This window comes from Mixophyes fleayi, chromosome 12, assembly GCF_038048845.1.
Source record: "Mixophyes fleayi isolate aMixFle1 chromosome 12, aMixFle1.hap1, whole genome shotgun sequence".
NCBI classification, from domain to species: domain Eukaryota; kingdom Metazoa; phylum Chordata; class Amphibia; order Anura; family Limnodynastidae; genus Mixophyes; species Mixophyes fleayi.
The window spans coordinates 69,892,012-70,036,190 of NC_134413.1; the positions used below are offsets into that span (position 1 = coordinate 69,892,012).

Consider the following 144,179-nt stretch of genomic DNA (forward strand, 5'->3'; position numbering starts at 1 on the left):
TAAATATCTTGCTTTAATAAGCTTCTACATCACTGCAAAAATAAACATGTCATGATAAAAAATCATTAGATGGATGTACGCGTCATTTCACATAACAGGAATCGGCGTACAGGGGTTTACGTGCCGTTTACAGGAACATATTTAGAGCAAATCGATCAGGTTAATAGTACAATAACCATTTAATGTGATAAATATATTGACATTTTCTCACAGAGAAAATAAATGACAGTACCACCGTCAGCATAATACACAGTGAGGGAGTGTTTGAAGGATGTTACGGACCTCGTGTGTCAGTGGGGTTTGTTTACTAAGTTGCGGGTTTAAAAAAGTGGAGATGTTGCCTATAGCAACCAATCAGATTCTAGCTGTCATTTATTTAGTACATTCTACAAAATAACAGCTAGAATCTGATTGGTTGCTATAGGCAAGATCTTCACTTTTCAAACCCACAGTTTAGTAAATATACCCCAGTGTGTCATTCACTGTATTGAGACCCCAAATGTCAGTGTTCCACTGTTCTGGGACCCCAAGTGTCGGTGTGCCACTGTTCTGAGACCCCAAATGTCAGTGTGCCACTGTTTTAGGACGCCAAAATAGGCAGATTCTAGGATAATATATGGTACATCGGACAATCTGTGGACTACGAAAACAGATTGAGACCTCACGTTGTATCAGGACCATTTGCTTAGGACAGTGATGATTATTATTAAGTTACCAGGTTAGTAAGGACTCAGCAATGCCTATATGGTAAGTGATAAAGTGTGCTTTGAGCTGAGTATTTTGCTTTATATTAAAAAAAAAATGACTATGGATACGAGGCTTGCTGTGTATATTAATGCACTTGGTGAGGGGGGCTTGTGTGTTTAGATAAAAATGTAACCCGAAAAGTGGTTCTGAGTGGATATCAAAGATTCTGGATGTTTTTGTGTGTAATCAATCGTGGGAACAATGGCTTAAGCTCTGTCTAAGGCCACTTCCAGGGTGCACTTTGGTAAGTCCGTGACGGCTACTGGAGAGCAAAGACCAGCTTCCAAATATTTCCTTCAGAAAGGAAAAATGACGTTTGCATTTTGTTGCCACAGGAAGAAATGTCAGCGAGCCGTGATTTTATGTTAGGAGAACGGATTCCCAGCGATTATTATACTTTTAAATTCCATTGGATCCTGAAGGACGTAGCAGACATTCCTGAACCTCAGCCCAGTGACCATATCAACTGAATTGCAAACTTCCTCCTGGTTTCGTCATTTCATCATGAAGTTCCCGGCACTGTCTGCTATCTGTACGACGACCAGGGAAAGCCATTTAAATCGGTCTGGGCTGAACCATTGAGTTTTTGATCCTGGCTGTATACATGTACGTTCTTCAATCTGGCTTCAAGAATCTTCAGCTCTTTGGCCAAGCTGGTTGCCAAGGGACGGCTGGTGCCGCACTAACCGGGAGGAAAGACAACAAGCGGTTAAAATATATTTTCCATAGACTACTGCATTATTATACTCCAACAGCACAATTTTCCATAGCGGCGTTCTCTGTATAACCCAAGCTATGATTACTCGGCATGGAAAATTATTCCATAGCCAAAAGTTACATCAAACGGAGTCTTCCTTTCTCATTATTTTCTTAGAAGTGAAAGGAGAAAATAGCTGGTCATTGAAAGTTGCTGTTTAGTTTGGGTACCAGCAGGGGGCAGACTGCCACAGGACAGGTGACTGAAGAATGATATGGTAAAGACATGTTAGGTGCAAGTGAAGTGTAAGTAGAGATAGCAATCATTTTGTGGAAATAAATAGTAGCCATGTATGAGAAACACCAAATGGCTTTAAATGATAATTCCGAAAGACTGCTGGAGTCTGTAAAGATTTCAGAGGTAAAAATATAGGGCATAAGGACAAAAATAAGGACAGAGGGAGCATCTATCTGATTTTTGGTTACCTGGACGTCCGTGGCGCAGCGCAAGTAACATCTTTTCCACAGCCTGACCCACGGCCCCACACACGTGGGAATCAGAACGTCCGCCGTGGAATTCTCAGAGGTTACGTTGCTCCTAAACTGCTTCTCCTCCTCCAGCAAGCTCTCGGCCGACTGGGCACGGCGAGCCACTCGCATCGCCACTGTGCCACTCTTTCTTGGGAAGAACGGAGACTGTAGGACAAGAGCCCCCTTGGAAAGCACGTATACATTGCCCGGATTGGAGGCATCCAGCTTGGAAAAAAACCGAGACGTCAATAGATCACGTATACACAGTTGTAATATCGCTGTAGTAACTCAAAGGATAAGCACAGCGGACCTGAGTCATTAAGCAGAGCAAAGCATAAAAAAAGAGTAACTTTGCACCTGGGCAAAACCATATTGCATTGGAGGGGGGAGGTAAATTTAAAATGTGGGGGCAGATTTATAGTTGGGGTAGGGCATGTACTAGATCAACTTTAAATTTCAGTGTAAATATAAAGCTATCAAGTATTTGTGTGCTACATGAAAAAACAGCCAGTATTTATTTTATGTGCAAAATAATAAACTAATTTGCACCCCTTGCATTGTAACTTGGTTTTGTCCAGGAGAGAGCTTACTCATTTTTTTTGTGCCTTACATTCCTTAATGAATCAGACCCAGTATATCCATACATGTAGAAGACATCTTGGGCATGCCAAATGACTAGTGATGTCTAAAGCTTTAGAAGTCACGGATCACTATATTATTGTAGTGCCCCACATATCTACCCATAGGCAAACCGAGGGGGGGGGGGGTCCTAGTGCCAAGAAACCCCCCTCCAAGCCTGGGGCACTGTATAATTGAGGTGGCTGGACCCTGCCCCCGCTTCACACAGCTCTGCTTGAAAAGGGAGAGCTGTGTGCACCTAACAGTAGTGCATGCAGAATTGCCCATGTATATTATGGGGATAGGAAGAGTTGGAGAGCAGCCAAGCACTGTCTAAAATTATAGCCACGCCCCCACGCATGCTGGTCATGCCCACTGGCAGCGTGGTGTGGAAACCCCCCCTCTACAAATCCTGCGTTTGTCCCTGCTACCAGGAACATTACTCACGCACCACAGAAAAGGCAATAGAAAGTTAAATTAAAACAAGGCCTTGTGCATTTACTTAAAATAATGAATCGACCGACTTCACCATAATATAGAGCAAAGCAATTAATTTTAAGAAACTGATAATTCTTTCCTTGACAGTGGACCTGACGTATATATAGACAACTGAGGCATTAATTTTGTGGGTTGTACCAGGATGCAGCCAATCAATTTGCTAGGAAGCAGTGACATCACTACCTGACTAATATTCGCGAGGCTGGACTTCTATTAGTTCAACCCAGCAACTGATGCCTACACTGTGGGCAGGTGACACTATAAACTCACCTTGTTAGCGTTGTGCATGATTCCATTGCCGTTTAGAACAGCGTGTTCCTTATCGTGACGATACGCGGGATTCTGGAACTGCTTCCTGCGCGAGTGATTGTAGAACAGACTCCATTCCCAAACTGTGGGGGGGCCAGACTTCACTTCTTCCCCCGCCTTGTAGTCTCCATTCAGGAATATTTTCTCACGCACAAAATCTCTCCAGCCATTCACCGGGGTGTACGTCTGGTTGGACGAGTGTCGCTAAAACAAAAAGACGAAGCCCGTGAAAATTATCGGCCTGTACACCTTAATTAAACTGACAACCATGTTCTCAGTTATTATACCTCCCCTAACAGACCCTGTGGTGGGACAGTCCTGATTTGCAGACCCCCGAAAGGGGAGTGACCTCACAATAACGGGGGGCACGGATTGTGGTACTCCCCCAAATCCCAACTATTCATTCACATGCCAATAGGAACCAATGAGATGACAAAAACTCTTCCTGAGTCACAAAAGTGAAGGCAGCAATTTTTAACACCAGCCAAATGTCCCAATTTCGGAACGGTACAATCCTGATTGGAGTGGACTGTCCTGTGGTCGGTACGTTTGTCCACCAATCGCCTCTGGTGTGTTCGCCAATTCAAGGGTGCTTTTGGGGGTCTGGCCTAGCATACTCAGGGGGTGTGGCTGTCCTCATATAGACACTCCCTTAACGTGGCGTGGCCACGATACCCCTACGTGGCAGGTGAAGCAAATTTCAAAAATGGTTGTCAAATTTTTTTTTTTTTTATAAGGTAAACTTTATTTAAAGTAGATGGTGACAAACCCAACATTTACCAGCAGTAAAATACACAGGACAAGTAGATACGCGTTATTCCGGAATTCTAATACGCGGAGATGAGAATCAAATATGTTCAACACCCAGAGAAATCGTTCTGTGTCCGTATAAAAAGAAGGGTAAAATTACAAGGACACCCCCAAACCCCCTCGGCTTGATAAACGATCGTGGCCATTAGAAGCTGTCAATCCTCCTGCCTCACAAGTCAGACAGGGCCTCAATAATGCAACTCTAAAAGGTGTAATAAAATTATATAAAAGTAAATAACGTTTAGTCGTTGTCTGGTGGATGGTTTATGGCCGTAGGTACGTACCTGGCTGCCTCTGATTCGGTCCCAGTGGCAGTTATGTGTGAAAGAGCTGCAGAAGAGGTTGGAGGTGCTGTCGTGTAAAGCCGCCAAATAGGACTCGCTAAACTGGAAGGCGGTCGGGAACTGCTGAAGGAGCTGCCACACGCAATCCAGGAATAGCAGAAACACGGGGGACTGCGGGAAGAGACAAGACGCAACATGACCGCTACCTGGCTCACTTTCGAGCTAGAGAATAATCTAATCACTTAGCAAACTTTATTCTAGAGTTCTAACCCTTAACATAGCCAGTCCCTAGGCTCCTGCTCATCGTGGGTACTTTTGTGTTAAATAAATAGTTCTAATGAATCCAATCTCAAACTATCTCCTTAATGATCCTTGCAATAAGTAACACTTTTAAACAAAAAATCACTCACTTCCTCTTTGTCCGATTTTCTGAAGTGATTGATCCTCTGCATGAAGGGATGTCCGGCCGAAACCCACTCCTTCTGAACCAAACTTTGGAAGCCGGACAGAGTTCGTGGATGGGGGTCCAATATCACCTGGACCAACGATGTCAGCAGACAATTTATATCCCGATCCTCAGGCTCTGGGATAACAGTAGAAGCAGAAAGTTCGTAATATTGTGCGCGGGAAAAACCTGAAACCTGGAGACCATTGGCGAACCAATGGTTTGGCGTTTCAACGCTGGCGGCACAATTGCGGGCCGCTAACCGGTTCCGGAGTTCAGGTTTAATAAGTGCGCTGAATTTATAAGGTATTGTCTTAGGCAATCAATACCCTCTTCTCATTTACTAAACTATTTTAATTCTACAACCCATTACATGCCCTGCATACCTCTTCCCAAAATCACACACCTCTTTCAGTCGGTCTAAAAGCAGATAAGCAAAACAAACACGTTCGGCAAACGTGAGCCGGTTTCTGATGCTGGTAGGAAGAAATAGGAGTAGTAGGAAATAAACTTCACTTCACTTATTACTCAAGCAGCCACACTGATATTGTCACCATTAACTATATTTCAGATTTTAGTTTTTAGTTTTAAAACAATTCATTGTTAGACGTTGCCTAAAGGCAGCCTTGTTGTGTCCTATTGACAGGCGACATTAATTGAATATTTTTTTTTTCTGTGCATTTGGAATATATATCCCGCATATGTATTGGATGTATCCTCCAGTGTATTGTCTGTTAAAACAGAGAGCACTCAGACCCATATTCATCAACAGACTTATCTTCATATCCGCTCCTTATTGAATACGGACGCGCCTATGCCGATATATGTGTTTGTATTTTATAAATGTTCATTTTGCGTGTCTTAATGAATCAGGCCTGATCTATCCAGTTGCAAATTTTCTCCCTTTCACGATGCATTTGCTAAAACTTTAAATGAGGCCACGTTTGCAAATATATAATGGTATTTTGCAACCAAGACAGGTCCCATAACACAACACTGTGAACAGCTTGTGTCCAGTGTTGATGTAAAGCCTGTGACAGAGTCTGGATATAGAACCCACTCTTAGGTGGGTATTCAATTGTCAGCGAATTGTTTTTTTTGACCGCGTTAAGTCATTTTAACGCTGTTTTTTTTATCATTTTCGAGCGGGTTAACTTTACCCGCGATTCAATTCCATTTTTAACGGTCAGTTTTTTTTTCATGAAACGGTCCTCTCGCGCTCCAGTGGACGGTCTATTGAAAGTATATAGTGTACAAGAGGCAGCCGCGTTACAAGCTATTCAATTGTTTTTTAACGCGGCGGGTTAAACAGGAAAATATGCTTTTTTATCTCGCACCTCCTTGGGGTGTGTTAAAAATAAAAAACCTCTGAAAAGTATTTGAAATCATGTAATAATGTGGAAAAAAAGTTAAACTTATGTTTATCACTAATGCCTAACTTGTGTAAGTTGATTTTCTTGTGAAAAAATAATGAAATAAAATAAACATAAAAATAATAAAATCACTAATTAATTACATTTATGTATGTTTTTGGAACAAATATGAATGTAGTAATGTGTTTCGACATGGTATAGATGATTGTATGGTAAACAATAGTTCATTTAAAAATATGCTAAAGAAAGTACTGTAAGGTAGATATTATCAATGTGTAATGCAATCTATGTATGGAAATGTGTGCAAAACCTTTTTTTGTGTTATACATGACCGCGTTAAAACTCCTCTTCATTCCCCATAAAATCGAGTAAACACAATGTTTAACGGGCGGGGGGCAGCGGTCCCTCTTTTTCAATTGAGTTTTCCCGCTGCGCTAACTCAAAACAGTCGCTATTGCCATCAAAAACCCGCAGGAGTTTTTTTTATTTTACGCTGCAGGGTAAAAAAAACTCGCTGACAATTGAATACCCCCCTTACCATACAAACGTATAATGGAATGATAAGAAAGAGAATAGAACGGACATGAGCTTTCTGATCGATTCGGATTTCATTTTACCTTGAAGGACCACAGATCGCTTCCTTTCGCTCAGCAGGATGGAAAGCTCGCTGGCTTTCTTCAGACATAACCTGCAGTGGAGATAACATTGGATACCATGTAATTTGCAGCCGTTCCACAGATACTGTTGTCTTTGCAGTCATACAGCAAAGCAGAAAATCTATTTCAGGTCATGCCGTCTCTTATTCCCTACCCCATCACAACATTCTCTTACCAGCCCAAAGTCTCTTTCCACAAGCAGCAAAATGCTGATGGCAAGCGGTTTTGCGGATTATCTTAATTACTACATTTACCTACTCCCTCTCCGAAACCAGACAGCTGAGATCAGAACTAAGCAAAAGGACATTTCAGAGTGACTGTAAACACCCCGCGCTGGGAAGATGTTAAAAAGCTGCCGTCTCTACAATAAAATAAGCGTAAACATTTCTTTTTGTCATAGTGTGGTTGAGAATAAGTGATAGGATGTAAAATCTGGAGATTAGCGGCCTGAGCTGAATATAAAGCTGACCTGTTTGCCTATAAACAAATATGCGTCTGCACACTCGCGTTTCTACGTCTGTATTTTGATTTGTACAAATCTTAAGATGTGTAACATTAAATTTAGCGTACAGATCATCATCACCATTTTTTTATATAGCGCCACTCATTCCGCAGCGCTGTACAGAGAACTCATTCACATCAGTCCCTGTCCCATTGGAGCTTACAGTCTAAATTCCCAAATATACACACGGATAGACAGACAGACACAGAGAGAGACTTGGGTCAATTTTGATAGCAGCCAATTAACCTACCAGTATGTTTTTGGAGTGTGGGAGGAAACCGGAGCACCCGGAGGAAACCCACGCAAACACGGGGAGAACATACAAACTCCACACAGATAAGGCCACATTCAACATTACTGTCAACTTCACCGTGGAGATGTCTGCTAACGTGGCTGAGCTGGAAGTCAGAGCAGCATGCGCGGTACGGGAGAGACAGCCAGCTAGGGGTTACTGCTGGCTCTTCTAAACGGCATTATACATAATAACATGTTTCAGAATGTTTCGGCTGGGATAATACATGCTTAAGCATGTAACTATTTTAATTGTCCCTTTTAAATTGAAAGGTTCCCAAAGGTGCTTACTGGTTGGAAAAATTCTGTGGTCAATGGACTTTAATGACTCTCCAGCTGCAATCTCATGCAATGTATATTGTGTTTTGTTGACGGGGAACAGCCACCCAAAAATGTATTTTTAACTTACGTCCTCCCTTCCACCAACTAGCAGAATTATGGGCACATGGCAAGAACTCACTCTCACCAGCGCTATAATGACCTCTCTTCCTCGCCAACAACTGACATAAGGGAGGGTGCAAATAGCGCTGTGTACACACTATACCTGATTAACTTCAGATCTGTGCTCTTCATCTGTCATAACCATCGGCTGCAACAGTGATAGATGTCCACAGTGACTCAAAACGCTGTCCTGCTGTGGCTATGACTGTCACTATCAGTTAAATTGTCGTTCCGATTCTGCAGAGTGCATACACACCGCAGAATTGGAACGACATTGTTTGATCGTTGAACGAGATTTTTAGTTCAGTTTCACGATCTCGTTCAACTATACGATGTGCTTTGGAATGATAATCTGCTGAATACGTTGAAGTGTGTACCCAACCTAACTCATTTTGTGAGCACTAATTACCGATGATTAGTGGTAGTCAACAGACAGTGGATAACAGGGTAAATGTCAAGTCACTGCAAGATTACCACCATACCACAAGTATTATCTGTCCGTACCAATGTGTGTTGTACAGGACCTTTCAGATCACTCTTTATGCTTTGAGGTGAGAAGAGATTTTACCTCACATGATCGAGCCAGCGAGTCCCCTCCAGGTTCGACAGCCATTTCTCATCAGGCACTGGTGCAGAAGTATCTACACAGAGGAAATATACAGTGAATTTATAGTTAGATGGATGCCATAACTTGTCTTCTCAGCCAAAAATGGAAAGAGCGAGTATGTATGGACCAATCAGAAAACATCTGTTACCCAAAACTGAGCTCATCATGGTTCCACCACCAGCATCGCACCCCCTCCTCTGGTCTCCCCTTAAGGTTGATGGTGTCGCCCTCTCGTCTGCTCCCACCACAGGCTGCCTAGGGGTCATCTCTGACTCCGCCATCAATTTCACTCCCAACATCCAGTCCTTTGCCCATTCCTGTCACCTCCACCAAGACCATCATCCATGCTCTTGTCATCTCCAACCTTGATTACTGCAATCTTCTCCTCTCTGGTGGCCTGACAAATGTCTGTGTCTCCCCTGAAATCTGTGCTGAATGCAGCGTTGCAGCTAATCTTCCTCTCCCGACCTGCCTCTCCCGCTGCGCCTCCATTGTCTCCCCATTCCTTTCAGAATACAATTCAAATTGCTTACCCTCACTTATAAATCCCTCGTTAATGCTTCCCCCTCCTATATCTTGACTTTGTTAAGAAATACTCTCCTACGTTCTGTCAATGACCTTCGTCTCTCCTCATCACCTATCACCACCTCACACGCCCGCCTTCAGGAATTTTCCCGCGCTGCTCCCCAAATTTGGAACTCTCAATCGGACTTGCCCCCAATCTTGAATCTTTCAAACGCTCCCTCAGGGAAGCTATATTGGGTATGGGACGTCACGGCATTGTTTCAAAGTCCCAGTGTGGTAACTATCAGGCATGCTTGCCAACGTTTGGGGCAGTTGTGGAAGGAGGCAGGGTGAGGCACTGTAGACCCTCCCTCTGCTGTGCAATACTGGGATTTATGGCATAGTGCAGTTGGGGGTGGGGCCTGAATACAGGCATTGCGTCATTAAGCCCCGCCTCCACCAGGTGAGACGGGAAGGGCGTCTCCTCTTCCAGGGGAAGTGGGGGACTCCCCGAAATTTGGGAGCTTTCCTAGACGTTCCATGTGAGTTGACAAGTATTTTACTATCAGGTAGGGGACTGGGAGATTCACTTTTACAAACCATGAAATTAGCTTTTCTGTACACATCTGAGTGTAACAATGCAATGGAAACAAACACGCCGTAATTTAACTTCATTATAGGTAGATGAGAGAAAATGCAGTAGTTGACTAAACCTCTTCATGAACAACAACAGCGACATATACAAAGTGGACCTGATTCATTAAGTAAGGTAAGGCAAAAGAAATGAGTATGTTTTCTCCTGGACAAAACCAAGTGTACAATGCAAGGGGTGCAAATTAGTTTATTATTTTGCACATAAGATAAATACTGGCTGTTTTTGTCATGTAACGCACAAATACTTGATAGCTTTATTTGTACACTGAAATTTAAAGTCGATCTAGAACATGTCCTACCCCAACTATAAATCTGCCATTGCATTTTAAATTCAGCTCCCCCTCCAATGCAACATGGTTTTGCCCAGGTTCAAAGGTACTCATTTTTTTTTTGCGTTTTTAATGAATCAGGCCCCATATGTGTGTGCACTTGGGCCTTTAGTTTGAAGAGGTGAATGACATTTAATTATCAATCTGCTAAATGAAAGAGTTCCCTTATAATAAGGGGTTAAAGCATTACATCTCTCTGTTTTACATCTACGTAAAACTGTTTAACCCAAATGATTGATCCGGTAATTGATCTGATAATCTTATGAATGAGCCAGGAAGGGATTATTACATGAATCATAACTCGTATTATAGATATATTATTCATTCTGAAGGGTTATTAGCTCATTATTCAATACTCTCCATATGATTCTGCCATATAGATCTGTCTTTCTTTACAAAAAGCTGAAATGAAAAAGCAAAGTATGTCAGTTATCCTTGGTGTGACATCACTGACATCCTTGGTATGACATCACTGACAATGCCTACCAATTTACCACTCAGCAAATTTCTGTAAAGAAATTTTTTGCTATATAGGAAACTCCAAACAATTACAAACACATTCTGGTGTCTGATGTAAGACAGAGAAGCACCACCCTGCCTTTTCTAAAAGGACAGAACAGCATGCTGGATAATAGTTTTAGCTTACTATAAATGCAGTTATTTCATTGATTAAAATGAGCTCTGTAATACACTGCCTTCGACACATACTGATGTCCGAATATGGTGTTGTTTGTGCAAGTGTCCCAGTTTAGCAATCTGACATTTTGGGCGGTATGCTAATCTGCTTTACTACCTAAATACACGGTAATAGAAAAGGGTCATACCGCTGGTACACAGTCCACGCAGCTTGAGGTAGGAAACTTGGATATCGCCTATAGAAGGAAGCTCATCGTTCGTGTCAATAATCACACACTGGGAATGGTTGGCAAATAACAGGGATCTTATATACCTGGAAAATACAAATTCAATATTTAGCGACCAATCGGAAAAGAGGATTAACTGGTGTGCAAAACATAGCATTGTGTTACAAAGCACCAATGTACTCGGGCTGACTATAGACAACACACAGTGTATACAATGGCACAGTGGAAGGACAGACAATGGGATGTAACAGGATACAAGAGAGAAGTGTATTCTCTCGAGAAATCTCAGGACAGGAGGTCATGACATGAAACTGGAGAATGACAACGTACAAAGAAGTATTACCTTACAGAAGTGCAGAGCCGTAGCTTAAAATTTTAGCGCCCGGGGCGAGAAAAAAAACCTGCCGCCCCCCCCCCCCCCCCCCAAGCCGTCAATTTTAACCAAATGAACCTAAAATATTCATAAACTGCGCCCCCCTTTTAATCGATGCGCCCTGGGCGGTCTCCCCCCCCCCCCCCCCCCCTCCACAGCCATAGTTACGGCCCTACAGAAGTGCCATTGAGTAAACCGATGGCCTAGTGTAGTGTTGGCTAACCTGTGACACTCCAGGTGTTTGTGAAACTACAAGTCCCAGCATACCCTTCCAGCAATAAGCTGCTATGTATTGGCAAAGCATGCTGGGACTTGTAGTTCCACAACACCTGGAGTGTCACAGGTTAGCCAACACTGGCCTAGTGTATCCTTTAGTATAAGTCATAAGGATATGGAGCAGTGCTTCATTACTATAAAAATTTATGAGGCCACAAGCTAAAAGTTTTAAAATACACATACTGGAGGCAGTCATTTTACAGTCTTCTTGTGAATTTAAGTCAAGCAACTGTTTAGTTGCCTGCAGCAATCTTCTTGACAATTTACGTTGGCAGCCATTTTGTTACCCAGGGCAATCTTCTTGAGAATCGATGTCGGCGGCCATTTTGTTACCTGGGGCAGTCTTCTTGAGAATATGATTAGGCAGCAATTTAGTGGGCAACCGTACAACCTATCAATCCGGTAGGAACCAGCGCCATCTCTGAGGCGCAAAGTATCAATGGTTCCTACCGAATTGATTTAACGCACACAAAAAACGGCAGCCTCACCCAAATGGACTGAAAGACTTGGAGCTCCAACGCTAGTCCCGGGTCTGTTTACCTCAAATTCTCTTTATCTATGTTTGTCTGAAAGCCGGCCGATCTCAGCAGGTCACTTCCCCCGGGGTGATGAAAGGACCATCTCTAGGAAAACAGCCACAAAACCACATTATCATGTTATACAATACATTTTAAAGTATTAAGAGTACTATGTAAAGAGGCAGCCCGCTACTCACAGGAATTCGCCCTTGCTGAAAGTGGGCGAATGTCATTTTCAGGTCATTGTCCAGTAGCTTGCAGGGCACCACGAAATACTTGGAGAGGCTGAAAATAAATGTACAAATGGCTTATTCACGTAACCAAGAAGATCCTTCGCCAAAGTTACAATTAATTAATTAGGTGCTTAAGAACAGAACCGTGTTAAACTGGTAATTAGTATGTCTTGCTTGCTTATGCCAGGGGTGAATTTATGATATGAAATGGAACTTGGTCTCTTCGGAAAAAATTTCCCATAAAACCTGATTTTCACTGGTCTTTTGTGCTTGTTGCAAAGTGTTTCTGGGTTTTCAGCCCTCCAGGGACCCCCTGAAAATTTCCCCTGATGATGTCACAAGAAAATATACACACAGGAAAATGCTGAACTGCCATGTGAGATGGAATTTTATCCTATATCCTAAAATGAACCAACGTCGTACGAAAGAATCCAGACATGATTGTTATATACTAGTAGTGTCACCTGGGTTCTATTCTGCTGTGTTTCTCATGCAGCAAAGGATTAGGGGTAAAATTACATTTGCTGCGTTACAAACTTGCATTATTACTACAATTGTGTCATTGATGTCAGATATCCAGTCAGTAGTGACAAGAAAATGATAAATCTCCTCAGACAGAGGCTGAACTGGCTGCAACTAAGAAACACACCCAAAATGGGAAGGTAGACAGAAAAATGGAGGGAAATAAAGACATCAACGAGGTGGGAATTAATAGTTAGACAATGGAAAATGAGGTAAAGTTTTAAAGTAGACAATAGGAAAGTCTACACAGTCCACAGTTTTCTTATTTGCCATTACCAGGAACATAGGAAGGTTGGTGAATTGTCACTGAAGTTCCCCCGACAGAAGGTAATTCTACACAACTTATTCATCTTACATCACAATCGCACCCCCACCCCCAAGAGCTATATAATGTTTGGGGAAAGAGGAGAATACTAGAGATTAATATGACAGCATTAACTGGTTTGTACGTAGTGCTTAGTATGTCATACGCCCAACAGTGCTGTTTTTTGGCAGCAGCGGCTGCCTCTCATATCTGGGGTGTGAGGGGCCACGGTTGGTTGGACCAGGACATAGACGATTCTTGATGCCGGACTGTTGGCGTGTGAGCTATGTTTCCAATACCTAATACAGGTGTCGCAGCGCTCGTTGAGAGGTGTCACCCTCCAGGCGGTTGCTCCCAGCCGCTCGATCTCATTCTCCCAGTCCGCCGCAGACTCAAACAGACGCGTAGGGTAGTCCATCAGCGCTGTGGTCTCCCTCTTATCTGTCAAGAGAGAGCAGGTTGTTGGCAAAAAACAAACCACACTGTGAGTAATTAAAACCAAGCTGTGTGCACAATATTTTTATCCTACGTTAATAAATAATAGCATTATATTACGTATGTGATGTAAATACCCATAGAAACAACTGTGACCAAGGTATCAGTACTGAGCGTTAGCTGTAAGGACTCCATTGCCCGTTGCTGAACATTTGCCCACTTGACCACTCTGTTTTCTCCAACATTTGACCTCAGCTATTGACCTTGACTATCTTACCTTCTCCAGTCCCTGACCTCGGCTAGTGTGTTTGGCTCTTCTCCTGTCTGTCCGTATTTCCTGGATCTCTAAGCAGGACACGGGTCAATTATTTATTTCCTACATGTGCCTGGCAGTTCATATACATGTCTGATATGAGAACGTGTCTTAGAGAGCCAAACATAATAAGATTCTTTGCAGTTACTCATGCACATTCTTTAAACAATACCTTCTGTTTCTCTGCTTCGTGCAGAGATGAAATAAAAAAGTTTTACTTAATTTCCATGCTTAATTTGCTGCACCAATCAGGTCCCAGAAAGTGGAGTGAGACTGTTAGAGAGAGTGGGGAGCCTTGTGTATGCGGCAAACGGAGCGTGGAGGTTAAGCAATAAAATCTCTTACTTTGGCACCGCAAACGCCACGAAAAAACTACTTTTGCGTAGAGTTATGCTCGACCTTCGCTGCAAAATGCATTTCGCTTTAACCATACTCAGGAGTCTCAATACTCCAATCAAAAAATATTAGGACTGAAAAAGACAAAGTGGGTCTACGTCACATGTTTGGGCACTGAACTACATCAATAGTTGAGTCAATAGTTCATTATTCCGTGAAGTTTGCCAAAGGCAATAACCTCCTGTTGAATTTGTCTGGTACCTCTGTTTGTACATACGGTCCCGCACACTTTCCTTACTTCACTCATGGTGAAGACGAAAAACACATTGGAGGGCCGACAAACACATAATACTGCAGTGGAAAATCATTTTAATGAACTGCTTCTGTCAGAAGCGGAATTCTCCCATAATCCATTTCTGTTCTCACATCCATAAAGGATTCTATTTCTGAATGCAAGTAGAACTTTGAGAAATCTACCCGCAGAGGTCTCTATCTCCTAGTTGTGCATCCTTCATCAGATTCTAGCAATATTTAAATGGTGTCCAATCAGGTGTCGTCTGCACTGCACTCCTCCTCTGAAAATTGTCTTGATTATTGATACTCCCATTGAAAGTGAACCCTTTTTTAAAATAAAGTGGGCTTCCTAAAGATTCAGTAACATATACATATAAAAGAAATGCTATGTGCTATACGATTTCCTCTGTTGAGATAAAATTATATTCCAAAAGTGTTACCTTACGCACGAGTTATCCTGAAAAACATATTAAGATTAAAAAAACACAAAAAACGTAGCAGATATGGGAGCATCCTCGTTTCAGTCAATCCGATAGACAAGTATTATTATTATTAATTTTTATTTATAGGGCGCCACAAGGTGTCCGTGGCGCCGTACAGGGAGAAAAACGAATTACAATACAAGGTGAGACAGCACAGTACAGTAAACATAAAGCACAGTAACTCAGTAAGCTCAATGCACAGCTAGTGAGGGCGGGGGGAGTATCCGCAAACGAAGGGGCCCAAAAGGAGGGCGCGGAAGACAGGGAGACCCCCAGAGGGGGGAGGAGGGCCCTCAAGGAGGAGGGCTAAGTAGCTGGAGAGCAGAGTTAGAAGTGGTGGAAACAGGAGGAGAGGAGGCCCTGCTCAGAGGAGCGTACAATCTAAGGGGAGGGGTGGACGGACAGAGAAACGCAGGGGAGAGAGGGAGAGTAGGGGGACGGAGGCAGGGAAGGGGAAAGAAGGGGGAGAGGCAGAGGATAAGGTAGGTAGTTAATTGGGAGACTGGAAGGCTTTAAGAAAAAGGTGGGTTTTTAAAGCCCGTTTGAAACTGGACAGGTTAGGGGAAGTCCTGATGGAGGGAGGGAGCTTGATGACGATGAAGTAGATGACGTAGAAATATAAAATATATCCCAGCATGCTCTGTTCCTCACCTAGACTCCGTAACATGGCTCCTTCCGGCTGGACCGCTGAGTGGATCAACTGCTGGTTCTTCAGCATGGTTTTTGTCATCTGGCGTGAGAAGAAAGAAGCGGGTCATTATGTAAGGCACATTATATGTATATATACAGTATATATATATATATATATAATGAGAGTGAAGGGGGGTGCAGTAGAAGAGGAACTCGCAGTCTCCCACAGCAATATCTTTACCCAAAACTAGAACTTAAAAGCAGGCAATATTCATAATATGAATTTATTATTATTATTATTATTATTATTATTATTATTATTATTATTGCTATTGGGCTTGATTCATTAAGGAAAGTTAAGCAAAAGTAAGTAAGGCAAAACCATGTTGCATTGGAGGGGGAGGTAAATTTAAAATGTGACGTCAGATTTATAGTTGGGGTAGGGCATGTCCTAGATCAACTTTAAATTTCAGTGTACAAATAAAGCTATCAAGTATTTGTGTGTTACATGAAAAAACAGCCAGTATTTAACTTATGTGCAAAACAATAAACCAATTTGCACCCCTTGTATTGTAACATGGTTTTGTCCAGAAAGCTTGGGTAAGAAAACGTACTCAATTTTTTTGCTTAACTTTCCTTAAGGAACCTGGCTCGTTATGCTTATTTTTGTCTTACGCTTAAGGCTTCCGTCTTCAAGCCATTGCCACTGAAAAGAAAGTGGATCAGTCGAAATCCTCTGTTGTAGATGAGTAATTCTTCTGGGGCAAACTTCAGGCTGAAGGGGGCGGTGACAGCTTTCACTTTGCTTTGACTGTCCACTAAAAAACAAAATAAGAACAACAGGGGGAGACAATAAGCAAGCGTCAATGCGCAGGTGGAGTGGCAAACGCAGGATTTGTAGAGGGGGGGGTTTCCACACCACGCCGCCAGTGGGCGTGACCAGCATGCATGGGGGCGTGGCTATAATTTTAGACAGTGGTTGGCTGTTCTCTAAGTCTTCCTATCCCCATAATATACATGGGGAATGCAGCCTGCACTACTGTTAGGTGCACACAGCTCTCCCTTTTCAAGCAGAGCTGGGTGAAGAGGTAGCATGGTCCAGCCACCTCAATCCTACAGTGCCCCAGGCTTGGAGGGGGGTTTCCAGGCACTAGTAAACCCCCTCGATTTGCCTATGAGGTGAGTTAATGAATAGACATCGTAGGGCCAAGCCTAGTAAGCCAATAAATCACCACATGACTTGCATACTAGTCCCCCCAAGGGTTACTAATCTAAAATCCTGTCAAAATCCTCTACAGACCTAGGTTAAACCCCACCAATCAAAGTAACGTTATTTGTAGTGGCTCCTAAAAGGCCTTTGTACACCCTATAAAGTTATAGTAAAAAGAGGACATATATTATTATTATATCGACACTGGTGTTGGAATCGTGCAGCAATTTAAAGTATATAAAATAAGTGACTAACGCAACTAAAAAAATAATGTACAAAGATTAAAAAAAAAAAAAAAATGACGTGGCTGGAGCCCTCGGCTTTAGAGTTGTTGGCCGTAGGACTCCCAGAATCCTTCAGTGTTCCATTACAAGCCTCAGAGCGACACCCGAACCATTTTACGATATAAGCCAACAGACGTTATACACTGACCACCACACAGGTCACGACGGGAAAGGACACTCTCATTGTCCTAGGCTGGCAAAATATATGATTACACCGTCTGTCGCTGTGTCCTGGTTCCTCTTTCACATAAAATATTTACAGCACCTCCCTTCGTAATGCTTTATTGCCATAAACAACTCGGTACTCTTACTGAGAAAGCTCGCGGTACTCTTACTGAGAAACCACTCGGGCATTTCTGAAGTTGGGCAGAATTGGAAAGTGGATTTAGAAAAGGAAATGTGGTAATTTCAGTCACAAGAGGCGTTTTATTTAGTATTAACAACTATTTTCGAAAAATAGGATTATGGTAAATTCTGTCTGTGCATACTTTAGACCTACAGAAAGAGGGTATATCTATATTTAATTCTCTTGGATGGTGAATTCTGGGGTTAGGATGGACATTGACACGGGTCCTTAAAAATTTCAGTTTTAGATAGTGTCATGTGGCTGATTTTGAACATGACATTTAGGGCTATATTTACTAAACTGCGGGTTTGAAAAAGTGGAGATGTTGCCTATAGCAACCAATCAGATTCTAGTTATCATTTTGTAGAATGTACTAAATAAATGACAACTAGAATCTGATTGGTTGCTATAGGCAACATCTCCACTTTTTCAAACCCGCAGTTTAGTAAATTTAGCCCTTAGGCTGTGAAAACCCCGATTGGGGTACGCTGTTTCCCATAGATCACATCCGCTCTCAAAATTTGAGTTTATGTTATGACATAAATAAAGTTATTTTTTGTTTCTTTTATGAATACATTTTAGTTTTGAAGTATGCAGGTCATTTGCATTTGTAGATATCATCTGTCCGTCTATATGAAAACACCTCTCTGTGCCTTAAACGGTATATATCAAAGGGCCTGATTCACTAAGACATGCAAAACATTTCTTTTAAAAAAACAGGTTTGTTTTTTACGCCCAGTCATCATTATCATCAGCAGCTATTTCTATAGCGCTGCTAATTCCTCAGCGCTGTACAGAGAACTAATTCACATCAGTCCCTGCCCCATTGGGGCTTAGTCTAAATTCTCCACAAACTCCACACAGATAAGACCATGGTCGGGAATCGAACTCAGTGCTGTGAGGCAGAAGTGCTAACCACTGAGCCACCGTGCAGTCCCCTCCCTGTTCCGCCTATGAGATCGTAGGCTGTATTAAGGGTCCTCTGCGCTATTGCTGCATTCACTGGCGTATGGTCCGATTCTGCGCAGAACGATTTTCTGCAAAATACGAATACGTATCGGCATTTACGTTCCTTAATGAATCAGGCTCAACATGCTTAAATCTCAAGTAAATAAGAGGCACGTATGAAAACCGGTCCATAGGTAACTGTGCAGAAAAGCTACTGTAACCAATAGCAACCAAAGCTTCGCTTCTACTGTCTTGTATTAGAAGAATGACAGCTAGAATGTGATTGGCTGAGATGTTATAGCGCCCTGTGTTGCAGAGTGGAACCAGTTACTTAGGCAAATGGGCCTGTAGGTAAACCAAAGAAACTGTCCGTGATTTACACAAACACACACACACACACACACACACGTGCAATTAGTAGCGTGTAACAATTCCCTGCATTCTGGTCCTCTTGGCATGAGTAAAATAACAGCTCTTACCTGCCAAAATCCTGTCAACGCAGGGTAGGGCAATATCATTTTCATTGTCATACAACACCTCACTGGAGGAATCCTGTCAGAGAACAAAAGTATTTTTTATTAACGCTCGCAGATCTTGTGACTCAGTGTCACAACAAACACAGAAAGACACATAGACACATAGGTTTTCACCCCCCCAAAAAATGCACGTTCCGCATTCTAACGACGGTAATTAGTGATAACCGTTTTGTTGTGCAATAAATGTGAGAGCGAGGGGACATCAGAGGTATACGTATCAAGCTGCGATTTGCCCATTTCAGCAATTTTCTCGGGCGCGCTTTGACCCGCCGATGTAGGAAAGTGCGAGTCGGCAGCAAACCGCCAGTAAAGTGAAGTCAACAAAAATCGTCACGCTACAAACCGCCCTCCCAACTATTGGCCATTCTAAGAGTACAAGCATACTTACCTACTCTTCACAGGCTTCCTCCGGGAGATCACTGAAGAGAGGTGTGAAGGGAGGACGGAAGGGGAGCGGAGCTTCGCGATTCGCGTCATTTTGGTGCGCGCGCCCCAGTGATGTATGTTTGTTTGGAGTCTTTTTGCAGTGGTAAAAAGACCCAAAGCAGGCATCACGTCTCTGGGGGCGGGGCTAAAGTTACGCAAATCGGGACGGGCCGCCACCCTTCCGCCAATACACCCCTCCTTGCAGGCAGATGTTGGAGAACTGCCAGCTCTCCCGGAATCCTAGCCGGAATTTGGAAGTCTCCAGGACATTCCGGGAGAGCTGGTATGTATGAGTACAAGTCGCCACAGGTACGAAGCGGCGGGTTTTGCAAACTCGCCCTAGATCGCTGGGAAGATCGCCAGAATCAACCCGCTGCTTTGGATAGGCGGGATTAGCAAAACGCACCAGCTTTCCACAACTGGCCAGGAGGCGCAAAACAAGTCTGAATTATGAGGGTAATCATGATTTCTTGTTTAGGGGGGCAAAAATTATTATTAATTATCTTATGAATAGATTAGTGGGCCAAATTTCATTAATGATTATATATTTGGGAACATTTTTTTTTAGTTTACTATATTATTGTGGCTGTTTCATTACCAGTGGGGCAATAATCATTTTTTCTCATCATTTTCTGAAGTGGCAACACTTAATATTTCCAGATATAATAAAAAAAAAATCAAAGTTACCAAAAGTTACCTCATGGGAGTGGAGGCAATCTGGTCTGAAAGCAATCCTGTAGCTGGTACAATATAAGGTGCCAAAAACGTCATGGTATCCATCTTTAAAATGTATGCGTTTTCTAACCCTCAGGGGTACTTCATGGAAATGTTCCCCTGTGAAAATGAAAAACCAAATTAATAACATATAGCTTACTCTTGACACATTTTTCTACTAATTTTTCGCTTAGGACAGGAAACGCGACCACGTAGCAAGCACTCACAAAATGGCCGCCGTCTCGCACACTTTTTTACAATATTAATTATTGATATGCAGTTTATACATACACAAGCTCAGCTTTGTCTATAGGGAGTAGTAAATATTGTGTTTCTAAGATTGCATGTAGATACGGTCACTATCAAATACAAAATAAACAATCCACTGCTTTATTGCACAGCTTCCTGTTGTGGTCTGCAGTCAGCATTTCTATCTTTCATGTCACAATATACAATATTAGTTCAAGGCATTTCCGTCTTAACCTTTGTTCAGTAATTTGCATGAAGACACTTTATCTGTGACAAAAAAAAAAAACAAGTGCAGGGCTAGTGCGGGTTACAGCAGCAATTGAAAAATAAGATGTGTTTTTCAATATAAGTCACTGCAGCAGACTGGAAGAAGATTGGTAGTCACCATTTTTCATTGGTTTGCTTCTTCAGGCTGTTTTTAATTATTTATAATTCTACACAATTTCCACAGTTTCATGTGACTACCATGGCAACCACAGTCACATGGCATATGATGTAGTGAGCATAGAGGCTTTGGAATGCCCCTCTATGCTCAGCCCGAACTATAAAATCCCACCCCACTCTCTCATCACATGACATACTGAGAGTCTAAGGGTTATATTTACTAAACTGCAGGTTTGAAAAAGTGGGGATGTTGCCTATAGCAACCAATCAGATTCTAGCTGTCATTTATTTAGTGCATTCTACAAAATGACAGCTAGAATCTGATTGGTTGCTATAGGCAACATCCCCACTTTTTCAAACCCGCAGTTTAGTAAATATAGCCCTAAGTCTGTGTGTGTGTGTGTGTGTGTGTGTGTGTGTGACTGGCAGAGAGACTTTGAAAAGGAGATAAAGGTTTGTAAGAGGACAGAAAAATGGCTACTAGATTCATGCTTAAAAAGTACTTTACTTGCTATTTAAGGAAAAAAACCTTCTAGGTGGGACTGGTGCTTTAAAAAAAAGGTGTGTTTTCTTTTTTTACGATAAAGACCTTTAAACCTTAGTTGTATAGCATATACTGCTTGTAAAATAACAGGCTGTTTATCTGAAAACATTTAATTTCTCACATGTTTGGTGCAAAATTTCCCCAAAAAATACACTCCCGTGATAAGTGAATATTGCATGCATTTTTCTGCACAAATTAATGATCCGGCACATGGGATGCGCGACGGAACACGAAAGGTCAGAGGCGCAGCAAAATACCTTCTTTGGTGTTGCCGTGCGCTATGATTTCCAGCAAAGCGCATGAGATTGCACCACAAGATGACGGCCCATTCGCAGGAGCAGACATTGAGCAGACAGGGGTGTTCCTTGTACGGAATAGGCGCACTGGCATGCCTAATTTCAGTACAATAGTAAAGGCATCGTTGTCTACTCTCCCGGAATGTTTGGGAGACTCCTGAATTTCTGGGAGTACTCCCGGACTCCTGAGAGAGCAGGACAACCTGGCGGATCCTGCCCACTTCGCTAGTGAAGTGAGTGGGGGCAGGGTTTAGCAACGCGATTCTCTGTGAATCACATCCACACGGCCCCGCCCCCTGCTGTAATAGTCTGTAAGTGGTGATGTTTATCTGGGGGGGGGGCAGGGCTCAATGACGCGATTCTCGTGGCCACGCCCCCCAGGACATGGCAGCGATATCTCCCCTCTCCCACCTCAGAAGTTAGTTCTCTGACTGACTTTTCTACTTTGGCCCCCAATGTTTATTTTCTGTCTTTATATACTGTATGATGGAAGTCACAAATTACAAATAAAGTTCTAAAAAAGAATTGAGCACAGAGCGCCCCTCAAGCGCCAGTCCTGGTTGCAGAATGGAATGTGTAAGCATAGGTGCCCATTTTAAATTCTGGGGGGTGCTCACGTAACCCCTTCCCCCCACATGGCTGAACAATGCCATACACAGACATGTTTAGTGGCAACACAGGTATTGGGGTGCACAAGTCACCACAAAACTGGTGCCTCTGTGGGCCGACGAATAAATTAGTCACCTGAAAATGGAAAATTCCGTTAACAGGAAACGAAAATGAACTATGCTTCTAAATAAGGAATACTTTCACTTTTATAAAACAATGCATTTCCATTACGATATGCCAGCATTGCAGAGAGGCAGCCAGGCACAAAACTACACAGAGCAACTGGCCTAAGGGGGGGAGGGGGGGGGCTGTAGAGAGCCTGTCACGGTGAGAGAAACTGCGCTCTCTGTTGTTTTACGCTGAAGTTAAAATCTTACTTGCAAGGTGCGTGACCGGCGCATGTGGGCCGCCACGTGGGGATTGGAACAACGGTCACGGGAAGCCACTTTGTGAAAAGAGGTTGTGGTCACGCATCACAGGGCATGGCGGCCCCGTCACCTTCGGTGGGAATCGTTTTTACGATTACCACTACTCCGACAAGGAGAAGGCCTACAGAGAAAATCCGAAATGATGAAAAACTGAAAATAAACAGACTTACCTTCAACCCGACGCAGGAGATCTCCCCATGTTGACAACATGTGATTCGGATTGGAGAAGTGTTCGGCAGTTCAGGCTGACGTCATCGCGACGTCTGTCAGTAGAAATTTAAAGCAGCAATGTGGGGACCCCTAAGGTTAAGTGTTTAAACTATTTAACCAGACATTGTCGCTTTAAATTTTCTATTGACAGACGTCGCGATGACATCACCCTGCAGTGCCGAACACTTCTCCAATCGGAATCACTTGCTGTCAGCTGGTAATCCAATCGGAGATCTCCAGCGTCTGGTTGAAGGTAAGTCTGTTTATTTTCCAATTGTTTTTTTATAATTTCGGATTTTCTTTGTAGGGCTTCTCCATGTCGGAGTAGTGGACATCTGTAAAGCGTATCCAACCCGTCACCTTCACCTCCTCTAAAAACACCCCTTCATTGCCCGCTAGACAACAGTGACCGGGATATACAGTCAAACTTTCCGGGACAAAGCTGAAAATCGGGATAATCCCACTTTAATCAGGACAATTGGGAGGCACAGTATAGCAAGATATAGAAAATGAAGGTTTTAGTGGTTGCACATGTTTGTAATTGGAAGACATAACAAGAGGTGATTGTTGAGAAGGAGGGAGAAGTCTGAGCGAGAGGGAGCAGGAAGTCCGTGGTGTTACGGGTCTGTCAACAAGACTAGGGTCACCTAACACCCTCTCGCTGCGCACACAGTCTCTTCCTCTCTGTACCCACCTGGCAGGGCCTGCAGGGTGACACCTTGGGCCGTGTGGTTTCTTATTTTTGGAGACTTTGAGTTTCTGACCTGTAAAACAAACATAGCAGCGGTTATCACCGTGATCGCTGTGTAAACATATAAAGTAGCTGCCTTTATTTATAAACCCTTGATCAGCCCTGTAAGTAAGTAAGACACACACTGCATGGCTTCAATGCAATTATTGTTCAAAGGAACCACAGTAAACAGGCAGCAGCATGTGGGCTTGAAAAAGTGGAGATGTTGCCTATAGCAACCAATCAGATTCTAGTTATCATTTATTTAGTGCATTCTACAAAATGACAGCTAGAATCTGATTGGTTGCTATAGGCAACATCTCCACTCTTGCAAACCTGCAGTTTAGTAAATCTAGCCCTTAGACTTTTCTTGTGGGGGTGCCAGCCTCTTGACACTCTAGTTCCACAATGTCCTTTGGGCACCAACCCTAAATCGGGACAGATGGGAGGTCTACACCACTGCAATTCCTTTCTAAATCCCCATTATGGCGTCAATTACATCACAGGTCGGCCACAATGCTGAGAGAATAAATCTGCTGATCTAATATAATACTCATAAGCTCTATCAGAAGTATAAATGTTTTCACACTACACAGGTCTGTAAGGGTTAAATAAGCACGCCCCTTTGTCCCAACCAGGCACGCCAGGCGGGTTGGTCCTACAGGTCACATGACCAGTCAGGTCTGGACATTGTACCAGTCTCCCTTACAGTTATCATCACCAGAATTCCCTCATTCTTAACACTTACACTCATTAACATGTCAATACAATACAGATAGGCCTGACAATTACAGTCACACTAGATGTACTTAGACTATCATCATCATCTATTTATATAGCGCCACTAATTCCGCAGCGCTGTACAGAGAACTCATTCACAACAGTCCCTGTCCCATTGGAGCTTACAGTCTAAATCCCTAACATACACACATAGACCGAGAAAGACTAAGGGCAATTTAATAGCAGCCAATTAACCTACCAGTATGTCTTTAGAGTGTGGGAGGAAACCGGAGCACTTGGAGGAAACTCACGCTAACACGGGGAGAACATACAAACACACAGATAAGGCCATGGTCGGGAATCAAACTCATGACCCCAGGGCTGTGAGGTAGAAGTGCTAACTACTGAGCCACCGTGCTGCCCAGACTATAGAACACAACACACATGTATGGACTGTGCATTTATAAAGAGCCTACTGCGATTTTTGGATGGATGGCTACACATTTGGGGAAGTCTACTACGCTAGACCTGGGGGGATCTAAGTACCAGCGAGCATATATAGCTCTACGGCAAAGGAGCCTGTTTCTAAAAGTTTATCCTGGTCAGGGGAAGGCACGGTAGACCTCGAGAACTTTTTTCATATAGAACATCTGTCAGATCTGTCTGGAAAAGCTATGTGGAGCAGAGATCCACCACCAGCTGTGTAGTTGCGAAAGTCGTCATACTTTAAAAGGCATAACAAATGATTTAGTAACGTGGTACTATGTGAATGAATGCTCTATAACCCGTAACAATCAGACATTCGCTTTGATCGCTCTAGCGCGCGTTAAGCAAACAATCCTTCTTACGCTTAGAATTCCGAATGCAATGTGAAGTATTCAGGGCTTTGGCCCTCTCTCACTGATTGGCCCCCTCTCACTGATTGGCCCCCTCTCACTGATTGGCCTTGTGTTAATGTAATCTAGTCATCTAAAACATTGGCTCTGTCTGCTGAACAAGGGATGGACAGTGTGTGTACAAGTTCTTTCCAAAAGCACAGGGTATGAGTCACTAAGGGCCTTTTTTTATTCTGGAAATTAAAAGTGTTTTCTGTTCTGTAAAAGCCGTTTCCGCAGTTCTGGGAGTCTCCTGGAAGCCGTCAGCTGATCTGTTCCCAGAAGCTAAGCTTAAATGTAAAAATACTGAATGACAAATAGGAGCCAATCGTTCTGCCAATCATCCCACCTGCTGTACCTCCAGACCACATTCTTCTGCTCTTATAAAGGCAAAGAACGCAGGAATCTTTACCATCTCCGCCGGGCAGCTATTCCATACAACTACTATATCCTGTGCAACATGTCAGGATTAAAGAGGTGTCTTAGGCTACAGGTCCAGACTCGCTTTACAGCGCTAGGCAGCCCTCTGGGGGGTGTGGCCACATTTTGCCATGGTCACGCCCCAGGTCCCGCATGTTGGGAAGTAGGCTAAGGGCCCTATTTAAGAAAGGGTCAAAAGTCAGGAGATTAGGTCTTCTCTCTATTTCCCAAAGCCCCCATGGCGGTGTTAACTATTGCCAGGATTCGCCGGCGATAGCTTTTACCGGGGCTCCCAGACTATTTAACAAGGACAGTGGCGGGACATGTACCAACGATGTCCTCCTTGACGACTGACATCTAGGGTGGCGTAAGCCTTGGGTCAGTACAAGAAAAAATGCTTTCATATTGAAATAAGGCATTTCTAATTTAAATTTTTCCTAATTTTTTTCGATTTTTAATGGAAAGTGGAAATGGAAACTTAAGTTCGGGCTTAAGTGTACTTGCTGCTAGTATCGTCGGGAAGTTGAGTATTACCCATCCAGCTGAAACATTTTAAGATAATTGGTAATAATAGATTTCGCTGTGCAACAAGGTTATACATGAGGAGCAATATAGTGAAAAACTAAAAATAGGATGGAGAGAGGGGAAGGAAGATGGGTTGGGTGATGACGGGTCTTCTCTCCATGATTGTACTGGTGGTTGTCATCCAACAAGATCGTGTCCCTCAGTGTTGATATGCCAGGTGAAGCGGGACCAAAGACCATGGTCAACATACAAGGCGTCCAGATCTTATTGTAACGGGCCATAGAGTAGACGTTAGTGTCTCCATGTCCATGTAGTCCCATATTTGTTTCATGTGTTGAGCGCTGGACAGGCACTCTGCTCCCGAAAATAGGCCACACGCCACCAGCAAGAACAGAATGACCAGTTTATTTTGAAGCCTAGTTATGGTGGGCGAATTAAGCCCTAGGATGCGTCCCCCTGGGTCTGCAGGGAAAGGGCGAACTTTTATTTTTGAGATCAGGGAAATAACCGCTGACCCGACGGATGTTTTTTTATGAGCAGGACCAAGAAGAGAGCCTCTTGACCCGCGTCCTCTGCAACACAACGGGGGTGCCAAGGGGTAGACTCTCATTTGTTGGGCGTGTCAGGGTGTGGTCTCTACATGAACATCAATCTGCAGCCTTCTGAGAGCATTTCTAATACCTTGGCTTCTGAATCGTCCCGGAATAATGTAAGACAGAGGAGCACCACCATGATAAGCAACATCTGCTTTCTCTGAAGGACAGACCGAGCAGCATCAGGAATATATTGTTTAGCTCTAGTAACACATAGGCTTTTATATTTGTGGCAGGACCTCATAAAAAAAATCAGACATATATACCAATTTAGAGTGAAATGCTTTTTTTGCAGATATATATATAGATAGAAAGTAGCTTGTAGTATTGCAACCAAGTGAATGCTTGGGCAAGTTAAGTTAGAAGAAAATGACTTAATCCTTGGGTGAATCCTCCAATCAGAAGCCGTCTTTCATTCACGGATCTGTTCTGCTCCAGGAAAGATAAGAGCGTCGCCGAAGTTGATTGGTAGAAGACGGCTCCAAGTCCGTGGTGAGCAATGAATTCTGGGTAGAAATGGCTGACCATTGTTACGCTCAGATAAACTATTTGCCATCCACTACAATGACAGAACATTTTCCATCATCATGGGTGTTGTCCTTTGTATGACCACATAAAAAACTGAGAACAGTGAGATTCTATAGGTTTAGGTGTGTGATTTAGACGCTCCACCAATGGAAACAGAGGATCCTGTATATTAAATACTTAAATATTATATATGTCATGTCTGATAGTGCCAAGCCTGGTCCTAAACCTTCTCTTGTAAAGGATATCTGTTTGTGCTAAGAAAAAACATGTACTTTTATAGAATAAAATAAGCGGAAAAACTGCGGAATTAGATGTTTAATTTCTTTTCTTTTTTTTTAAATTGCACTAAAAAAATGGCAGAATCTGATTGGCTGCTACGGGCAACACCATTAGTTTGTATAAATGTATTCAGTAATTGCATAAATTCTAATATATGGAGTTGGTGCAACCCTTCATTCAAAGAAGTAGTGGCTTACAAAATTACAGCGTGGATGGGGCCCTGAGGGAGGGTTGACTTAGGGCGTTCCGCGTGGCCAATCCTTGTCTCAGGAATTTATCCCTAATAAATATGTTTGTACACCATTAAGTTTGAAGGGAAGCCTAACAATAATTCAGCATGAACACAATGCGTGTTGTTTTACTACTGCTCTGGGTATATTCTTGTCTGAGGTTAGGACGTCCTTTTATGTTCTGAGCTGTCTTGGCTAAGGTGTAGTTGCAGACGTTTACAGGGCTTTCCAATGGAACAAGTGGTATCTTGTATGTTCAGAAACTGTATGCCGTGGTTATGTTGTAACCGCATCAGCAATGCTGAGAAAATAACATCTCCGCTAAAGCCCGCAGTCTATTTTTGGCTGTAGTGAAGAACCAACTTCGACATTGACTGGGGAAGGGGGGGGGGAACTTTTATTGAAACTAGCGTAGAAGAAAAAAAAAATGGCGTTGGCCAGTGTAGCCAATCAAATTCTAACTGATTTTCTACTGCGGGTTGGAAAATTAAAGCCAACGTTTCGATTGGTTGCTGTGGGCATCATCGCCTCTTTCGTTTGCAACAGTTTTTTTTTTATAAATAGCCCAAAGTTTTCAGATTCATGAAAAACCTTGACACTAAGGGGTAAATGTACGACGGAGCGTTTTCTGCAAGTAGCCGGAAATCGGCGACTTTGCGGGGAAAATTTAAAAGCGGCGATGGCTTATAAAGGCAAGTTTGCCTCTACAATGGCATTACGCCCACTCAGAAGAGGACTAAGATCTGCTCATTACGGAGCCCAACAAGGGCTTCGGAGTTGGGACAACCCAGCATTAAAAGTCACCCCTCACCTCCGGGACCCCAGGTTTAAACAGCCCAGGGGGTAAATGTATTAAGCTGAGAGTTTTCCGGCGGGTTTGAAAAGTGGAGATGTTGCCTATAGCAACCAATCAGATTCTAGCTATCATTTTGCAGAATGTACTAAATAAGTGATAGCTAGAATCTGATTGGTTTTTCAAACCCGCCGGAAAACTCTCAGCTTAATACATTTACCCCCTGGGCTGTTTAAACCTGGGGTCCCGGAGGTGAGGAAAAACCTTGACACTAAGGGGTAAATGTACGACGGAGCGTTTTCTGCAAGTCGCCGGAAATCGGCGACCCCTCACCTCAGTCACCCTCAGTTTTCCGGCGGGTTTGAAAAACCAATCAGATTCTAGCTATCACTTATTTAGTACATTCTGCAAAATGATAGCTAGAATCTGATTGGTTGCTATAGGCAACATCTCCACTTTTCAAACCTGCTGGAAAACTCTCAGCTTGATACATTTACCCCCAGGTCTTGCTCTGATTGACCACTGATTAGGAACAGGTAAGCACTTTGAGTAATTAAACATCCTTGGGATTAGATTCTCAAGAAATACAGTCCAAAGAATAATTGTCCAAGTGGTAGGCAAGCAATTCAACAGGCCACCAACACGGGTTGGCAGGTTCAGTTCCAGACATCCCACCCATTGTTCCTGATGCTGTACCTGACTCTAAAACAATATCAACAGAATCAACAATACTTTCCATCACGTACTTATCTTTTCCATCAATATCTAATGAATTAGATGCAGGAAATGTACCCACTAGGGGCTCGATAGAGCCAAGCGATGGATATTTTATGGAATTTTAAACTAAAAGTCGCCAAGTTTATTTCCGCCAAGATTTCAAAGTGCCCAAGAAACTTTCGAACCAATTTTGAATCTTTAATTCCACATTCTCTGTGGGCAGCCACAGAGAGATCAGAAAGATTTTGGTCATCGGACAGATTTCTCTAGTGCCTGTAGGACGCATTTTTACAGCAGCGTGTCCGAACCTCTTGTAGGGTGCAATGAAGCAACTCCTGGCTACTTTGTAAGGCTGTTCATTGACAGCTGGAATAGAAGTAGCATCAGGAAGACCAGAAATGAGAGCTAGATGATATCTGTAAAACGGGCTTTCGAATGTGGGACGATGCTGAGCAATGTCATATGTAAATTCTTCTGTAGGTAACATGTACATCCAATCGTCGGGAAGATCACTAATAAAGCATCGGAGGTACTGCTCCAAAGTTTGACCATCAGACCGCACGTGAAATGAAACGTGGTAGGGAGACCACAAGTGGGGATGAAGTTGGCAATTTTAGAAAGACTCAAGCAATTTTATTAATAACCAGTTGAAAAGTGGCATTTCCTCTGGAATTGGGACGTACAACAATTATATCCATGGAGGTGGACCCCAAGGCAGTGAAGGAATAGAGTGGAGTTGAAGTAGACATCTTGGAGGAGCATGGAGTCTAATTCTGAGCCCAGGAACTCACATAGTTGAGGACATTTTCATGGAAGTTGGACCATGGAAGGGACAATGGTCTTATGGACCCCAGAACAGTCAATGCTCATAGGTCCATACACCAATATGCAAGGTTAAGTGGATGGGATTTTTTCAGGATGACATATTACTGGAACATTTTCATAGCCTCTCTTGATATGAGACAGGAGATCAGAAGCACAAGTCATTCCTAAAAACTTTTGGCTGATCTGATGAACTCCAAGTTATGATGATCTGGATGAAGCTCAACTTCAAGGAAAATGCCTCCATTCAGAGAAAGCATATTTAATGACCAATAATTATTTTATTTTGTATATCATAGTTTCTTTCTGCTGATGATATTTGGTGGAAATTCTAGGCACAAGGATGTATCGTCATTTTAGGCTCAGTACTCTGGGATGTACAGTATGTTAGCGGAGGTTTTAGAAGTTCATTGGGACAATCGTAAAGGTTGATAGGAAAGCAGTTGGGCATCATTCGTCCGATGACAGATATCTCGAAACTGACGATACTGTAGATGCCTTCTATTAATTTTCACAATTGTAACACTAAGTATACCCATTGTTCTGTCTCACGAGTATCAAGTCTCAAGTTCAGAATTAAACCGTCCACAGTTTCCATTACTATAGGTGATGACTTGGACCTGGGAGGATGTGGATGTCTCTTACATGTGTTATGGTCATAAAATTGCCTCCAGCACCAAAATCAATCATTGTGTAGTAGAAATTAGATGTAGAGAGCGTAGGTTGTGCGATAGAATGGATTATATTGGTAAGTCCCCAAAAGAAGGAATTCTTCTACAATCTTCTATAAGTGTTGTCAACTTGACACTATTCGGACTACATAGTGAATATTCTTACAGGAATAGATTTTTGGAGCATAGTTGGCGTCTCTCTTTAGAACTGAGAGGTCCTAGAATAGAATCAGGAGTCAGAGTAGAAGTAGTTTTAGAGACGATTTGGCGGGTAGGTTATGGATAATTTTTATACTTAAGGCCTGGTAGGTGGCCCTTGTATCTCTATTCTTCTTTCAGAAAGTATTTGATTAATATGAATGCTTAATATATGCATCCACATTAATTGGAGTTCTAAGAACTGATGCCAGCTTATGTTTTATTTGTCGGGATAATCCGCTTTGATGTCTCTGTCATGAGGCATTTCATGTAGTGTCAACAACCCCTCTGCTAAGATCAGCAGTGTATCCTACCACTGTGTATCGTTCTTGGCAGAGATTTGTGGCACAATGATGTGGATCACGAAAAGTAAATTCATTTCTTCGCTGAAATAATTCATATTCCCTAATTTAGTGTTGTCCAAGCTATAGCCTCATTTGTGAGCAACAAAATTATCCAAGCCAGTTTATATCTTTTGAGAACAGATAGGGCAGCTAGGTACAGATACGCTATGAGGTAGGGCGGCTAGGTACAGATACGCTATGAGGTAGGGAGGCTCGGTACAGATACGATACGAGGTAGGGCGGCTAGGTACAGATACGCTATGAGGTAGGGTGGCTAGGTACAGATACGCTACGAGGTAGGGGCGGCTAGGTACAGATACGCTATGAGGTAGGGTGGCTAGGTACAGATACGCTACGAGGTAGGGCGGCTAGGTACAGATACGCTACGAGGTAGGGCGGCTAGGTACAGATACGCTACGAGGTAGGGCGGCTAGGTGCAGATACGCTACGAGGTAGGGCGGCTAGGTGCAGATACGCTACGAGGTAGGGCGGCTAGGTGCAGATACGCTACGAGGTAGGGCGGCTAGGTGCAGATACGCTACGAGGTAGGGCGGCTAGGTGCAGATACGCTACGAGGTAGGGCGGCTAGGTACAGATGTGCTACGAGGTAGGGCAGCTAGGTGCAGATGCGCTACGAGGTACGACGGCTAGGTACAGATACGATACGAGGTAGGGCGGCTAGGTACAGATACGCTACGAGGTAGGGCGGCTAGGTGCAGATACGCTACGAGGTAGGGCGGCTAGGTGCAGATACGCTACGAGGTAGGGCGGCTAGGTGCAGATACGCTACGAGGTAGGGCGGCTAGGTGCAGATACGCTACGAGGTAGGGCGGCTAGGTGCAGATACGCTACGAGGTAGGGCGGCTAGGTACAGATGTGCTACGAGGTAGGGCAGCTAGGTGCAGATGCGCTACGAGGTACGGCGGCTAGGTACAGATACGATACGAGGTAGGGCGGCTAGGTACAGATACTATACATATATATATAGAGAGAGAGAGACAAACAGGAGCTTTCTAAAGGTGCCATGGAGCAAATAAGTACAGTGACAGTTATGTTATCAGGCAAGGCTGGCTTTGAGGTTGTTATGAACACACCTTGCACTTTTTACACAGTGACTATTTCCTCCTCAGACACAGCTGATACAGTGACATTTTGCCTCTGCACTTCGTCTAACTATTACATGACTTGTACGTTTTTCCTCCCACAGGCTCAATGAAACTAAATTTGTTCTCTCTGGCTGCAGATCATAATCCCCTCCGGCTGTGGCTTCTTCCATTTAACCCTTTTTTACGGTCTACCCATTTCCAGCAGGATACCAGTCAGCCTTTATCTCCACAGAACCGCCCAGCAAGGAGAGGGTTAACCAGCAGCTTTCTGCAGGATAATCCCCATAGGGGGGGATTCCTAACCCTGAAATTAATGGATTGTTTTAGAACAAACTATTACTTAATGAGGGGATTGCCAGGATTACACAGAAATATATAATCTCACACAATCAGGTTATAACCCCTGGCACTGGTCTAGTCTGCTAGGAATTTATGTAATCCTGCCCCAGATATTATTATTATCCATGGAACACATTTCGGTGGCTGAAAACACATGTACCCCCCTCTCTCTCTCTCTCTGCCATCTGTGCTCGGTGCAGAGTCCATGAATTCTCTATTAATGTAACCTAAGCCTGGCGTTCCTTAAATCTGGAATTCAAAGCATATTGTTTGTGATGACATAACATCAACAGAGGTCCTGACATTTGGCACTGTTGGGCGAGCTAGGCTGCCAGTCTTGTGGAGCAGGGACGAATACACAAGAGGGGCATTGTATCACACAAAGGCAGGGTAGGTGACATTGTTCTACCATGGCATAACTTTAGCTTGGACATAACATCACATGAACACATCACCAACATAGACACAGTAAAACAACATTTCCACCAAGACCCCACCATATTGCATTCTTACATTACAAACCAAACAGCAGTCTGCAAACGTTACTTTATTTTCATACCATATAGGGCCAATCGTGAGAAAATAGTGCTCAAAATTATTCTACCTGCTTCTATTCTGACTTGGCACAAACAAACTTATAGGGGGGTTTGTCCAATACCAATTATTTGTAAACTGGTCCTTTCATGGTAAACATAAGTAAAGTGTCAGGAGTGTGTGTGTTTGCAAAAATCCACAAATCCACTTACCATGATCTCTCTGGGTTCTTGTTTGAGGGTGAAGGTGGTCTTGGGTCTAGGCAGCATGATGTGGGATCTGGGGTCTGGTCAGTGAGGACCACTGCAGGCTGCAAAAAAATAAAATTAGAGAGCTCTGTACAGAGGGAAAGTCAGATCCTGCTTGCTGCTCCCATGGATACAGTCATAATGAGGACTTTGTTCTAGTGCTGAGTGCAGCAGAATAGGCTGGGGTAGGGGGACAGCTAGAGACCCCCAGCCAGCTGTCCATGCACTGTGCTGCTAGGAGTATTGTGATTGCCCCCAGCTCCTGGGTGTAGGGGTTTCCCCTGTGCAGTGTTTGGGGGGGTGTTAGACACAGCCTCTCCCCTGTCTGCTGCACCGTCTGATCGCCATAGTGAAACTGACACTGTAGGATTCTCTAACTCTTAAAGGGACAGGGACAGAACTCACTTCAACCACTGCAGCCTGCCAAGGAGGTGCTGCTTTAACCCTTGCAGCAGGAATAAGTCACTTTAAATGTCAAATTAGGGGGGAAAAAGTAGATGCAACTTCTAGGTTCAGGCAAAGTTTCTGTGTTAGACTGTAGGCATCGTTGCTCCCCTCCAATAATCTCCAAGCTCTGGGTTACCTGGACCCAGGACTGCCACCAGAAATTGTGGGGCACAGTAGCAATCAGGACCCCCCCCCCTCCTTCCTTCTCTCACCCCACCCCCATTTTTAAGTTATTTTCTGTTCAACATTTACCCCCTCCCCCCCTTCTCTTCTTCTCTTCTTCTCTTCAGTCACCCCTTGTCCCCGGTTCTGTCTGAGCCCTGCAGTAGTTTACTGTTCTCTCTGCCGCTTCTCGCTGACAGCTCTGTGACATCATTAATTACATGACGTCAGCGAGGCTGCAGAGAGCCTCTTTGCCTTGTCGCGGCTCCTACTCCCTCGGGAAGATGTGTTCCTAGGGGGCTGGGATTGGAGCAAATGGCGGTATCTGTGGGGCCCCCCGACATCTCCTTAATTCAGCACGGAGTCCTCTCCCTACTCTACACATTTCAGGAGCAACTGCTGTCTTGAAATGGAGCCCGCAACACCCCTTAATTCATTGTGAAAGCCCCCCTCCCCTTATAAATCTGCTGGGGCCAAGAGCAGGGGCCACACTGCTGTTGGGCCCAAATCTCCCTGTACCCCACTGCTCAGACTCTGTGTTTGTTGTACATTGCTTAAATATTCAGCATGGTGGCTAAGTGGTTAGCACTTTTGCCTCACAGCGCTGGGGTCATGAGTTCGATTCCAAACCATGGCCTTATCTGTGAGGAGTTTGTATGTTCTCCCCGTGTTTGCGTGGGTTTCCTCTGGGTGCTCTGGTTTCCTCTCACACTCTAAAAACATACTAGTAGGTTAATTGGCTGCTAAGAAATTGACCCTAGTCTGTGTGTCTGTCTGTGTCTGTGTTAGAGAATTTAGACTGTAAGCTCCAATGGGGCAGGGACTGATGTGAGTGAGTTCTCTGTACAGCGCTGCGGAATTAGTGGCGCTATATAAATAGATGATGGTATGCTTAGCTGTAGCGCACCCTAGCCCGAGCTTAGGCTGCTGTGGAACTACAAGTCTCAGCATATAAGGCTGGTTACTCGTGGTTCCACAATGCCTGAGGCCTGTATGTTGCTTTTGTCTCAGTCTGTGAGGGTGTGCTGAGACTTGTAGTTCCACAACTGCTGAGAACTAAGGGTCGCCTATGCCTCTGGCTGGCAAATTCTGTTTGAACTTTAGTAACACTACAGCTGAGGGACACATGTCCCAGCTTATAGAACCTCTAATTAGGTGGAGTTTTGTAACCCATTCAGCACTGTCCGAAATATATGAGAGGCATCATGAAAGTGTGTGAAATAAATGGTGTAAAATTACAAATTGACATTTTACTGTCCAGGATTAGTACATAGTTGCCTACTCTCCCGGACTGTCCGGGAGACTCCTGAATTTTTGGGAGTTCTCCCGGACTCCCGAGAGAGCAGGCAAAAATCCCAGATCCAACTGTCGCCGTTGTTGAAGATGGTGGGGGCAGGGGCTAAACGCGCCATTGTGGCCCCGCCCCCTGCTGCGATTGGCTAAAATTACCTAAGATTGACAGAAGGTGGAACCAAACAACGCTATTTAATGTGCTAAAATTACAGTGATCAATAAATAAGGGGCCTTAGCACCCCCAATGTGTTTAAAATTATTCAAAGCACACCCTAATAAGGGGACTAGTATACCAAGCCACTCCTTCTGCATTTGAATATTTGCAAAAATACTGAATCTCATCAATTTTTATATTACGTTTTATTCTTTATTAATAAATGTCATGTTACATTTAACAGACTGACGTATCGCTTCAACATACACATAGCACAGGTAGACAGCCTAACTATTAATGGTAAGTTGCAAACCTCACCCGAGTTAATAAGAAATTCTAGGATTGGAATGTGGAGTTCGGACTTTGTTCCACACACAATAACACTAAATCCCTGACCGTGAATAATGATTTTCAAGTTCAATATTTCTGAAGTCCTGCGGAAACTGCTTTTTCCGCATGGTTTAGGCATTTTTAAGTATAATGTTAACAAAAAGCCTAACGCAGGAGATATCGGCGACGCGACTGTTATATTAAATTGAGACGAAAAGTCGTCTGTCGTCCAAGGATTATCGATGGCAAAAACGTGCTCATTTTTTTTTTTCTGTCGGCATCAAAGAGCGTTTAATAGGCTTTAAGAACATGTATTAAATGCTTATTTACACGTCAATTTAACTCCATGTTTTAAGCGTGTGAAGAGTGAAAAATAAAAGTATGTCAAATTGAACAAATGTAATTCTGTGGTGCTGAGACACCAACGCAGTGCACAGTTTGATGTGTTATTTGGCCATTGAGGTACAGATTTTAGCCCATCACTTTTATTTCATATAGAGGTGAGTTTAACATCACAATCTTCCCCCGTTCGTTTGACAGGATCCTCATATCAGTTTTCTATGGTGTTATTAGTTAGGTGCTCAGACTGGCTACAGGATGACCTAGGTCTTCCCTCTTGTCTGTACACCACATAAGAGTTGACTAAGCTTAAACACTCAGTGCTGCTGTGCGGACCTATTTCTCATCTTAAATCTGAGGTAAAAAATATCTGTTTTTTATTGCCTGAAAAATTACTTTTCGTCACTATTTAACATTACTTGGTACTGATTCGAGCTTTCAGTTCCACCAGTTGAAGTTTAACTTGAAATAATTTTGGTTTTTTTATTGTGAACTTCAAACAGTGAGTTAAAAGCTTGTTTTAAAACAAATGTTTAAATCATTGTTTTACCAGTTCAAAATATTATTTTAAATCAAATTAAAAACAATGGTTTTAACACGAACGGTGAATGTGAGCCACAAATTTTGAATCCCACAGTTAACATCGGCGTTCATTGACGATTGTACAGTTCAGGGGTCTTCAATCCAGTGAGATTCAAACAAATTTCAAACCAGTTCGAGGTCTTTTGAGCATCTTCATTTATAATAAGAATCTGGTTATACAGTGTAGGGACTTTATGGATAGGAAAATGGGATTTCACAGCGTTCTGACGGCATATGTTTAAATAATGCAGAAGAAATTCTCAGTACGTATCTCTTGCCAAGTATGTGCTGAGCATTTGATAGAACATTTAGCTATTGGTGACACACCCAGGACAATGAGGAGTCTGGAATTTGACACTCTGAGACTCCCTCTGTACAGTTCCATTATGAACTGTCACAATACTTAAGTCTGTTTCTATTAGAACCATTAGAATTTGATGGCAGATAAGAACCACTTGGCCCAGATAGTCTGCCCATTTTTTAACCTATGGTGACCTCAGACCCTACTAGATCCTTAGATCTTTGTAACGATATCCTTATGCCTAGCCCAAGCATGTTTAAACTGCTCTACTGTATTAGCCTCTACCACCTCTGATGGAGGCTATTCCACTTATCCACTACCCTTTCTGTGAAGTAGTTTTTCCTCACATTTCCTCTGAACCTCCTTCCCCCCAGTGTCAGTACATGTCCTCGTGTTCTAATACTTCTCTTCCTTTGTAGAATGTTTCCCTCCTGTACCTATTATTAAAGGTTAATGAAAGCCCCATAGGATTATCATATATCATGTGATTTGAATTGTAACTGGCAAAATGCGGATTCTAGAACACAGAGTTTCAGGTGGTCTACACAGGAATTTCATCGTTTTCCAATTAAACTAGTGATGGTCAATCTCTCGTTCATCTGATTGACATTTTTTTCTTTGGTATCTTCCTACAAACCGTCTTATTTACAATAGACATCTGGTTGGCAAACAAAATGGCTGCCAGACACAGTCAATCTGCTACACAGAAACAAGCTCACAGCTCTCAGCATGTCAGTGATGGCAGAGTTCTGAATGGTGTGCACAAGCCTCTCTGCTCACTGCATCATGGGATATGTGACTGTGGTTGCCATGGAATTCCAGAACCATAAATCATTAATAGCATAACAAAAGGGCAAACAGCTGAATGCCAACATTCGTATTATAGCCTGCTACAGTGATTTATGTTAAAAAAAAAAACATTTGATTTTTTCAGTAGACACTTTGTCAGCCATGTTGTGTCTACTCTGCCTAAGGGCCTCGGGCGTCAAGGGTCAGGTGATGTCGATCCATCTTCTGAGCATGTGCGAGGGCTGGCTCATGGGAACTGAAGCACTGCTTGGTCTTTCAGTCCCCCCAAAAACATCTTTCATGTAGCCCAGCCGATGGAGTGTTACATTCCTGTTCCTAACTAGAGGTGTAATTTATTCAAAATTCACCTTATTGTGCTCAATGCCATTTTTAAACAGCAAACGTACCTTTCAAGTGGTGATGCCAAATAAAGTTATTCTGAGACACATATTCAATTTGGCGCAATAAAAGTTGGTGCCCAAAATTCCGCAGATCATGGCAAAAGTATCAAAGGAAGTGCCTGCTCACCCAACTTCCCCCAAAAAGTGCAGAGCTTGGCAAGCAGGAATGTTGGACGTTAGTATCGAGCATTGGTTGTTACCTTGCTAGCGCAGTGCAGCAAGGATGCGCTGATGCAAGTTAAGTATGACACTTTGAGATGCGTCTTATTTTAAGTATCTTGAACTATGTAAACTCATACTTGCCAACTCTCCCTGAATGTCAGGGAGACTCCCTGGAATAGGGGTGATCTCCCTCACTCCCTGAAGAGTCTGGCATTCTCCCTGATGCTGAGCCAGTACAAGACGTGGTTGGCTTCACCATCTGTGGCATGATGACACAGTTCAGAAATTGTGTCCTATGTCCATGTATTGATGCCTATGGAGGTGGCCATTTTCATGGAGACCAAGATTTAATCAAAGACTGACAGGTAAGACAACATGACTTCAGTATTGTAGACAGAAATGTAAAAGACACTTCAGTCTCTAGAGATTCATTAGCTGCTTTTCCTTAACGCATAGTTGCCTACTACTCTTCCGGACATTCTGGGAGACCTCCCGGGCTCCCAGGTGAGCAAGGCAAACTCCCGGTTCTCGCCCCTGCAATAGATAAGTGCAGGGGGGTCTTAATGATGCAAATCCCCGCCCTCGCACACCCACCTTCCCAGGATCTCCTTGAAGCCAACGAGGAAAAGTTGGCAAGTATGTGTTAGCTCTGTAAATTTTCCACCAAATTTTGTTCCTTACACCCCTGGACTATGGTGGCTGGGGTAATGACAAAGATTGACCTCCCTGAAGTGACAACATTCCAACACCAGTAGTCCCAGTGTAATGGTCTGGGGTCCTTACGTCACCTGTCCATTAGACCAAATAGAAAAAAATACACACACATTTCCATGCCTCCCCACAACTAGCATCTTAAAAGCAGGACAAAATAACTCCCGCCCCCGTTCCGACCAAACCTCGCCCATAAATGTATACATTTGGGAAAAACTAAACCCATGTTCCTGTTAAGCCATGTCCCACGAATCAGGATGTCCCTCCAAAATCAGGTCCATTGGCAGATATGCATTTCATAGTCATAGTCCAGTGGGAAATAAAATCTTCTTTTCTTCATTCTTCGTTCTTCATCATTGGTAAGAAAAAAAGAATCCAGGGGAAAAGAGATACATCTGCTAATAAACACTGTCCGACCACTAAATGATCAATGCACTTTCCTTAGCCGTCAGCCAAGCACAAGCGGTTTCCCGTGCTACCCGATTTCATGATTTAGTGTGGCCAAGCTGAAAAAATGGTGCAAAATAGATGCACTGTGCGTGCACACAACTTGCGTCACATCTGTTCAATCGACTGTAGTCTCAGATTTTTGCCCTCTATTTAATCCCATCAGGAAACTCTCCTATCGATGTCAGAGGTGCTTCAACTGGTATATAAGCAATGTCCGGATAGGATAAACATTACCGGACAGGGATATCTGTAAAAACACACACGAATCACTAGTCAATGCAAAGTAGTTCACTCTGATTGGTCAGAGGGTGGGAAAGTCGCTCAGTATTGGTTAGTAGAAGTGGTGAGAACATTGTCAGAAACCTGGAGACATTCTAATCAATAAGAGTAAGGGGTTACGGATATGCAAGTAGATCCGAGTGACGTCCCCGGCTGCCAGTGAATCCATCGGCTGCATCTTCATGTATATTGTTCAGTCCACAAAATACCTCCCAGCTTTCGTGTGGAGGTGACAAGTGCACGTGGAATTCTAAAAATGTATTTGTTTATTCAAACACAAAAAAAACAAAGTCTCATTTAATCATCCCCACTATAAATAGGGGCAGGGGTGGGAGAGGTCATCTTGCTTTTTAATCTTCTAGGCTAACTGCCCAATCTTTCTCCTCCCCAATCTTCTAGAGGAGCAATAGGTGACCATTAAACATTATATAGACATTAAGTCGTACTAGATTTTCATGCGATAACGAGCCAGGAATTGTAAGCTCACGGGGACGTTGTTGCGTGCAGGGAATGGAGGGGGTTAATAGATCAGAGTATCCCCCGCGGCCCTAATGAGCATTCATGGCCTTGCTTTGATTTGCTATTTTCTACCAGCGAGGCAATGGCGCAGCACTCACAGGCTGCAGTTCCGTTCTGGCCGCAGCACAATTTAGGAGGGGTCAGGACGGGCCCCGTCTGTACAGAAGTCCATCTGGAAGTAATCAGCACACATGCCTCTCTCGCCTGAAACTGTTCATTTCTTCCACACCATGTAATCCTGGGATACAAATTTAGCCTGAAAACACGCGCCAGCTCTCTGGCTATGCAACGACATCACGTGTACCAGACCCTCTGTCTGGCTCTTCCACCGTACCCACAGCAGTGCTGGCTGGTCTCCGCTCAGAACTTCCCACTGTTTTAAACCCATTGTTCTGATAGCCATTTTATTTTGAGATAAACAAAAAAAAAAAAAAGCAGGCTTGCTGACGACTCCGGCTTCAAATGAAGACAAACCAACGAAAGGCCACATTTTTTGGAAATGATTTCACACGTTTAGCTAAGACACACATAAACTAGATGACCAAAATTGAAAGCTTTCCAGCCCTTAAATAGTATGTTGCATCATTTTAAACATTATTTTTCTCAAAGCAAATGTAAAAGAAATTGAAAGGCTATGGATGGTGCCAAGTTTTTAACAGTCAAATGCATCTGTTGTAGCAGAGGTTCAACATTAATTCATATACAGGTGGAACCTAACAGTGAAAATATGAAATATGCATCCGACAGGGACAAACCGGCTGGTGGCCATTTTGTTTTTTATGGATACGGCTGATGAGAGCGGGACTGCCCCCATTCCTAAGGCCTAGCGGCATGCAGACGCTGATTACCCAAGGGGCATAAGCTTATCGTGTGCATAGCGCACATGCACGACCCCTGACCTCTTTGCTCCTCCTTCACCTGGTGCATTGCTCCTCCTCCTGAGTCCCTCATTGTTAGGCTCCCTACTTTCCTCCTTCCTCCGGTCCCTACCCCCAGTGTGTATGTTTCCGTCATCCCTGCCTCTGTGTTTCAATTTTGTAGGTGTAGTTCTCAAGTCGTGTCTTTTGTATAGTAAGATACCTTAAAATGACACAGATTACATAACATATTCACGTTGTATAGCAAACAATGCAAGATTTCCACGTGGATCATCTCTGATGTCATGCCCTGCAGCGTGAGAAGCTACAGAGAAGAAGCAGACAGGGCAGCATACAAGCTGCAAGGTAAGTCGGCGTTCAGTCAATAATACTACTCCTATAAGTGCCTCTGGCTCTTCAGCGTTGTAGAACTACAGAGTACAGCATGTCCTGACAGTTGGCAAGCTGGAATTTGTAGTTCCACAATAGCTGGGGAGCCGTAGGTTGCAGTGCATTCCCTCAGTGTTACCTTCATGCCCAAGTACTACACTGCCCCTGCTGTTTGTTTATTTTACTACAACTTGCCCCCTGTACGTTGGCCGCGGCCCCAGGCACTTTAGTACTGGGAGTGCCCCGTAGCATGAGCTCATGGGTCCACACTACGCCATAGATGTGGCCAGCGCCTACATTTGGGGGCTCGTAATGCAATTCACATAGCTTAAGTCTCCCTCTGGTCTCCACTGGATTGAGTCAGGCAGCGGAAGATTTTAATTCAGCTCATACAGATCGAATAACGTATGAGACCGAGTGCAGTCTACTTTGATTACCGCTCAAGTCAATGCTGCTGATACTCAAGTGTGTCTGAGTTCCGAGAGGGAGGTTCCGGAACACAGAGAGACTGGTGAGGCTGCTGAGTTCCAGGAGAGTAAAGACTGAGGGTACAGTCGTGGAAGAATGCTGGAATGCTGCCAACCTACCCTGCATGTCAGTCAAGTGGTGCTGGCATGAGTGCTTGCCCCGAGAGGCAGCCAGGTGCACAACAAGACAAGAGTGAGGTGAAGTTGGTACCTGGAGGCATGTGAGTATCTCTCTATGTCCACAGATGGCAGAGAAGTGAGAGCGTAAGAGTAACAATCCAACAATTCGAAAGTGTCAGCTCCTATGTCAAGTGATTCTACTGTCATATATAACTAAGTGGTCTACTTAGCGAGATAGACTCTAAGGGCTAGATTTACTAAGCTGCGGGTTTGAAGAAGTGGAGATGTTGCCTATAGCAACCAATCAGATCCTAGCTGTCATTTACTAAGTACATTCTACAAAATGACAGCTAGAATCTGATTGGCTGCTATAGGCAACATCTCCACTTTTGCAAACCCACAGTTTAGTAATATAATATTAGTAAAAAAATATACCCCATAATCCGGTTTCCTAAGATTGAGAGATTCTCCCTAAGGACAGCGGTAATCGCCATGTCAAGGAGGTGTTAGCCGGAAGCACCCACAGGGAAAAAAAGATTTTGTTATTAAAGTAAAGCCCTTTTTCCATTATATTTTTATGAGGTTTTTATTTCTATTTCTTTTTAATGTTTTCCCATTTTTTTTATGTTCCATCAGGTTTTTTCCAGTGACCATGGTACCTGAAGCCCAACAACCGCCGCCGACCAGTGCCCGGTGACAGTTTTTTGGTAAATGGCAGCAAGTGAAGATTATCTATCGCTGCGATATCTGTACATCACCACTCCTGCTACGTCTTCTTCCTTGCTACTAATTCTGTAAGGACACCTGTTTGGAACCACCGGATCCTACGGTGGGAGAGACTGAGCTACAGCCAGGTGGCTGCTCCAACCTCGCTGCAAGACAAGACTGAGGGATAACACACTACTACCGCAGCCCAGGCAAACGGCTCACAAACGTGGACAAGATGTTGCGTAGATACCCTATCTGCTGTGAAACCAGAGCTCCTATTTAACAGTAGGTGTTATCGTCACCACGGGCCTCCTCATTCCCACACGCGTGGCTGCTCTCTCCTGCGAGTCACCGTTAAACAAGTCAGTCTGTATCCTGGGAGATGAATAGTTACTTCGGTGATGAAACAGGATCCCCTGCAAGGCCGTAACAGCAGAATTACGCAATGTCACATCTGGCTGAGCTTACAGTGTTTGTGTCTAGAGCATTCTTCACAAGAGGATCCGGGATTAATTACCGTATGTTCCAAAAAAAAATCAGTCAATTCTTTTATACAATACAGATCTATTAAAGGGACTTTGATCAAAAATTGTTTATGTGTAACACCCCTATCATCATCATCATCATTTATTTATACAGCGCCACTAATTCCGCAGCGCTGTACAGAGAGAACTCACTCGCATCAGTCCCTGCCCCATTGGAGCTTACAGTCTAAATTCCCTAACATACACACAGACACACACACACACACACACACACACACACAGACTAGGGTCAATTTGATAGCAGCCAATTAACCAACAAGTATGTTTTTGGAGTGTGGGAGGAAACCGGAGCACCTGGAGGAAACCCACGCAAACACGGGGAGAACATACAAACTCCTCACAAATAAGGCCATGGTCGGGAATTGAACTCATGACCCCAGTGCTGCGAGGCAGAAGTGCTAACCACTAAGCCACCATGCTGCTAAACACCCTTGTTAGGGGGTTAATGAGGCCGACTGGACCGGGGGAGCGGAGTACAGAGTAACGGGAATTGATTGTGGAGCTAAGCAATGGAAGGGAGCTCAGGACATCATGGAGAGGAATTCGAGATACTCCTAGGAGGAGTATATGTCGTGAGATGATAGAGATCCCCAACCCACTAACAGGGGGTCATGTGACATGTGTTTGGACCTATGTCCCTAAAAAGTGGAGTGGAAGGGACACTGCAGGACACTGTAAGTGGCTGACCAATGAGGGGCATCTTCAATTAGCTGCGATGTTCCGTGATGTGGTGATATTTCTTGTGGTTCTCAACAGGTCCGTCTTAGCAGCATTATAGGCCCCCGGGCAAAGCAGTGCACTGGGATCCTACCTACACAACTACTCACGGGAATAAAAATGTAAATTATCAATAAAATTAAGCTTATATTTATTGGTACCTCCAACAAAATCAGTGTTTAAACAGTAGAAAAATAGAATTAGCTTGTAGTCATTGGTCTTCAGCATGTAATTTTCAATACACATGAGTGAGAGCCAGTTCAAACGCTGCTGCCCCATTATTATTATTATTATTATTATCGTAGAGTTGTAAGGCGCCACAGTGCTCCGTAGCGCCGTACAGTAGAGAAAACTACATACATAAAACAGGACATACAAGGCAGACAAAAAATGAAGACAGATTCAGATGAAAACAAAGGGTATGAAGGACCCTGCTCATTAGAGAGCTTACATTCTAAGTGGAAGAGGGCACAGCTGAAACAAGAGGAGCGAGTGTGGCTCAGAGTGAAGATTGGGACAGTTGTGAGGGTGCATTAGTGTGAATAGTGTTATCGAGGATAAGATAATCTCTAATAAAGAGATGGGTTTTCAAGGAGTGTCTAAAGATTTGAAGGCCGTGGGAAAGTCTGAGTGTGGTAGGGAATTCCATAAGTGGGGAGCAGCACAGGAGAAGTCTTGTATGTTGGAGTGAGAGGTGGTTACCAGAGGTGAGACAAGGTGCAGGTCAGAGGGAGATCTAAAAGGGTGGGAGGGAGAATATTTTGATATGAGATTTGAGATGTATGCAGGGGTGGTGTTGTTGAGGACTTTGTAGGTAAGGGGGAGTAATTTGAATTTGTTCTGGAGGACACAGGGAGCCAGTGTAGGGATTTGGAAAGTGGTGCAGCAGATGTGGAGCGGGGAGAGAGGAAGATCAGTCTTGCAGCAGCATTTAGGATGGATTGAAGTGTGGATATATGGGTGTCAGGAATGTCAGATAATAGGAGGTTGCAATAGTCAAGACGGGAGATGATGAGAGAATGGATAAGAGTTTTGGTAGCATGTTGAGTAAGAAAAGGGCGTATTCTGGTATTGTGTTTAAGGTGGAGTCGACAGAACTTGGAGAGAGTCTGGATGTGAGGAATAAAGCAGAGGGCGGAGTCAAGTGTGACACCAAGGCAGCAGGCTTGGGAGACTGAGGAAATTGTGGTGTTATTGACAGTGAGGGAGATTTGAGGGCAGGTGGTGACTCTGGCAGGAGGGAAGATAATAAGCTCTGTTTTGGACATGTTGAGCTTTAGGTAGCGTTGGGACATCCATATGGAGACAACAGTAAGACAGTTGGTTACATGAGATAGTACAGGAGGAGAGAGGTCAGAGGAAGAGATATAGATTTGGGTGTTATCAGCGTAGAGGTGGTATTGGAGGCCAAATGAGCGAATTTTTGTTAAGACAGCCCTGGTTCTCAATACCTTCTCTGATCCATTTCCAATCTTTATATCTCAGAGTAAAAAATATAGTATCAGTAACCGCTCTATAGTGTAGTATCTAAAGACTCAGATATAATATAACATTTAAAAACATAGACAAAGAAATAAAGTGAAAAGGGCTTATCTGGTTGATATGACACTCTCAGGATCAGGGCCATCTTTTCCATTGGGCTCGATGGGCAGCTGCCCGGGGGCCCCGCGGGCAAGGGGGCCCCATAGGTACGGCTCTTAATGAGAATAAATAATCCTGCAAAAGAAAAAAACCTGCAAAAGAAAAAAACCTGCAAAAAAAACCTACAAGGGTCACTGAGCAAGTACATCTATCTATCTCTATCTCTATATATCTATATCTATATCTGTATCTGTATACATCTATATATCTATATCTAGGGGCCCCGGTGCACTGCTTTGCCCGGGGGCCCATAATGTTGTCAAGATGGCCCTGCTCAGGATATATAAACCCTCAATTGTAACAGTCACTTGTTCTCCAAATGCCAATATTAGAAACCACATCCGCATAGAGAGGGAGAGGTTTCAGATCAAACAGTCTAATAGAACCTTGACCCTACGCGTTTCATCTTGAGTTAGACTTCCTTTGTCTATTGTTAGGAATAAATTTGCAATCCACAGTATGAATTTGGAAAGTTTATGCCCTCTTACAGCCCTGGGCAAATGCCCTTATTATTCTTAAGTAAGAATAGAAATGCGCTCAATCTTGATTCTATCAAGTCTCTGCGATGATTGTATCTGAACGGCAATGATATTTCATGCATGTAGTTTGTATGTTCTCCTGTGTTTGTGTGGGTTTCCCTGTTCTCATCATATATCATCATCATCATTTATTTATATAGCGCCAGCAAATTCCGTAGCGCTTTACAATTGGGAACAAACAGTAATAAAACAATACTGGGTAATACATACAGAGAGGTAAGAGAACCCTGCTCGCAAGCTTGCAATCTTTAGGACAATGGGAGTTTGAAACACAAGGGCATGTTGCACACTGGACCAGCTAGAATGCAAAGGTAAAAGTATTGAGTTGGCTGTGTGTGGTGCAATGTTGATCAGAGGGTTGTTGTCTTGTGTTAGCTGTGTAGAGGGTGGTAATAGGGTAACCTAGGGATATTAAGAAGGTGGTAGAGGAAGCTTGTCTGAAGAGGTGGGTTTTCAGAGAACACTTGAAGGTTTGAAGACTACAGGAAAGTCTTATTGTGCGAGGGAGAAAATTCCACATAGTGGGTGCAGCCCGAAAAAAGTCCTGTAACCGGGAATGGGAGGATGTGATTTGAGTGGAAGAGAGACGCAGATCTTGTGCAGAACGGAGGTGTCGAGTTGGGAGATATTTTGAGACAAGTGAGGAAATGTATGTCGGTGTAATTTGTTGATGGCCTTGTAGGTTAGTAGCAGAATTTTATATTGGATTCGGTAAAAAACAGGCAACCAATGTAGAGACTGACAGAGTGGCTCAGCAGAGGAAGAACGGTTTGCAAGGAAAATCAATCTAGCCGCTACGTGCAAAATAGATTGTAGGGGTTCAAGTCTGACTTTGGGAATACCAGTAAGGAGGGAATTGCAGTAGTTGATGGGGGAGATCATATATGTGTGTATTAAAATATTCTTTAATATTTAACGGGATATGAAAGCAGCTGTTAGATTATAAAGCTGATCAAAGCACTTTTGAAGAAAAGAATATTTATTGCAACAGGATATAGCATTATAGAAAATGTCGACCATTAGGCTGTCGTTTATTCAGAAAGAAAAATTGACCATCTTTAGCCTTTACACACTGGCGTTAACGTTCTGTGTTTAAGATGAGTTTCTAACGTCCTTTGAGTGCATGTTAATGGTTGTGGAAGTCAAAATAATTGTAACAAGACCATATATATTTGCTTTTCGACATGGGTTTAACTCGCGTTACCACTGCCGGTTTTTAACCTTGTTTCTTCCGCTTCAGTGTATCTGAGGTGCATCAAAGCAGTTGAAATGATAATTAATCTCAATAGAAGCACAATGAGATGTGGGTTAGAACTGATTTAAAATTCTCGTTCAAAGATGGAACGATGTTGTTCCAATCCTGCAGTGTGTAAGCACTCAGGACCGGCAGTGTCCATAGATCTCTATGGAGTGTGCAGAGTCACCATCTTTTTAGGGAATGGTTATGACAGATGAAGAGCACAGATCTGACGGTAAATTGTGTGAATCCATAGGCAAACCAAGGGGGGATTTCCTAGTGCCTGGAAACCCCCTCCCAGCCTTGGGCACTGTATAATTGAGGTAGCTGAACCCTGCTCCCGCATCACACAGCTCTGCTTGAAAAGGGAGAGCTGCGTGCACCTAACAGTAGTGCACGCAGCATTTCCCATGTATATTATGGGAATAGGAAGAGTTGGAGAGCAGCCAAGCACTGTCTAAAATTATAGCCACGCCCCCATGCATGCTGGTCACGCCCACTGGCGGCGTGGTGTGGAAACCCCCCTTTACAAATCCTGTGTTTGCCCCTGGAATCGTGTATAGTGTGTACACATGAATCGGCTGCTGATCGGGACTTTCAGTCGTAGGTAAAATCGTTATAGATAACGCATCGGGAGAAACCAAACCTGAGCTATGGCGTAAATCAGGGGCGGATCTAGAGAATACTGCTACCCGGGGCGATGTAGGGGGGGGTTTAGGCCCCGCCCCCGTTTTGACATCTGAGGCTGCCGGCGGCTGCATACTATGTGCAGGTCCGTTCAGCAGTGACAGGCAGGGACAGTGTGCTGCCCGGATGCTCTGATTGTGTTTAAAACACAATCAGAGCGGCCGGGCAGCACGCTGGCCCTGCCTGTCACTGCTGAATGGACCTGCACATAATGTGCAGCCGCCGGCAGCAAGTGTCTGCTAGGGGGGGCGATTGCCCCCCCCCCCTGGATCCGCCACTGGCGTAAATATCTATCTGCAAATCATGCTTTTCTATACAAACTTCTCAGTATAATTTTCCCTCAGTGCAGCCAGTTTTCAGGAGGCTGCGAAGTTCCTGCTTTTAACAGTAAAACACATTGAATATTTAGGCATCATAACAGTCAAAATAATGCTTACAGCACTTTCTGAACACTTTAACTTTATCTACTATCTTGACGCTGTCCAACTGCTGGCCTAGAGGATGAATGTTTTTTTTTTTTATCTGAACTAACACAATGATATTAGAATCTCTTTCTATATTAATGTATCAGTGTGTTGAGTTCTGGGTTTATGGCAAACTTATAACTATTTGGGTAGTTGAGATACACTGTAAACTTTTATAAACAGAGAGAGAGAAAATAATTAGGCAAAAATGTTGTTAACATACTATTTATTGCAAACCCGATATCTAAGCCATACTTGTCAACTCTCCCTGAATGTCAGGCAGACTCCCTGAAATAGGGGTGATCTCCCTCACTCCCTGAAGAGTCTGGCATTCTCCCTGATGCTGAGCCAGTACAAGATGTGGTTGGCTTCGCCATCTGTGGCATGATGACACAGTTCAGAAATTGTGTCCTATGTCCATGTATTGATGCCTATGGAGGTGGCCATTTTCATGGAGACCAAGATTTAATCAAAGACTGACAGGTAAGACAACATGACTTCAGTAATGGAGACAGAAATGTAAAAGACACTTCAGTCTCTAGAGATTCATTAGCTGCTTTTTTTTAAGCATAGTTGCCTACTCTCCCGTAATGTCCGGGAGACTCCCGTATTTCTGGGACACCTCCCGGGAGAGCAGGGCAACCTCTCGGTTCTTGTCCCCGCAATAGATAAGTGGTGGGGGCGGGGCTTAATTACGCAAATATTGTCATCTTAGCCCCCTGCTGTAATTGGCTAAAATTGTGACAATCGTTTAGGAGGTGGGGCCAAAATGATGCAATTAATCAAGCCCCGCCCCCAAACGCCCATCTCCCCTGGGATCTCCCTGAAGCCAACGAGGAAAAGTTGGCAAGTATGATCTAATCATTGATTTCCTGTGTACCCCGGGGTTGGTGCAGAATTGACGCATAAGCCTCAGAACTTACGAACACACCTAATTGAAAGTATATTTACACTCATATGTTCAGTCGGACGCAGCTTGAGATGCACCTAGCTATACAACACTATCATATATGCCAGGTTTACTTCAGGCGAACATCAGACGTACTTAAACCCAAGTCAATCCAAAACGCACAAGTGCGTCAAGGGTAAATGTTTGAGGTGACAGGTTCTTTCAGGTTGCAAGGAGTTAAATAGTCGTGACCACAAAGTTCAAATATCAATCTTTTATGGCAAACAAGTAGAAATCTAATAATAATATACTTAGCTTCAATAGTTCTCTTAGAAATATGTTTAATCAGCAATTATCCAGCAATGCTAAAGCATTGAAGGTAATATCTCAGACATTGTGGTGCCATCTAGGATCAGGCGGCTGGTTTACGCCCTGCCAACATGTGTGTCAGAAACAGTATATAAGAGTGTATTGTGTATTTTATCAGTAGTATTCCTTTAACTAGTGTGTAAATATTCTTGTCAGGACTCTTGAGCAATAAACCGTCACTACTTGAAGATTCTCCCTGAATGCTATTCCCTGCTGTATCCTGTGCATGGTGGAGTAGTGCTTAGCATTTCTGTCCAACAGCACTGGGGTCATGAGTCCAAATTCCGACCATGGCCTTATCTGCGAGGAGTTTGTATGTTCTCCACGTGTTTGCGTGGGTTTCCTCCTGGTGCTCCGGTTTCCTCCCACACTCCAAAAACATACTGGTAGGTTAATTGGCTGCTAACAAATTCACCCTAGTATCTCTCTCTGTCTGTGTGTATGTTGGGGAATTTAGACTGTGAGCCCCAAGGGGGCAGGGACTGATGTGAGTGAGTTCTCTGTACAGCGCTGCGGAATTAGTGGCGCTATATAAATAAATGGTGATGATGATGATTTGTTATATTTAATCAACCGAAAATATTCTATAAAGTGAATATAATTGGCCTCACAATGATTTCATCCCGTTTCATCAATGACTGTGACAACAGAAGAATATTACATTTTGGTTTGCGTTCAGTTCACTTGAAATAGATTTTCCTACCACCGCGTCTAATATAATTGTTCTAATCTAATATTGAAACTGTAACTCCGTAGAACGGAAATTGAAAATGCCACAGCAACAGCAACAAAGAAGGTTTTGTACAGAATGAAATATGTTTTTCACGTTGAGGAATACAAGGACGAGGGGGGCTGTGTTTACAGTTTGTGTTGCATAGAGATGACCGAAATTTTTAAAAGTCTTCTGTAATATTTGCCTAATTGTGGCGGAACTTGGCTTTTAGTGTTCCCCGCAAATATCCCCCTGTCACTTTTATTCTACTTGGAACGTCTCTATATTTTTTGTTCTGTCTGGAATTCCCCAATATTATCCCCCAACCGTACCGCAAAGCAGAATTAATTAATACCATTGTCTTTCCAGCTCTTTTTATGGACTATAAATTGCAGAATTTATATACAAGGCCTCATTTGCAGTAGCTCGTAAAGATCCAAGAACGTACACATAAAAATGGCCTTTCTAAGTCTGTAATTTGAGTTCAACGTATCTCGAATAGGCCAGGGGAGAAGTTGATAATGATTACTGTCGTATCTGTCTTTTGTTAAAAAGCAAAGACCCTTTTTTCTAGCGTTGGTAGTAGTTATGGATTTGGGGGAGAGGGGGCACAGACATTTTGAAAATAAATAAATAAAAACTTTGGGCTAGATTTACTAAACTGCGGGTTTGAAAAAGTGGAGATGTTGCCTATAGCAACCAATCAGATTCTAGCTGTCATTTTTGTAGGATGCACTAAATAAATGAAAGCTAGAGTCTGATTGGCTGCTATAGGCAACATCTCCACTTTTTCAAACCCGCTGTTTAGTAAATATACCCCCTTTGTTTTTATCAATAAAGTATTCAAAATTCATTATCAATACTTTAATTTGCACCAGGCTTATGGAAGTACAAGAGATATACCAATTTAATGGCACCTGTAAAGATACTTACAAATTTAAATAGACCAACTCTAAAGAAAGCCCACAGTACGGAACAGACACTCTGTGGAACGTTGAGGCAAATGCATAACCTGTGATGCCCCTCAATGTTGGCGTGAGCGGGGTTATGATGTCACAGCACAGTACCACACTTCAAGTCTGACAGAAGGAAGAAGGTTCCTGCCCCCTTGGGCTCTACTCCCCTCACTTCTTACCTCATGTGGCTGGCACCGGTCCTGTGGACACCACCCAGTAGGGCGCAACAAGATGCACTGCAGCGCAATACTTTATAATTGCCCTTTGTATCTTTGTTTCCTTGCCAGAGCAGCGTTGGAAAGATGAGTCGGGGTGTCCGTGGCGCAGCGGTTGTGGGCGGTTCAGAATATCAGTACCTGTGTGGAAAGAAAGAAGGGTTTCGGGTGTTGACTTATCTATGCTGCTGATATCATATATAACCCGAATATCTACGCATTGGTTCCTACACGTTCCACCTACGATTACTAGAGATTTTCACTGACCCCCGTGTTTTGGTTTTGACAAAACCGTCTTCGTGTGTTTTGGTTTTGGATCCCTTTTTTTCTAAAATCCCTATTTTTTTTTCTAAAATCACATAATTTGGCTCTTTTTTTGTTCCTACATTATTATTATTAACCTCAGTAACATTAATTTCCAGTCAATTTTTGTCAAGTGACAAGAACACTGCTACCCGTCCTGTTTCTGTATGAGCAATGGCACTGAGCAATGTCACTGGAGACTAGAAAGTGACAAGAACTCTGCTACCCCTGTTTCTGTGTGAGCAATGGCACTGAGCAATGTCACTGGAGAGTGACAAGAACAATGCTACCCCTCCTGTTTCTGTATGAGCAATGGCACTGTGCAATGTCACTGGAGACTAGAGAGTGACAAGAACTCTACTACCCCTGTTTCTGTGTGAGCAATGGCGCTGGATCTCCTGGGGAGGGAGGTACTTATGGAATCCAAAACCCGTGAGATCCGACAACGCACCAATGACGTTTTACCTCGATTCAGATCCGACAACGCACCAATAACGTTTTTCCTTAATTCAGATCCGGAGACACGCGAAAGTACCGAGCCGGCTCACGAGCCTACTTAGATCCCCTAAATTCAGGTGGGCTCGGTTTTCAGAAAACCAAGCCTGAGCATCTCTAACGATAACTGGAAACACAAAGTATGAGAATTGGAAATAAAACTGCATTCCAGAGACCGGAAGTACTAACTGAAGGCTCTTAACAGGAAAATGTGCCTGGATTCTCTAAATTGACTGAAAATCATGAGATTGTGTTCATGATGAAGCCTATTCATTGTGCCAACTGTGATTATACTGCACTGCTATGTCTGTGTCAACTCCTTTCTTACTAAACCTGCACCCCTGTCCGGTTACCTACCTAAAGCATCCTGGGAGAAGCGGACTGAGCTAGTCCTGGGAGGTTGAGTATGAGGATCTCCAGAGGTAGATTCCTAAGAAAATGTGTCTACACTGCAGACGAACAGCAGTAATTGAAGGGATGGAAAACCTTTACCTGTTTGCAGATCTCCCATCTGATAAAACCACTGTAACCGTCACCCGCTGCAATTATTATTATTTAGGTCTACGTACGGCCCTGCTCAGTAGGCCTATGGGGTAATTAAAGTCCTGATATATAATGTAAGGGAGGAGAGAGAGAGAGAGAGGGAGAGCTCGTAGGAAAATAATCCCTCAGCTAGAAAGGAAAAACATCTTTTGAAGCCACGTGAAAATCTGGGCAGCATAAAAGACAGTTGTTTTTCACATCAGACGGGTTTTCGCAAAGTAAAAGCAGCTGGGAGATAGCAGAGTGAGGTCACTGTCATCTTAACAGAACTATTCATTCCCCTCATTAAAATGAATAAATGTTCGGCCCAGTTCCCGTGCATTTGGCTGACAGACCAGAGGGGGGAAAAAGATTGCCATTGGGGGTTTAATGTGAAGACACCCGAGTGTCCAGACCTACGTTGGACCTTGGTGACCACTCTGTGAATGACCTCTAACCCTTACATTGCCAATTGGGACATTATATGCTGTATCCTTGTTGTTGAGTAAAATAAGGGTATTCCCAGGTCTGAGACATTAATAACGCTTATTGCCTGGTTATAATAATAAACATTTTATCATTTATTTGGTCAATAAGCAGTTCTCTAAACTTCTGGATGCTGAGAAGCTGAATAGTCTAGTCACACCCATACTTGCCTACTTTTGGCAAGTCGTATCCGGGAGAGGGGCGTGTCTAGAGGGTGGGAGGAGGCAGGGCATGGTGAATAGCGTCATTTTGGCCCCATCCCCGTGTCAAATATGCTGTTTTGTCACGGGGGCGGAGCCAAAATGACGCAATTCACAGCGAATCGCGTCATTTTAGCCCCGCAATTGCGGGATGCGTGAGATTAGCCAGCTCTCCTGGGAGTCCGTGAGACCGACCCTAATTTCGGGAGTTGGCAAGTATGGTCACACCCCTTTCTTGCTGTAGTATCAAGGGCTATCAGACCTGTGCCTTCTCCTTGCCATCCGAGACCAGACAGCCAAGGATTGACGAAAGGTCCCCTGAAATTGGAACAAGCTGGGAAACTAATGACGTCACTTTATCTTAACTGACAGAAATTTTAACTTTTTGACCTGTATCACATCCCATTAGGGTACGGTAATAATTTGCCTTTACACGTCATATATGAAAAATTCAGCTTTGATGTCTAGTGTTTCATATTTTCCCTAGAAACGATATCCAGTTTGACGCGTACTTTTAGTTTAAGTAAAACTAATATAATTATATTTAAAAATGAGTTGTATTTACAATTATGCCATCAATACAGGAGTGATTCACATTCAAAATGCAACGTTTGGTTGCTCCCATGCCTTAACACAAACCAAATATAAAGATTGATAAAATACACAGGTTTCGTCTTTTATAAAGTCTAATTTTGTTAACCAAGAGGAAGGCAAAACAAAATACTCAAAGTGACAGTAATTTAATCTCGTGGGAGGGAGAGGGCAAAATCCTTCCTGATTTCAAGAATGAAAATTGGATAAATTATCTGGATCAATCACCCCTTAATGTCCTCTACTAATTATATCTACATTTATTTATTGTAAGAGAGAAAGACAACCCATTGTGTTTATCCTATTTGTGAATTTGCCATCGCCGTCTCATGTGGTAAGAAATTTCACAGCTTAACCACTCTTACAGTAAAGAATCCTTTCATATGCTCATGGTAAAACTGTCTTTCTGTGATTCCAAACTGATGACCTCGTGTCTTCTGGTCTTTGGAATGAAAAGTTAATTAGACAGATCTTCGGATAGATTGATATCTGTACCCCATTTCTAGTTGTGGTCTAACTAGTGACATATACAGTGGTTATAGTTCCCTTTTTGACCCAGGATTTTATTTTGCCTTTGCAGCTGCTGCCTGACACTGTGCACTGCTCCTCAGCAATTGTCAACTATTATTCCAAAGTTCTTTTCCATCTCAGTTTCCCCAGTTGTGTTCCATCTACTTTCTAAGCAGCATAACGATCTTCACACACTAGGTTCGTAACTCTACATTTTGAGACTCAAGTTTTGCAGTGGAACAGGTGGTTTTGAATAGGTTCTAAGTTCTGGGACCACACTCTTTGAGCTCCATATCTACAGTGACGAAAATTAGACCAAAAAATGAGTGTGTAGTCCCCTGATACCAGGGGTTGGGTGGCCATGGTGGCAGGGGGTCATCTGCCACTCAGGCTGGTCCCATATTGGGCAACCTTGGGCTGTGTCACTAGGCCACCTGCATTTTTTTCCTTTAAAATAGGCTACTGAGTCAAGTCTTGCCCGAGATTAGCATCGTTTTGCCACCCCCCCCGTGCTGCAAAACGGTATTTCCGTCGCAGGGGCGGGGCCAAAATGATGCTATTGACCATGCCCCTCGCCCGGACTGCACTGCCTGAAAATAGGCAAGTGTGATGAAAAGGTTGGGACTTTGCTTTTCTGCTTTGCTCCCTAGGCGGCTGCTCCTCTCGCACAGCCCTAGTGATGGCCCTTCTGGCCCTATATTAGTAACCTAATCTGCGCTAGAAATGCTGTGTATAAGCCTAAAAGCCATAACAGAGCTGTAGGAAGAAAAAGGCTGAAATATATATTAATATTTATTGCATACTTGCCAACATTGACAAGCACTCTCCGGGAGATCAAGGGGAGGTGGGCGTGTTGGGGGCGGTGCCCAACGGGTCACATCATTTGACCTCGCCTCTTAAACAGACATCTTATTTTCCGACCAATTATAGCAGGGGGTGGGGCCACAATGACAAGATTTGCGCCCTAAGCCCCGCCCCCGCCTCTTTATTACTGTGAGACTATTAGGAATCGGGACATTGCCCTGCTCTCCCGGGAGTCTGGGAGTCTCCCAGACACTCCTGGAGAGTAGGCAACTATGTGTTATTGTATAAATAGGAAGGTGACGTCCACTTTAACATCACATTTCTTTCTCATTAGAATCATAATATGAGGCTGGCTCCTCGATGTGGCAGAAACCAAAGTCTCTCCGTCTCTCTGTCTGTCTGTCTCTCTCTGTGTCTATCAATCTGTCTCTCTCTCTGTTTGTCTCTCTGTCTGTCTATCTCTCTCTGTTTGACTCTGTCTGTCTCTCATTGTGTCTGTCTGTCTCTCTCGGTCTCTCTGTATGTCTGTCTCTCTGTCTCTGTCTGTATGTCTGTCTCTCTGTGTCTGTCTGTCTCTCTCTATCTGTCTGTCTCTGTATTTTTATCCATTCACCAGATGGATACGCTGCATTTTTAAACAATAACATCTAAAATTGAAAGTTTTACATAATCTATTGTTATTCAAACTATTTCTTGGCATTTTCCCCCTCTCTGGATCCAGACCAAACCATATCTAACAGAGAGGATTTATCTTGTACAATTGTTCTTCCCAGGTCTTCTTGCTGCTTATGTGCACGAACAATATGAGCCTGATTCATATCTGGATCAACTTGCACATAAGTTGCGTGTTTAAAAATAAAAGCACGCAACTTAACGTATTTCCGGACGTATTCAAATCCAAGCGTATCTCTAGATACATTTAATGTGAATCTGGGTGGCACAGGGGCAGATGCAGGATTTTTAAGGGGGGGGGGGGGGGTTTCCTCCCCCCCAAAAAATATATATAGAGAGAGCTGCCGCGCATGCGCAGCAGCTCCATTTTGGCGATGCTGTACTGTACAGCAGCCGCGGCGCTGTCAAAGAAGTGTCTGCGGCAGTGCTGTATTGTTTGTACCGCAGCGGACACTTGACAGCGCTGCGGCTGCTGTACAGTCCAGTGCTGCTGGTAGGGGCAGTGTTTAGCGCCTGTTTGTTTGCGGAGGGGAGGGGTTTCTGGAGAACCAGAAACCCCCCCTGCGTGCGCCCCTGTGTCAGTGCGCTCTGCTTAAACGGTACTAGTCGTACAGAGACAGACAGGACAGACTGCAGTATACACACGTGTGTAAGTACAATAAATGCTCACATCAGTATGCATTAAACTTTTATCAAAATTTAAAATAACGAATGTTCGCAGTATAATCATTTATATAGAAAAAAAATGTAAATCCTTTTTTTTTTTAATAATAATACATAAATAAGGAAGATTTCAATGTTCACTGTAATACATTGTGTTTTTATTGTATATCTTCATGTCATACAGGTGTTCTGAGATAGCTAGCGCATGTCAGTCATCACAATCAATCGGCATTTACACCTGACCTGTAGCGGGTACAAGATAAACGGCTCAAACGCCAAAAGGCTGACGCCTCCACACTGACCCCACCCCTCAATTATGATATATGATTTGCATATGAATACCTGTTAGCGACATGGACACGTGAATGAATTGGGCAAACTAAGGTCACAGTTTAATTATTGCATAAATGGTGGTAACGAAAGCGGATGCAGGGAAAGCTACCAGCCAATACCAAAATACATCCTTAAAGGGATGGCCAGCCGGTACCAAATCCCGGCCCTACTTCCCAGCGGTAGAAGGACTCCACCCCTTCTGGCCTCACTGGCATGCTTCCGAAAACGATACCCAGGGCAACCCTGAGTGCGGAATGAAAAGCAAGGTTAATAAGCAAAATACATGATAAATGTGTACAACATATAACTATCCATTGTTCCAGAGAAAAGCAAGAACAATTTCCTTTTTAAGGGGTCTATTTACCAATGACCGCATAATATGAATGAAACTTTTCAATCCTCATCGCATAGATGCGGATTGAAAAGTTTCTCATATGTATTAAAAAATCAACACAGGAACAGCCATTCCGAAAAACGGTTGCTCCTGTGAAGATTAACACTTACCTGTCACTGAAGTCTTCTCTTCTCCTCCCTCTGCGGTGCTGCTCGCCCCTCTTTCAATCCCTGTGCGCATGCGCCGACCAGTAAACTCGGGCATGCGCACAGAGATCCCTGTCTGACGGAACCTGAGGCAAGTGTGGAGGGATCACATGATCCCTCCACACATGCGCTGTGCAGTCCTGCTCGTCAGAGCAGCGCTGTTTTCAGTGAAACTTTTCAATTATGGTAATGTACGCCAGCTTCAGATGGCGCCAGCTTCAGATGGCGTACATTACCATGATTGAAAACTAAGTATCAGTCATTGATACATAGCATTACTGAGCACTTCCCATACACTGTTATGGGGAGTGCTCAGTAAACCGATGAGAGAAGCAAAGCAGCAGATATCTGAGATATCTGCTGCGATGCTGCAATAATACATTAGTAATTTAGTGGTAAGTCCCCGAAAACAGCAGTTTTCGGGGATTTACCTCTAAATTAGAGGGGAGAGATCTTTGATAAATAGGCCCCCATGTGACTTAAAAAAACTAGGGACACCCCGCCCCCCAGACTCCTATTTGCTGCTTGCAAACGCCCTCAAACTTAATTCCTTAAGGTAAGTCAGCCCGGCGTTTAACTACACTTTTCCCCATACAGGTATTTGCTCGCCGTTAAACAAATACACTTACAGGAGGCACAGAACTTGAATCGGCCTGCATCTGCATTGTGACGCCCTTACTGCACACGGATCCGGTAGTCCATCCCTTCACTCCCCCATTCTGCCTCTCAAGTGATAGACAATCGTATCAGTTGCGTACGGACATCAATTCTGTGTAATTGCGTCTATTGACGTAATACCCGTGTCTGGGAATGCACAGAGCTATGTAATGCAAGATACACTATGCAAACGGACGGGAGTCCAAACATGAATCAGGCCTTATATTTGGATTAAATTTGCTGAATTTCAGCTTCAATCTTTGTAAGGCTGATTTAATTTTTTTACGAACTCTGGTCAAGTCCATTAAACCAAGTATTGGACGCATTTGAGCTCTACAACCTACCAATGACCACCACTGGTGTGTGAAGTAAATGGTTTATGGAGACCTGCGCTGTGGAGACAGAAGAGGTCATTGTGCAAATCTCGTCATCAAGTCCCGCCTCTACCCTCTTTACTAGTGAATTGGCCGGGATCCGGGAGGGTGGCTGTCCTTCTGAGAGTCTGGGAGGACTCCCCGAAATTCAGGTGTCTCCCAGATATTCCGATAGAGTCGGCAAGTATGTTCTCAATTTACCAGGAACCAGTGACATTAATAGACTGCATCCTTTTTATTTACTTCAGCCCAGAACATGGATGTCTCCACTAGGTGCTGGTGACCCAGTGCACTCTACCATATCCCTGTGTATAGTCCATCCCTATTTCCTTTGCTGTCAGTATATATCGCACAGCACTGTTCACTTTGAGACAGATAATCACGTCAGCCAGCAGTCAGCATGAGTGGGCATCACAGATATCATGCAAGTCATTATATATCATCCATTTATCAGCACACATGTAGAAGTAGATGTCCCTTCCATTGAGCTTGCAGATAAGTTCATGTTCCGGGACTAGCAGACCTCCAGGAGTTAAGCAGCTAATGAGACTCCAGTGACTGTTAAGTTGTGCGTTGGACACTTAAATGTTACCAGCCCTTTGTGTAAGACACAGGAACAGTCTGTACAGTTACAATTGGCACTAACATTTTAAATAAAGTGCAGAATTTCCTCCGAAGTGTCATGTAAGAGAAATACTTGGAGAGAATGTGAGGGGGAACTTTCTAAATTAACCACAAATTAAAAATAATCTGAAGAACTGGTGGTGTGTTAAAGGGTAAATCCACTCAAGAGGTATGTAAAATAATTACACTGTATACAATTACTTACTGGAAGAACTGCTGTACTTTAAAAAGGACAGCTGCCTGAAATGTCCTATTGAAGACTGAGAAACACACTGTCGCTTCAATTATTTTTAACATTTATTTATATAGTGTCAGCACACTCCACAATGCTTTACAATTGGGAACATACACACTAATAAAACAATACTGGATAATACAGACAAAAAAGTAATTAGGCCCTGCTTGCAAGCTATATACAAGGAAAAGTCAGTTATCCACAACCTTGTCAAATGGCAGCTACAGTGAGTTTCTGAATCTTTATCAGGCAATTTCAGGCAGATGTCCTATGTGAAGTATCAGTAGTTATTCCAGTAAGTTTTAAAACCCTGCATAATGATTTTAATTAGGCAGCATGTCTGAGTACAATTACCTTTTATCTTATTGTAGAAGCATAGCGATTTCTCAAATAATAAATGGGGACCTATTTTTGTTATTAGACATTCTAAAATTTGGATTCAACACAAGTGAGCCCCCAACAGAGACTATATATGGAGCCCATATGTGTCCAGCCAGTTCTTAGAATTCTAATGAATAGAAATATATAATGTGCTCTACATACTTCTCTTACTCACATGTGCTCACACGTATCATTGGAAATATTCCTAGCTGGCAACTCACTGCGTACATTCACTGTCCCTCACCCCACAATCTCAAGGACTGCAGTCAATTCAGTTCTCTTATCCCTTGATCCCGGCCGCTTGGCCCAATATTCTCCCCCTCTACCAAAGCAGAAGGAGTCAAGCCCAAGGTCCTCCTGCTGTGGACAGGTTCACCAAGTAACATAACTCACTGGGTTTCCGTAATCTCCAAAAACGATAACAGGATGCTCACTCTAGCAATGGCCAAAACGTAGGCTGTCCCAGAACACCGCTTCTTTGCCTGGACCGCTCCAGTTTGGTACCAACGCTCATGGGTCTGTGCCGGGACGGCCGTAGATAGAATACCTAACAGTGGCAGCTGTTACAAGAGGGCCATCCTTTGACAAACCAACACACCCACCGCCATTCTGCTGGTATGATTCCGGACTGTCTAGCGGGCCACAGCCCGGAAAAATGGAGCCCCACTTAGGTTAACTAAGGGGGGAGGGTTTGGATAAAGACTGAGTTTAACTCCTTCCATTACTTTTCCCCAGACCCCAGCTGCCAGCTGATCAGAACTACCTATCTTCTGGTAGGGCCAGGCACTGCGGCCCCTCTGCGGGACATGTTACAGGAACCCTCCTGCTAATTACCCAGAACCCACCTTGCCACACTTAAGTTTAGACAATAACAAAGTCATGCACGGCGTTAAGACGAAGATGTAGATATCGTGACTGGCATGGGCCCTGGAGCATACCGGTGACGGCGGTCCAGGTGGGTTCTGATTCTTGGTGCTAACGTTAGCTTCACACCACCTCTTGGCTACTAGCCATTGGGGCCCAAGAAGTCACTGCAACAATGCCCACATTTTCTCTTGGCGGCCCTGGCCACAGGGTAGTGCCACGCAGGTAAATGAAACAGTGGATGCAGAAAGCTCTATATCTGTCAGTTCTAAGTCTACTGTATATTTGCCCTTAAACAACTAACTCCAGATGCCGAGCTTCCTGTTGATCCTCCAGACTGCAGTAACCCAAGCAGCCCATCTGCTCACCACCTTCTTGCTAAATGTACGTTATAAGTATTTTATTCCCTTTCAACGTACTGTGTCCTTTGTGAGAACTATAAATACTCAAAGGGAAACATACAATGCATGAAGTCTGTGACCGGCTGGCACCACCTAGTGGAGATCTTGTAAACTGGCACTTTAGTAATATGACGCCAACTGTAATTTATACAGTAGTATCTTGAACAAACATTAGATTTCATTATATCGAACAGCCAAAGCTTGAGATGCCGGATTAGTCACAAAGGATTACATTTCCACTTCACTTTCTAGGACATTTCTAAAAGTACAAAGAATTGTATACACCAGAACTGTCATTATAGATCCCTAACACTGATGTGTGTTCCTGGTTTCCCTTTAAGGCTCTCCAGTTGTCACTATGAATGCTTGTGTATACTGTTGGCACTTTATTTTCAAGGTTCAAAGATCCATATATGCATTGTTGGTTACGCTGCGTTGAGCAAGCCATGAATGAGGCTCAGAACAAACGTACATCGTAGGCAGGGGGAAGCGCCTGCGAGTTCGAACATCTGTATTGGCTTCCCAAAGCGGAGTACAGAGTTCTTTTTTTTTTTTCCCCATTGTTGATCAGTGTTGGGCATGTGTTAATGATGGGCTGTCTTCCATGATTGACTTGGGCAGATGCCACTACTTACCTATTCTCTCTCTCATCAACAAGACGCCTTCTCCCACAGAACTTCCGCTCAGTGGATGTTTTCATGTTGCGCTTCAATCTCTGTAAACTCTATAGAATGTTGTGCATGAAAATCCCAGATCAGCAGTTTCTGAGATAGTCAAACCAGCCTGTCTGGCACCAACGATAAGTCCACGGTCAAAGTCACTTAGACCGCATTTTTACCCTAGTCTCACGTATCGGTCTGCACAACAACTGAACCTCTTGACCATATCTGCTTGCTTTTATGTATTCAGTTCATGCCGATTAGATGCTTGGGTTAACGAGCTAGTGTACCTATTAAAGCTGCCACTGAGTGTATATAAATATAGAAGACAGTATCGTTCACTGTAGATCATTGGTTGGGATAACACTGGGTGACCTTTAAGAGAATTGTTCTATAGGTCAATGTATAGAATTTGTTGGGCTCCCACTTTTTAGTACAATTTGGAAAATGAAAAACCAGCGGCTGCTGGGTTGCTATTGGTGCTACCAGTAGCGAGTTGTGACCCAAACTGGGGTAGCAAAAGAATGTTTTGTAGTTGTATGACCACGACGAAATAGAATACATACTCTTAAGTGGTTAGCACTTCTGCCTCACAGCACTGGGGTCATGAGCTCAATTCCTGACCATGGCCTTATCTGTGTGGTGTTTGTATGTACTCCCCATGTTTGCGTGGGTTTCCTCCGGGTGCTCTGGTTTCCTCCCACACTCCAAAAACATACTGGTAGGTTAATTGGCTGCTAACAAATTGACGTGTGTGTGTGTGTGTGTGTGTGTGTGTTAGGGAATTTAGACTGTAAGCTCCAATGGGGCAGGGACTGATGTGAGTTCTCTGTACAGCGCTGCGGAATTAGTGGCGCTATATAAATAAATGGTGATAATGATGATGATTTATTTCCATGTTGGGTTGAGGAGTGAGGAATCTAGCCAACTTTAATGTTAAAGATGCCAGTCTTCACAAGATATCCTCACTTTCAAGAAAGCCTTCATATTAAGAAACTCGGACAATCATTTACTGATGCAGGATCTTCTCCCCAATCGTAGCAAGAAGATTCGGAATTGTAGCCAGATCGGATCCGACCGCAACCGACTTGCTCCGGTATTTTCTTTATTATTTTGTCCAAAGCCATCCATTGCAATTGACTTTGGTGGTTGACCACATACCCATTAATAGTGAATATACAATTAGAAACAAGTCTTAAGCATGAAGTACCCACTGAGCCGTTGGCGTGTCTGGGACCCCTACCAGTCGGTCACCCGGTCCAAAATGTATATGCTCAGTAGTGTGAGAATCCTGGAATACTTACTCTACAACTAAATTTGCTTCAATTTGCTTTGTAAAGCCCTAAACATTACCCCCCCCCCCCCTGGCAGGGGCAAACACAGGATTTGTAGAGGGGGGTTTCCACACCACGCCGCCAGTGGGCGTGACCAGCATTCATGGGAGCGTAGCTATAATTTTAGACAGTGCTTGGCTGCTCTCCAACTCTTCCTATCCCCATAATATACATGGGCAATGCTGCGTGCACTACTGTTAGGTGAAGCAGAAGCCGGGTCCAGCCACCTCAATTATACAGTGACCGAGGCTTGGAGGGGGGTTTCCAGGCACTAGGAAACCCCCCATCGGTTTGCATATGCCTGGTTCTTATTAATGCAAGTGAATTCTAGCTCAATAGATTGTCAGATGGAATCCCTACTACTTTCAATATGGGGGTACTCCAAAGGCGCTTAGAACACGAGGTACAATATTCAGGATCATATATTGAATCCGTTCATCATCAGTTACCAAACCCAACAATTTTTTTTTTTTAGAAACACTCTAAAAGAACCTATTTCATACCCATAAAAACAACTTTATTTAAAAAGTGAAATATGGATACATTAAAACACATATGGGCTGAGTGAGGGCTAGCATGGTCATATTAATCAGTATAATTCTGACCGCAGAGAAGGATCTTTTGAAACAAACCAAAGGTATATCAGAACGGATGAGAAATTTGATTGATCAGACCAGAAACCTCTTAATTGCAATATCTTCAATAATCCATTGGATATATAGTATTGCAGGCAAACTTATGCCAGATCTATAAACACTTGGATAGTGAAGGATGTATTATTACTCATTGTTTACTGGTGTCCATCAAGGCACATTTGGATGTGGCTCTCAAGCCAGCCCTTGCTAGATGTAAACCCCTATACCTGGGAGGTGAGTGCATCTGATTTTAACTGCATTTTAATGGTGTTTAAAGCATATAGGTCAGTGTAGGACCTGCACACCACGAGGTGCCATTGACGCTGTGATGCAGGCTTAAATGTTTTGATCAAAATATGAACCAATACCTCATTTTGCTAGATACACACAGATATGCTGTGTAAAAGGATAAGCGCTGACAACTTTTTGGTGTAATAGAATCCTCATCACTTGAATAGATCCATTTTCAAATTCATTGGGTAGTGTTGATATAGATGATATCAGAGACTTTACATAGTAGCCATGAGTGGCTCCCTATTTAAACGCTAGTCCTTTTAATCAAATCGGCAACTTAATTTGTTACAGGAATGAGCTTACTATTAGTTGAACAACACATGTACACCATTGCCTGGTTTTAGCCGATTTCCTACTATATATTAGATCAAAACACAAAGAGCTACATTTTTGGAGAGGAAAAGATCATCTCCTGCAAACAAGGTCTTAAAAACAAAACAGCGCTTGAGGTATATTTTCTAAACTGCGGGTTTGAAAAAGTGGAGATGTTGCCTATAGCAACCAATCAGATTCTAGCTGTCATTTAATTAGTACATTCTACAAAATGACAACTAGAATCTGATTGGTTGCTATAGGCAACATCTCCACTTTTTCAAACCCGCCGTTTAGTAAATATACCTAATGGGCCTTGAATGGTGCTGGACATTTACTGGACAAAGTAAATAATTGACCATGGATCAGAGCATATAGTGGAAAAGAAAGACAAACACACACACAAATAAAACGTTGTTTTTTTTTTTTATTTAAAAGAAATCCAACCCATAATTTAAAGTAAAATTAACGCACATTTTTCTAGTAAGATATTTTAATTCAAGGCACTTCAGCTCATTACCAACTTTCCATGTATTGAATTGGAACTGATCTCCCACCCCCCACTGGGAAAGGGGGTCAGCAACCAAAACCTTGCAAGTAGCCAATAAAAAAATAAAAATGTGAAATTGGTAAAACATTAAATTATTTTATTGCAATCCATTTTAAGTGGCAATGCTGCTCGCAACACAAGAGTCTGTTAATTAAAGCTTTTGTTTGAGAAAAAACAGAAAATACGTTTCAAACATTCCGTTAGAATACACCTTGCGAGTACAGCCTCACGCTCGGACATTGTGCTCTACAGTTAGAAAGGTTTGTGCAAATACTGCTGAAACGTCCCCTCGTTACGGCCGCCAACGCTGATTGTATCGTTAGTTCAGAAGAGAACAGGAGACTATATATACTTCCATATATATATATATACACACACACACTTAACAATAGGGCAACTGCAGTTATGATTAGCATGAAACAGAAACCTGCCAACGATCAATTTTATTCAACAAGTCCCGGCCACTTACACCACCAGTAAAAATCTGCAGACTTGAGATGGAAGATTTGCATATGTCCGCAATACAAAAAAAAAACGCAGTTAGATACGGTATTCAAAAATAATTTAACACCTAAATCCAGATGCTGGATCCAACTAAAGACAGAGCATTAGTGCTAAGCGAGATGGATATGGAAAAAAATAAAAACAAGAAATGCTTATTTCGTTATGGTGGCTGCCGTTTTGTGGGACGGGACGAGACGAAACTGACAAAGCGTCTAAGCGATGTCAATAGTTTCTAGTGAATGGGTAGGCTGCATTTTCATGAATATTGGCCCACAAGATGGCTACCACCGCCGTCTAGTTGGTTATTATCTTGGAGAAAAAAAACATTTAAAATTAAACTTATGGAATCAACTGGACTGGTTTGCACATGTCATTTTTTTTTGTTGGTTTTGCTTTTAATCCCAAAATTTTTTGCCACCCCAACTGAAAATCGGCAAATGCTAAACTCTGCACTAAAGCGTCGCAAAGCTCCATGTCTGACACCTCTATACTGGTCAGCGTCCGGTCACGGTTTTGTGGGCGGAATCAACACGCGGCCTATCGAAGCCTGGGTCAAGTTCCCGAGTCCCACGATTGGATAGGCTGTATTGTTGTGAATATTGTTTCGGCTCACAAAATGGCTCTTAAACAAGTGGATACATTATGAGGGGGAAGGGGGGGTATACAAAATAAAATTTGCAGTTGGTTAAAAGCTGTAAAAAGTACAAACTTGAGAAAGTGCCTAAAAGATTTTGATCTTTCAAATTCAAAGTTAATTCAGCGGAAAACAAACATTCAATGCATTGCATAAAAACAAACATTTATGTCATTGCTAGATCATATTTACATAGTGTTTTTTTGATGGCTTTGAATGTCAAAAAAATAATAAAAAAAAAAATATTGAATGCAAAAAACAAATAAAACAAAACAAAAAAAAAAATACAATTGCAGAACTCAGGGAGCAAAAGAATTTAAAGGGTCAGCTTTGTGTGTTACGGCTGATCGGAAACGATAAAACATGAGATGAATCCACGAGATGTAAAAATTATTACGCAAAAAAGGCAAATTCGTGGTGGAGACAATTCGCAAAACCAAAAAATGTTCAAATCATTTCTTTTGATTCCCCCTCCCAAAAGATTCATCTAAAACTTCACAATATCAAAAATATCTCTCTCTCTCTCTCTCTCCTAAAGGTCAGTTTATAGTATTCTCAGCTCTTTAAAATCGAGCCACAGGCATCATATATTTATATATAATATTTTATATATATATTTGAATAGATATTTCTATCTGCCAGAACAGAGGTAGTATTGGGAAACGCAGATCACGTTGAAAGCTGGTTAGCAGCATGGTAAGATTATTAGGTGGGAACGGACACAAACAGACGGGTGAGTTGTGTGGCAGATTCCGGATAGGATATTAGTGGACGATGTGCTGGATTTCTACGTGCCAATCGAAAACCAACAAATGAAAAAAAAAAAAAAAAAGAAGTTTACTGGTTAGCAGTAAATGGTTTATTGCTATAGGGACATTTTAGTTTTCAGAACGTGATTAAATAGAATCAGCGTTGCTTTAAAAGCAAGTGTTAGTTTGCAATGGCAACCTCCCCCCCCCACCCCACAAACAATACCTATATAAAACAGGGAGAAAAAACACTGAAGATACTGGGTCTGCTTAAAAAAACTACATAAAAAATAAATTATTCTTTAGAGCCTTTAAGTGGATGTGTTGCGTGCACACAGAGGCAGCCATTTTGAATATTCAAGAGAATGGAGCCTATCGACTCACTAGGAACTGGTTACATCACTGAGGGTCAAAGGTCAATGATATCACTAGCTAGCGAATGGAACAAGGCTGCTTATTGGTTCCTTGGTTCATATATATTGGCTCGGCGGTGAGAACTGCGGGCCTTGAGGTATGACATTAGAGTATTTTGCAGACGCAGTGTGGATGTATACTCAGAAATAAGCCCACTTCTAAAAAATTACTACTTTTGGTTTTTTAACCCTTTCCTGATAAGCTTTCACGACAGTGTAGTCGTAACACACGAAGAAGTGACTTAAAAAAGGAGTAACACTGAAAACTTGGATATTGCCCGTAAATTGTAAGCAATACATTCAAAATGGCTGCTTTACTGATTAACACGGATAATTGACTGGAATTGTCTAAAAACAAAAACAAACTCGAAACTGACATTGTGTGGAATTGGTGATGGCATCCATACGGTCCTCTATTTCGGCTGGCCAGTCCCTTGGGCCTAAAAAAAGAGGAGGGACTTGTGCGGGAAAAAGGGGAGGAGTTTTGCACAAAAATTGGCGAGAGAACTAGGGCGGGGTTTGGATGGAACGGGGGAGTGGCTACCACGAGTTTCTAACAGATTGGTAGGCTGCATTCTCGGCCAATCAAATGGCTGCTGCAGAGAATGGGTGGAGCTAACTGCTGTTTTTTTTGTTTTGTTTTGTTTTTTTTTTTAAGGGGGGGTTGGAGTTTTAATAATCAATTTTACAGAGATTTTGCAAAGCAACTGAAGCAGCAAATGGGAATGGTCTATCTATGCAGCTACCGTGTAAAGATCCCTTGTCTGCCAAGTTTTGAACTGATACATGCCCAAAATATGCTTCCCAAGCACTTTCAGGATTATCTTCTTCCAAATAGATCAGCCTTGAATTTAAAATAAAATAAAATAAAAAAAATAAAAATTATTTATTTTCCTATCTAAAGTGCTACGGAGGCAGTCAACGTTTCGAAAATAGGTTGTCACTTGCAAAAAAAATACCAAATTGCATTCGTTTTTACTCCCGAAAACCTTTCCTTCCGCTTTCTGGCAAAAAAAATGGGTGCAACCCTCTCTCACATGTCCTAGATCCCATCTGGAATTGGAACAGTTTGCTTTATGCATATCTGTGGGGAGTTCACAGCTCCCACAAAACCATCACAGGAGAAGTCTGAACAGACAATATTGCATCCTCCCTACGCTGCCCCCTACTGGAACACTTCATGGATTTTATTTTTTAGTTCAAAACACCAGTTAATACGGCGTCTCTCAGAACCTGTGTATTAAAGCCTCTCTCTCTCGATCTTTCCGCCTTAGTTCCTCCTTGTAACAGCACGAACAGTAGTTCCCCGTTTCTGGATGTCCATAAAAAGTGCAGTGTACCTGCTTACACTTGGTCTGCTGGACGCCGTACAGTGTCCGTGTTTTGCCGCTGTCAGCGGTTACCCCCCTGGTGGTCAGGGAGCCGGGGTCTGAGTACTCTCTGTAACCATTGCTGTGCGCGATACAGACCGTCTGGTCGCTGTCCGCAGGATAGACGGGAGGGAGTTCTGTCTCTGAGGGGGATAGCAGGCCCGCCTGGGGCGGGCTAGACTGGTACGGGTGAGGCCGGGCCTGCATGCAGTGCCGGGGGAGAGTGGCGTAGGAAGGCAGGTTGTTGCAAGACCCACCAGCTACCTGCCGTCTACTGTCCTGGTAGCTGTGGGCGTGGGCACTGTCCGACGTGCTCACTATGGAAGGTCTGGGGATCGTGAAGCCCCCAGAGTAACTGGAAGGCAGAGCCCCTTTAACGCCCGCTCCGTACTCCATACCCTGCATCACATAGTTATTAGTCGCTTGGGAATAGGTCGGCAGTGGGAGAAGATCGTCGGATTTAGGTGGCAACATGTCCTGCTCCAACCTCTTGGCTGCGCCGCAGTTCATGAGAGTCTTTTTCTCCGCCTCCCTCTGCTTCTGCTCAACCAGGAACCTGTCGTGCGCGTCCGCCAGATACCGCTGGATCATCTGCTTCTGATACGGTTGACGATCGCTGGTCTTTAAGAGGCAGGCGAAGATGAACTTGCGTTCTCCTTGCATGGCCGCTCGCAAGATGCTGAGGCTCAGCTTGACGTCGTGGCTGTACTTGTAGGGATCGTTCTGGGTTTTGTCAGACGCCGATTTGAGAGAGGACTTCTCCGAAGACGTAGATCCATCCCCTTGGGACAAGTCCTCCTTGCTGCCTTTCCTTCCCTTCACGGACCCTTTCTTTTTCTTCTCCAGCGTGTCCCCGTTGCTCATTCCCGACTTCCCACTCTTGCCGTGCATCAACCCACCCATGTTCTTCTTCAACTTGCTCCCCAAACTCTTCCCAAAACTGCCCAGCTTGTTGGCCACAGAGTCGGCTCGCTTCTTCTCCTTCTCCTTGTCTTTCTTCAACCTCTCCTTCTCCTTGTCTTTCTCCTTCCCGGTCTTGCTACCCCCGTTGCTTGCAGAGCTGCTGCATACAGACTCTTTGTCCGACTCGCCAGATTCGGCAGCGGACCGGGCATCGTCCCCAGCAGATGCCGTAGGAGATTCTGGCTGGGCAAGAGGAGCCTATACCAAGAGGAACAAAACGCGTATCAGAATATTGTGACACACGGAACAAGGCTATAAAACGATTTGGTTTTACATGTACTTATTTCGGAAAAGTAGACATTTGTATGGAGACGTATTCTGAATAAATGTGAACAAATATTGTTTTATGATCTGTGTCAAATGGTTCCCAAAAAATGTACTTAAAAAAATTATTACGTCTATTTAATTATTTTAAGCCAAGAAACCCGTTTAGGCTCCCCACGTACCTGCATCTCACACGGCAGGGAAAGCCAGGTGACCGTCATGTAATTATGCAGTAAGTTTAACTTTGCTTCCAACGATAACGTGACACTACAAGTGAAAGAAGACATATTGGATTAACGTCTCATCATTTTATGCCAGTATATTAAGCGTGTCGTCCCTCTATACAGTGGTGGTCTGCAGAACACATCGGTCCATATTGCGTTAGTCCTAACATACAGAAGTGTTTTCACAGATTCTAGGGAGTAGACACTGGGAACGTCTGTGTGGCAAAGATGGCCGCACTCGCGCCAATACGGACATGGATATCGGCTCGTGTGTGGCTCAAAGACTTTGTCTAGCAGGGAATCATGCGACTAAATCGATCAGAACATTTCTGGAGACGTTGGCAAGTTGGCAGATGACCACCGTTGGTTTAGGCTTCTGCCGACCACACAAATTGGCTCCAAATGTGAGCCAGCTACTTGGCTTGGGTGCTGAACGGTTAGATCTTGACAATTTTGCCCAAACATACGTACGGTCAGAAAGGAAAAGGATTCTGGCAGGGTTGGCCTGTGTGGCTAGCTAAAAACAACTTCTAGTCTCCCACAACAATTAACGCTGCCAGAGGACATGACAGGGCAACTTATGGTATCCGACACTACAGCATATGGATTTGACACAAAGGGGGGGGGGGCCTTTTGACATCTTCCGAGGGGCCCTGAAGCAGGAGAGACTGGCTTTGCAGTACCAAGTGGCGGCTGTCATTGGAAGCCGCATATCGGTAATAATTGCCTGTCACAGAACCAGTTAGAGGAAATAGGCAGATAATTGTACACTGAACAGAAGCTGTCATAGTAATTACTTCCATGCCTCTCTCTACACTTATGTCATGCACTCAGGAAAGAGAAATATGCAAATTAAGAGTACAATTATAATGCAGAAAGTGTTTCCAGTGAGCAGAAGGGAGAAAATCTTTACATAAAATCGTATTGTGGCACACACAATGGATGAGGGTGTGTGGACAGCCACGAAGGGGCATGACTTGCTTAGTGCCGGATGTAGGGACTGTGCTATAGTGTTTATGTAAGTGTTGTAGTAGAGTTTGTAGACTAATAATCCTCAACTAATGATTTATTCACCAAAGGTACTGCTGATCGTTGGATGACAAGTCACAGAGGTCCACGTCTATTCCTTCTCTCCTAAGAACCAGTACTGTTCTGGTCCTGAATACTGTACATGACAATATAACTGTTGTTTATTTAATTTTATTAAATCGTGTCCGTAACGTACCCCGCCAGCCGCACGTTATCAGAGTCGTTCTTGCCCCACTCCCAGTCTTTGCCCGGATCAACTGCAAAGTGCACCGGCAGCAGCTTGTGCTCAGAGTCAGTCAGGGGGATGAAAGGCGCTATATAAAAGAAAAGAAAAAAGTGTAAAGCACACGTACACTACTAAATGCACATCTGGTTCTTAAAATTTATCTGTAAAGACATCGTTACCACTCAAATAAAACAGAGACATGTTTAACCTAGAAGAGTTGAGAAACTTAGCAGAGCTCAGGCCTAACTTTGGTGGCTTCTTGTAATTGTACAACTAGACACTATGGACTTTCATTTTATACACAACATTGTGGTAACAACAACAACAACAATAAATACTACACACTTACAGACTGGTCAAACACCAAAATGTATATATTCTAGTACATACTGTACCTTGATCCTTACTCTGCTCACTCTGCTCCATAGATACCAAGGCTGAGAAGTGGGCCTGGTCATATGCCAGGACTAGCGGGGAGCTGTGGCATTTGCTCGCTGGAACTTCCAAAGGAAGGTAGATGCCTCCAAAGGGTATTGGGGCAAATGCTGAAAGTAAAGAGTGCTCAGAGTGAGTACACACACACACACACACACACACCAGGTTACAAAAAAAGATAACCTGAACATCAGCAAATGAAAGGAAGACCATAGATATTTCAGACCCCTGAAGGAGCTGGGGCCAGCAGGGCCCACCTGGGGGAACCCCTGAAGGAGCCGGGGCCAGCAGGGCCCACCTGGGGGAACCTGAAGGACCCGGGGCCAGCAGGGCCCACCTGGGGGAACCTGAAGGAGCCGGGGCCAGCAGGGCCCACCTGGGGGAACCTGAAGGTGCTGGGGCCAGCAGGGCCCACCTGGGGGAACCTGAAGGAGCCGGGGCCAGCAGGGCCCACCTGGGGGAACCTGAAGGAGCCGGGGCCAGCAGGGCCCACCTGGGGGAACCTGAAGGAGCCGGGGCCAGCAGGGCCCACCTGGGGGAATCTGAAGGAGCCGGGGCCAGCAGGGCCCACCTGGGGGAATCTGAAGGTGCTGGGGCCAGCAGGGCCCACCTGGGGGAATCTGAAGGTGCTGGGGCCAGCAGGGATATCCAGGGAACTTTAAAAAAGAAGGACCAGCAATGAAACCAGGCTCCTTGGCACAAAAACCATGCAAAGAAAAAAGCAAGCAAATCCAAAAAGAACGTGCAAAAAAAGATCTTGTAAAAGAATAGGTAAAACCAGTTACATCAAAATGCACATTTCAGGGTAAAAGAAAAAACCACAACTGTGGATAACAATAGAGCAATAGAACATATTAATCCCACTATATTTCAGGTTTTAAGGAGGTATCTGAACACTCATTTGTAATTTATTATAGAATAGAAATCTTTATTACTAAAGAATCCTACGTTCCAGCACTCTAGACCGGTTCGGAGTTACACTGCCCACTTCTATCTGCAAGACCACAAACAGCTGGACATTGGCATTTTGCGGTGTCCTATCACGTTTCAAAGAAAAAAAAGTTTATTACACAGCTGCGTTCAGAAATGCTGCCCCGTCAGAAACTCTACAACAGACTGGCAGAAAAGAGACACAGAGCTTTATGCTGAAGTGGCTGAAAGGTTTCCACTCAGAAGAACTGTGATGCGGAAGGGTTAGTGCTTTGCAAAGTCCAACATTACACTTAACTCAGCTGCAGTCATTTAAAAATGGAGCTCTTAAATGACACAGATATATATTTGGACTGGCTAATGCCTGGTCTGTTATTCACCCCCCCTCAACATAACATGGTAGGCAACGGCAAGAGATGAAACAAACGTTCCCAAAACACCCACGTTTACAATTAAGGTTATGAAACGTCAGGAGCCGATGGAGCCATCACCTCTAGGAGTACCCAATCATTCTAGCAAGTCTGACTACTCCCAGCAAGAACTTCAAAAAACACTTGTTACATGTTTATATTCAGCATGTATGATTGACAACGTCCTTGATATCTACCAACCAAGAATCTTACATATATCCACAACACAGAGTTCACACAATCCTACCATCAACACATTTCACTGCCCAATCCTTACACACTTCTTGCTTTGACTGCATCATAGCTATATCATTACATGTCCACCTATCTTACTGCAGTCAGCTTTTAGCATAACTGTTCCTTTTCGGTTTGTAGCTTTACCATCTCTACCGACAGCTTCCTCCATGTATCTCCTACATTCAGTAAAGCAGCATTTCCTAAAATTTATCCATGAGCGGATTCCACTTTTCCTCTATAATATACACAGCCTATTAACCCTACATAAAACCGCAATCCAAAACATACACAGGTTGAACAAGGAAAGGTTCATATCAAGCCAAGTAGTGTTTGAGAAGTCACATGGTCTAAAATAAAGCTGTGTTTGGGACGCCCGAGCCGAGCAGCGAGGGTGTTAGGGGAGGGTTGGCGGGTGGAGTCTTTTCCGGCTCTTTTCATCAGCCACACTTTCTATTTATAGCGGCTGGAAGGAATTTCCCTATCAGATGTGATGGGGAGAGGTCATTCTAAACACACATGTGCAAGCACAAGGGTGAGGGGAAATGGCTGTTTATGGCTTCAGTGTCATACAGATTCCAATGTATTTCCTCATCTACTTAAGGGTAAATTTATCAAACCTTAAAGGTCAAAGCGTGCATGTTGCCCATAACAACCAATCAGATTCTAGCTATCATTTATCTAGTACACTCTAGAAAACCATATCTAGAATCTGATTGGTTGCTGTGGGCAACACCTCCCTTAGAGTCTAGGGGGTAGATTTATCAAACCTTCTAAGACAACTCAGCAGTGAGCGTTACCTTCTCCCCCAGAATCCCTCAGCATGGTGTCCGCCACCACCACGATGGGCCTCTTGAGAACGTGGGCCAGTACAAAGACGTGGAACTCTTCCAGGCTCTCGTACACCGGCTCCTCGGAGCTTTCAACGCTGCAAAACAATTAAAGGGATCAAATCAGCTCTACTTGGCGGTGAAGATTTCATGCTCCAAACTACACAGACAGGCTCAGGAGTAACTGCACAAGGGCGACTTGTAGATTACAAAACACAGCTATTACTCAGGGAACGGAGTTGACCTAACTTGTTCCTTTATACGAACGATTGGTAAGAAGATTAAAAAAAGTTTGCTCTCTTATCTAAGATGGGCTTTCTTTCAAACACACAGCGTTGTTGTCAATGCCCCTCCTATTCTCAAAGAGGAGGAGCACTGACAACGCCCGCTGCCAGCAGAAAACAGCCAAGAGGTCGTAAAATAACGGAGTGATTTGCTAGGTGAAATGTTTTCTTTAAATATATTTGGGATCAAACTGATATAGTGAGAGTTTTGCTACTTGTACCCGACATCCTGTCAAAGGGAATTAAGGAGAACCTCAAAATGGCTAATAGCGAACAATCGTTTACACACACTGTGAAGTATCTCCAGCCCTGCTGAAAGGGCTTAGAAATTTAAGGTTTGTGAACAGATATGAAAGATTCCTATGCCGATACGATAAAAACGCCAATTTATAATTCTACATAAACGGGACAGCAAGGCTGACGAGAGGGATGTTTAGTCGGGTGACAGACATGAGAACTAAAATAATAAAAAGAGAGCTTCTTTGTAAAGGTTTTGGGGTTGACCTCTGCTCAGCAAAGAAGTCACTCCCAGCCGCAGTATAAACAAGCGCGTTGGTTTTCAGCGCTGGGGAGATCACAGGTTAGATCCTGTCACTTTAGTGAATAGGTTATTTTACATTAGTTGGTGCACTGTGTGCTCTGTTCAGCCTAGAAGACAGCATAGAGAACCGGTACATGCTATGCACTAGAAAGCTCCCTTCAATAGCTTTATACTGAGCTGTAAACAGGAAGTCCAATGTCCAATGGGAGCTTAGTCCTCATACATGACCAAAGTCTTCTATGAACTATATTACATTCCGATAAGCATAGGCATTATTACTAACTCTTCTATATGATGCAACCCGTGTTTAAAATTGAAAATGCAGAAGTCCCTTAAATCAATAACTTTTAAGAACATTTAATTACGTGTACAGCAGAGGATCCTGATGGTAAAAAAAAAAAAAGGGACCCTGCCTCATTTTAGGTGTAGCAAAAAAGGAGAGTTTGCCAGTGTCAGGGCACTGATAAAGTTGCATTGAATTTTTTTTTAAAAAAAAAATAATTGAAAAAAATACGGCTGTTAAAATGCCATGCAAAGCCTTGTACTTTGCCCTCCATTTAACAGTGTAAGCAGAACATTCATTACTGCACCTGAAAGCGTGCAGTAACTCCAGGTGTTGTGAAACTACAAGTCCCAGCATGCTTTGCCAACATATAACAGCTTATTGCTGGAAGGGTATGCTGGGACTTGTAGTTTCACAAACACCTGGAGTGTCACAGGTTAGCCAACACTGGTATATAGTGTAGTTATTGCCAGATGAACTCTTGTGAGAAGCGGTGTGGGTACAGGTCTGTGCTCACTTTGGACTATCACATTTAAAGCATGTTTATCTAGCTTTAAGAACGCATGATATTAACGTCCACATGTACGAGTCCTCAAAGACTATTAAAGATTCATATTTTGAAGCAACGTCAAGTTAAAAAAAAAACAAAAACAACAATTTTCCACTTTGGAGTCACTATGAACGACTGCAATTTTGGAGGGCTATTTCTGGCCAAACACGGGGCACATAACACTAGAGCCGCAGCATGCAACTAGTTACTTACCCCCCACAATTCCCACCGTTGGTACCGTAATGCATCCGCGGCTCGCTGGACGCAAGTTTTATTAAATCGTTCCACTCTTTCTGCCACTCATCCTCGGTGTAGACCAGTCCTGACTGCAACCAGAAGAAAGACGGCATGGTTAGGATCTAGATACAGCACTGCAGAGCCATTAACCCAAACCGTGCCCTATAACCCTCGCATCTCCCTATTCTATGGATGCATCGGGTCATGTGACACAGCTAAGTCCGAACTAGGACCTGTTTTATGGAGAGGTCCGGACAATGACTAAAAAAACAGTGATAAATAACAGCTAGATAAAATGGCGGTAACAGAGGTAACTTTTTTTCCCCTTCATATCACCAAGGTTGTCCAAATCATCTCTGTAGGCCTCGACTGGTCTCCTGTCCCTCACCAAGTGCCCGTCAGACTGAACCAACTACGCCAACTTATGACATAGTTAACATATGCTGTATTTCAGGAGTCCATATACTGCATAAATTTAACACAAACTTTCAGGTCTCATTTGTGAACTCAGCCTGAAGAAAGGACCAGTGTGTGTCTCTCGAAAACTTCGATCCCATTAATAGGATGCCCATTGCTGGTGGATAGCATAGTTTAACCCATTTTGTACCTCTTTATTCTGCATAGTTTGTTGGAACCGCCATCTTCGCTTTAGAGCTTCCTTCTCCACCCCTTTATCCATCAACGTGTGGAGGGACTTGCGGAGCATGAGGTCTCGGTCGTGAAAGCCCCACATCCCTAAAAGCAACATGGATCTCTGTTAGAACGTTCCACATATATTCAGGTGCCCTCAGCGACACCCTTTAAGAGCAGCCCTGGCCAACCTGTGGCTCTCCAGGTGTTGTGAAACTACAAGTCCCATCATGCCCTGCCAGCTATCAACTGTCTATCTACTGGCAAAGCATGCTGGGGCTTGTAGTTTCACAACACCTGGAGAGCCACAGGTTGGCCAGGCCTGCTTTAGACCTTTCAATGGACTCACCAAGAGATGCAGCGTGAAGCAAGCAGTTCCCATCACCCGTGGTGGCCAGAGGGAGCAGCCTCTGGTAGGACGGGTCCACCTGTGCCCACCAGTTGAGACGACCTGTAAAGAGACAGAGGGCAGTGGTCTCATGCTTCTGTGATAACAGTAATGGTCCACCAGCAATTAGTGTACAATCAACCCCAGCGCGTCATTTAACTGGTTAACAATGTCACAATTTCGTCCTAAACGTTTAACATGCACCTGTCTTCTGCACACAGTGAAAGAAGCCATTTTGTGTCTGTCTTTGGTGCCTGGGGCCTTCGTCTGCGCTATAACAAGTCCGACGATATTGAAGAACATTTAAAAAGCTTTAAATTGAGTTTTATTCCCTCATAGCGATAGGTTCTCAGTTAATTTTACCTCAGAAAATATGGTATATGCGCACACTGAAAATACTAGAGCACTACTGAATCCATATTACTGCGGGAAAATAAAAGATAAAATGACATCGATCCAACCCAGGCAGATTTATCCACCTAAAATGTTTACTGGCGCCCCGCATAAAAATATGTTTACGCAGCTCCGCCAGAAAGCAGAAGGTTAGCATTATTAAAATGTCACACTGCTTCCGCCGCAGCAGATTTGCATTCCTGAATTTTGGTTCGAGCGTCTGGAATGCTTTTGTAAGAAAACAGAAATCTAGAACGGGAGGGCCCCGAAGCGTGGGCCCCAGCCAAGAGAGATAAATTTGCAGATATCGGGGGAAGGAATCCACTTTAGCTGCCTGGTACACAGCACCGAGGGGACAATAGCTCCACACAGAAAATAGAGGCTATTTTCAGTCAATACATCCTGAGCCAAATGGACGTGTTCCAGGAGAGACGAACACAACAAGAGAGAGCTGCCAGACTGCGAGACGGGCTTAACCCCTTGCAGAGCTTCAAGAAAAAGACATTGCCCCCCTCCCTAGATTCTCAACGATATACTTTCATTTTGAAGTGGTGGTTGGGCCAAGGCTGTGGAATCGGTACTTGCTGCTCCTGACATGGCAGTTTGTATAATTGTGGTTATAGTGGCTTGGCGGCACTGGCAAATGAACCAAATACCAAGGGAGGAACTGCAGACTATTTGTGTAAACAACAAAAAAAATGTTTTTTGGGTTCCCAATACATCTCTGCTCTCTTGGCAACCACTATGTGCAAATAACCTAGGCTTAAACGTCCCATTAAGCCAGCTATGAAACAACAAATACGATGAAGTAGGAGGAACTTCTCAAGAACCTTTTTTGGCCCACACTAGGTTTTCAGTATTAACGGGGGAAAAAACTGCAGGGAGCCACTCGGAGCCTCTAATGGCCGACTATATAGACTGCTTACAATATCCCCAAAACTTAATTCACACTACATCATCACCATTTATTTATATAGTGCCACTAATTCCGCAGCGCTGTACAGAGAACTCACTCACATCAGTCCCTGCCCCATTGGAGCTTACAGTCTAAATTTTCTAACACACACACAGATAGAGAGAGAGACTAAGGTCTGTTTTGATAGCAGCCAATTAACCTACTAGTATGTTTTTGGAGTGTGGGAGAAAACCGGAGCACCCGGAGGAAAACCACGCAAACACGGGGAGAACATACAAACGCACAGATATGGCCATTTTCGGGAATTGAACTCATGACCCCAGTGCTGTGAGGCAGCAGTGCTAACCACTGAGCCACCGTGCTGCTCATGTCTATGGCCAAAAGTACATAGACACCTGAACATCACATCCACACGTGATTGTTGAACACATCATTCCAAATCCATGGCCATGAATATAGAGTTGGTCCAACCTATGCTGCTATAATGGACTCCAGTCTTCTGGTCAAGTTTTCCCACTAGGATTTAGAAGACAGCTACAGAGAGCTGCATCCATTCCGCCACAAGAGCAAGACCTGGGCACTGATGTTGGGGCGAGAAGGCCTGGCTCGCCATTTCAATGCACCCCAAAGGTGTACGATGGGGTTGCGGTGCAGGGCGTCAAAGTTCTTACACCCCAAATTCGGAGAACCTTTGTTTGGATTTGTGGATGCTCTAGGAGGGCAGTAATTTGACGAGATGACTTGTTGGACAGGTGGCATCCTATCACATAAGTCCTGGTTTCCAGTAAGGTACTGTTCAGTTTTATGTGTCTTGACAAAGGTGGACTGAAACGCTGACTCTTCACTATGCAAGAATATGAACATATAATAATAATGTTAAAGGAACATATTGTACCCAGGCCAGATATATTTATTAAAGACTGCAGACTTTGAACGTGTATTTTCACGAGGCCTACCAGCAAGCTACAGAACAAGACAAGCACGACCCTGCTGAGGTCATGTGACGACTCCAGGAATTCTGGGAATGCGGGGCGAAGTCACAGGTACACTTTATTCCTTGAGTGGGGACAAGGGTCAGAATATTACGGTGGCTGTTGAACCCTCATCGTAACACGACTACAGGATATGCAAAGAAGCATTTGACAGTTGACAGTTTTCGTTCGACCACACGGGAAAAAGACCTCACACACAGCAGAAGCGAGGACTCTGAAGTATAGTCAGTGAGAAAACTTAGACATGCTTGTACTCGCTGGTCACGTCAGTGATGAATTCCCAAAGCATTCTAGGGGAAACGCAGCCTTACATTTTGCAATTAACACATAACTTAAAAACTTACTGGCATTAGTATAGTAGCATTGCCCATACACTAGCATATCCTGTTTGCAGGATTCCACGCTTCAATGCCAACGCTGGTAACTAGTGCAGTGTTGGCTAACCTGCGACACTCCAGGTGTTGTGAAACTACAAAGTTTCACAACACCTGGGAGTGTCACAGGTTAGCCAACACTGACCTACTGCATCGATTGGTTGCATTTTCCTATGTATTGACGTTAGTCAGTGAGGTCACTAGATCCTAGCGAATCGATTGGCTGCCGATTTCAAACACTGGTTCATCGTCCACAACTCCTGCCCCCATTGTGAAGAGGTGAAAGGTGTACTTTGGGCAAGCGGACTGTTACTCCAACAGTGAAAGACTGAAGTAAAACTGAAGGAAAATGGCTAAAAAAAAATTAAATACTAGTCATATTAAAAGGAAAATCATTACCTTTTCTGATGTCTAAACAAATACCAGCTTTGGTCTCTAGATATCAAATTGTATTATACAATAATGCCCCTGTAAGGCATATTTAATTAACAAAAAGCTTCACTAACCTTGGAGGGGGTCCTTTAAATAGTAGCAGATTGGAAAAAATGCTATTTCTTATGCAACATGTAAACCAGGAATAATTTATACAAAATAGAGAAAGAGGCAGCGCTGTTCAGAGAGCTCTATGTGGTTTACGGCCTATGGACGGTGACATCATGTGCGAGGAATCTGCAATCTGCCCAGATGCAGATTAAACAACAGTTGGTGTCACTCCCTCCCCACCAAATTACGTTCTGTTTATCATATGACATATCTGGAATTCCTCTACTGCAATCAAACGCGTCGGCCACATTTGCTGGGACACTGCTAAAAAAAATAATAAGGCATGCTGGGACTTTTAGTCCCACAGGATGCCAAAGACTGTTCTAACACACAGCCGCATGCTTGTGGCCATGGCTGCAACTTAGAAACGTAATATGGACATTTAGGGCCCAAGTCATTAAGGAGAGCAAAGCATTAAAAAAAGAGAGTAACTTTGCTCCTGGGCAAAACCATGTTGCATTGGAAGGGGAGGTAAATTTAGAATGTGGGGACAGATGTATAGTTGGGGTAGGGCATGTCCTAGATCAACTTTTAATGTCAGTGTACAAATAAAGCTATCAAGTATTTGTGTGCTACATGACAAAACAGTCAGTATTTATCTTATGTGCAAAATAATAAACTAATTTGCACCCCTTGCATTGTAACATGGTTTGTCCAGGAGCAAAGTTACTCCTTTTTTTGCCTCAGGCCCAGTGTAAGGACTGACACAATGGTCTGTACAGGTTCCTACATTAGAAACGCTGGCTATACAGGACTGTCCCAACACTGATGCTCCTAATATGTAGGGATCACCATGACATGAATGTGGATCTAAACCAGGCCTGTCCAACCTGCGGCCCTCCAGGTGTTGTGAAACTACAAGCCCCAGCATGCTTTGCGGGTAGACAACCAGTTGATAGCTGGAAGGGCATGCTGGGGCTTGTAGTTTCACAACATCTGGAGGGCCGCAGGTTGGACAGGCCTGATCTAAACCAATGGGATCTTAACCTTATTTATTTTTTAAATTATTATTACTACTAGGACCCCACGTGCCAGTGTGCCGTTGTCTGGGACCCCACGTGCCAGTGTGCCGTTGTCTGGGACCCCACGTGCCAGTGTGCCGTTGTCTGGGACCCCACGTGCCAGTGTGCCGTTGTCTGGGACCCCAAACGTACCCAGATGAGTCGACGTGACTAAATGACCAGCAGGTTACTCACCAGCGTGCTCCAAGGCCACCAGCATGGACTGCTCGATCAGGTCCCGCTCGATGAAGCTGCGGAAGTCATCGTTATACCCGGTCAAGTCAGGGAGCTGGAAGGTGCAGACGGGCGTCTCCAGCGTGTGCTCGCTGCTTCCGTTGCTGGAGACGTGGGATCGGGCCAGGGAGACGATGGAGGAGCTGGCATGAGAAATGCCCCGGGACAGGCGTTTCTCTGAAAGGAACAGAAAGTGAAAATAGGGGTAAGTTAGGTCTGCAGACGTGGTCTACAACAACATGGCTGCCATTTCAAGTGCAGAAACTCAACATCTAACTAGTAACTGGCTGAATGGAAAAAGCACAAGACGGCTAAACAATGCAAAATGTGGTCTTTAGGTACAATTATAGGCAGCCATGTTAAGAATACCTTACCCCCCACCCTGGATTTCGACCCCTTCCAATAACCCCAAACCCAATATTTAAAAAGACTAATCAATATTTTTGTTAACTATTTCAGTGAACAGTAACCAAGAGGGTTTCGTCACTACCCCTCAGCCTTTAGTAGGAGTCAATTTTACCTTTATTTATAGAAATCGAGAGATAGGCGGGTACAATAAACATAGGATTTATACATATTTTTTTTTTTTAAAAAAAAATGCAGCGATTATAACGGATGACAAACTAGCTCCCTGGGTTATTGGCTAAACGCATCACTATGTCCAAAACGGATTCAATTTGGCACCAAGTAAATTATGTTAAATGAAAGTAACCTTTACAAAGTTACGTAGCAGCAGTTATATTTTAGGCTTCACAATTCACCCTGCTGGAAACCTACAAAGCAATTATTAAAGGGAGTAGCATCTCACATGCTACAGAAAGGAGACCTGTATCTGACTCCAAGCTGTACTTAGGAGACCAGAACCTAAACACAGACTTGCCTCCCAATACTAGGGTGCAGAAAGTGGTCTTCTTAAGAGCACAATTGAAAAACTTGGAGAGACTGGAGAAGCCCCTCCTCTGGCTTTGGTAGTATTACGACGACAAAGGTAACAAAGCGCGCTAACTGTTGCGCTCTAACCTAAACCTCCATTCCCTATGTTTTACAAGACTGTCTTGGTTCCGTAACATATAAACCCTCCATTCTGCCATCCTTACTCAAAAAGTACATATTAATACCCGTGCTTTTACCAAGCATGTTTAAATAATGTAATGTGTTTATGGAAGGAGAGGCTATGTCAGGTACAGCCAGTCACTCCTCCATAACGGTTCCGGTGAAGCTCGACTCATTTAGGACAAGGAGAAGACAACAAGAACAATGTGAACTGTTGATCTGAGTCAGGAACTAGTTCAGCATTCCTAGAAGTCTCATGATATAACAAATGATATGTCTTCTTTGCAAGATATGCAAAACAAACAACACATAACTAGAAGTAAGATAACAAAAACATCAAAACGCGCACACAACTAAAAAACAAAACGCACCTTGTATGATATCATCCTGCCGCTGCAGTGCTGGTCTCATAGGGTGAGTCGCTTCTGGGGGCTTGAAGCTGCGAGTATCGCTGAAGGTATGCGCTAGCCCACCTGCGTTTGCTTGCCGTAGCTTATCGTAGTCATGGAGAGCGTTGACGTCCCATTTCTTACCTAGGTACAAAAGTATAAAAATACACAATAAATAAAACTTTTATTTCTTTTTTTTACTATATAATGGGCACCAGTCAGCTACATGTAGTGGAGTCAAAGACTGTGTTGGCTGAATTGACATTCCCCAGGAACCGGTGACACCCCTGGGACACAAGGCACATCTATGCTGTCACCAAATAGCTGGCCAACTGTGTGCTGTGGACATATTCCATGTACCCAACACTCCAAATGAACAGAACAAGATCACAACTACCTACCCGCCAGAATGTCTGGGAGACTCCTGGACTTTGGGGAGTCCTATATATCTTCTAGAGAGGAGTTCCAAAAAGTAAGACTGTACGAGGCTAATTGGACAAGACCCCTTTTAGCATGCGCTCCTTAAAACCATTGACGCTAACTCCTCAATTGACTTCCAGATATTAATGTGGTGGCAATTATTATGCGTTGGGGCGCTGGACAGGCGTGTCATGCGCAAGCGGAACGAAAAGAGGATTTGGGTGGTACAACAGATATGTACAATGGATAGCAACATTGAAAAATGAAAAGTGCAATCACTACGGACTCCACTAGACCCTGGAGTAATTACAATTATTCTAGACGTTGATGGAAAGATAGTTCATTAAGTTGAAAACGTATAATTTCTTAAAACAAAATAGTAATGGTCTTTCAAGTGTAAAGGTTTTAGTTAAGGGTACAAAGCAGTTGGTGAAGACAGAAAGTCCGCTAAGGGACTTGGACTACAGTCTTCTGCCCAGCACCTATTTCCTGGGTGCTCCACCCGGCTCTTGGAGCTCAACAGAGACCTATTATAATAGAGTAAACCACTGTTTCTTCTTTTGCAGTGATGGCTAACCTGTGACACTCCAGGTGTTGTGAAACTACAAGTCCCAGCATTCCCTGCCAGCTATGGGCGGGTTATCTACTGGCAAAGCATGCTGGGGCTTGTAGCTTCACAACACCTAGCGTGTCATAGGTTAGCCAACACTGTCTTATTATAACAGGCACTATGTGAGCACTACAGCCAGCGGCGAGTGTTAGACCACCGACCACCAGTCTGACCAGTCCTGGCAGGTGTGGGCAATAACCGCCAACATTTTTCATTAATATTGCAAAGTATTACAACTGCCCCCACCCGGCTGAACTCTTAATGCCACCCGGGTGGCAAAATTGTCTGGGGGGAGCACTGGACTTAAATACAGCCCTGACACAAGACCATCCCCGTCCCCAAAAACACTAGCAAGTTGTACGTTCCGCTTCTCAAATACATTTTCCCATCAAATCAAAACTTCTGACACTCAACCAATGTTTCATAATACACCCAAGTTCACTACAATAGTTTTGGCGCATTCGTCCATTAAGGAGAGTGAGCTGGAAGAGCGACCTGCGGAAGTGAAGAGTCTTTTTAAAACAACATTGGGAGGCCAGCAAAGCACGCGCACCTCTTCCAAGTAATACAATGGTATAAGAAAAAGGCAAAAATATAAAAGTTTTTTTTTAATCTGGTAGGCATTAAAAACAATTTAATTATAAACCAATTGCTTAGAAATGCTAAAATAAAAACACATCTAAGGAAGCCCAGTGACTAAGAAAGGTTTTAAGTAATGTTGGTTAGGAAAAAAACAGGTGATTTTTCACGATTATATGGCCACTGGGGGGCAGTGTTGTACTGGAGTCTATAGGCAAGCCTTCGTTCATGCAGCGATGCAGCTTTCTGTAAACCATGGCTTATGTTTTTTTGCAACGAACATTGCTAGGAAATATGCATTGCATGTGATCTCACCGGTTAACACTCATCCTATGCAGAACGACGATTCTATAGCCTGCGTTTTATAGCTCCCAGTAAAACAATTATGTCTTATAAATGTAGCATTAAATACGAGTGTCCTCATTTAACACGCTAAAGAAGAGGTGCCTGGTTGTATCATTACCTCGCTCATTTTGCTGTGTAAACACAAACCTTTGCTTTAGCAAATCAACAAACGTTCAACCAAACCTCGTGACTCCAACTAGGATGGACTAGTTAGCGACAATGGTAAAGGGGAGCAATTACACGAGTAAATGTACAAAAGTTCTGCCATACAGAGAATAAAATAAATATTTAATCTGCTCTATAAGATAGACAGGAAAGTATATTTTATAGTTTCAAGAACTGCCGTGATCATGGGGGGGTTTCAAAATTTACAAACGGGAATTCGTGTTTATGGGGGCATATATTAAATAACTAGCACAATTTTGCCAATTGTAAAGCGCTACAAAATTTGCTGGCGCTATATAAATAAATGTTGATGATGATACAGTCATTTTCATTCCTCATCGGAATGAACGATAGCGACTACTAGAAGTGTTCTGCGGGAACAGCAGTCACGGTAAACGGCTGCCCCCGGCAAACACATATCACTTCTATGGTCACTATCGCGATAGTGACTGTCAGCGAGATGCAGCGATTGGTCCAAATGATCCCTCTAATGCAATACTCTCCCAATAGGCTTCAATGACCAACGCCATCTTCACATGCCGTCAGCCACAAGTTCCGAAAATTTTTGATTTTCAGAACTTGTCAAATCACGAAAAATCGCAGTTCTATGGGGACTGCTATTGCGTACTCTCTCTGATATCTGCTGCGATCCCCTAGTTATAAATAGAGGGGGTACTTTAACATTGCAGCGGTCCCCAGAAAACGGTAGCTTTTGGGGAATTAGAATTAAATAGGCGACTTAGGGGCATATTTAATAAAGCACGATAGTGCTTTTAACGAATAATTAAGGTCCCACAGTGTCCTCCGCAAATTTATTAAGGGGGCATCGCAGCAGATATCATGGATATCTGCTGCTTTGCACTCCTCTTCGTTTTTGGGAGCAGTCACCATTCAACAGAATGGTGACTGCTCCTGGCCGCAATCTAACAAGTCCCGAAAAAACATTTTTTTCGGGAACTTGTCATGTTAATGTACGCCAGCGAGGAAATCTAATGCTGTCAGCTCTGCTCCGGAGAGCAGAGCTGGACAGCGCATGTGTGGAGGGATCACATGATCCCTCCCTGTCACTCACAGCTCTCTCTCTCTGCAACTATCGTTGCAGAGAGAGAGGGGATCTGTGTGCGCATGCGCAATTGAAGAGTAAGGAGAAGACCCGAAGACAGCGCTTCCGAAGAGGCAGGTAAGTATGATTATTTTTTTTCACAGAAACAGCAGATTATCGGGACTGCTGTTTCTGTACTCCGGTTTTGATAAATTTGAGAAATGAATCAATACTTATCCGTCCGATAAGGATTGATAACCATTTCTCTATTTCAACGTTAAATGATAAATGTGCCCCTTAGATTGTACAGAAACACAAGAAAAGAAAGAAACACGGTATGTCGCAGACTCAGTGCCAGTACGTTCACCTGCAAGTATAAATGTGTTTGCAACAGAGTTGGATGCAAAGTAAAAGCAAAAAGAGCAAATTTGCTCCTGGACAAACTAACGGAGGACTAAGGAATTCTCTGTAGGGGCTGCAGGGTTTTCACACTGCTAAATAGGTGTTGGAGTTTAGCCACAAAGCTTATAAAGTTCCTCTGTTCAACGCAAAGGGTCATTTAACTCATGCGGGTTCTCTTAAAACGTCACAGCTGTCAGGTCTATCCCCCGATACTTCATTAGTGTTCAGATCCTATAAATACGGCAGCCGTAATACAAGCTAGGACTTCATCTGCTAGGACGTCTTCCTCGGTCATGCAGGCAAATGTCTGGCTCACTACAGAGTATCTTTATTTAGTCTCACTCCCCCCCCCCCCGAATCCGGACTTGTCGGAAAGTCCCAACACCTTCACCGCTGGCCAAGAGGTGAGGTCATCGCCCGGACGAACAACTAAATAAACGGAACGGCTAAATCAGGGCCAACATCCAACTATTCGTGTACAAGAGGCAGACGTAATATGGGCAGGGTTACTGGTAGCCACAAGAACACAATGCCCGTAGAGACGGAAACGTCCTATCAGATAGACAAACCTGTCACACCTTTATGACGTTATGGCTTCTGCTAACATTTGTTGTGGAAACGTTAGAGCTTCGTACAGCCCACAAAAGTCACATACATACAGATGTCTCGGAACGGAAAGAATACTACAACTGGCTGACGTGAACCGTGCATTAATATAAAAGTGTCCATGCGCGTTTGCAAACAAGATGGTGACAGCCGGATTCATCTTTGTAGTTTAATCCAAAATATCAACAAGGCAAATTCGTCGCCGAATATTCGTAGGCTCTGGTGTGATTGTATAAGGAGATTTCCCCATTCGTTGTAAAACTACAAGCCCCAGCATGCTTTGCCTGTAGATAACCCGCCCATAGCTGGCAGGGAATGCTGGGACTTGTAGTTGCATAACACCAGAAAAGCCAGACCTGCTGTAGGCCACCCTCAGTGCACATCTCATTTAAATCACAACTATTCAAGGAGGGCGTCTGGGTCACGTCCGTTACCTCATTGTAAAAAATAAACAAAGCTTAGGAGTTAATGCTGCCTGGGAGTACATACCTACAGCATTCTGAACCTTCCACCCTACTGATCTATAGATAAACACGTTTACTCTGTGCAATGCAGACTACTGGCAAACACTGAGCTTCCCACCGCCTACACCAGTGTTGGCTAACCTAAGACACTCCAGGTGCTGTGAAAACTACAAGTCCCAGCATGCTTTGCCAATATATAGCAGCTTATTGCTGGAAAGGGTATGCTGGGACTTGTAGTTTCACAAACACCTGGAGTGTCACAGGTTAGCCAACACTGGCCTATACCCTGACACAAACCCAATATTTGTGGGTTGAACAGCACATGCTGCTAATTAAATGGGCTATATGAGGTCTTATAGATTTACATCCAGGACCATCCTCTTAACTTCTACAATCATAGGCAATTTCAAGCTCCTAGATTTATTTGTAAGATTGGATTGGGGCTATAACTACAAACGAGTTTATCACAACGATTATTGCTTAGATGCAGTGGAAAAGCAGCACCAGAAAAAGGTTCACGTCAATCCGCTTTCTCAATGCAAGCCCACCAACTACGGAACTGAATAAAATGTTTAAAATTGAGTACATCCGTCCGGAATACAGTGTGTCGCATTCTTGCACAGATAGAGACATGTAAAAACGGCTTCTACATCTTGCAACATTCTGCAGTAGTGAAGAAGCATTAGTCTAAGCTTCAGGTATTCAGACAGTCATGTAACAGACACTCTGTTTTGACATGCGGATTAAAAAACCCAAAACCAAAAACAGAGGCGTGGTCAGTGGTACAACAGCAAACATGGTGTTATCTTGGCGATTTCAGCTTTTTGCTCCGTAACAGCTCCCATGCAGTCATTGTGTAGTAATCTAGGATGTTGGCAGTGCTGGTGACAAGCATAACCGTGCTTTTCACATGTCCATAAATGTGGTGACAGAGTTCACATCTCAACCACACCCATCCCCCCCCCCCTCCCCCTCCTCGCGAGGTTACCACGATCACAGACTCTAATTTATCTCAGGAAAGCTTGACACTTTATTATGAGATCATGTCGATCTACGTCTTACCAAACTTATTCCATGCGTCCAACGACACACACAGCGGACTGCTTCTATACAATACAGAGAGTTTCTGATCTCTCTCCCAGTAAATCTGCATGTTAACTTTAAGCAGAACCCAGTCGACCCCGATAGGTAGAAGAAGAGATTCTAAACGGAGACCCAAGAAGGCGTCTGACACAGATATAATCGTATTAATAGAGACAAGCAAGAAAAGAGTTGACTGCATTCTCAACACATTTTCTGTTGCAAACGCATTACGTTGGTTTTTCCTCCCTCCGGCCGCTATAATACACCCCCAAGCTCCTGTAAGGGGTATTATCACCCATTTATTAAGGTTGGCAGAAGGGCTAAGGGAGAAGCTAAAAGGATTATGTGACAGTCAAAGACAACTAGTAGCACCTTTGTACAAGTTAGTTAAAAGGGTACAATTATAATATATTTATCTTGCATTAGAATATTCCACAGGCATATGAAAATGGATTATATAGGATCATCATTTATTTATATAGCGCCAGCAAATTCCGTAGCGCTTTAGGATAAGGGTGCCTTTAAATTATCCAGGTTTGCTAATAGGAACCAAAAGAAAAACATGTGGATATTAAACAGTGGGTCTATTAAGATACACTATGAATTGTTAATTCAACTTTTATTGGGGAGAGAAATAGTCCCGACCAAAATACAGACGTTACTGAAAAGGAAAAGTGAGTTTGCAAACACAGAAAGGATGTGTATCCCTGAGGTTTCCTCTTCCTCCCAATAACCCCGTGTGTTTACAATGCAGCTTTCCATTCTGTTATCAGGCCTACACCATGGCCTGGCTGGATATTCAAGCACATAACACCAGGGGTCTATTTACTAAAGTGCGGCTTTGGAAAAGTGGAGGTGTTGCCTATAGCAACCAATCAGATTCTAGCTATCATTTTGTAGAATGTCCTAAATAAATGCTAGCTAGAATCTGATTGGTTGCTATAGGCAACATCTCCTCTTTTTCAAACCCGCAGTTTAGTAAATAGACCCCTAGGTCTCTTAGGAACCCTCATCCTCCAAGTTACTTTGCCCAATAGACTTCAGAGGTCCTACAGACACTGTGGCACGGAAAATTAGACCCTGGAAACTCAGCTATTTAGCCCAAGGTCACCGAAGCTTCAAAGGCTGTGCAAACGTTACATTAATTTTTTCGTTTCCGTAAGCATAGCATAAACCTTATGTTCCATCGAGATGACACTCTGACTTGGCCGCAACCTAAAACACAGAGCCTGCAGTTACCATATTGGCTTAAGAGCTTTAAAGATCACAAGTATATAACCATACCAGGGCTCAAGCATTGAAAAAGAAACATATACACACACATACATATATATTCCACAGTTCCTAAAAGAAATATATTTTATTTTTGATGAGCCTCAATGGTAATCCTGGAGTCGCTCTTCCAGTTGAGCTAAACACACCTATGTTTGAATACTTAGGGCTAGATTTACTAAGCTGCGGGTTTGAAAAAGAGGAGATGTTGCCTATAGCAACCAATCAGATTCTAGCTTTCATTTATTTAGTACCTTCTGCAAAATGACAGCTAGAATCTGATTGGTTGCTATAGGCAACATCCCCACTTTTTCAAACCCGCAGCTTAGTAAATCTAGCCCTTAATCTATATAAACAATTGTATAATGAGCATTGAGCAATCTAGGTGAAAAGTAATAGTTCTTCTCTACAGGTAATGGTCAGCTTTAGGTTTGACCAGCGTCTTTCACCAATGAGCCCTGCGGCCTTTCACACTGTACCTGGCGTGCATTAGATGCACATTGGTCCAGATGCCACACTCCTCACTCTGTAGAAAGTAAAAAAAATAAAAATGTAATCGCTTTAAAAAGATATATTGGAAGGATTTTACGGCTAATTGAATGATCATTCATTTTGAAATAACTCCTATTGGTGTTCGAAGTATTATGTGCCCATCCCTAAATCTGGAAAGCGAATATTTAGGGGGCACGCTGTACCTCTGTATGCCCTGTATTAATCAGTGTCTCTGTTTATTAACCCTTTTCATAGGCAAACTGAGGGGAGGGGGGTTCCTAGTGCCTGGAAAACCCCCCTCCAAGCCTGGGGCACTGTATAATTGAGGTGACTGGACCCTGCCCCCGCTTCACCCAGCTCTGCTTGAAAAGGGAGAGCTGCGTGCACCTAACAGTAGTGTATTCAGCATTGCCCATGTATATTATGGGGATAGGAAGAGTTGGAGAGCAGCCAATCACTGTCTAAAATTATAGTCACGCCCCCATGCGTGCTGGTCACACCCACTGGCGGTGTGGCATGGAAACCCCCCTCTACAAATCCTGAGTTTGCCCCTGCTTTCACATACAGTGCACTTCTCAATAGCTATTTTGTAGGTTGAACTATTATTCACGGGAACAACAGATCATCTATTTACCAAGAAATGACGGCATCCGCGATATACCACGACATCGTTATAAACAACCTGTAGAATATATACAGGGTGATTCAAAAGTCGCAGTACACCCTTTTATTTCAAAAACTCTACAGGAATTGGGCCGATTGGCAGATTTCAAGATGGCGCCCATGTTTGGTACATACCGTAAAAGATAGACCGCGTCACCCATACCTTACTGGAGTATTCAGGTTTCCCAATTTCCTGTAGAGTTTTTGAAATAAAAGGGTGTACTGCGACTTTTGAATCACCCTGTATATTGAAGGAACAAAATGGCCATGTTAGCCTCTACCTCTAGGATACACATCCAGCCAGACTTAACTGGGGAAGTTTCAATTACCAAGGAACAAGACACGTTTCACCCAGGATGCACTGCATGAATTATACACGTGCTAAATTAAAAAACATACATTTTATTCGTTAAAAAAAAAAAAAAAATCTATTTCCTCGGTGTATTACTGGGAGATCATATTAAAACCAGCCAAATAAAAATGTACAGCAAAGTATCATTCAGGAAATAACTTGTATTACAATACTTCTCTATATCGGTTTTCTTATATATCTTTTAATGAAACATTAAGGTAACATGCACCTCGGTATCATGTTTCTTATTCCAGAGATACATTGTACTCCCAAGATATTAAATGCCCTTAGCAGGTAAAAAGGAGCTCTAACTTATTGTCGTATTAGTAGCAAGATTTGGAATATTACAATAAGCTGCGATTCCATTATCTTCTAAGAGTATTTAATATCGTGGGCGCACAATACTGCAGTATATCTGTGCAGTAAGAGACATGCAGTAAAAAGACATAAGAAAACAGATATAGAGAACAGTAACACAGCAAGTATTTTGATTCACGCGATTTCCTACTTGTCCATCATTTAAATGAACACATTGTTTGATTTGATTTTCTAAACGGACTAAAAATCTCGTTCAACGATGGAACGATGTCGTTCCGATTCCGCAGTGTGTAAGCACTCAGGACCGGCAGTGTCCGTAGATCTCTATGGAGTGAGCAGAGTCACCATCTTTTCAGCTGATGGTTATGAGAGATGAAGAGCACAGATCTGACGGTAAATCTTGTAAAACACGATCGATAGACTTTTACAGTGATTCTGACTTACTTCGTCTATGGGAGAAGTCATATTAATAGGAAATACTGTCCAAACGCCAACAGACCTGTGCCCGTAATGGTCGTAACTACTGTTCTGTTTGGCAATAGCCATAAAGGTTTGTCATTGGGCTGCCAGCCCACAACCGATTACAAAACGGGACTCTCCGCCACGGGAGTTCTCGTTATATTTAACGAGTGTTGTGTGCTTCTCTAAAACCGATGTTTGACATGGTGGGGCATATTCAATTCTTACCGTCATTACGGTAATAGTGCGCGTAAATACCGGTATTACGATACTTTTCTCGCTGGATTTCAGCTCGCGGCTCCCCAAATCCAGCTTACTATTACCGTAATACCGGTAATAGTTTTTCCGCTACGAAAACCGCTGAGAATTGAATATGCCCCTGTGCCTCTTAAAGCCGGCAAGACTGGTATGGAGAATTCAGCCTCTCATGCCAATCTGTGGCTCTCCGGGTGTTCTGAAACTACAAGTCCCAGCATGCTTTGCCAGCTCGTGGCTAGCTATCTACTGGCAGGGCGTGCTGGGGCTTGTTGTACAGTGGTCCTTACTATGCATGCAACATTTTCATACCCAGCGATGAGAATCATCTCAACAATCCCAAACTGGGAGTACGAGGGCAATAGCAGTTCCAGATTGACTCTTCACTTGGTTAAGAAAAACCTTATTTAACCTTATTTAAGGTAAAATAAGGTTAGCTGAGGCGTGTATCGGGATTGCAGGTCAGAAGTGTGGACAAGCTCAAAAAAAGAAAGACATTTGCAACCTACGCAAAAAAACAAACCAACCACAAGTAAAACGACACTACCAAAGGTCTAGTACAACAGTAATAATGATATAATTCCCTTTAGAAATGTACAGAATCCTTGCCTTTGGTGAATATTTTCAAACAACTCCCCCACTGCCTGGAGCCAGGAAAAATATTAGACACAAACTTACACACAGAAGGCAAAAAAGTACAGACACGGCAAAGGAGTGTAAAATGCCTATTAAGAGAGATAGCATGCAATGATACAGAAACAGAAAAAGGCGATGATGACCGTTACTAGTCAAAGAGCTTACAATCAAAGAACCGAACGCTGAGATTTTACGCGCAGACTGAGCGACCAGCGCTAATTATGTAACTCTTCCCAGCCTCGGTCATCGTGCAATAATCATTTAAAGTCAACCAGTCACCTCCACGCAGCCATTTTTAGGATTCAACCAACATTCAGCCTTGGGAACCGTTGCCATCACTGATGTCAAGTGAATTAATAAAGTGCATCCTTCCGAAAATTGGTCCAGGACATATCATGGCTGCCCCGTGTCAGCAGCTGGAGGGTAAATGGATATGGCCTAGAGGATGCATCTGATGTTACCTTGGTAGCCTCTTGCAATAAATCTGGTTAGTGGTCAGTAGGGAACCGGCTAGCCTTACCTTCGAGGCGATCTCTAACCAGCCCTGGCTCCGACCCGGTTGAGCGCACAAAATCCGGTAGGATGAGATCCATAAGCCCCAGGTCATGTGATCCTGAATTCCTTTCCAGGCGGGTTTGGGAACAGGTGGAACATAGACGAAAAAAAAGTTTTAGCTCTTCAATCTAAGATGGAAACAATGCACAGGGCTCGCCTTACGCCCAGGAAACGGCAGGAGGCAGACGTACGATGCACAATGCAGATTATTGTGCGAGGCTTCATTGCCAAGTCGACCGTGCTTTTAAAATGGGGAGCGAAAAAACCCACACGCTTGAGAAACTGAGCACTGATAAAAACGGAAAAACAAGCAGATATAAATAAACCTCTCAGCTACATCTCACAACAGCCCGGGTGAAGAGGCTCTATGGATGCCCTTTGTTCCTATTTTTCACAAACGCGTTTTGCTGCCACGCCTCGCTGTTGAGAAGGGGACATTGTTCCAACTCCTACAGGTGCATGATTTCCACAGGGCTCGTACTCGCACCCATGGCTTCCATATAACTCTTGTTTTTGTTGACAGCACGAGGTGCTATGTTAAACAAACATGTTTTATTTATTCATCCACCCGTAGTTACAAGCAGATTATCCAGTGCAGAAGGCTAGTTACTGAGGTTAGCTATTGGGGTTCAGAAAAAGAAATAGCAGCTGGGCAACATGGCAAACACACAAATGTCTGGGCAGTTAGTGGTTAACACATCTGCCTCACAGCACTGGGGTCATGAGTTCGATTCCCGACCATGGCCTTATCTGTGTGGAGTTTGTATGTTCTCCCCGTGGGTTTTCTTCTGGGTGCTCCGGTTTCCTCCCACACTCCAAAAACATACTGGTAGGTTAATTGGCTGCAACAAATTGACCGTAGTCTGTGTGTCTGTGTGTTAGGGAATTTAGACTGTATGCTCCAATGGGGCAGGGACTGATGTGAATGAGTTCTCTGTACAGCGCTGCGGAATTGGTGGCGCTATATAAATGATGATGATGATTAACTTTTTCAGCAATTTGTGCTACAATAGCTCTTCTGTGGGATTGGACCAGACGGGCTAGCCTTTGCTCCCCATGCGCATCAAAAAGCCTTGGGCGTCCATGACCGGTTGTCCTTCCTTGGACCACTTTTTTTTGTAGGTACCAACCACTGCATATCGGGAACACCCCACAAGACTGGCCGTTTTGGGGATGCTCTGACCCCGTCGTCTAGCCATCACAATTTGTCCCTTATCAAAGGTGCTCAGATCATCATCACCATTTATTTATATAGCGCCACTGATTCCGCAGAGAACTCATTCACATCACCCTTACCGTTGCCCATTTTTCCTGCTTCCAACACATGACTGGACTGTTCACTCGCTGCCTAATACATCCCACCCCTTGACAGGTGCCATTGCAACCAGATAATCAATGTTTTCCCCTCACTTGTCAGTGGCTTTAATCTTGTGGCTGATCGGTGTATAACTCTAACTTGTTTCTAAACATTCACCACGGAGCCTTCAGACATTAGGAACAAGACAGAAGAAAGACATGCAACAGCCTACACCCAATATTGTTGGCATGTTCAGCTGCTAGAAGCCTCCTTCTTCCAAAAGAATGTCAGGGTCTTGGAAATGAAGTATGAACTGTAGATGACCACACACTGAGCTGTAAGACTCATGTCCAGACTGCAGCCCGGACATCAAGCATTTAACAACTCGTGTTTACAATGGGCTGGGCCTGGCCCACGGAGGGGACAAATGAAGGCCTGTTCTTGGGCATAGCTTGAGAAAGCACATTGCCGATACTGTCCTAATCACATACTACTATGGGCAGCACAGTGGCTCAATGGTTAGCACCTCTGCCTCCCAGCACTGGGGTCATGAGTTCGATTCCCGACCATGGCCTTATCTGTGTGGAGTTTGTATGTTCTCCCCGTGTTTGCGTGGGTTTCCTCCGGGTGCTCCGGTTTCCTCCCACACTGCAAAAACATACTGGTAGGCCAATTGGCTGCTATTAAATTGACCCTAGTCTCTCTCTGTCTGTCTGTGTGTGTGTGTTAGGGAATTTAGACTGTATTTCCCCCCGCCCCTTCCCCGTAAGCGATTGTCACAATTCCAGACAATTACAGCAGGGGGTGGGGCCAAGATGGTGCAATATTTGCGTCATTAAGCCCCACCCCACCGCCACTTATCTAATGCGGAACGAGAACTGGGAGATTGCTCTGCTCTCCCGGGAGGTCTCCCAAAAATGAGGGAGTCTCCATTCTGGGAGAGTAGGCAACTATGCGTTAAAGAAAAGCAGCTAATGAATCTCTAGAGACTGAAGTGTCTTTTACATTTCTGTCTCCATTACTGATGTCATGTTGTTGTACCCGTCACGTCTGATTAAATCTTGGTCTCCATGAAAATGGCCACCTCCATTTCTGAACTATGTCATCATGCCACAGATGGCGAAGCCAACCACGTCTTGTACTGGCTCAGCATCAGGGAGAATGCCAGACTCTTCAGGGAGTGAGGGAGATCACCCCTATTTCAGGGAGTCTCACTGACATTCAGGGAGAGTTGGCAAGTATGGGCTAGTATGTTGGATTATATACTGCAAATCCCAGTTTATCTTCTGTTGGTAACTTGCAAGTTCATTCAGTCTACTCAACATTCAAAATTATACTGTATACAGCAATATGTGTGCAGTCTTTAAAATAGCCTCATTATTTGCACCTCATCACTTAAAGGACGTGCTCACTGGAACACATATCAAACAAGGAAACGCTCAGTAGAGTTCCCTATGGACTGTAGAGATGGTGAACCCGCAAGTCTTGCTTCCAGCGAGAGAGCGCACTGGCTGACAACAAACCTGAGAGTCTGACAAGTAGACAGTAAGTGTCAATGCTCCTGCCGAATGTTTTGGAATATTGATCAAATTAAAGCTGCACATTAAATCCTCTGTGCACTACACTAGTTAGGGTCACACAGCCACCTCTATTCTTACCAAATAAAGTCACCTTTTTAGAAAGGCAACCAAGAATATTTTGTAATCTTCTTTATAAAGTTTTAAATATTCAAAATGAACAAAAAAGCACACAAGTGTCTCCATGTAACATTCCCAGAACAATGGGTACAATGGAACCCTATTCAAGCTTCTACATGAGAAACTGAACGACAGAACCTTGGACGCTGCTGCAGCTTTAGCCCCCGGGGGCTGGTGGTAAATCAGCTTAGCCTGCCAGTGACCAGGACGGTCCTGGATGCGGCAGATGGCACGCTGCTATTATAGGGCCGGAAACGTAATACGCAATACCCCTGCCACATGCCGAACACCTTGTTCCCTGCGGCACAGATGTACTTAACCCCTTGTGGCGCGACAGTCTAGCTACGGGTCGGGTGAGAGTAGGGAGCATAGATCAGCAACACACACAAGAGCATTGCTATGGGGCTGTATTCCTGACGGCCTCTTAAGACTGGTTACTCCACTGATGTCCTACTCAAACCTATACTGACCGATTACTTATCTAGAGACCATGGCAATTAAGGATTTGGGAATTTCCCCGCCTGTCTAATTACATCCTTTAACCAAACAGAAGGCACTATTTAATGAATTAGAACCTGGAAACCACACAAGCACAAACAATACAAATCAACTGTCAACATACGGTTTAGAGCGAAACAGGAGACTGAATAAATAAGCCGGTCAATTAAAAGACAGCTAAGTCACGAAATTGGAATGTTCACATAGGAAGCGTAAAAGTCAAGTTTAAAAACAAAACAAAACACTGTTTAATAGACCTCCCCACTCAAACGCAAAGCTGAATCAACGCCATCTTTTCGGACAGCGTCTGAATGAGATCGGATACGGGTCAAAAGGCTGAAATTATAATCAGTTAGCTGTTACAACTATACTGCCCCAGCCCCCTCGGTTCTAATCAGCAATCCTGCAAGCCTGTCAGTCACACTCCAATACAGGATAATCAATCCTAACAAGATAAGCTGCTTCAGAGAGTGGTGAAAGACAATGGACATACGCCAGACATTTCATATATCAGCTCAACAATAGATACTTTAATATATATTAAATTCAGGTAGTCGGTTTGCTTGTTGCAGTGAAGATGCAAATGCACAGAACTGTACAGGCAATACCCTGACGGAGTTACTCTCCAGCAGTAAATGTGCAGCAGCTACACGATACCTGCGGTTTGTCCACCCCTCTTACGCTGTCTGCACAAATATTTATAGTGATAATGTTCCTTTAACACTCTTGGCGCGAACAGCAAGATGAGGATACTCACTTGACCTAGGTACCGCCTGATTGCTCTGCACATGTAATGGGCCCAACGTACACCACTGCCAGTCGCTGTTCCAGTACGACGCCAACACACAAGCAGAATGATACACCAGACATTCAGAAAATCGCTCTGCAACTGCATTCAGTAACGTCTTCTATTCCTTCTCTGCAACCGGCGAGCCACATCACATATATGCAACGTGTACAATTACATATCACAGTGATAGTAGTTAGGCCACAGGAATATTCACGTACGGGTACAGAGTTCCAACCCAGGGTCAATATATACTTGTAACAAGTTGCAAAATAGGATTAAAATACCCCAATCTGCATTTCTCAGTCACTGCTCACCCGCTAAATTCTAAGCGGTCGGGAATTCTGAAAAAAAGGTCAACAACCTCCTCCTCTATACTATGATATCAGTGCTGAAATATGCATAAAACACAAAACGGTCTCAGGCTAATGGCATTTCTGCACACTCATCCCCCATAAACTAAAATCGGTACAAGTACAGAAGGCAAGGACAGCTTCCCTCTGTAAACCTGCTCACGACCTGCAAGTACTTATCCCCTAGTGCTCGTCGGCCAGCGCCTTGCTGCGCATCGTGGGAATTGTAGTTCAGCTAAATGCTGAACTGCGCCCATTCTCCATAGAGTGGATCCACTAAGTTTATCTGCGCATTGCTGGTACGGTCTAGTTACTGCTGCCATCCTAACCTTTATGCCATAGCAAAAATATTAAGGCGACATGTTTTAGTTCCCGCAATAAGTCATGCGGGTTAGCTATATCCATGACAAGTAAATACGTTAATGCATCTTGCTGAGGCGAGATCAATAAAATGCCATTACCCTGGCCTTGTAAAAATTATGACTTTGCAACGTATAGGTAAATATTGCAAATACATACCATCATTATTTATTTTTTTAAATCAATAATTTCACGCGCTCAGGGCTGTTTTGTTAAATAATATATATAGCCAATGAGTGCTTGAGGGATTTCGCTCTGATTCATTGGGCAATTTTTGGGAGAATCTGGCTATTAATGAATTGGCGCAGCTGGGCCTTGCCTGCTGAGTGCAACTATCTAGTCAACAAATATTTTCCTTAGGCTGGGTATACACTACAGGATTTTTAGCCAATTATCGGCCCAATCGCAGGATAAACGACCGTTGGGCCCCATATCGCATTAGTGTGTACGCTCCAAAGCTCATCGTATCGTTTCATTTGATTCTTAAAACGGATTGAAAATCTCGTTCAACGATGGAACAATGTCGTTCCAATCCTGCAGTGTGTAAGCACTCAGGACCGGCAGTGTCCACAGATCTCTATGCAGTGTGCGGAGTCACCATCTTTTCAGCCGATGGTTATGACAGATGAAGAGCACAGATCTGACGGTAAATCATGTAAAATGTGTATAGTGTGTACACATGAATCAGCTGCTGATCGGGACTTACAATCCTTTCTGCAGTGTGTACCCAGCCTTAACCACGAAGAAATGTAGTCGGTGACAATCACACTATCGTACAAGCAATGCACACTAGCAATAGCCAGAGGTGATCCGATCGCAAACCCACCATTATCCAGCCAGCCCTGAGCCACCAGGTCAGAGGAAAGCAATAAAAAAAAAAATAGGAAAAATCATTTAATAAGAATGCGAGCGAAGTTTTACGTGCACTGGAATACAGGTTATCGACCAGTGATCAGCAATCTTGACTAAAAAAAAAAAAGTTATCACGTATAGGATTATTGCGGTCAGTTTGTAGAATATTGTAACTGTGATCATCCAAAAGACTGGCAGGAAAAACAAGTGCACGTTCCTATAAGGTGATTACGAGAGCTAGTAGTGGCTGGCTGCATGTTTCCTCTATGCTCAAGTAATTTAACACACTGACTTAAGTCAACTTGGATTCCCAGATATGTCAGCCTGTGGCAGTTGTGTTTAGAGAAATGAGGATTCGGCATTCTCATGGCAGCCCGCTCGCTGTATTGACAAGCGAGAGCTTTGTGCACGTGTGCTAAGCAGCCACGACGTAAAAAATATTTGCTCTTCGTTGAAAGGGACAGGTCCCTAGAGGTAGTCTGGAGACGGGGTCTATTTCTGGGAATTAAGCTACACACACACACACACACACACCAAGGAAGTACTTACATTATTTATAGTTCTTAGTTCTTTATCTTCACTACTTTATGTTAAATAATTCAAGGATCACCATACTATTTATTTGTTTTTTACCTCAAAGAATTTTCTCTGGTTTGGCCGATTTATTATTATTATTTAAAGAGGCCATCTTTGTAGGACATAATGTGTTGTGTACTAACACCATCCACCCCTAACCGACCCCCTTAAAAATATATCCTGCTCACACCCAGGTGGCTTCCTTGTGAGGCACCGAGGAACCGGGCAGGAACACCAATCTCATCCTACGTTCGGCGTGCAGGGATATTTTAGAAGGGGATTTGTGCTTTATAGGAAATACATAGTAAACAAGGGCCTCATTCATTAAGGATCTTAACTTAAGAAACTTCTTATTTCAGTCTCCTGGACAAAACCATGTTACAATGCAAGGGGTGCAAATTAGTATTCTGCTTTGCACATAAGTTAAATACTGACTGTTTTTTTCATGTAGCACACAAATACTTGATAGCTTATTTGTACACTGACATTTAAAGTTGATATGTGTGTGCTGCATGAAAAAACAGTCAGTATTTAACTTACGTGCAAAACAGAATACTAATTTGCACCCCTTGCATTGTAATATGGTTTTGTCCAGGAGACTGAAATAAGAAGTTTCTCAAGTTAAGATCCTTAATGAATCAGGCCCCAGGACACTATGTAAAACAGAGTATTTGATACCTGGACAGTTTCCCTTTAAAGCACCTGTAAACCAAGAAATTTAAGGTGGTATTCTTAGAAGCAGTTACAGATCGTCCAGTCCATCTTTCTGCTGTACTGATTTGGAGTGTGTGTGCGTTTGTGTTTATATACGGTGAGCAGCGTTTTATCCTATGCAGGAATAAGGTCATATATACACCAAAATAATCAGCATCTGTCACACTACCTAAGCTACAGAGACAACTACAAGCTAATTGGCGATAATGTACCTCTGCAGCATAGTGAATAACACAACATGAAAGCTCAAAGACACGCTACAAGTGAACCACCAACCGGTAGCGTTGTCTATTCCTAACATTAAGTGAAAACGGCCTCTGTTTATAAAAATAATATTCTTCATAAATCTATGTTTTAAGGATAAATCCACCCTACAATAGTTATCAAATACCCCCTACCCCTAAACTAACAGAATGGTCACCCGTCGCCGCAGTTCCCCGCTAAAACGGACGGTGACTGCACTGAGCCATGGCTCTAACCAATCAGTATCTGTGTTACAAACAAACAGCAATTTCTTTACGCGCTTCCCAGATATCAACGCTGGAGGAAGCAGCCATGGAAATATGGCAAATACAGTTTACAGGGGTTCCTGGTATTACACCTCCACAGTTTTTATTTTGGGATAGCATTACCTTTTAAATATAAATCATAAGGATAGTCTCCACATAAGAGATGGGCAGCACGGTGGCTCAGTGGTTAGCACTTCTGCCTCACAGCACTGGGATCATGAGCTCGATTCCTGACCATGGCCTTATCTGTGTGGAGTTTGTATGTTCTCCCGGTCTTAGCGTGGGTTTCCTCCGGGTGCTCCGGTTTCCTCCCATACTCCAAAAACATACTGGTAGGTTAATTGGCTGCTATCAAATTGACCCTAGTCTCTTCCGCTCCGTGTGTGTCTATGTTAGGGAATTTAGACTGTAAGCTCCAATGGGGCAGGGACTGATGTGAGCGAGTTCTCTGTACAGCGCTGCGGAATTAGCGGCGCTATATAAATAAATGATGATGATGATGATGCACCTTTATAGAACCAACGCAAGTATTAGCATAACCAATGTCTAAACATCACCTCTATTACATTCACATTTGCAGTCAGACACTACGAGCAGAAAATGAAAGCGTTTCACTATAAAGATCAACATAGGAAACGAAAACAAGGACAATTTGGAAGCAAAGATGGACAGGGGTTTGGTCTACAGCAGGAACAGATCGGAGGCAGAGAATTTTGCTTACAGAGGATAGCAAATGTTTTACTGCAAACTGGCATTAAAAGTAAAAAAAATGTACCAAACAGACGCGATACTACACATGATGTGCGGAGGAGACGAGTGGGATTGGAACGCGTCTCTATCTTTTGCAAAAAATACATTGTTTGTTGTAAGAATTGAACCCATTTATAGCTAGGAGTTTCTTCCCCCAGAATTATTACGCTCAAGCAAAACAATACAAGTACAGTGCTCTGTTTTCGTTACGGTCGTACGAAAACACAAACAAAAAACTGGTGTTATAAAGGGGGAGGTGTTTAACGATATTAAAACCCTTCAACGCATTTAAGCACAGAGACTATAGGTGGTATAAGCAGCTGCTGCTATAATGAAGGGGGGGCTAGTAGAAAGGAGGAGTGCTGTACAAAGACTGTGAAAATTAAAAAAAGTGTGCAATTAGTGGGATACCCCCAATTATGTCACACCACACCCCAATGACAATAGATATTGATCACACATTATTAAGAGTGACAGGAGGGCTCCTGGGGGGTGATAGGAGATATTCAAGAACAATAGATCGGTAGGCAACATAGACACACCGAGGGCTACACCGTTACCCCTATGGACCTGTAATTAACTGCTTACATTAGCAGGCAGTGCTGCTAGCCACTTGTTTTCTTGCTGTAACTACTCAGTCCTTATGGGACTATCTACACTATCTAGCGGACTGTTATGCCGTCTTCTGCCAGCAGTAGAGGCACAGCGAGCGGTATTTCAGTCTAGTTGTCGGAAGACAGCTTGACGGCAAACAGCTATTGTTTTTTGCCTGATAGTCGGGAGAAAAATACAAGCAACTGGGGACAGCGTCCAGCTGTCGCAATCGATGGGTTACAAGGAATAAACTGCAGGATGAGGTCGTAAGTGTAGCCCAACCTTTACAGAAGGCATGAGCATGCTTGCAACATGAATATTATTATTCACAACTTCATTACTCAGCATTATACAATATTTACAGCCTTTTGCGTAATCATCATCATCACCATTTATTTATTTGGCGCCACTGATTCTGCAGCGCTGTATAGAGAACTCACTCACATCAGTCCCTGCCCCATTGGGCTTACAGTCTAAATTCCGCAACATACACACACTGACCGTGAGAGACTAAGATCAATTTTAATACCTACTAGTATGTTTTTGGAGTGTGGGAGGAAACCGGAGCACCCGGAGGAAAACCACGCAAACACGGGGAGAACATACAAACTCCACACAGTCATGAAAATTAGGACGATAAAGGGAAGAGCGGACGTCCCTTTAGCGACTTTTTACAGCCATGTTGTTATGAGCAATGACTGTAATTTCGTGACTCCACACAGGCGATGGTTGGGAATCAAACTCATGACCCCAGTGCTGTGAGGCAGAAGTGCTAACCACTGTGCCACTGTACTGCTCAATCATAATAAAACTCTTTCGGCAAGAAAAGGTGATTTTGGTTTTAGTCTTTGACCAAACTATACGCCTGGATCTTGTCCCGCAATCTGTAAAGCTGGGTACACACTACAGAAATTTCCACCAACTTTTTATGCCGAGCGATTTTACATGCGACCGATGGTCCGATCGCTCAGTCCATGGACTGCATACACACTAGCCTTGTTTAGGACGATAAAGGGAAGAGCGGACGTCCCTTTAACGACTTTTTACAGCCATGTTGTCGTGAGCAATGACTGTAATTTCGTACTCACTGTTGTGAATCGGTCGGAAGTTTATACACAGTACACAACGGAAACGAGATTGGAATGAAAATATTAAACGGTACGACCAACCAAATGAGGCGACAATCGTCCATTTGGGCAGACTTTCGACCATCGTGTCACTGCACACACTGACCCGACTTTTGAACGAGAGGTCGTATGTCGGCTGTTTGAGCCGATTATTGGACGAAAACAGTGTAGTGTGTACCCAGCTTAAGAGGACTTGTAGTTCAGACAGAGGAAGCTCTCACTTTGTTCCTCTGGTTGTTATGGCAAAGTAAGCAGGGTTTTACCATTTTCAAGCCCTTTCCGTTTAACATAAAAAAAAAATCCACTAATGGTAAACCCTTGAGGGCAGCTGATCAAACTGGATGCAAAGATTCCTATTCAGTATGAAATAGAAAGTTTTATTATTATTTATTTTTTTAAAGTGAAGAGAAACTTTACTTTAGTACGAAAACTCCAGCAACACACAAAGTCAACCATTCCTGGCTAGACGAAAAAAGAAATCTAGGCCTAAGACATAAATAGCTCGTTATAAATAGATTTCTGAATGTGTTGATTAAATTATCCGCCAACGCTCAGTGACACCTCCGAGTCTATGTCAGAGACCAGACCCTTCTGCTCATCTAACCGGCGAACTGACTGCTCCCTCGTTATCTGGGTGGAAAATGGTAATTATAATACGGGTAATGACTACAGCTAGACGCGTGAACCAAGCCAGTCAGTGCAAGAGCAAATAGGACATGTTGGAATAATATTACCAGGAACACCTTGCACTTAGAGGTTGAGAGAGGCACATTCGTTAGGGGAAGTTCACCCCTGATCAAGTTTTCCAGGCCACGGCGCCTGGCAAAACAGATTCAGCCAGCTCTGCGGTCAATGTGATCCTTGGAAATGTCACAGATAATTAGCAATTAATAATCCTCTCACACTGCCCTCCAACCAGGTTGCTCCATTTGGTGATTATTGAATGCCACTGAACGAAGCCGATTGGTTATGAGGCGCTGTTGCGATCAGGGCCAGCAAGAGACATTTCGGGGCCCCGTACAGCGACTTCTTGGGGACCTGGTTTGGCAACTTCTCCCACTACACAGGCAGCACGGTGGCCTAGTGGTTAGCACTTCTGCCTCACAGCACTGTCATGAGTTCAATTCCCGACCATGGCCTTATCTGTGAGGAGTTTGTATGTTCTCCCCGTGTTTGGGTAGGTTTCCTCCGGGTGCTGCTGTTTCCTCCCACACTCCAAAAACATACTAGTAGGTTAATTGGCTGCTATCAAAATTGGTGTGTCTGTCTGTCTGTCTATATTAGGGAATTTAGACTGTAAGCCCCAATGGGACAGGGACTGATGTGAGTGAGCTCTCTGTACAGCGCTGCGGAATTAGTGGCGCTATATAAATAAATGATAATAATAATAAAGCCAGGTCCCCCTCCCTTCTCTACATCCCTAGTTGTAACGTCACAGTAGCTTTGGTGAGAAATCCGAAAACTCATCCTTGAACCATATCAGTCAAATATAACACTTACTGAATTCTGGATATTTTTACAAACCTTCAAGAGCACCAGTTTCCGGCAACCATCCTGCGAGCCGAACCAATACATCCAATCCGTCCACTAGGAAACCCATAATACTACTGAGGCACTAGACTGATATTCACCAGGCAAAAGTTCCCATGGAAGGAATATGTTCTTCCCTGCAATGGTTCGGCTCACAAAATGGCCTTCTACCCGCCCTTAAGCCACGGTTAGTAGTCCAGCGAAACCTGGATTTCACATATCCCAAAATTAAAACCACTTGTATCACATGAATCCCCAACAATAACAGTAAACCTTCCACCTAGCTTAGTGATCGCTAACCTGTGACACTCCAGGTGTTATGAAACTACAAGCCCCAGCATGCTTTGCAGCTATCAGCTAGTTATCTACTGGCAGAGCATGCTGGGACTTGTAGTTTCACAACACCTGAAGTGTCACAGGTTAGTCATCACTGACCTAGCTAATCACTAGGCCGTTAAGTGTGGGTAAAAACGATGTATTCGTTTTCAATAATGACTCATGGCACAACGTCACCTGACTGGTGTTATAGGGGAGTACAAAAATAACTTCAGCTTTAAATCTCATTTTACCTTTGTCTGCACATTTAAAAAAGATAAATAAATCTATTTTCTAACCCTGTACGTACTGCGTGGGTGAATATGTGCAATGCTTTTATTTCCTGTCTTTCGCAGGCAAGCCATATTATCTTTTACTGACCCGAGAGATACAAGCGTCCAGACTGATATAGTGATTTTCTTTATCACACTCTAAAGCCCAGCTGTCAAAACCGAAGCCATAAAGTACAGAAAAAATTAAAGTGTAACCCCTATGCCCCAATACACTCACATGATACCGTATTGTGTGTCATCCTAATAAAGTTTTATTTAAAAAAAAAAAAAGGACATACACAATACATTGGATATATGTCAGCGTTACCTTCAATCTTATCACAAAGGACATCAGACTGAAGATCATATATACCACATAGCAGGTTACTCAGCTGGAATGACAAACATTACTCCTGCACTACGGAGCCTTCACACCGGAAACCCAAATTTTTAAATCGGGAGAGAATAAAAATCGTCAGCCACCCTGGCAAAATTATTTCTGAAAAACTAGATTACGACATAGAGAAAAATAAAAATTAAAAAAAAAGTTTAACCTGTAAGGACGACGCCTTTCCAAAATCATCAGTCACACAGCAAGTCAAACAAACAACTTGAACGCCAGACTCGTGCCAACTTTGCGGGCGACGCCGTGTGCCAGTCTGACCCGTTCAGACGCTTGTGAATCAGATTCTGTCCTGAAGCCGATGAAGACATTGGCTGTGGAATAATACAAGGCTCCGTGGTAAAAGGATTGCGACGACTAGCGTGATTCAGACATGCAAAGTAATTCAGATGAGTGTTTATTTCATAATCATTTTATTACTTTGCAACTAAGCCAACCTAATAACATCTGTTATTAGACAAGTGTTATGATATCTCTTTAGAGGTACAACAGTACATTATCTAGCGCTGATTTCACATGTAGAACCCCAAAAGCCCCATCCAAACGCTTCTCTCCCTTGAAAACGTATAAAAAAATAAAAGTCTAAAGGGGCTAGATTTACTAAAGTGCGTTTTTGAAAGAGTGGAGATGTTGCCTATAGCAACCAATCAGATACTAGCTGTCATTTTGTAGAATGCACTAAATAAATGACAGCTAGAATCTGATTGGTTGCTATAGGCAACATCTCCACTTTTCCAAACCCGCAGTTTAGTAAACATACCCCTAAGGCTTGTTTGTGTCACAAACAGACGACAAAATACTTTTAATAAAAACCCTGTAATATTGCATATATCTTGAAAGCATCACTTTAAAATAAAAGTATCATCTTCCCCAGTTCATCACAGACAGCTGAAGCTCCGCTAGCATCTTTGGGACAGCGAGACTGCAGTCATTTGAGCAGCTGTGACATCACAGGCTCTACCACTGTATACGAATCAAACAATCCAATAATAGATTACACTAAAAACCACAGTGGAAACCACAGTGGAAATGACTCAGGGCTAAGTGACTATAGTCACATACACACAATAAAGTCTCTTCACCGTGTATATATTGGGGGGGAGAGAAAAAAAAAACCCAAAAAAGATGAAAATAAAAGTATTTTATAGCAACATGTCAGCAACATATGTGTGATAAAACAACACACATGTTGCAAATATTCAGCAGTACAGAGATCGAGCAGGCAAGCTTATTAAGGTCATAAATGTTAACATGGGAATGTCTTCAGTTTAGATAAGAGAATTACACAATACAGAACATAGTCCAAGTCGGAAAAAGAAAGAGGTGCAGTAGAGACTGAACTTTAATGTAACAAACTACAGCGATAATAAACAACAGACAAAAATTTTAAAAAAATCTCATATAGCAAAAGATTTTCAATACTATAATTCTACTAGCTTCAGAGAGCACTCAGCGATGCAGAAATATCATATCTCGTATATCACTATAAAGTTTGCAAGTCATGTAAAATTTCAATTCAAATGACCACCAGACTTTCATATCTAACCTGCTGAAACATGAGTCAGCGGTCAACCAGCAAGAAAGCAGAGGATTATGGGAATCATAGTCCAACATGACCAGAGAGCCAAGTTTTAACCATCACTTAACTTTGACATAGGAGCCCCTTATAACTGCTTAAAAAGAACTTGCTTCCATAAAATGGACATTTTTGTTCACACCGAATAGATAACAGCTTATAGATACTTTTTCCACACCAAGAAAAAAATTCTTACGTCTGTAAAGATCTCACCCCTCGATCGGTACCACACACCCTCTGAATCACCAAAAAGTTCTCTCATCATTTAACTACGTGAGGAAACTAAAACTTGCCCAACGCCTGGCTTGATTTTTCCGTCAGACAAACCTCACTGATTGATACAAAGCCATGTACGTGCGTTATAAGCATAACCACTATCCCCGTCGAGGGACAGAAAAATCACACAATTACTCAGAGTGCAACCGGCGCTGCCTAAAACCAACTCCGACGCACCCACAGGGAAAGTTTATCAATGCACAAAACACCTGATCAAAGGGACATGAGGCGTCGAGTCTGTTTTCAAGCAGCGGCACAGAAGGGATTGAGCTCTGACAATCTTGCAAACATGTGAAAGACAAAAAGGTTTAATGCAAACAGCCTAAAATAGACAAAAATGACATCACATGAGACATTGGCCTTGTTAGCAGCACCCCAGTTTATCATGACACAGTCAACATATCTCCAGCAATATCATGCAGAGTCTCTCACTAGGAATCTCAGGTCTATGTTCTTGGTGTGGTGATCAGAGTTCGATGCTGTTTTGTCTATAGATTGTACTCACGGCTGCGCAGAGAGCACCAGAATCCCAGGAGCAGTCCCGAAGAGCCTGCATTCACATACTACATTGAATTCCAGGCAGACTCTCACCACAGGAATTCATAGGAGACAATGCACTAAGCTTGCAGAGAATACTTCATTAGCATTTCATCGAGTGACATAATGCACTAAAACACTGCAAACACCTCCTCCAAGTCAGCAACAAAGGGACCCCATCAAACTTAGTGGGAGCTACAAAGAGCCCCGTCCGCTTAAACTGGGTGACAACTACAAAGAAGCACCCTCAATATCAGTGCTTGCTGTAAAGAGACCCATTGAGGTCTGTCCCTGCCCCCTCAACTCAAAGAGGTAGCTGCTCAGACACCGTTTCAAAATCTCAGCACCCTCCCCTTAAACTGGATGCCAACTATAAAGAAACAACCTCAAAATGATTTTAACAATCTCGGTGCTAGTTGCAAGAAGTAGTCTGATTATCAGTGCCAGCTAAAGCCCCCCTCCCAAACTCAGTGCCAGCTACAAAGATACCCCCAAACCACGATGCCAGCTACAAAGACCCCCCTCCCAAACTCAGTGCCAGCTACAAAGATACCCCCAACCACGGTGCCAGCTACAAAGACCTCGCCACAAACTCGGTGCCAGCTACAAAGACCTCGCCACAAACTCGGTGCCAGCTACAACGACCCCCACAAACTCGGTGCCAGCTACAAAGACCCCCACAAGCTCGGTGCCAGCTACAAAGACCCCCACAAGCTCGGTGCCAGCTACAAAGACCCCCACAAGCTCAGTGCCAGCTACAACGACCCCCACAAGCTCAGTGCCAGCTACAACGACCCCCACAAGCTCAGTGCCAGCTACAACGACCCCCACAAGCTCAGTGCCAGCTACGACCCCCACAAGCTCAGTGCCAGCTACAACGACCCCCACAAGCTCAGTGCCAGCTACAACGACCCCCACAAGATCAGTGCCAGCTACAGAGACCCCCACAAACTCAGTGCCAGCTACAAAGACCCCCACAAGCTCAGTGCCAGCTACAAAGACCCCCACAAGCTCAGTGCCAGCTACAAAGACCCCCACAAGCTCAGTGCCAGCTACAAAGACCCCCACAAGCTCAGTGCCAGCTACAAAGACCCCCACAAGCTCAGTGCCAGCTACAAAGACCCCCACAAGCTCAGTGCCAGCTACAAAGACCCCCACAAGCTCAGTGCCAGCTACAAAGACCCCCACAAGCTCAGTGCCAGCTACAAAGACCCCCACAAACTCAGTGCCAGCTACAAAGACCCCCACAAACTCAGTGCCAGCTACAAAGACCCCCACAAACTCAGTGCCAGCCACAAAGACCCCCACAAACTCAGTGCCAACTACGACCCCCACAAACTCAGTGCCAACTACAACGACCCCCCAAGCTCAGTGCCAACTACAAAGACCCCTACACAAACTCAGTGCCAGCTACAGAAGTGCCCCTACATTCAGGTGTATTGTGGTGCCCAGGGCAGCTCTCCCTCTAGACAGTCCCCACCTGAGTTGTCGGGAACAGATCACCACCCGAGTTGTCGGAGAGAGACCACCCGAGTTGTCGGAGACCGACCACCCCGGCCACAGACACTCACCCTTGGACGTCATCCTGTCCCCAGGACCCCGCCGGTGTCCCTCAGCCGCTGACTAACACTCCGCTGTGGGGGCTGCTCCGAGCTCAGTCCAGGCCGGAGCCGGGGACTGGAGTGTGTCCGCCGCCCGAGAGAAGCATGTTATCCCCAGGCCAGGGCCCGGCTCCTCCTGCAGGTCCTGTGCCGCTCCCCGAGCTGCCAGCCCCGCTCCCCCCTGCTCTGACCTCGCACTACTCGGGCTGGATGGAGGAGTTCAGCCTCAGCCCATCCAACTACTGGGCGCGGAGCATGTCGGGACTTGTAGTCCTGGCGGCTGGTGTCTGCCTGACGTGTGACGGTGTCACGGCCGGGCCTCCTGTACCTCGGTGTCCTCCGTCACTGTCACCTCCCAGCCGCCCCCTGTGTGACGGGATAGACTCAGTGCTCGGCCCCACATGGCCTCTCCCTCCCCTCTGGCTCCTCCTGGGGGACTACAAGCCCCAGCACCACAGCTGCCTTGGGACTTGTGGCCCCACCAAAGTTATGAGAGCCACAGGTTGCTGAAGTGTGGTTTAAAGCATCTTCCCAGTTCACTTTATTAAATCCCAAATCACTCACAAGAGGTATATTTACTAAACTGAGAAAGTGGAGATGTTGCCCGTAGCAACCAATCAGATTCTAGCTGTCACTTTGTAGAATGTACTAAATAAGACTCCCGAAATCCGGGTACGGCGCCCGGGAGAGCAGGCTAGTATCCCCCATACTGGAATTTACTTGCCAAAATGACCCGATTCACTGTGAATGGCATCATTTTGCCCCCGAGACAAAAAGACGTTTCCAAAGCAGGGGTAGGGCCAAAAGCCAAAATGACGCGATTCACCCCGCCCTGCCCCCTCCCGCACTCCAACCACACCCCCTGCTGGGGATCTCCCGGAATTCACCTTTCAAAGGTTGGCAAGTGTGATGTAAATCGGGCATACGCACATCCGTATTGGACTATGGGACGGATCTGGCGATACGTGTGTTGTTGAATACGGGTCTAGGTACGCTCTGCTCCAACAGATAATACAATGCATTGGTGGAACTATCATTGGTGCCTCGGGGCCCATGGAGATAATAGGGTCTGCTGCACGCTAGTTCCACCTCTGACCGCAGGATTCGTCCAAAACATATGTGGAATATAAAGTCCAAAAAGACTGCACGGAAAAAGCAAATATTCAATTAATGTCACCATTTTTATCCCACCCCCCCACCCCCCCCATAAATTAAATTTATTGGGACGTTATTGATGTCTACTGTACATAAAATAGATTTTTACAGTTGCTCCTGATTGGAAACACAGGTTCTAGCTGCATACGCAACTCTCATCAGCCCCTTACACCTGCCCTGTAGTTGGTGCAAGTGATACAACAGAAAAACCTGTACCCGAGAGATGCCGGAGCTTGAATCGGACACTGCTGCGTGCGCTCCAGCTTGGTGCGCCCTTACTGTACGTTGACTACATGCATACACCCAGTCCACGTTCTGGCCATGAAGGCGTAGAGTGTAGTAAGGGTTATTTACCGCTGGAAATGTAATTGAAGGGTGCTGTTCTGGGCATACGCAGAGCGATTTTATGCCAAATGCAGCACAGATCGGCATTTACGTTCCTTAATGGATCAGGCCCAGAATGTTTTGTGTGTTGTAAATGTAAGCACCAAGGCTAAAACACATAGGGGCATCATCATCATCACCATTTATTTACATAGCGCCACTGATTCCGCAGCGCTGTACAGAGAACTCATTCACATCAGTTCCTGCCCCATTGGAGCTTACTGTCTAAATTCCCTAACACAGAGAGACACAGAGAGAGAGAGACTAGGGTCAATTTTGATAGCAGCCAAATAACCTACTAGTATGTTTTTGGAGTGTGGGAGGAAACCCACACAAACACGGGGAGAACATACAAACTCCACACAGATAAGGTCATGGTCAGAAATTAAACTCATGACCCCAGCACTGTGAAGCAGAAGTGCTAACCACTGAGCCACCGCGCTGCTCACTGGGCATAAAACGTCTTTGGGCCTAAGAGTTCCTCTTCGGTCATTTTAAATGCTCAAACGTATGCAACCATTTGACAAAAAATATTGTAGTCCAATATGGATACGGTGAACATTATAGTATTAGTAAAACACATTCACACGACATGTGGTTTGTGTCACTCAATCAATATTGTAAAGCTGCTGACATAAGATACTGCACCACAATGATTATTCTGTTTTACAGAATCCTATAATAGTGGTATGACAAGGTCATTTTAAACATACACTACATATTTCCCTGGCTCTCAAAGGCATGCATTTTTTTAGAATCTGGTTTATTTTTTTCTTGTATGATGTTTTTAGGATCTGAATACATAGGCAAACCGAGGGGCGTTTCCTAGTGCCTGGAAACCCCCCTTCAAGCCTGGGGCACTGTATAATTGAGGTGGCTGGACCCTGCCCCCGCTTCACCCAGCTCTGCTTGAAAAGGGAGAGCTGCGTGCACCTAACAGTAGTCCACGCAGCATTTCCCATGTATATTATAGGGATAGGAAGAGTTGGAGAGCAGCCAAGCACTGTCTAATATTATAGCCACGCCCACATGCATGCTGGTCACGCCCACTGGCGGCGCGGTGTGGAAACCCCCCTCTTAAAATCCTGCGTTTGCCCCTGGAATACAGGGCTGTGTTAATAAAGCGATAAACACGGTAGCTGCATTTCTCCAATCAGGAGGGCCCAACACTACACTTACATATAATGGACACTGGTAAGGGAGGGTACTCACAAAAGCTAGTATATCAGCACCCTGGTGTCCGGGACGGCAAGAGACACCTTGTTTTAAAGGGGAGTTTCCTCTTTTAAAGCACCTGGCCAGGGTGATCCTAAAGATATCTTTTGTTACACTGAAAAAAATGCAATATAATCCATTAACCATACGCTGAACAGCCCTATGGTAAATTCAGATCAAGTTCCACAACAGAGCTGCGACCTTTCTTCACCCTCAAATTCTAACAAGGTCAAAAGTCCTGTCACAGCGTAAAGTGTACTATAAATATAAAGACAATGTTATTTTTTTGCCTTGTGCCTCTCTCGTAAAAAAAGGTGACATACACTTATTTTGGAACACAGAAGTGTAATTATTAAAAGCCAAAGAACCCTTTTGCCACTAAAAACGGGCAAAGTAGCTTGGTTTTGCTTTGCTCAATCTATTAATGGAGAAACCACCAGCAATTACCCGCTTGTGCTAGGCAGTGCCAGCTCCCACACTGGTACATTTTATCACATTTCTGAGTATGAGTAATATAAGCATTAAATACATTTATCTAAAACAGTACTGTTTAGATTCTTTTTATTTATTTATAACATCTAAAAGAAAATAAAGTAAAAAAGTATGCAAGTTACATATTATATATAACGTTTTTTATGTGTGTGTTTGTATGTGGGGTTTTTTTACGCGTGACAGCGCACCACGTCATTTTGGCCCGGTCCCCGAAACAAAATCGTCATTTTTCCATGGGGGGGGGGGGGGGGGTAGAGCCAAAAGGATGCGATTTGCTGCATTTAGGCGCCAACGGCCAAGTTGCGGGAGAACTATATGATTTTCCGAGAGTCCGGGAGACCTACCCGGAATTTGGGAGTGAGCAAGTATGTCTTTACCCTGACCCCACTTGTGTCTTAAAATATTCTTGCCCATACTATTGACAACATTTGGGTAGGCAGCATGGCGAAGGGGGTGTGGCCACAGCACAATGGGGGCGTGTACTTGTCTTGTCAGTCAACAGAATACTTCCCAAATCTCCCACCAGTTGAGGCAAAGCTCCACCTATCAGGATGGTGATCCCGCCTAAATCTGGACGATTGGGATCTATGCCATTAAAATCAGGGGCAAACACAGGATTTGTAGAGGAGGGGTTTCCACGCCACGCCGCCAGTGGGCGTGACCAGCATGCATGGGGGCGTGGTTATAATTTTAGACAGTGCTTGGCTGCTCTCCAACTCTTCCTATCCCCATAATATACATGGGCAATGCTGCGTGCACTACTGTTAGGTGCACACAGCTCTCCCTTTTCAAACAGAGCCGTGTGAAGCAGGGGCAGGGTCCAGTCATCTCAATTATACAATACCCCAGGCTTGGATGGGGGGTTACCAGGCATTAGCAAACCCCCCTCGGTTTGCCTATGAAAATATCATTGCTAGTTGGCCCATACTATTCCCTGCTTTAATAAACAGTTGTAAATAGGTCCATTTTTCTATGACACCACAAAATATCTCCTAGGTGTATACTGTGTTGCTATGGGAGTTAAACACTATCATTACTCATGCACTCTATCTTGAAATCTTCCTGGTGAATGACTGACACGACAGTACTGCAGCAATACTTGCATTGCACGAAGTCAATAATTTGCTGGCAGAGGAAGCATTTAAAGAATGTGACTGGTCCACAGCAAATACATAACAACATTTTACTATACTGCAAACACTGTGCCGAGCCTTTCAGAAATCCGTGGAACATTACATAACTGCACAAGTTGTTGTTCCAGAACAGACGTGATGCATAAAATTATCATGCAAGTTATGACTAGTAAAAATAGTAAACAAAATAGACAACACAGAAGTCCCTTCAGCTCAGCTTTTGTGACAATGTTCCCTGTTTTAGGTGCGTTTCATGAGGGCAAGAGAACCTATTGCATTAATTTTTTTATAAAAGCTGGTTACACACTCTTGCAGGAGATGACGGAGTCAAAATGATGCAGGAGAATTTCCTGCTCTCCCAGGAGTCCGGGAGACCTACCCAGCATTCGGGAGTCTCCCGGACATTCTGGAAAAGTGGGCAAGTATGGACTTATCACATCACTGGGACACTAGATCTGGATTTGCATGTGCAAGACAAATTTGGGCTTTCAGTATCACTAATAGAAAAAATAAAAAATTGCAAAATAAAAAAATAGTTTAAAAAAAAAAACCAAAACGATAGAACATTGAATAAAATGCTTTATGGAAATAGTAAAGCATCTTTTCAATCGTTTTCCACTGTTATCGCCATCCTGTTGCATTGCGGCAGGACAAGTACCGTCACCATCCTTGTTACATAGGCTTTACCAAACAAAGGCAATAGTAATTTTGGTATATTGGGCGAAATCTCAGTGTCTACATTTCGCTGCCCCCCCAAATCCTGCTGCTTTAGTTTTCCTCAAGATAATCACACCCCTCCCAACAGCTAATTAATGGTAGTATAAGCACAGTGAATAGAGTATGCACTGCCGCCATGTTTTGTAATTGGTTAAAAGCCATGCACTGTTTTATAGGTTCAAAAAGTGTCATCTGAGATTGGTATGGGAACACACTACCGCTTTATAGTTTGACACCCATGTTGTTTTCTGGGACAAATCCACCTCAATTCCTCTATATTCTGTTAAAGAATCATCTAAAACTTAGAGATGCTCAGGCTCGGTCCTCGAGACCCGAACACCCGAACTTAAGGGTACCGAGCCGAGGCGACTCGGTACTTTCGCACGCCCTCGGAATCGAAAACGAGGCAAAACGTCATTGTTACGTCGTCGGATCTTGCGACTATTGATTTCCTTTTTAAGATCCAAAATAACAGTGGGTGGGAGGGAGGGCGGACCCAAGGACAATTCCATCTTGCACCACTTTTCTTTTCTGCCACTGTTGTGTGCCAATGTGTCCTAGATGTGCTAGGAACTGCTGTGTGTTTGTGTCATTGCTCTGTCGCTTACCATCCAGCCAGGTCGCTGCAGTATTTGTCCGAAAGTGTATGAAAATAATATTGTGACCTGTGAGGTGGTCAAAATTGACTGCTAATGACTTGAAATTAGTGTTATTGAGGTTAATAATAATGTAGGAACAAATTAAAAAAACACATGAGGGCGGTTTTGCCAAAACCAAAACACAAAGCTAATCCAGATCCATAACCTAAACCAGTTCATGGGGGTCAGTGAGCTAACTAGCTACTAAAAATGTCCTTAAAAATGCACATCAAAGACTGTCAAAGCAGTGTGAATCCTTACTGCTTCGGGGCAGTAGTGCATCTTCAGCCCTTATAAATGAGATTATACCTAAATGAATATGTTATGTGATTGGCAATCGCCCCCCCCCCCTTCCCCCAGGAGCACAAGCGTACATTTTAAATCGCCAAGACGCTGATCAAAGGGAACGTAGCCAATCAGGACCAGCCAATCAGAATAAAGGGGTGTGACTATGCTAAATTGCCCCCCCCCCTAAAATAAAGTCTAGGTCCGCCCCTGATTTCCATTGGCAAAGTGCCCTCGGAAATTATTTTTAAACACTGGTAGCTATGGAGTTGGTTCAAGAGAAATCAAGAAAGACCACTAAACCCCACAATTGAAATTTTTCGTATATGAACATGGAAGGTAAAAACATTGTTCAATGTTTAGCTGATAAACTATTGCAATTCTATTAAAATGTCAAGTATCACCTCTCTACTCCATTACTGACAGCTGAAACTCTTCTCACATCTTTACTGGTATATTTACTAAACTTCGGGCTTGAAAAAGTGGAGATGTTGCCTATAGCAACCAATCAGATTCTAGTTATTATTTATTTAGTACATTCTACAAAATGACAGCTAGAATCTAATCGGTTGCTATAGGCAACATCACCACTTTTCAAACCCGTAGTTTAGTAAATATACTCTTTAGTGTCTCGATGGGTTCTGTTACAGGTCAAAAAGCTATGAGTGCAGTCATTTGAACTTCTGTGACATCACTGGCCCAGCCCCTGTGTAGGAATCCATCAATCCCCAGAGTGCATTTCTGCAAAGGCAAGTCAGGCAAAACTGTCAGTCACTCTCTGCCTGCTCTTCAAAAGCACCTCACTTTTAACATTGGAGCAGTGAAAGACGGCATGGTGAAAAAAGTTAGTTACGCATAAGCACTCCCATTTATTTCATGTACACCATTCAACTCAGTAATCTAGGGGGAAATGTACCCACTGCTGTATATTATAAGGAACGGATGCAGGCGGCTGTGTCATTGATCTCCAAGATCACTTCTAATATCCAGAATAATGCAATGCAGTTATCACGTTTCGTATGTGTGCCTCACAGTCCTCTTAGCTATCAGATAAATAGTCTAATGCCCGTGAATGTGAAATATTCTCATTCTGTCCACTTCTATGAGGAGTGGAGAGAACATTACATCCACTCCATGTATCCTCTAACATTGAGGATCCCAGGATCAATAGCAGCTTTGAAGGTCAGTCGACTATACAAATATTATTTCCAGACACGTCAATGGTCAATGTCCAAAGAGTTGGACATATTATTCTAATAATTGATCATTAATGATCGTTAACAATTAAAATAGAACAATCTTTACTAAATTAGCAAAATAAAACATTAAATATACCAACGTCATTGTTGATTTTAACTGTGAACATTTAGCAACCTACATTTCTATTTAAAAACGGGTCTTTTGGTTGTTTTTTTTGATCATATCAAAATCAGAAAAGTCGCGATTGCAACAGACTAACAAAGGCTCTCATAGGTGTTACAATGAATGTATTTGCATTGTGTTATTAACTAAACCTAATAGTTGTCTATATAATACAAATAATAGCTAGTTGGGTGCAATTATTGATATAAAGTTGCCAAAAATACCTTTACTACAATGATTTGGAAACAAAAATAAATAATAATGAACACTCGGATAGACTAAATAATTGCTTACCTGTCTGTCTTTCAGATGCGGTCCTGTGTAGAATATTAGAGTAGAGTCCCATAAATAATAAATATAGTCTGGTTACTCTCAGTGTTCACAAGTCTTGTGACTGCATAGTGCGCTCGCTGGTATTATATTTGAGCTCATGACATAATTAGATCCACACAGACAGCCCTAGGGGAACGAAGAGCTTGTGAATTGCAAATGAATAATGACTAACGTGTGCTACCTGTAATTCTCATCCTATGACATCACGCACAGGCATTGTACATACTATACGGTCATGCCTGTACATTATGTACTGGGATTTCCGAATATATTCTTGGTGCCCTAGTTTCTCACACATCATGTACGTACCGTTGGCCATTTTTACATATTTTTCTTTTCCATTAATAATCATTCAATTTATCAGTTTATAATGTTGATGTGAACATTTTCAAACTTTAAAGGGCAGAGCTATGGGAAAGTATTTTTACATTCTATAGTTTTACACTAGTAAGAAGCATTTTCTTCAGAATGGTGTTTGTGATCTAACTGCACATCCTGCGCAGCATTATGACTGTCCAAAGAGGGGTGAAACACCCCTGGCTGGCGGGACCGTGGATTTGTCCCTTTAAATTGGAACTGCCCTTCTAATTCAGGACAAAGCGCTTCTCGTGGCTCCCAGCCAATACACAGGAACCAAAGACAGTTGCTGACTTCCCACTTCCAGTTCAGAGAGGAGTGTGTGGTGCGAACACCTATGCATGAGCTGGTAGGAAAACATATAGCCTGTGGGTGGCTAAATGAGGCTGGGTACACACTACCAAAAATTCATTCTGATGCAAAATAGTTAACGATTTAACCAACGACTGAAAGTCCCGATCAGCATGTTGATTTATGTGTACACACTATACATGATTTACAAGATTTGCCTTCAGATCTGTGCTCTTCATCTGTCATAACCATCGGCTGAAAAGATGATGACTCTGCACACTGCATAGAGATCTATGGACACTGCTGGTCCTGAGTACATACACACTGCAGAATCGGAACGACATCGTTCCATCGTTGAACGAGATTTTTAGTACAGTTTAAAATTCAAATGAAACGATACGATGAGCTGTAAAAAGCTGAAGTAAAAGTGAAATAAAATGTTTCTTTAGCTATAAGCCAAAGTCTATAAAAAAAAGTAGTGAATTTTAAGTTAATTTATGTTATGCAAATGAGTATGTTAATGAGCCCGAAGAAGCGTGTGTTATAGGAATCAAAAACTAGATCATATATTATAGAATTGGCTTATAGTTTAGGTTTTAAAAAATAAAAAACAAAAAAGGATAATTCTAAAAAGTAGAAAATATCATAAAGGTAAACTGAATAAAAAAATGTGTTCTATACTTTTTCCCTTTAAATAAAATTGAATACAAATTGTGTATAGCTTTTTGAATGTAATTAATTTGAAAGTCACTTTCAAGAAATAATCAATTTATAATATATCTATAAAAAAATGCTTTTCGTATGTTAGTCATTTTATGGAACTTGGCAACTACGACCGATTTTATCTAATGTGAAAATTCAGTCACTTTTGCAAAATTGCAAATAAGCTTAACAATAAAAACTACTTTAAAAACAATAATTCAAAATGAAAGTGGCTTTCACCGTTGAAAGTGCTGTAACTAATTTATTTTATTTTATCAAACATCAAAAAAGGGTAAAATATCTAACAAAATGTGTCGTTTTTTATTATTTTATTTTTGGCAGGAAAATCCATTTAAACTTTATACCTAAAAAATACATTTTAAATAACTTTTTACTTTCCAATTTAAGGATGAAACAATTTTTTTAAATGCCTTTGTGCATGTATGTCATCTTAACTTTATTATTATAGCTCTTTAGCTAATGCCACAAATAAAGAAAACCTATATTAGGAAAAAGGTCACTCTTACACACTTTTTACAGAAAATTGTGGAACTCTGCCACTCTTGCTAATCAATAAAACCATACTTGCCAACTCTCCCTGAATGTCAGGGAGACTCCCTGAAATAGGGGTGATCTCCCTCACTCCCTGAAGAGTCTGGCATTCTCCCTGATACTGAGCCAGTACAAGACGTGGTTGGCTTTGCCATCTGTGGCATGATGGCACAGTTCAGAAATTGTGTCCTATGCCCATGTATTGATGCCTATGGAGGTGGCCATTTTCATGGAGACCAAGATTTAATCGAAGACTGACAGGTAAGACAACATGACTTCAGTAATGGAGACAGAAATGTAAAAGACACTTCAGCCTCTAGAGATTCATTAGCTGCTTTTCTTTGACGCATAATTCTGGGAGACTCCCGCATTTCTTGGAGGGCAGCCGGGCTGGGTAACCTCCCGGTTCTCGCCCCTGCATTAGATAAGTTGGGGGGGGCTTAATGACGCAAATATTGTGTCATACGTCCAATACCTATGTGGATTATAAATTCGCCAGAGAACGCACAGGAAAAAAAAGATTGAATTAATGCCACCTATTAATAATAAAGACATTTATTATTGGGCATTGGGCAGCACGGTGGCTCAGTTCTGCCTCACTGGGGTCATGAGTTTGATTCCCGACCATGGCCTTATCTGTGTGGAGTTCGTATGTTCTCCCCATGCTTGCGTGGGTTTCCTCCGGGTGCTCCGGTTTCCTCCCACACTCCAAAAACATACTAGTAGGTTAATTGGCTGCTATCAAATTGACCTTAGTCTCTCTGTCTGTCTGTGTGTGTTAAGGAATTTAGACCGTAAGCTCCACTGGGGCAGGGACTGATGTGAATGAGTTCTCTGTACAGCGCTGCAGAATTAGTGGCGCTATATAAATAAATGATGATTATGATGAAAAACATTATTGATAAAACGATTTAAAAAGAAGTGTTTTATTTTTTTTAATCCCCCTACCCAGGAAATACATTTATTAGAATGTTGTTAATGTCTACTGAACATAAAATATTTTTTTTTTACAGTTGTTCTTGATTGCAAACACATGTTATAGCATGCATACCAGACTGTCATCACTACTGATCAGGACTTAGACTACCCCTGTAGCTGGAGCAAGAGATACAGCAGAAAAGCAAGTAACTTTTATACGCTCAGATCTGGATTCGGACGTGGCTGCGTGCGCTTGTGTTTGGCACGCCCTCACTGTACATTGACTATGGGTGAGCATAGTGGTCAAGCCCCAAAATCGCCGGCTTTAGTAAGTGTTTAGTAAGGTGGGTAGCAAGAAAAGGGGGCATCAGCCGTTAGGCAGTTTTAGAGGTCTAATTAGGACCGAAAGAGCATAAATGACAAGGCTGACGCTCCGGCATGTGGATGTAAACACAGACACTTCCCCGTATCGCATGTGCTGCCTGGCTCAGCACAGGATACAATTACAGTGTTTGTTTTTGGCTGTCAGACCGGCATTGTTACCCTAGGCTGTAGCAACAAGCACGCAGAACCCTGGCTGGATATAAACAGTGTTCTTACATCATCCTCCTCTCTGTACAGCATGTGCTGTCTACAAACAGGGCTATACTTTGCTGCTTTTTATATTTAACTTAGTGAGCGCATACAAGTTATATAATACAGCATTTGTAACAGTGCATGTAATACATACTTAAATCACAACATCACTACTCTCCTTTTATAACACTATGAGTTATAGCTAAAATATTGCTCATCATTACCATTTATTTAAGAGACTATGGGGTATATTTACTAAACTGCGGGTCTGAAAAAGTGGAGATGTTGCCTATGGCAACCAATCAGATTCTAGCTGTCATTTTGTAGAATGTACTAAATAAATGATAACTAGAATCTGATTGGTTGCTATAGGCAACATCTCCACTTTGTCAAACCCGCAGTTTAGTAAATATTACCCTACGGGGGTATTCAATTGCTAGCAAGTTTTTTTTTTCCCCACAGCGAAAAAAAAAATAAAAAAATCTCCCGTGGGTTTTTGACGGCAATACCGACCGTTTTGAGTTAGCGCAATTCAATTGAAAAAGAGGTAGCGCTGCCCCTGCGCGTTAAAAATTGCGCTTGCGAGATTTTAGGGGAGTGAAGGGGAGTTTTAACGCGGTCATGTATAACACAAAAAAATAGCATTGCATACATTTACATAGATTAGATTGCATTACACATTGATAATATCTACATTACAGTACTTTCTTTAGCATATTTTTTAATTGAACTATTTTTTACCATACAATCATCTATACCATGTCAAAACACATTACTACATTCATATTTGTACCAAAAACATACATAAATATAATAGGGATGAGCGCACTCGGATTTCTGAAATCCGAGCCCACCCGAACGTTGCGGATCCGAGTCGGATCCGAGACAGATCCGGGTATTGGCGCCAAATTCAAAAGTGAAACTGAGGCTCTGACTCATAATCCCATTGTCGGATCTCGCGATACTCGGATCCTATAAATTCCCCGCTAGTCGCCGCCATCTTCACTCGGGCATTGATCAGGGTAGAGGGAGGGTGTGTTAGGTGGTCCTCTGTGCTGTTTAGTTCTGTGCTGTTTAGTTCTGTGCTGTTTAGTTCTGTGCTGTTTAGTTCTGTGCTGTTTAGTTCTGTGCTGTTTAGTGCTGTGCTGTGCTGTGCTGTTTAGTGCTGTGCTGTTTAGTGCTGTGCTGTGCTGTGCTGTGCTGTGTTCTGCAGTATCAGTCCAGTGGTGCTGTGTGCTGTGCTCTGTCCTTCTGAGGTCAGTGGTGCTGCTGGGTCCTGTGCTGTGTCCTGTTCAGTCCAGTGGTGCTGTGTCCTGTGCTCTGTGCTTCTAAGGGCATAGTTATTTCCCCAATATTCCCCTGTGTTTAAAAAAATAAAAAAAAGTTTTTTTAAAAAATACCAAAAACTACTTTAATATTTTTTAATTACCACAAAATTTTCACAACCAATCCTGCAGTATAAGCCCATTGGTACTGCAATATTACCAAATTCACACATTCAGCAGTAAAAGTCCAGTGGTACTGCAATATTACAAAGTTTACACATTCTGCAGTATCAGTCCAGTGGTGCTGTGTCCTGTGCTCTGTCCTGCTGAGTTCCGTAGTGCTGCTGGGTCCTGTGCCGTGTCCTGTTCAGTCCAGTGGTGCTGTGTCCTGTGCTCTGTGCTTCTAAGGGCATAGTTATTTCCCCATTATTCCCAAGTTTTTAAAAAATAAAAAAAAAGTAAAAAATAATAAAAAATTTTAAAAAAAAAATATATATAATAATTATAACCAAATTTGCAAAACCAATCCAGCATTATAAGTCCATTGGTACTGCAATATTACCAAGTTCACACATTCTGCAGTATCAGTCCAGTGGTGCTGTGTCCTGTGCTCTGTCCTGCTGAGTTCCGTAGTGCTGCTGGGTCCTGTGCCGTGTCCTGTTCAGTCCAGTGGTGCTGTGTCCTGTGCTCTGTGCTTCTAAGGGCATAGTTATTTCCCCACTATTCCCAAGTTTTTTAAAAATAAAACAAAAGTAAAAAAAAATAAAAAATTAAAAAAAATAAATAAATATAATAATTATAACCAAATTTGCAAAACCAATCCAGCATTATAAGTCCATTGGTACTGCAATATTACCAAGTTCACACATTCTGCAGTATCAGTCCAGTGGTGCTGTGTCCTGTGCTCTGTCCTGCTGAGTTCCGTAGTGCTGCTGGGTCCTGTGCCGTGTCCTGTTCAGTCCAGTGGTGCTGTGTCCTGTGCTCTGTGCTTCTAAGGGCATAGTTATTTCCCCACTATTCCCAAGTTTTTTAAAAATAAAAAAAAAGTAAAAAAAAATAAAAAATTAAAAAAAAAAAAAAATATATAATAATTATAACCAAATTTGCAAAACCAATCCAGCAGTATAAGTCCATTGGTACTGCAATATTACCAAGTTCACACATTCTGCAGTATCTTGTGCTACATATAATGGAGACCAAAAATTTGGAGGATAAAGTAGGGAAAGATCAAGACCCACTTCCTCCTAATGCTGAAGCTGCTGCCACTAGTCATGACATAGACGATGAAATGCCATCAACGTCGTCTTCCAAGCCCGATGCCCAATCTCGTAGTACCGGGCATGTAAAATCCAAAAAGCCCAAGTTAAGAAAAAGTAGCAAAAAGAGAAACTTAAAATCATCTGAGGAGAAACGTAAAGTTGCCAATATGCCATTTACGACACGGAGTGGCAAGGAACGGCTTAGGCCCTGGCCCGTGTTCATGACTAGTGGTTCAGCTTCACCCACGGATCTTAGCCCTCCTCCTCCTCCCCCCCCCTACAAAAAATTGAAGAGAGTTATGCTGTCAGCAACAAAACAGCAAACAACTCTGCCTTCTAAAGAGAAATTATCACAAATCCCCAAGGCGAGTCCAAGGGTGTTGGTGGTTGTCAAGCCTGACCTTCCCATCACTGTACGGGAAGAGGTGGCTCGGGAGGAGGCTATTGATGATGTAGCTGGCGCTGTGGAGGAACTTGATGATGAGGATGGTGATGTGGTTATTGTAAATGAGGCACCAGGGGGGGAAACAGCTGATGTCCATGGGATGAAAAAGCCCATCGTCATGCCTGGTCAGAAGACCAAAAAATGCACCTCTTCGGTCTGGAGTTATTTTTATCCAAATCCAGACAACCAATGTATGGCAATATGTAGCTTATGTAAAGCTCAAATAAGCAGGGGTAAGGATCTTGCCCACCTAGGAACATCCTCCCTTATACGTCACCTGAATAACCTTCATAGTTCAGTGGTTAGTTCAGGAACTGGGGCTAGGACCCTCATCGGTACAGGGACACCTAAATCCCGTGGTCCAGTTGGATACACACCAGCAACACCCTCCTCGTCAACTTCCTCCACAATCTCCATCAGATTCAGTCCTGCAGCCCAAGTCAGCAGCCAGACTGAGTCCTCCTCAATACGGGATTCATCCGAGGAATCCTGCAGCGGTACGCCTACTACTGCCACTGCTGCTGTTGCTGCTGTTAGTCGGTCATCTTCCCAGAGGGGAAGTCGTAAGACCGCTAAGTCTTTCACCAAACAATTGACCGTCCAACAGTCGTTTGCCATGACCACCAAATACGATAGTAGTCACCCTATTGCAAAGCGTATAACTGCGGCTGTAACTGCAATGTTGGTGTTAGACGTGCGCCCGGTGTCCGCCATCAGTGGAGTGGGATTTAGAGGGTTGATGGAGGTATTGTGTCCCCGGTACCAAATCCCCTCGAGATTCCACTTCACTAGGCAGGCGATACCAAAAATGTACAGAGAAGTACGATCAAGTGTCCTCAGTGCTCTTAAAAATGCGGTTGTACCCACTGTCCACTTAACCACGGACATGTGGACAAGTGGTTCTGGGCAAACGAAGGACTATATGACTGTGACAGCCCACTGGGTAGATGCATCCCCTTCCGCAGCAACAGCAACAGCTGCATCAGTAGCAGCATCTACAAAATGGCTGCTCATGCAAAGGCAGGCAACATTGTGCATTACAGGCTTTAATAAGAGGCACAACGCTGACAACATATTAGAGAAAATGAGGGAAATTATCTCCCAGTGGCTTACCCCACTTAGACTCTCATGGGGATTTGTGGTGTCAGACAATGCCAGTAACATTGTGCGGGCATTAAATATGGGCAATTTCCAGCACGTCCCATGTTTTGCCCACACCATTAATTTGGTGGTGCAGCATTACCTCAAGAGTGACAGGGGTGTGCAGGAGATGCTTGCGGTGGCCCGCAAAATTGCTGGACACTTTCGGCATTCAGCCAGTGCCTACCGCAGACTAGAGGCACATCAAAAAAGCTTGAACCTGCCCTGCCATCACCTCAAACAAGAGGTTGTGACGCGCTGGAACTCCACCCTCTATATGCTGCAGAGGATGGAGGAGCAGCAAAAGGCCATTCAGGCCTACACAGCCACCTACGACATAGGCAAAGGAGTGGGGATGCGCCTGAGTCAAGCGCAGTGGAGACTGATTTCCGTGTTGTGCAAGGTTCTGCAGCCATTTGAACTTGCCACACGAGAAGTCAGTTCCGACACTGCCAGCTTGAGTCAGGTCATTCCCCTGATCAGGCTGTTGCAGAAGCAGCTGGAGAAAGTGAGGGAGGAGCTGGTAAGCCATTGCGATTACACCAAGCATGTAGCTCTTGTGGATGTAGCCCTTCGTACGCTTTGCCAGGATCCGAGGGTGGTCACTCTTTTAAAGTCAGAGGAATACATTCTGGCCACCGTGCTCGATCCTCGGTTTAAAGCGTATGTTGTGTCTCTGTTTCCGGCGGACACAAATCTACAGCGGTGCAAAGACCTGCTGGTCAGGAGATTGTCCTCTGAAGAGGACCGTGACATGCCAACAGCTCCACCCTCATTTTCTTCCACATCTATGGCTGCGAGGAAAAAGCTCAGTTTTCCCAAAAGAGGCACTGGCGGGGATGCTGATAACATCTGGTCCGGACTGAAGGACCTGCCAACCATTGCAGACATGTCTACTCTCGCTGCATTGGATGCTGTCACAATAGAAAAAATTGTGGATGATTACTTTGCTGACACCATCCAAGTAGACATGTCAGACAGTCCATATTGTTACTGGCAGGAAAAAAAGGCAGTTTGGAAGCCCCTGTACAAACTGGCTCTATTTTACCTGAGTTGTCCCCCCTCCAGTGTGTACTCGGAAAGAGTTTTTAGTGCAGCGGGGAACCTGGTCAGTGAGCGGCGAAGGAGGTTGCTTCCTCACAACGTTGAAAAAATGATGTTTATAAAAATGAATAATCAATTCCTCAATGAAGTACAGCACTGCCCTCCAGATACTACAGAGGGACCTGTGGTTGTGGAGTCCAGCGGGGACGAATTGATATTGTGTGATGAGGAGGAAGTACACACTGTAGGGGGAGAGGAATCAGAGGTTGAGGATGAGGACGACATCTTGCCTCAGTAGAGCCTGTTTAGTCTGTACAGGGAGAGATGAATAGCTTTTTTGGTGTGGGGGCCCAAACAAACCAATCATTTCAGTCAAAGTTGTTTGGTAGGCCCTGTCGCTGAAATGATTGGTTTGTTAAAGTGTGCATGTCCTATTTCAACAACAGACCTCTCAACTGCAGCTCATCCCTCCTCTGCGGGGATAATGTCTCCTGTGCTCTGACACGTCACTCTGTGTACTCTCAGCCTCAGGATCTGACACTACAGCTACCATGCCTCTTGTAGCAGCCCTCACTCCAGGGCCTCTTCCATGTGCAGTGTCCCCCTCTCTCTTGGGTTCACTATAGTGGCATGGAGTTCTCCCCCTCATCCAGGGCACACATTCCTTGCCCTGGCTCAGTCACCACGCTCAGACTTCCAGGCAATGCTGGGGGAGCCTGGGAGCTTCCACCCCAGGTCCCCAGCTACAACTCTCCTCTCCTGTGTCTTCTCTCTCTTTCTGACACTTTAAAGATCGTGCCTTTAAATGAAAAAGTCAGTCTTCATTGCACGACTATGTGCAAGTGCAACAGGGACATTTTTTTGGGTTTACAAAGTCAAACAATAACACTACGACCCTGTCTGTCTGGGGTCTGTCAATGACGAATTGTCTGGAGCATGTTTGGAGGAGGTATTGTGGCCCCGGTATCAAATTGGGTACCGGGGCCACCCCACTATGCAGTCCAGATACTTGTTTGGTGGAATTCCGACACGTGGAGGGTTTTTAAATTATATTGTGGCCTCGGTACCAAATTGTGTACCGGGGCCACCACACTACGCAGTCAAGATACTTGTTTGGTGGAATTCAGACCAGTTGAGGGTTTTATTATTATATTGTGTGGACCACTCTATCTATACCACACTACAACTCTATACCACTCTATTTCCTACTTTAATTCTATTTAATTCTATTTCCTACTTTAATTCTATTACTAATTAATTACCATAAAGAGGAACAAAAAAAACCAATTTTACCAAAAGTATAATATGACTTAGACTTACAAACACTACACTTTAAAGATCGTGCCTTTAAATGAAAAAGTCAGTCTTCATTGCACGACTATGTGCAACAGGGACATTTTTTTGGGTTTACAAAGTCAAACAATAACACTACGACCCTGTCTGTCTGGGGTCTGTCAATGACGAATTGTCTGGAGCATGTTTGGAGGAGGTATTGTGGCCCCGGTATCAAATTGGGTACCGGGGCCACCCCACTATGCAGTCCAGATACTTGTTTGGTGGAATTCCGACACGTGGAGGGTTTTTAAATTATATTGTGGCCTCGGTACCAAATTGTGTACCGGGGCCACCACACTACGCAGTCAAGATACTTGTTTGGTGGAATTCAGACCAGTTGAGGGTTTTATTATTATATTGTGTGGACCACTCTATCTATACCACACTACAACTCTATACCACTCTATTTCCTACTTTAATTCTATTTAATTCTATTTCCTACTTTAATTCTATTACTAATTAATTACCATAAAGAGGAACAAAAAAAACCAATTTTACCAAAAGTATAATATGACTTAGACTTACAAACACTACACTTTAAAGATCGTGCCTTTAAATGAAAAAGTCAGTCTTCATTGCACGACTATGTGCAACAGGGACATTTTTTTGGGTTTACAAAGTCAAACAATAACACTACGACCCTGTCTGTCTGGGGTCTGTCAATGACGAATTGTCTGGAGCATGTTTGGAGGAGGTATTGTGGCCCCGGTATCAAATTGGGTACCGGGGCCACCCCACTATGCAGTCCAGATACTTGTTTGGTGGAATTCCGACACGTGGAGGGTTTTTAAATTATATTGTGGCCTCGGTACCAAATTGTGTACCGGGGCCACCACACTACGCAGTCAAGATAGATAGATGCGTATTGCGTATCATAGATAAAGTACATTCAGTGGTGTGGGGCAAATTGAAAAATATTCCAAATGCACTGACATTATCAAAAACAAGAGGTTGTCACACGCTAAAACTCCAACATGTATATGATGGAGAGGATGGAGGAGCAGCCGTATGTGTAGTGTAATGCAGATCTGTTGAAGGTTTTTTATATATTTTATTGTGGTGCCCAGTGCCCACTCCTCTACGCAGTCCAGATACATTTATTGGTGCGAATCATAAAAGTTCAGGGTTTTTAATATATATTGTGGTGACCCACTCCTCTACGCAGTCCAGGTACATTTATTGGTGCGAATCATAAAAGTTCAGGGTTTTTAATATATATTGTGGTGACCCACTCCTCTACGCAGTCCAGGTACATTTATTGGTGCGAATCATAAAAGTTCAGGGTTTTTAATAGATATTGTGGTGACCCACTCCTCTACGCAGTCCAGATACATTTATTGGTGCGAATCATAAAAGTTCAGGGTTTTTAATATATATTGTGGTGACCCACTCCTCTACGCAGTCCAGGTACATTTATTGGTGCGAATCATAAAAGTTCAGGGTTTTTAATATATATTGTGGTGACCCACTCCTCTACACAGTCCAGGTACATTTATTGGTGCGAATCATAAAAGTTCAGGGTTTTTAATAGATATTGTGGTGACCCACTCCTCTACGCAGTCCAGGTACATTTATTGGTGCGAATCATAAAAGTTCAGGGTTTTTAATATATATTGTGGTGACCCACTCCTCTACGCAGTCCAGGTACATTTATTGGTGCGATTCATAAAAGTTCAGGGTTTTTAATATATATTGTGGTGACCCACTCCTCTACGCAGTCCAGGTACATTTATTGGTGCGAATCATAAAAGTTCAGGGTTTTTAATATATATTGTGGTGACCCACTCCTCTACGCAGTCCAGGTACATTTATTGGTGCGAATCATAAAAGTTCAGGGTTTTTAATATATATTGTGGTGACCCACTCCTCTACGCAGTCCAGGTACATTTATTGGTGCGAATCATAAAAGTTCAGGGTTTTTAATATATATTGTGGTGACCCCCTCCTCTACGCAGTCCAGGTACATTTATTGGTGCGAATCATAAAAGTTCAGGGTTTTTAATAGATATTGTGGTGACCCACTCCTCTACGCAGTCCAGGTACAATTATTGGTGCGAATCATAAAAGTTCAGGGTTTTTAAGATATTGTGGTGACCCACTCCTCTACGCAGTCCAGGTACAATTATTGGTGCGAATCATAAAAGTTCAGGGTTTTTAAGATATTGTGGTGACCCACTCCTCTACGCAGTCCAGGTACAATTATTGGTGCGAATCATAAAAGTTCAGGGTTTTTAAGATATTGTGGTGACCCACTCCTCTACGCAGTCCAGGTACAATTATTGGTGCGAATCATAAAAGTTCAGGGTTTTTAAGATATTGTGGTGACCCACTCCTCTACGCAGTCCAGGTACAATTATTGGTGCGAATCATAAAAGTTCAGGGTTTTTAATATATATTGTGGTGACCCACTCCTCTACGCAGTCCAGAAAGATACCTTGTTGCAATGTTTTGGACTAATAACTATATTGTGAGGTGTTCACAATACACTGTAAATTAGTGGAAATGCTTGTTATTGAATGTTATTGAGGTTAATAATAGCCTAGGAGTGAAAATAAGCCCAAAAACTTGATTTTTAAACTTTTTATGTTTTTTTCAAAAAAAATCCGAATCCAATACCTTAAATCCGAACCGAGACCTTTCGTCAAGTGTTTTGCGAGACAAATCCGAACCTCAAAAATAACGAAAATCCGGATCCAAAACACAAAACACGAGACCTCAAAAGTCGCCGGTGCACATCCCTAAAATATAATTCATTTGTGATTTTATTTTTTTTATGTTTATTTTATTTCATTATTTTTTCACAAGAAAATCAACGTTTACATGTTAGGCATTAGTGATAAACAAAAGCATAACTTCTTTTCCACATTATTACATGATTTCAAATACTTTTCAGAGGTTTTTTATTTTTAACACACCCCAAGGAGGCGCGAGATAAAACAGCATATTGGCCTGTTTAACGCACCGCGTTAAAAAACAATTGAATAGCTTATAACGCGGCTGCCTCTCGCACACCCTATACTTCCAATAGACCTTTTACTGGAGCGCCAGAGGACCGTTTGAGGAAAAAAAACGTAGCGTTAAAAATGGAATTGAATTGCGGGTAAAGTTTACCCGCTCTAAAACAGCGTTAAAATGACTTAACACGGTCAAAAAAAACAACTCGCTGACAATTGAATACCCCCTTATTTTTCCTCACACAAACTAAAAAAAGGGACTACAACCCCTATTAACATTGTTTTATTGCATCTTCTACAGTATCCACCTTGCAAAGACGTTCTTAGAGACTGTAATATTCATGATCACCTTTCTCTGGTTGACAAATAGGACTTTCAAACTACATTTTAGTGTCAGGGATGTGGAGAGACAAAGTAATCTATTTTTATAAGCTTTAGCGACGAATTATAGTAAACAGCAACCAAGTATAATCACTTCAGATTGTAAGCTCTCTCAGGAAGGACACTCTTCACTCTTTTATATCAGCTTGTTTTTAGTTTGCAATGACTGTGTACCACAAACTGCACAGTGCTATGGAAACTTTTGCTGCTGTATACATATGTGACATAACAACAAGTGGGCAGCATGGTGGCTCAGTGGTTAGCACTTCTGCCTCACAGCGCTGGGGTCATGAGTTCGATTCCCAACCGTGGCCTTATCTGTGTGGAGTTTGTATGTTCTCCTCGTGTTTCTGTGGGTTTCCTCCCACACTCCAAAAACATACTGGTAGGTTAATTGGCTGCTATTAAAATTGACCCTAGTCTCTCTCTCTCTGTCAGTGTGTATGTTAGAGAATTTAGACTGTAAGCCCCAATGGGCCAGGGACTGATATGAACAAGTTCTCTGTACAGCGCTGCGGAATCAGTGGCACTATATAAATAAATGATGATGATGATGATCTTTCAGACCATTTAAATTATATTACGGGGTATACTTACTAAACTGCGGGTTTGAAAAAGTGGAGATGTTGCCTATAGCAACCAATCAGATTCTAGCTGTCATTTATTTACTGCATTCTACAAAATGACAGCTAGAATCTGATTGGTTGCTCTAGGCAACATCTCCACCTTTTCAAACCCGCAGTTTAGTAAATATACCCCTATGTCATATTTGTCAGTGGTAACTAATGCTTTTATAAGAGCTCAAAACACAAGAATTGTTTTTTTTTTTATTGTAGTACATATATTTTTATTAAACGTTACTTTTTTTTAAGCATACCCATGGGTTATATGTACATACATTATGATTAAAGCATATCATGTAGCGCTTTTGCTATATTTTGCTGTATGTGCAGTTGCGGTCTCCCTGCTCACACTCAACGCCTAAGGGAGTTCTTTAATTATTTCTCAGAGCAAAACATTTGTCGACTTTCACACATCCTGTGAGACTACGATTCAGCAAGCCTGCAATGGGTTTTATCGCACCCCCAATAGTACAATGCATAACCCCATCCAGTTCCTGTTGCAACCTGTGGTAAGATCTCTGAGAAAGTTACCTCGGAGACGCTAATTATTACTAACGTATGACTAGTGTCCAGATAATTATTAAGGGCTAGATTTACTAAGCTGCGGGTTTGAAAAAGTGGGGATGTTGCCTATAGCAACCAATCAGATTCTAGCTTTCATTTATTTAGTACCTTCTACAAAATGACAGCTAGAATCTGATTGGTTGCTATAGGCAACATCCCCACTTTTTCAAACCCGCAGCTTAGTAAATCTAGCCCTTAGTGTCCTTCTATGTGTTATCTGCTAAGTCACCCTTCCTCTAATTTCACACACTGGTCTGTTGTTCTGGAAATCCTGTTTTTAATATACGCTGCCTTTCCTGAGTCTTCTTGATAGCCTTAATAAATTAGAATGTTTGTGTTACATTCTTCTTCTCAATGGATTCCAGTTTATTAGCGTCTTCCTGTAGATAAGGCCTACACAACCATGGGACTATTTATCAAATGGTCCCACATTCTGGTGATGAGGATGATATTCCGTTTCCATGAAAAATCCCTTACCGACGCAATTTATCAAAAATATATCAGCGTGGATTCTGAGTGATAAAAGTGATACTGGTCTCGAGTGATAAGGGTTAACTTACTGCATCAGTGGCGCACGCAGGGGGGGTTTCTGGGTCTCCAGAAACCCCCCCCCCTCCGCTAAAAAGTGCCCTACATGTATTGTATACAGCACCGCCGCGGACGCTTCTTTGACAGCGCCGCGGCTGCTGTATACTACAGTGCAGCTGAAACGGAGCTGCCGCGCTCTCTAGGATTTTTTTTTTTCCCCGGGGGCGGAGGAAACCCCCCCTCACAAATCCTACGTGCGCCCCTGTGCATTGCCTCTGTAGATATGCGTATATGTGAGACGGCCAAGATACTTGTTAACTAGGCTTCCCCATGCAGTTTATTACTGTGGGGTTGTAACTAGAGATGCTCACTGACCCCCGTGAACTGGTTTTAGTTTTGGATCCGGATTAGCTTCGTGTTTTGGTTTTGGCAAAACCGCCATCGTGTGTTTTGGTTTTGGATTTTTTGGAAAAATCCTAAAATATGCTAAAATCACATATTTTTTGCACTCTTTTTTTGTTCCTACATTATTATTAACCTCAATAACACTAATTTCAAGTCATGTGCAGTCAATTTTGACCACCTCACAGGTCACGATATTATTTTCATACACTTTCGGACAAATACTGCAGCGACCTGGCTGGATGGTAAGCGACAGAGCAATGACACCAACACACGGCAGTTCCTAGCACATCTAGGACACATTGGCACACAGCAGTGGCAGAAAAGAAAAATGGTGCAAGATGGAATTGTCCTTGGGACCGCCCTTCCTCCCACCCACTGTAATTTTGGATCTTAAAAAGAAATCCAAAATTTGCGAGTTCTGACGACGTAACAATGACGTTTTGCCTCGTTTTCGATTCCGAGGGTGCGCGGAAGTACCAAGACGGCAAACGAAAATAAGACCTATCGCTTGTTATAGCTGAGCCCTACAGTCTTGCTATACGGATAATCCCTACACATTGATTTCTGAGGTAATACTTGAATGCTGGCAGTAACATCTACGCACCAATAAACCACAGTCATTTTTCTGCCCTTAGTTCCTCTGATCACTTCTGAAATAGACACGGTGTATCTTTGGCAGCCTTTGCTGCAACCGTCATCAAGCAGAGCTCCTGCGGAAAATCACCTGATGACTTATAAAATAAAGACAGGATACAATAGTTGCAAACGTAAACTGCTTCTGCTACTATTACTGCTTCCATTCATGATTGTATTATTATATTTATCTTGGAGTTATTGTAAAATGTAGAAAGCAAAAAACGCAGGTAAGCAATGTAACAAAGCAATGTGGAAGGCAAGTCAGATGCTTGGTTGTATAGGGAGAGGAATCAGTAGCAGAAAGAAGTAATAATACCACTGTATAGGTCATTGGTACGGCCTCATCTAGAATACTGTGTTCAGTTCTGGAGGCCATATCTCCAGAAGGATATAAATATATTAGAGACTGTACAAAGAAGGGAAACTAAAATGGTGCATGGCCTACAGCACAAAACTTACCCGGAAAGACTAAAAGATCTTAATATGTATAGTTTGGAGCAGAGAATGGAAATGACAGAAACTTTCATATATATCGAGGGTTATAACAAGGTGCAGGAGGGAAACATTCTACAAAGGAAGAGAAGTATTAGAACACGAGGACATGCACTGACACTGGGGGGAAGTAGGTTTAGAGTAGGGGTGTGCACCGGGCACTTTTAGTGTTTTGGGTTTTGGGTTCTGATTAGCTTGAGGTTTTGGGTTCTGATTTGTTTTGCCAAAACACCTGACAAAAGGTTTTGGTTCTGATTTATTTTTAAAAAAGCATAAAAAGTGCTAAAATCTAGTTTTTTGTTTGTTTTTCACTCCTACGCTATTATTAACCTGAATAACATTCAATAACAATCATTTCCACTAATTTCCAGTCTATTTGGAACACCTCACACCTCACAATATTGTTTTTAGTCCAAAATGTTGGACCGAGGTAGCTTTCTGGACTGCGTAGTGGAGTGGCCCCGGTACCCAATTTGGTACCGGGGCCACAATATATCACCCTCAACTGGTCTGAATTCCACTGCACAGCTGCCTGCTCCTACATCCTCTGCAGCATATACAGGGTGTAGTTCTAAAGCGTCAATACCTCTTGTTTTTGACGATGACAGGTCATTTTAATTAATTTTGGATTTGGCCCCAACATTGAATGTAGTTTAATATCTGATATGCATCTATGTGGACTGCGTAGTGGAGTGGCCCCGGCACCCAATTTGGTACCGGGGCCACAATATAAAACCCTCAACTGGTCTGAATTCCACTGCACAGCTATCTGGACTGCGTAGTGGAGTGGCCCCGGTACCCAATTTGGTACTGGGGCCACAATATAAAACCCTCAAATGGTCTGAATTCCACTGCACATAGTAATAGAAATGGCAGTTATTCTTTTTTGGAACTACAAAAACAAATTTGGTACCGGGGCCACAATATATCACTCTCAACTGGTCTCAATTCCACTGCACAGCTATCTGGACTGCGTAGTGGAGTGGCCCCGGTACCCAATTTGGTACCAGGGCCACAATATAAAACCCTCAAATGGTCTGAATTCCACTGCACAGCTATCTGGACTGCATAGTGGAGTGGCCCCAGTACCCAATTTGGTACCGGGGCCACAATATAAAACCCTCAAATGGTCTGAATTCCACTGCACAGCTATCTGGACTGCGTAGTGGAGTGGCCCCGGTACCCAATTTGGTACTGGGGCCACAATATAAAACCCTCAAATGGTCTGAATTCCACTGCACAGCTATCTGGACTGCGTAGTGGAGTGGCCACAATACCTCCTCCAACTGGTCTGAATACCACTGCACAGATGGCGGACACCGGATGCACGTCTAACACCAACATAGCAATTAAGGCCGCAGTTATTTTTTTTGGGAACTACTAAAAAAAAAACCATAGCAATAGAAATGGCAGTTCCTCTTTTTTGGAAATACAGAAAGAAAGAAAGTAGTAATAGAAATGGCAGTTCCTCTTTTTTGGAAATACAGAAAGAAAGAAAGAAAGTAGTAATAGAAATGGCAGTTCCTCTTTTTTTGAACTACACAAACAATGAACGTAGTAATAGAAATGGCAGTTCCTCTTTTTGGGAACTACATAAAGAAAGAAAGTAGTAATAGAAATGGCAGTTCCTCTTTTTGGGAACTTAACAAGAATTAGAGCATTTTTTTTTATTCAGAAATGATGAGTCTCTCTATTAGAGTGTAATGCCCCTTAAAACGCCTTTAAATAAAATAGTACGTATTCTAGGAGACCCTGTTTATATATTTAAATTGGTTCTGCAAAAATATACATGATGATCACTGTACAAAGATCTGTAATAGAGCAGCGATTAAAGTGGCCTGATTAAAGGTCATGTAAGATCTTAAAGCACTCACAATTATATAGAGACTGTATTCTCGTTAAAGACGCTGCCTAACGTGTATAAAAGTTGGCACTTATAAAGCGCTTGCTTCACTGGGTGATGTGAGCAAGCGGAGATGTGTTAATATGGAGAGACCCTATCTAAACATTAATATGATAGAACAAATAGCAGCGCTGTATACGCTGTGTGTAGGTAAGGTAGGGATGTCAAATACCATGACACTCTGTTTAGCCTAATCCCTGACAATGTAATATCACGGAAAGCCTATTTGATTATCAAGGGCAATGCCTAGCTTCTGCTAAATCAGAGTATGCAGCGCACGTCTAACACCAACATAGCTGTGCCGGTGACATGGCCTGCAGGAATATCTCTGATGGAGATAGAGCTAGGCCCCAAAGAGCACATAATGCCAAAAAAAGAGTTGCAAGATGGAATTGTCCTTGGGCCCTCCCACCCACCCTGATGTTGTTGAAATAGGACATGCGCACTTTAACAAACCAATCATTTCAGCGACAGGGCCTACCAAACAACTGTGGCTGAAATGATTGGTTTGTTTGGGCCCCCACACCAAAAAAGCTATTCATCTCTCCCTGTACAGACTAAACTGGCTCTACTGAGGCAAGATGTCGTCCTCATCCTCAACCTCTGATTCCTCTCCCCCTTCAGTGTGTACTTCCTCATCCTCACACATTATCAATTCGTCCCCGCTGGACTCCACAACCACAGGTCCCTCTGTACTATCTGGAGGGCAGTGCTGTACTTGATTGAGGAATTGATAATTCATTTTTATGAACATCATTTTTTCAACGTTGTGAGGAAGCAACCTCCTTCGCCGCTCACTGACCAGGTTCCCCGCTGCACTAAAAACTCTTTCCGAGTACACACTGGAGGGGGGACAACTCAGGTAAAATAGAGCCAGTTTGTACAGGGGCTTCCAAACTGCCTTTTTTTCCTGCCAGTAACAATATGGACTGTCTGACATGTCTACTTGGATGGTGTCAGCAAAATAATCCTCCACCATTTTTTCAATTGTGACAGCATCCAATGCAGCGACAGTAGACATGTCTGCAATGGTTGGCAGGTCCTTCAGTCCGGACCAGATGTTCTCAGCATCCCCGCCAGCGGCTCTTTTAGGAAAACTGAGCTTTTTCCTCGCAGCCACAGGTGTTGAAGATTGGGCATCGCCCTTGGCAGACGACGTTGATGGCATTTCATCGTCTATGTCATGACTAGTGGCAGCAGGTTCAGCATTAGGAGGAAGTGGGTCTTGATCTTTCCCTACTTTATGGTCCAAATTTTTGTACTCCATTATATGCAACACAAGAGAGCGTACCCCTAAACCACACACACTCGGTAAAGCCTTTACAAATTATCTGCGGCACAGGAGAGTACCACTGGCCTGGAGTTATACAGCAGTACCTAGTATTTTTAAAATAATTTTTTTATATTTTTTTACAATTATTTTTGGATAATTCTTTTATGATTTTTTAATTTATTTTTTTAATTTTTTTTTTATAATTTTTGTATAATTTTTAATTTATTTTTTAGCAGAACAGAGCACAGGACACAGGCAGCACCACTGGACTCAGCAGGACAGAGCACAGGACACAGGCAGCACCACTGGACTCAGCAGGACAGCACCACTGGACTCAGCAGGACAGAGCACAGGACACAGGCAGCACCACTGGACTCAGCAGGACAGAGCACAGGACACAGCTCCACTGGACTCAGCAGGACAGAGCACAGGACACAGGCAGCACCACTGGACTCAGCAGGACAGAGCACAGGACACAGGCAGCACCACTGGACTCAGCAGGACACAGCACCACTGGACTCAGCAGGACAGAGCACAGGACACAGGCAGCACCACTGGACTCAGCAGGACACAGCACCACTGGACTCAGCAGGACAGAGCACAGGACACAGGCAGCACCACTGGACTCAGCAGGACAGAGCACAGGACACAGGCAGCACCACTGGACTCAGCAGGACAGAGCACAGGACACAGCACCACTGGACTCAGCAGAACAGAGCACTGGACAAAGCACAAAAGTACCACTAATATTAAAACAAGGACAGGAGCTCCCTAACCGCAACCTCTCTCACGAGTGATCGCAGCCAGAATGAAGATGGCGGCCGCTAGCGCTGAATTTATGACATCCGAGTCTCGCGAGATCCGACGCGAGACTTGGATGTCATAGCCTCAGTTTGGCTCCGTTTGGCGCCCGGAAGTTCCCGAACAGTGCTCGGATCCCGTCGGATCCGCACTGTTCGGGTGGGCTCGGATTTCGGAAATCCGAGCCCGCTCATCTCTAATTCAGAGGAAATGTGAGGAAAAAATACTTCAGAGAAAGGGTAGTGGATACGTGGAATAATCTCCCATCAGAGGTGGTAGAGGCTAATACAGTAGAACATGCTTGGGATAGACATTAGGATAGCCTTATAAAGAACTAAGAATCAAATAGGGTCTGAGGTTACCATAGATTAATAAAATAATGGGCAGATTAGATGGGCCAAGCGGTTCTTATCTGCCGTCTAATTCTCGTCCTATTCTGGAACTACAAAACCAACTTCTGAAGAATGGACGTCCAGGGACTTGTAGTTCCACAATGGATAGCCACAGGTTGTCTGTATAACTATACTGTAGCTGAGCACTGGAGGTCTGAACGTTCCATAGTATCGTACTGATGAAGAGAGTGTTGAGCTCCAGACCGAGTATTTTGATTTATTTTCCTGTATTAGTCATGTATACACAAAAATACCAGTGTAATCTTGCTGTATAAACTAGGCAAGGCCTTGTTTATCGTACGTACATATGCTTAGTATTGTGTTTATCATAGGCAAGAAATTTCATCATTTTAATTATATATAAAATAGAACTACTTGTATCTTTAAAGTAATTTTCCCCCAGTTGGCAATACGATTTGCTAATTATTGTTATTAACTTTCTACTGCCTTCTGGGAGAGAAAGAAGAAGATAATAAAGTTGTTTCTAACCTATGTAATTGTGAGCTGGCGATTTCAGCTGACATGTATCACCATGCCGGTGTGAGGGTTTGCAAAATAAAAATGATATATCCATATAAGTAATCATTATGTTATAGCTTTAAAAGAAATTAGCAGATATTTTACTCAGAATGAGAAAAGACAAAGATTGAAGTTTTGAAAAATGTTGCAAAAGATGTTCTCAGAGAATATGGACAAGCCAAGGACGCGCAGCTGAATATTTTATGAAAAGTAACATTTAGACTGGTGAGAAAATGCCCGAGAAGATAAAAATATAAGAAAGACTTGTTTAAAACTTACAAATTGCAGAATACGCATAATGTATCATTAGCTTATTGTATTCATAATTTACTGTTTTCTAATTGGTTGTTGCGCTGTTATACCTCTAATACTTCTAATTGGTTGTTATACTACTATACCCCTAAAAACTATTATGTATAATTATATGATTTATTTCTGGAGTAAAGCAGTTTTCAGTTTGGAAACCAGACACTTGTTTGGTCTCATTCTGTGCTCCGATCTTTAAAATATACAAGCCCTAATTCAATATAATGTAGATTGCATTAGAATAAATGTACAAATATATGTGTGTGTGTGTGTGTGTGTGTGTGTGTGTGAATGGAGAGCACTATTCCATGGCATATGTGAATTGGGGGGTACTATTGTGGGCATAATATGAATTGGGGACACTATTACATGGCATATGTGAATTTTAGGTACTACTGTATGGCATAATATTGTTTTGGGGGCACTACTATGTGGCATAGGGGGGCTGCCTATCTATACTAAACTATAGTGGGGGGGGGCTGCCTATGGTAAACTATAGGGATGGGGGCTGTACAGAGCACACTATAGGGAGGGGGGTGATGGGACCTTTAATTTAATGCTGGGGTGGTTTGGGTCTATAATTGAATGTGGGGCTGAGTGTCGGGAGGAGGGCTATCTATTAAATGTGAATATTATTTAATGCTAGGAATGGTTGTGGGAAATGGATGTATTAAATGTAAATGCTATTAATTTATTGCTGGGGCTGTTTGGAGGGAGGGTTAAAGATTTATTTATCAAATGTGAGTACTATTACTTTAATGTTGGGGCTGGAGAGAGGCCTATTTATTAAATGTGGGTGCTATTGATTTAATAGCGGTGATGGTTGGAGTTTTCTAAATGTACCCATTATTTTTTCCAAATAGGACCCTCAACATTCCAGGATCCAGACAAGCCGCAACTAAAGAAACCAGCAGCCACAGGTGGTAAATGTGACAAGAACAGGTAGGACAGGGTAGGACAGTCTGTCAATTGTTCGGAGTCTAGTGCAGGCTTGGCTAACCTGTGACACTCCAGGTGTTGTAAAACTACAAGTCCCAGCATATCCTTCCAGCAATAAGCTGCTATATATTGGCAAAGCATGCTGGGGCTTGTAGTTTCACAACACCTGGAGTGCCACAGGTTAGCCAAGCCTGGACTAGTGGGACAATCCCAATTTTTGGTGACTGTTCTGCCCAATCTAAGGGGCAGGTCAATACTGTGTACTCTTTTTATATAGACACTGCATTCTTTATAAACTACACTATGGTTCTAGCTGTCCTTCGTGGGCTGACCACTCCCCCTCTAGTGTCTGGTCTCGTCTCTATGATGGCTGGCCACACCCCCTCTGGTGGGCCCCTAGCGCTGCAGTCCCCCGGTGGGCCCTTCATGCCCCAGTCCGACACTGATCGTTACTATAGATATTTGATAAACTGCTGACTGACTTATTTAATTACAGGTGGTTATTCTATTAACATAGGTAAAGAACCCCAACATTTCTTGGTGCCGGAAACCCGGGAGTGCACATCGATTGCCAGAAAAATAAGACCCTCTGGAACGGACCGTAACTGCTGACGACACAAATCCGTACGGTAAGTAAACATTGAGTGTGTTTTACACTTTGCTTACTTCGTACTCAGCACTTATGGTTCCCAGGGATATTTCTGTCTAATTGATTTGTCGCACTCCTATTAACCTAATTGATAAGTCAGCTCTTGATATCTTATTAGGGAAAGTATATGTTTAATGTAATGTTTTATTTGTTTCAGTCTAATTGTCTATGAATGTGAAAGTATGTGAACCATTGAGGAAAAATTGGGGCTGTAATTGTTGTACATCCTGTGTGATATGGTATTGTACGGGATATACAGGAGATGATATCAAGGTTTCGATAATTGGTCCTCATAGAATAAGACAATGATCCCAAATGCAGAGGTTTTCATAATTATTGGTGTTGTTGTCCTAGCACTGATGTTCATTTGTTTTGTCTGTAAGTACTGTGCAGCGGGGATAACAGCTGTTTGTTTAAACAAAGCCATAACCCTTATTGAATAGAGGTTTGCTTTCCTTCCGGTAACTACAGTATTACGGGCTAAAAAGGTGCTGCAGTATTTAGCAACCCAAAGGTATCTGAAGACTCGCTATCTTCAGATGGGGGCACAGGTTAGCAAGAAAAAGGGACTTACTCCCAAATACATATTAGGCTGTAGGGAAGGCAAGAAATCACAGGTGGGTCTCCCAAAAATATTCAAAAGGGCAGGATTTACCCCTGACTGTACTTTAGATCCAGAACAATGGCAAAGGTTTATGACTGTTTTACAACAAGGCGGGAATAGACAAAGAAGGAATTGATATTTGTGGAATTATTAGTACTACTGCCAGTTGTGATCCGTGTAATCCAAGGACCTTTTACTTGGAATCCACATACTCGTTACTAAAGCTTATCCTTAAGAAGATATACAGCACAATGGACAATCCCTTCTATTGTGAAATAAGTGACATTTAACACTTGCCGAGTGCACTGTGTATTTTTTCCCCTATCCGTACAGTGTGAAAGATATTTTGAGGAAAGACTTTGTATTCTGTTATCTGACAATATATGTAAAATTGATAAAAAAGGTTCTTTGAGTATGCTTAAATATGTCGAGTGCTGAGTGATGATAACATGTTGAAGCTAACTTGTATTTAGTGTAATGCTGGGACTTGTAGTTCCACAGCAGTAGGCTGGTAGATGTCAGTTAAGTTTTCTTTCTCTTTATGTGAGTTTTGTCTCCGTCTTACTGCGTATGAGGGAGATCCGTTATAATTCACGCTGTTTGTTCTCTGTCTTAGTGCTCTGTAAGGGAGAGGTGTGAGTTAGTTTAAATCACAATGTTTGTCTGTCTTGTCCGTTTTTTTTACAAGAGACATGTTTCAAGGTTGAAAAAGTTGTACATTCATTGCTTAATGATAAGCTTTTAAAGAGATACAAAAGAAGTTTTAAAATGTTTGGTCCGATTGCACGGACAAGATTGTAAATAATGTACATTATCACTATTATTACTAGTGTCAGAACAAAGTTGGCTGGGATCCAACCAGCCGTTTCTGTATTTAAACAAAGAAATTTTATTTCTTCAGTTGAGAAAAATAGCTTTCTCTTTAATGAAGTTGAGAATTGTAGGAGTGAGCTTACATGTAGATATTAAAAGCTGTTTTTATCTTTGTTAAAATGGCGCTGATGAATGTTCTCAGAAATCAGGAGGGATTGTTATGCCTTTAAAGAAATGTTACGAGATAAAATGTTGTCTGTGAGCGAGAATTGTGAATATATATTTGTACTTTCAACCTGGCAATCACAGAATCTGGAAAAATGTGTGAATATTTGGTCACGGGAGATTTTGTTGAGTGATTTACAGACACACTGTGAGGTGTCTCAAGGGGGCTGTACTAGGTGAAGAAAGGAGTGGCTTTGATATTGGGGACTGCCCCTTTAAGGAAATAATTTTTTCATTGCATGGAACGCATAGCGTCACAGTTAAGCTACAGAGAGAAACTTTTAAACAAGTGTCGTATTAGCAGCTGTTCACTGCACAAAAAAAAAATAATAATAAAAAAAAATGTTTACTGGTTATCTGATAACAGTTACTGTAATTCCTAGTGAATAAATGTTAATCTCTATGCAAAAGTTTTTTCTTCACAGAAGCTCTCCAGCTACAAAGCACCCTTTCAATCCAGATTGAATTTATCCAACTTCCAATGAATAGAAGTTTGCAATGCTTTGATTCACAGCTACAACAAACATAAGTAGAAACTAATCAAGAATTTAAATAACGTAGACTCTGCTGAGTAATGACTACTGTGTTTTTAAAGAGAAAAGGAGAAA

The 144,179-nt window shown here is 43.2% G+C and overlaps 2 protein-coding genes across 5 annotated transcripts; both read right to left on the minus strand.

Annotated features, from left to right (window-relative positions):
• Positions 1 to 405: 405 nt before the first annotated feature.
• MTMR11 (myotubularin related protein 11) lies at positions 406 to 34,058 on the minus strand. The gene is made up of 17 exons (XM_075193286.1): positions 33,695 to 34,058; positions 23,753 to 23,822; positions 20,322 to 20,458; positions 19,142 to 19,214; positions 16,550 to 16,692; positions 15,896 to 15,974; positions 13,684 to 13,825; positions 12,523 to 12,610; positions 12,348 to 12,430; positions 11,120 to 11,244; positions 8,770 to 8,842; positions 6,929 to 6,999; positions 4,904 to 5,076; positions 4,494 to 4,664; positions 3,361 to 3,603; positions 1,930 to 2,199; positions 406 to 1,429 (listed from the first exon to the last, which is right to left on the minus strand). Exons 1-17 carry the CDS (start codon positions 33,749 to 33,751, stop codon positions 1,274 to 1,276), a joined length of 2,154 nt encoding a protein of 717 aa, XP_075049387.1. The 5' UTR covers positions 33,752 to 34,058; the 3' UTR covers positions 406 to 1,273.
• Positions 34,059 to 66,291: 32,233 nt separating this feature from the next.
• Positions 66,292 to 118,720, minus strand: OTUD7B (OTU deubiquitinase 7B). 4 transcript variants are annotated; one of them, XM_075192728.1, is made up of 11 exons: positions 118,642 to 118,720; positions 83,607 to 83,768; positions 82,144 to 82,359; positions 77,691 to 77,792; positions 77,319 to 77,446; positions 76,688 to 76,800; positions 74,787 to 74,914; positions 72,373 to 72,522; positions 71,948 to 72,065; positions 70,681 to 70,765; positions 66,292 to 70,432 (listed from the first exon to the last, which is right to left on the minus strand). In XM_075192728.1, exons 1-11 carry the CDS (start codon positions 118,691 to 118,693, stop codon positions 69,128 to 69,130), a joined length of 2,559 nt encoding a protein of 852 aa, XP_075048829.1. In that variant the 5' UTR covers positions 118,694 to 118,720; the 3' UTR covers positions 66,292 to 69,127. The 4 variants fall into 4 exon arrangements, with proteins under 4 accessions (XP_075048829.1, XP_075048830.1, XP_075048831.1 ...); XM_075192729.1 differs by lacking the exon at positions 118,642 to 118,720 and adding an exon at positions 110,937 to 111,274; XM_075192730.1 differs by lacking the exon at positions 118,642 to 118,720 and adding an exon at positions 109,334 to 109,643.
• Between the last annotated feature and the right edge of the window lie 25,459 nt (positions 118,721 to 144,179).

Bases quoted from the DNA above. Each gene is read 5' to 3' on its own strand.
- MTMR11 (XM_075193286.1), bottom strand. From the start codon at position 33,751: ATGCTGCCTAGACCCAAGACCACCTTCACCCTCAAACAAGAACCCAGA. The intron at 19,215-20,321 runs GTAACTTTTGGT...GTTCTCTGACAG, and splicing joins ATTGCCTCCACTCCCATGAG to GATTCCTCCAGTGAGGTGTT. The intron at 4,665-4,903 runs GTGAGTGATTTT...CTCTTCCCGCAG, and splicing joins GAAAATCGGACAAAGAGGAA to TCCCCCGTGTTTCTGCTATT.
- OTUD7B (XM_075192727.1), bottom strand. From the start codon at position 94,380: ATGGATCTCATCCTACCGGATTTTGTGCGCTCAACCGGGTCGGAGCCA. The intron at 70,766-71,947 runs GTACGTTACGGA...TTTCACTTGTAG, and splicing joins GATAACGTGCGGCTGGCGGG to TGTCACGTTATCGTTGGAAG. The intron at 70,433-70,680 runs GTACGTGGGGAG...CTCTTGGTATAG, and splicing joins CCCTGCCGTGTGAGATGCAG to GCTCCTCTTGCCCAGCCAGA.